Source organism: Glandiceps talaboti, chromosome 22 (genome assembly GCF_964340395.1).
Source record: "Glandiceps talaboti chromosome 22, keGlaTala1.1, whole genome shotgun sequence".
NCBI lineage: Eukaryota > Metazoa > Hemichordata > Enteropneusta > Spengelidae > Glandiceps > Glandiceps talaboti.
In genome coordinates, this window is record NC_135570.1 from 16,257,839 (window position 1) to 16,402,017 (window position 144,179).

The following is a 144,179-nucleotide window of genomic DNA, read 5'->3' on the forward strand; positions in this document are numbered from 1 at the left end:
AGGTTGGACAGTCAGTTTTTATCATTTATTTATCATTTATTCATGGTTACACATCCAAAAAAATATATAAGGGCAGACAAATATGATTTCAGAAAGAATATGATATTTCGGAACAGTTACCCTGGGGAGCTCAGGGTATACGTCACGTTACGCTGGGGAGCTTAGGGTTCAAAGGGTTAAGAAACTGGCAGTTTATGTTGTCATTTTCTTGATATCACTACTCTGGTCACACAACAACACTTGTGAACCTAAATCAACCAGACTTATATGTTGCGTCTGCTTGTTGGACATGGAACACGCCTACTCATGTTGTGTCTCCTCTTTGGAGATGGGACATGCCTACTCTTCAAGATGACATGATGGAATAAACCATTCAACAATAAAGCATCAGTCGGGTACAGGGGGGACCTGTTCAAGCATGTCAGAGTTATAGCTTTGGACATGAAAACTGCACCAACAAAATCGCTGCCAGGCCAATTCTGCATGAGATCTGTTCAAGCATGTCTGAGTTATGGCATTGGACATGGAAAATTCGCAAACAAAATGGCTGCCAGGCAGCCATATTGGATCGTATCAAGACGAAAATGGATATGCACATGTATGTCATAGAACTCTGTCCTAATACCAACCTTTGATGAGAGCTGTTCAAGCATGTCTGAGTTATAGCTTTGGACATGGAAAATTTGCAAACAAAATGACTGCCAGGCAGCCATATTGGATCGTATCATGACAACAATGAATTTTCACATGTATGTCATAGAACACTGTCCTAATACCAACTTTGAATGAGATCTGTTCTAGCATGTCTGAGTTATGGCTTTGGACATGGATAATTCACAAACAAAATGGCTGCCAGGCAGCCATATTGGATTGTATCTCGATGGAAATGGGTATGCACATGTATGTCATAGAACATTGTCCTAATACCAACTTTGAATGAGATCTGTTCAAGCATGTCTGCGTTATGGCTTTGGACACGGAAAATTTGCACACAAAATGGCTGCTAGGCGGCCATATTGGATCGTATCACAACAACAATGAATATGCTCATGATGTCATAAAACACTGTCCTAATACCAACTTTGAATGAAATCTGTTCAACATGTCTGAGTTATGGCTTTGGACATGGAAAATTCGCAAACAAAATGGCTGCTAGGCGGGGATTCAAAATTTCAATATTGGCGAAACAAAGCTGTCTTCCCTAACATCATTTACAATGTAAATAAAGGTGTTGTTCCTAGAAATTAGCATGTCGGCAAAAAATGCCACTTTCGCATCCCAATTCGGACTTGCATACTTGTTGGGATTTTCTATTTTATTTGTGATATAAATATATTGGTTATTTGTGATATGACAATAAATAAGCAACACACAGTTTTTTAACAATATGTTATTATTTTAACCCAAATTCTAGCTGTACATGTGATGTTTGGATGTGTGTAATTGGAAGTGTGATGTAGAAAATTTATTTGGCTTTAAAATGATACTTAATTTTCAATTCTAAGTATTTTTATATCAATTTGATAACATAACACTCACTCATACTTTTATCATGTGTATGCTAGTGAGGGTCTTAGTGGATAGCATAGTCCCATGGGAGAATAGTGGTGAAAGAGTTAAAATACTACTGTAACAAGAAATCCAGCCCCATATCTCACATTAGAAGAAATTTTTATCAACTTACCAACATTACAGTAGTAAATTTAAAAGCTGTTATCATTGAAGGAGTGAAAGTTTTGTCAAAATTTGGTTAGAAGTGTGTGAAAATGAAGTTCAACAATCTCATTGACACCAGACACCCTCCCCCTAAATGAACAAATTTTGCTTATTGAGCTTGTGTGACACTGTTTGATCATCCCTTACAGTCTACTGTTTTATCAACACCAGCAGGGCTCAAAATAATGGCCTTTTACTTGCCCCGGAGTGTGATTTAGCCCCTTGGGCTGGATAATTTGCCATAATTTGCCTGGATATCTTAGATTGAAGGTAAATGGCCATGCAGTAGTCAGTAAGATTTTACAGGACATTTCACTAGATTTGCAAGGTTAGACTATATCTTCTGTAAATTTTACAGGACATTTCGCAAGACTTGCAAGGTTAGACTATATCTGTAAATTTTACAGGACATTTCGCTAGATTTGCAAGGTTAGACTAGACTATACATTGTATCTTCTGTAAATTTTACAGGACATTTCGCTAGATTTGCAAGGTTAGACTATATCTTCTGTAAATTTTACAGGACATTTCGCTAGATTTGCAATTTTAGACTACATCTTTTGAAAATTTTACAGGACATTTCGTTAGACTTGCAAGGTTAGACTCTATCTTCTGTAAATTTTACAGGACATTTCGTTAGACTTGCAAGGTTAGACTATATCTTCTGTAAATTTTACAGGACATTTCGCTAGACTTGCAAGGTTAGACTCTATCTTCTGTAAATTTTACAGGACATTTCGTTAGACTTGCAAGGTTAGACTATATCTTCTGTAAATTTTACAGAACATTTCGCTAGATTTGCAAGGTTAGACTATATCTTCTGTAAATTTTACAGGACATTTCGCTAGATGTGCAAGGTTAGACTCTATCTTCTGTAAATTTAACAGGACATTTTGCTAGATTTGCAAGGTTAGACTATGTCTTCTGTAAATTTTACAGAACATTTCGCTAGATTTGCAAGGTTAGACTATATCTTCTGTAAATTTTACAGGACATTTCGCTAGATGTGCAAGGTTAGACTATATCTTCTGTAAATTTAACAGGACATTTCACTAGATTTGCAAGGTTAGACTATATCTTCTGTAATTTTACAGGACATTTCGCTAGATTTGCAAGGTTACAAATGTAGACTCTATCTTCTGTAAATTTTACAGAACATTTTGCTAGATGTGCAAGGTTAGACTCTATCTTCTGTAAATTTAACAGGACATTTTGCTAGATTTGCAAGGTTAGACTATATCTTCAGTAAATGCTATACCATGTCAAGTACTGTTGACTTTGCTTGGAATTTCCAACATCCTTGATGATATGATCTGCTGTGATCTATAGTTATTTGTCAGAAATTACACATTACACCCCCCCCCCCCCCCCCTTGCTCATTCCATTTTGGGTGTTGTCTGTTTGACAGATAACACAACTACACATGTTTCTGAGTATTTATGTACACATCCCTGGGTTTCATTTTCAACAAAATTAAGATGAAACATTTTATAAAGCAAACACCAACTTACATGTAGTACAGTAGCAGTTTCGCTACGTCACTCTCAGTCCTCCGCTAGAACTGCTACAGATCAATCATGTGTAAGCTCCTAAAACAAATGTGTTCAGGATATTGTTTTATTTACATTGTTGTTCTTGTAACCTGTCTGTTGTTTTTATATGTATCGCCTTGTGCCAAAGGCAAATTTCCATGTTTCAGTGGTCAATAAAGTATATCTTATCTTATCTTATCTTATCCTGTTCAAACTGTCTTTTTGTAGACAATATCCCTCACCTCTTTGAAAGTCGAGCATATCCTATGTCATAGTCTAAATGTGTCGCTCTTGATCAGATTAATGTTTCCTCAATGTTGTTCCCACTTTCATCGCTGATGGCGCTGCATGTTAAAACCCAATTTCACTAAAAAAATACCTTATATTAGCTCGCACAGTGGCAGCAAAGCTGCTGCGTAACGGCTCAATGACTATGCGCATCGTACAAAAATGTATATACTATGCGATAAAAAACTGGTGGTTCCCCCAGTGATGTATTGCGGTACAGAGACTACGCATGCGCCTTCCATATACTATGTGCATTCTGCACACTCTAGCGTACTCCAGTCGTCATATAGGTGGCATAACATCGTCATGCATTGCAATATTGTAACAGTAGGCCTATCCGCATGATTATTGTAACATGGTAACGAGTATTGAGGCATCACTACCCCTAGAAATTGTTACACTATTTGGATACAGACCACTGATGACATAATACAGTTGAATTTCCGGGTTGTGGAAGTGCAGTTTTGACATTTATATTGTCGATGATTGAATTTTTTTTACATGTTCTAAAATAATAACTACTTTCTTATGTTTGTTGGTACAGTAACATTTCTAAATCATCGAGTTGAATTGAGAAATCATGACTTTCGGCAGCATGTCGACAAAGCATTTGTCCAAAGATCAACGTTGGCGGAGGGGCTATGATAAGTTGGCTAATTGAAACAATATTAATCTAATGGCTATGATTTTTTTTTAAAACCATAGACCCCACACCAACGTTGGTGTTGGGTCTATGTTTAAACCAACAACTGCATAGAGTGTTGACTTTCTTTAAAATGTTTTGTGACATATTGTGAGAGCCGTTGTTAATTCCTTCTCGTCCATGTCAGAGAATTAGATGTCATTCAATAAAATAATATTAAATACCCCTGGAAAATGACCCAAATCAAGTGTACGAACCCTAGCCCTGCAGGCAGCCGGTCACAAATGAATCCTGTACGAGCTTATGGGCTTTACCTAGTTATGATATATCAATTAACATAGGAAGTCACTGTTGAGATTAGTATAGCAGTCAACTATGCTATCACTTGGCAAGAACAAGTTGACGGCCCGTTTCAAAAGGAGACTAGCTGCATTCTGCCTTCACTGATACCATTGTTACAGTCACATGGACAGTACGTGTACGTGTATTTCTATTTGGAAACGTCACACTGCCGCCATCACATGTACACTCGATCATAACACCCTTTAAAATCTTGCAAATTCCTACAAAACATTTCTTCAAATACTTTCGAGTATATAAAGTCAAATATGGTTGTTATGAAGTTACATGGGTAAAAAACAAGCGAAAAATACGGATTTTAAGAATGGGGTCGACACTTACCAACTTCTCAAATTGGCCGCCTGCCTCGTTCTGAGATATATGAACCTTGACCTCGACGTGCGTCATCGCCGATCTATTTATAGTTATATTCTCTCCGCCATGAAGCCCTCCGACACAGGGAGGAGCATGGAGGTTTTGATACAAATTCTCTTTATACGGACGAAACAATAGTAACGATGTTCAAAATGCGAATGAAGGAATATTTGTATCTTATAAACTAGAAACCTTAGAAATTATCAAAATTTGAAGATAAATATAAATTCTCAATTTATTTTGGCTGAAATACTACAAAATGACAAATACAAAAATGCTACAAGATCAAGGTTGCTAATATGAGTAATATCAATCGATCGATCCTTAGATAGGATGATTGTTTAATAATGTAAATGAACTTTCTTGAAGTACAGGCCAGAAAAACAGGAGAAAAGGAAAAAAGTAACTATCTCGTTCGGAGAGGTAACTGGCGAACCATAAATCTATGTCTGTGATTCCTGTGTCCTCGTGTGATTCTGTGCAATTAAGAGTAATTTTGTATGTAATGTATAGTTAGCTGAACATTCACTATGTAACGTTGGACATAAAGCGGAGATAGCGACATTGGTGAGAAACAGAGAGCTGAGGTGACACGTGTATATATCATTTGATATTTGGTTATTCTTGAAATAAAGCGATATGAGAAAAATACAGAAGTTAATAAAATAATCACTATGCATGGGGAAAATCGCGAGAACCTTTCTGTCTCCCAGACGGAGACTTGGCCTAATGTCCAGTCTTGACGAGTCTGGGCCTAGTGTGGAAGCCCACGAGCGCCCTCTACGGCGACTCAGACCATTATAAAGTGACCAGGCGCTTCTTGATGTAGTAAAATCAATACAAGTCTATGCAAGGCGAATATATATCGGATATAATCTGTCTTTGTCTCTCTATCTGTGTGTGTGTGTGTGTGTGTGTGTGTGTGTGTGTGTGTGTGTGTGTGTGTGTGTGTGTGTGTGTGTGTGTGTGTGTGTGTGTATCTTTCATCTCTCTTGAAGCAGACAATTTCATATAGATAAATGAGAGAGAGAGAGAGAGAGAGAGAGAGAGAGAGAGGGGGGGGGAGGGAGGGAGAGGGGGAGAGAGAGGTAGATTTGTATCTTTTGTAAATAATTTTTATTTTTCTTTGCCATTCTATTGTACCAATATATTGCTAATGGCGTTCTCGAAATCATATAATCAAGATAAAAGATAAAAGGGACCAACTTTAACAACAAACAACATAACATTAAGTCAATCTTATATTTATATAGAGTCTGCGAAATGAAGCAAAAGTAGTAAGGGAGCCTTCAGTATTTACAAGGAGGGAGGGCCGGAGGAAATCACATATGGTTTGTTAAGCTAAATAAAACACGACCCTTCCCCCATTCCCCATTTGTAAAAAGTGACCCTCCCCTCTGCCCCATTTTGTAAAACATGACCCTCCCCATGACAATTGCATATACTGAAAGTTAATCAATATTCCCATTATATGTATACATACAAATTAAATGATTTTGATTCTGTATTACAAAGCAATATTTGTACATATAAAGTGAAAAACAGTAAAAGACTAGTGACCTTTCTCTTATAATCATACACAATCTAGTTAGTATCTAAAACGTGCTTTCCATGTTGTGCATACTCTGCCTGACCTGGTCACTCGTAAAAGTTCCCTGATATCATTGTCATCATCATCACCTTCACTTTCAGTATTGCCATTATCAGTGTCACTCTAATCTGCCTCACTGTCACTACTTGAGTCAGTACTTGTATCACTGTCCGTGTTCTCTATGACATTCAAACTATATCATCATCATCATCATCACCACCATCACCACCACCACCACCACCACCACCACCATCATCATCATCATCATCATCATCAACATCATCATCATCATCATCATCATCATCATCATCATCATCATCATCATCATCATCATCATCAATGCTACCATCATCATCATATTTTAACCAACATTCACGGACAGTGTGAGTGATAAGGTGAGATGGTACACTCAACAATATGCATCGTTTTATTAAACAATTTTCCAACAATATATGTAGTTTAATTTTTTGTATTTTGGCATGTAAAGTACTCGTAAAAATAAATGTTGAGTGCTCATCTCACTTTCACATCTCAAAACACACAAAACAACCCTTACCAAAATGAAACGGTAAAGTATACTTTGAAATGTCAAGTACATTTCAAGTATACTTAAAATATAAATTTACAATAATTGGATCTTCAATTTGGTCACAAAACTACGGACTGTAAAATGTGACCCTCCCCAAACATTGTAATGCAAAATATGACCTTCCCTAGAGAACAGGTTTGTAAAATATGACCCCCCCCATTCCTCCGCGCCCACTGTAAATACTGAAGGCTTCCTAAGAAGGCTAAAGAAAAGAGATAAGCGAAGAGAAAGGGAAGTTGAAGTCATTAAGATACCATACGATATAAGACTCAGCATAGCAGAAATGTGTGCGAGAATTCGAAGCAAAGTACGAGAGATTAGAGTTATACTATAAAAGTGACACAAGCTGAGTTTATAAGCTTACGGGAAATTACTTACAAACATCATCAGTTTACTCTGTGGTGTAATGTAAATTACTTACAAACAACATCAGTTTACTCTGTGGTGTAATGTAAATTACTTACAAACAACATCAGTTTACTCTGTGGTGTAATGTAAATTACTTACAAACAACATCAGTTTACTCTGTGGTGTAATGTAAATTACTTACAGACAACATCGGTTTACTCTGTGGTGTAATGTAAATTACTTACAGACAACATCAGTTTACTCTGTGGTGTAATGTAAATTACTTACAGACAACATCAGTTTACTCTGTGGTGTAATGTAAATTACTTACAGGCAACATCGGTTTACTCTGTGGTGTAATGTAAATTACTTACAAACAACATCGGTTTACTCTGTGGTGTAATGTAAATTACTTACAAACAACATCAGTTTACTCTGTGGTGTAATGTAAATTACTTACAGACAACAACGGTTTACTCTGTGGTGTAATGTAAATTACTTACAGACAACATCGGTTTACTCTGTGGTGTAATGTAAATTACTTACAGACACCATCGGTTTACTCTGTGGTGTAATGTAAATTACTTACAGACAACATCGGTTTACTCTGTGGTGTAATGTAGATTACTTACAAACAACATCAGTTTACTCTGTGGTGTAATGTAAATGTCGATACATGCTTCATTACAATTTATGTTCTGACATTGTTAGAATTGTTGATTGCATAATAGAGGGTTTCTGTACATTTTATGATACGTATAATAAATTGCGTCATCGGATTACTTATAAGTTATATCTCAATACCAGGTTTGAGTTCAGCCCATTGCAAGTGATGGTCAAGTATACAACAGTAAGTAGAATAATGTGAGTACCTTTTAATAATGCAGAACAATTGACATCTAAAAAAACATATAAACTGTTTGTGCTCCAGCATTTAAATATAAGATGGAGTTATAGAAGGACGTAGCTCTACTCAATATGTAAGAACAGAGATTACAAGATGTACGTATACTAATAAACTGCAAATGAAAGAAGTCAACTTGAAGGATATCAATAAAATTAAGGTCAGGATTGTTGACAGAGAACATGTGCCAGTCTTGACTTTTTCCTTTATCGTTGGATCTAGTGTAGAATTTGGGTACAAAAAATAAGAATTAACTTCACATGAATGTATCCATGCATATACATATTTTGTCAACTGTAAAAGACCAGTCACAATTTTAACCTTTCAGAAACATGTTTTTAAGACCAGAATTTGACAGGCTTCTGTTTGGAAGACGTTTAAGATGACTGGCTTGCAGGCCTAGGTTAAATTGGTACAAGCTTAAGGCCTAGGTTAAATTGGTACAAGTTCTATTTATTCAGTGCGACTTTTTACAATGATCAGCCGTCCAAATCTCAAAATCTGATGTCAGTGTGTTCTTTGTTATAAGTGACTGTGATATTTGGAGGAGAGAAGAACTTATAACGACATAATGCTTTAGGTACAGAACTATAGGAAGAGGAAAGTGAAATAGATATAGAAATAACGGCAAAAGTTATTGTCAGATGAAAAGAAGGTGTATTTAAAAATTCAACGATAAGTTATTCATAGAAAATTGATAAATTTAAATAGAAAGGAAGAAATTATGTACAGGAATTTGACGGGGAACGAGAAATATATGGGACAAAGAAAGAATGAAGAAAAATGTCAGATGAGAGAAGAAAATTTGACGGAAGAGAGACGGGACTGGGATATAAAGAATGAGAAATAAAAATGAGACAAAGAGAGATTGGAAGCAGAGAGACGTTGATTTGAACGGTGGCGAGACAGGACTGGGTGGCAAGGAAATGTTATTGGAAATCAATACGAAATCAATTACGAAACTCGTAAATTTACTGTAGAGAGAGAGGGGAGAGAGAGAGAGAGAGAGAGAGAGAGAGAGAGAGAGAGAGAGAGAGAGAGAGAGAGAGAGAGAGAGAGAGAGAGAGAGAGAGAGAGAGAGAGAGAGAGAGAGAGAGAGAGAGAGAGAGAGAGAGAGAGAGAGAGAGAGAGAGAGAGAGAGAGACAGACAGACAGACAGACAGACAGACAGACAGACAGACAGACAGACAGACAGACAGACATGCACAGACAAACGTACATGTGTACAGTTACAGATTGCAGATACTGTTATTGATGGTACGACATAAGGAAGCCCTTGGTGTAGTAGAGGGCGCTCTTGAGATTTCACTAGGCCAAGTCTCGGGCTAGATCAGAAAAGGTTCTCGATTTTCCCATGTATATAGTGTTTAATGAAAACGTCCAGCAGTGAGTTATTCCTTCTTCTTCTTTTTTTTTGGTAAGCTTGTTTTATTTTTAACTTCTGTATTTTTTCCTGAATTACAGACGTTTGAAATGTCGAAAATGCCCCAAATTCAGCCCTTGTAAAATTTCAACACAAAGAACACGTATCGATGATCAATACCAGAGTTTCTCTGTATATCTGCCTGTGCCTATCACTATTTCTGTCTACCTAATAACCTCCCGTACGTCTCATCATTTGTAAGAAATTACAGACCTTGTGAATCCCATTAAAACAGGGATAAGAGACACCGACCGTGACAACCGCGCGAACTGAATCAGTGAATGGGTTTATTACACAAGTTATTATCTTAAAATTACCACAATCTCCATTGTTACAATTTATTTGTTGTGTTTTGTTACGCAAATTGATGACTTTACTGTTTGTTTACAACTTTTATAGTCTTCGATCGGAAAAAAGAACTAGCGGGCAAATCAGTGTCGTCGAGTCGTAAATATGGTGAGGTGATGGCGAGTTGACATTCCTTCAGTTCGATATATTAATGATATGTTTAGCAATAATCTCTCGATCTCCTTAAAATACAGAATTCACCGCTTTCAAATTAAAAAAACCCGAGACTAGACATTCGTTACCCTTTCCTTGTATATTTTAATTGTTAAGTTACACTGTACATGCTGTAAAACGTATCACTTTCCGCCTCATACTTGCGCCTCATTTGCATGATAAAAGATTCACTGTTAGGCGTGGTGCGTTTCTATACACGTACGTACGTACTGTTCGCTCACTTCTCTCCATCGTCAACAACAGTGTATACGTATCGGATGCTCTATACCTGCGCCTTGTCTATTTTTGAAAACGCAACCGCTGAACGGCAGGATAACACTGATAGATAATGTAGATGGAAATAATTTATCAATTTTCCTTCCGAGGGAGTCAATATTTTGAAGGTCAGTATCTCATCACATGTACTTAATCATTGGTGCACATTTGTTCTGTTGTTGATGCATTTTAAGTACTCTCACATTCGCATTGTACTTCCGTATGTACATTCATGGACGGAGTCGCTGTTGTGTGAATATTCGCACACCAGAATTAATTTAATATCGAACGCTTTTCTGTTTATCAAGTCAAATTTTAACGAAAGTGGGTTTTAATTTTGAAAAGTGTCCATCGAGCGATTTCTCAGGTAACGGTATCGCATGTCGACACCGCACATAGCTCCACGCATCAATGCACACTTGTGACGAGGAAACATTATATCAGATACGTCGCGAATATTTTACTGTTGCCGTTTATTGACATGATTCAGATCGCAAAAATACTTCGGTATGAGCATAAAATGTTACACACCTTTGATACCAAAAACGGTGTGTGTGTGAGAGGCACCGGAAAGGCGTTTGATGTGATGGGGCACATCATCTCTTGTACGCGGCGCGAAGTGATGATGGCTGGCCTGAACATCTGTCCCCGAGTTCAAAGGGGACACTTGTGAATAAAGAGCTCTTGTTCCACGCCGTGCGTCAACTACCAGGCTTTATTCAGATTGCTATAGTAAAAGCGAGCAACGACAACGTTCTTTTGTTTGATAGACTCTAAGTCAGCGATAAACTAGATTACGAAATTGAAATTGGTGCCAACCATCAGTTCACATTAGTGAACACACCGTGAATGTTGTTTATGTGTACAAAACGATAATACCAGCATTTGTTTTTCACAGACGCAGATTGTCACGTGTCGTTTTTGATGTTTCACTGGACTCGGCCATATGTGAGTCCCCAATGAAAGAAACCGGAATATATAGATAAATATCGGACACACCACAAACACAGTACTTTTAGGTGGTTGAGTTGCCACGGTAACAATTTACACTTAGACATGCCGGACCTGATTTACAGTCTCATCACTATCATCACACTGTGTGCCTCGCTCCATCTTATACATGCACAAGGTAAGTGGTTGCCATAGCAATGACCTCCGGTATCATTATAAGGAACACCACTCATATTCTATCAAGGAAACCTGTTCATTCAAGTGCATGGTTTGGTAATCACACATCAGAAAAAAACTGGCTTCTTACATTTTTTCCTGTTGGTTGACAAGGATTCATTGCACCTCCTTAAGAAATACACTTCACATATCTACAGCCTCTTGTACTAGAGTGATGAAAGATTTTAGAATGTCACATACACAAACAAAAATGACAGACTCAGATGATGGTATCATTTAGTCAAGAAAAAAACTTGTAATAGTTTTATTCATGTACAGATAGGTGTACAGCTCTGTATTATATTAGTCCTTCAACTGCAGCTGTTGACTTTAAAAAAATCACATATTCATAGAAGTTCTTCCTGTGTATTGATATAAATGAAAACAGTAAAGATAATGATTGATAAATGCCAGGAAGAGTGTGTCAATTATGAAGTCAAAGTGAAAATAAAAGGATTTCCTTTATCACTCAGACTAAAATTAATATTTTGACATAGTGTAATAGCTATTTTAATTATTCATTTTTATAAACTTGATTTAGATGTCATTGACTGAAACATTTTATTTTTTTAAAAAAAGGAGGAAATAAATACTGAGGCTAAATAAAAATTAGTATGATCGATTACTTAGAAGATATGCATCTTTGCTGACATTAAACTGTTTTATGTGGCGCAAGAAAATGTTTTCAAAATATGTGTGAACCACAATAAATTTGAAAAAAAGCAAAAGATATAGATATAAATATGAGAGACTCTACCTATTGCAGTGGTTCTGCATCAAAATCCAGAATCATAAAAAAAATATTTGGTCATACTTGGGAATTTAGGGTCATATTTTATGGAATGTCTGTGGAAAGAAAAAAAAACCTGATATACATAAATAGAAATACCATGATTAAAAAATCTAGCAACACAAATTAATGGCAAGTAGTAAATAATGGCATGACAAACAAATTATATCACAAATTTATTTTTTGAACAAATAGTGTTAGACATTCTAAACTGTATGAAAAATCAAGTCAATATTACAATAATATCATGTTAGTAGTAGTGCACGACTTCAATTTGGATCAGGGAACACAATCAATAATTTAGAGCCACAGGAAATTTGTTTATCCAATTAGAGTATATGGAATCAATGAAAGTATATGTAGTTGAATGGACAGAGAGATTTTGAAAGTTTCGTGGGATAATTCTATACAGATAGAAGTTAGTTAGGGTGTGGTCTCTCGTGTTAGTCACCGATAATGCTGAGTAGCCACTTTCACGGATAAAAACTATTGATGTCAAAATCCACCAAATTTTATTGACACTAATTTTAACGTCTTCTGTTATACATGTAATGGCTCATTTCATTGTAATGAAATGGAAAATATGGTATTTCTAAAATGTGATAAATATTGTAATAAAATGTGAAAAGATTTCAGTGTGAGAATTTTAATGGAAAGTTTATAGTAACATTAACATTTGAATTTCATTTTTGCAAAACATTTATTAGCACAAAATAATAGTCAACTAGTGTTGTGACTATCAAAACTGGCTTCAACTTCAGTTCAGTTCAGTTGCTTCAACTATTTCAAGGCAAAATAAAGCTATAATTTTAGAAAAAAATTGAAGAATTTTTACTAAATTTCTATTTTGAAATTAAATATTAGAATATTAAATATTAGAATTTGAAATCTGAAAATTGTTAACAAAGCTGTCAACATAGTTTTGATGTGAGCTGTTATCCAAGGTTTCTGACACATTATATTTCTATAACATAACAATTCAGCATAATGAATGAAAAATGAAGAAGTGAACAATTTTGACTAAATTTGTATGGAAGTGTCATTGCAATATGAAATCTAAAAAACAGTGAAACAAAGACATTGATGTAGTTTGGATGTAAACAGCTCAAAGGTCTTTGTATTTCTGTGGAATTCCAACATTTTGACCCTTGACTCTTGACCTTTCACCCCTGGTTTTAGAAATTGAGTTGTCAACATTTGTTGTTGTTTTCGCATGACTGGCATAGCTATATAATGGTGACTTAATAAGTCTCACTTTTCTAATATCAATACCTGAATTTCTAAGTGTTCACTTTCACAGTCTTCTTAACTTTACAAAATTTAGGATAAAACCAAAGCTGCCATTAGCAAAACTCAGAAATATAACTTCTACAACTGTTTCTAAATATATGGTAATAAATTGCATAGTTTTGGTGCTAATTGAAATTAGGGAACATCTGTCCATTGAAGTAGCTATTTGATATTGTGTAAAAACACATAAAAACAGTTTGTCGGTAAACTTCAAACACAATAAAACATGTTAGGTGAAGCAATTAAAAAAAATCAATATGTTATATGCAAATTGGGCCACACAGAATAAAAAACTTGTTCAGTCAATTTTACCCACATTAAGGGGTTTCTGTCTGTTGTTGTTTTTTATCAGACAATGAAAATGTCTTAAATATTGTGAATAAGGGACTTTAAGGTCTATTAATTATTGCAAGCAAAAGAATTCAAACTATTTAATACATAAATTGGGATTTGTCAAAATAACCTGTCATGTCGTATCAGCATGGATTCAGAATCAAATTATAAAGAAAGGTAAGTCAAAAAGAGGAGAAATATCAAAACAATAAAGTAGGTCCCACTAAACCAAAACTTAGAAGAAACTACACTAAAATTCATGCAAACATAGAGTTTAAAATGTATAGCCTGTATGTTCAGGTTTGATAAAATTTCTAATATGTTATTTTTTTACAATCCTAAGGAAATGGAAAAAAAATATCTTGAGGCAGATTGTTTAGACACTGCTGCTTTCAATATCTACATGCCATGATTTCTTTAATGTCACATGGATCTGATTTACTCTGTTGGAATTAAATCACAGGATCAGTGTTTTGCTAAGGGCAATATAAGTGGGTAAAATGTACATGGGTTCCCTACATGTACCAGTGTTTGGTTAGGGGTTGTATTTAGTAGGTAAAATGTATCTGAGTTACCCTGTCATTTTAAAAGGGTTCCCTACCAAAGCTTGCTTAAGAGTGGAAAGTAGGTAAAATCTACCCAAGTTCCGCTCTCAGCTTATTGGGGTTCCCTACCTCTACCTGAGTTCCCCAGTCATTTTACCTGGCTTCTGTACCATTGTTTTGTTAAGGGTGGTAAGCAGATAAAATCTACCTGAGTTCCCCAGTCATTTTACCTGGCTTCCGTACCATTGTTTTGTTAAGGGTGGTAAGTAGGTAAAATCTACCTGAGTTACCCTGTCATTTTACAACTGGTACCCTACCAGTGTTTTGTTAACCAGGGAGTTTCAATACCAGGGTTCCAAAATAAAATTCCTGTACATAGTGTATTGGAAACTATGCTGCTCTCTGTTACCTGGGTTCCAAAATCCTTGGCAAAATACTGATACATATCAGAATAAAGGAAGGCTTAAAAAAATCAACATTAAAAAGGTAATGCATAGCAAGAGATGCCAGCTGCTATCTGTAAACATACTTATTCAAGTTGTATGCATGTTTGTAAGTGCAGTGTAGTACAATGGGTGAAGTACCCTGCCATACATTTGACATGAGTATAGTCTTAGTACAATGACGGCAAGTCAGCTATTGGATAGTCTGGATGTCAACATGGTTTCTAAGTCGTAATGATACCATACAGGAAGAAGACCAGCTATTGGGTTACTAGTGAACATAGACCATAGACCTATAATAATAGATCCATGTACAAACACAAACTAAACTATTATTGTGAAATGTTGATATAAGCTGTCATTGATATATAATTATAATGACAGTAGGGTGGTATCTCTGCATCATCAAAATTTTCCTCAAATGGTCACACCTTCAAACTCATTCAGTATCTTGATAACAAGGTTATCATATCAATTCATAGGTATATCAATCAGCACTTATCAAAAGGAAAGACACTCTACAGAGTTAAAAGATATTCTATGGCAATTTTGTTCGGGAACCCAGGTAAAATGACATGGGAACCATGGTAGATTTTACTACCCTTAACAAAAACACTGGTAGGGACCCATGTAAAATGACTTGGGAACCATGGTAGATTTTATCTACTTGTTTTGCCCTTAGCGAAAAACACTGTGTATTGTACAGTTTGTAGGGCTTTGAAAATGAAGGCTGAGCATTGCCATAGTTTAATTACCATATTCACTGAGTCTGTACAGTGTGATATCTCAGTGGTTGAAGAACAAACACAATATAAACCAAATGTACAGGTTTAAATGTTCCTTCTCATAACAATGTTAGCCAAAATCTAATTAAAATAAATGGTTTGTGCATCAACAAAGTGATATTACCTTTGCTAACATAAGCCTTAGCACACTTTAATTCAACAATATTCATTCAACTTCAAATATTGCCACAGAGTCAGCTTGTATTTTGACAGTGAAATTAAAAAGATTCAATCTTTGTGAATGGAAATTAATTCACATTCATAAATCACTTTCACAGTTTGTCTATTAATTCACAGTCACATTAATACACTTTCATATTTTGTAAATAACTAATCTTTGATATGACTGCAAGTAGGTCTCACTGAATAATCTCAAAATTCTGAACCTAAACTGAACTTTGATATCAAGCTAAGAGGGGTTGTTTTTTTCGTGTGGTTCAGTGCACTGTTGTCTTTTATCCTATGATATATATACATATATACTTTTAATAGTTCTTTATTTACATTCGGTATTGTGTCAATAGTTTCTTTCATAATAATGTGAACAGCTGTGATTTTAACATAAAAGTTACCCTTGAGAAGATAAAAACATGACATTTTCACTGTTTATTTAGTGATTGGAGTGTTTGAGTACAACATATCAGATCAGAATCATACCTCTGAAATATTATAAAGTTGTATATTACTACAATTATGTTTGTGTAATTGTAAGAATAATTCAGATTAAGTGTGTCTGTCAATCATATGTGTCTGAAGCTATAGTTCAGTTTTAAATTTTATCAAAAAAATAAATTATCAATTTGTCGTTGTCATCATTTGGAGATGACTGTAATGGAGGAAAATTCTAAGTCGATGTAAAATAATTTTCTGTCTTCATTTCCGTCTAATAAAAAAAATTGTGTATTCAAGAAATTAATTGTTCAATTTCAGAATATGTGGGTTTAGGTAGATTTTATTATTTTATTTTATTTTATTTTATTTTTTTTTCATGTTTGAGTTTCTAGTTCAGGTTTTCCATTGTTTTCCAAATGGTCTCCAAGCTGTTTATTTCTACCTATCAGATGTATAGCCATTACAGATTGGAAGAATAGTTTTATTTTGTCTTTTAGTTTCCACATCCACTATTTCTCATGAGACTTCACAATTTTTGCAATTTTATTATCTTTTTCTTGAATACATAAAAAAAAGTTTAGGGTCGTCAGTGAAAAGCTAGGTGGGGTTTGGTAACTGGAACCAAACAATTATTTTTTTTTAGGCCTTATACATAAGGACTGTATTGAGTAATGAAAATGTGTATTTGATTCAGTCTTTGTTTCCATGTTGGTGTTGAAAGCACAACCTGGTTAAACTTAGTAACTAGGTTAATGAGACATGAAGTAGTGTCACCTTAAAGTAATTATACAGTGTATTACACTGTTCTATAACGAAGGTGTTTATTTATAATTGAAAGAGTCAGCCACTTGAACTGGTCTGTTTGGACAGTCTAAGAAATATCAAATTTTAATGAGTTGCCATGGTAATTAAGAGAATGCTAGAGATCTCGGGAAGCTTGTTGCACCAGCATTTAATTTGTCAAGTTTGACATTATTATATTGTAAAGATGCATAATTTAATTGGAAGATGGCCACTTGAATCAGTCTAATGTAAAAAAATATCAAATTTAATGGTGATGTAATAAATAGACGGTACACAAAACTCATAAGGAAGCCAGGTATTACTAACATTTAATTTATTAATCAGACAAAGTTTTAGTGGTTTGTCGTCATAAAGATCTTATGATTTATATTCCATTATACCTTCTCAAGGTGTCCTGTAGACTGTTGCCATGGCAACCGTAAACTCTTCAGGTCTTTAGCTCTACTGATATTTATCTGAGGCCAATTACCTTTACAGTGAATGCTGAAGGAAAGCTGTTAATATCAAATAGAAATTTGTGAATCTAATTTTCAAAGTTATTTAGTGTAGAAAGTTAACATTGTGTTGATAGATATGGTAAATTCATTGTGATTAGTATTGAGAAATGTAGCAAAGTACAAAAACAGAAAGATTGAAAACAATGAAATGTTAACAAATAAAGGATCTATACCTGTTGTCTGTAACAGAAGTCAATATCCTAGAAAGTCCTTGTAAATGTAACCAGTAATCACATTAATGATACCCTTTGTTCATTGAATTTAATTAGTACCTGGAATGAACTTCCTGAATTTTTTTTGTACTATCACACCTTAATTAAGTACCTTTTTTGATAAATATTAGAATGAACTCTAAAATGTAAATCCCTCTGTAGAATTCAAAATCGGGTATAAAAATATCACCTGTATCTCTTCTCTGAAATATGTTTATTTTGTGACAGTCAAAAAAAGTTTACCAGCTATGAGACATGAAAAGATAACCATGAATGTCTTAACATATTAGTTTGTGATGGTACACATGTATGATATACACGTCTGTTATTAGCCAGCTAACTTTATTTCAAGTCTAGCAATGAAAATTGTTTATTAGAGAAAACATCATGTTACTCAGTGTGTCTGCAGTCAGTCACCTTTTTATTTTGAATTGATACATTATAAAGCTTTGTACTTATCAGTTTACTGTGATCATGCAGTATGGTTGGAATATTAATGTCCCATGAGTGAAACACTGCACCTACATCACTTAGCTGTAAGATCTAACAAGACGCTATAAAACCTTTTGCACAATGTATACTAGCTACTTTAATACATTTCAATATAGATTTGATTGATATTTGTAAGTCATAGCAGAGACAACATCTTAAAACATTGATAAGATTACTTCAAATCTGACTGACGTAAGACACATGCAAGTTATAAAATAATCAGGACGAGATATCACATTCTAAAAAATAGGCATCATGGCGCTATCGGCATAATTCAAAACCCTTCCATAAAATGTAGTGATTTAAATTATAGATGATTTGTGTATTAGATTAGATTAGTTTGATAAGACTTCAATAAACAGCTTTTATGTCTGCAAGGATTCTGTCAGCTTGAAGTCTAGCAATTATAAGTCAGAGATTGTATGGATCCGTGTTTGGATGGTATGAACTTAAGATGTATGTGTTGACATCAGAAAACTGTGTGAGCCTTTGGGATTGGGTGTGGCATTCATATTTATTTGAAAACAAATTATTACTAGCATTTGATTATTTCTATCGGATTTAGATTTAGATGGGAATTAGTGGTAGTATTTTTACTTCAATTATTTGTGAAATTAAGTCAATTGTTTGACATATTTAGTCTTCAGCAAACAAAAGTTGGAATGGGGTGGGAATGGGGATGGGGGTGGGAATGGGTGGGGGTGGGGGTGGGCATGGGGTGGGAATGGGGTGGGGATGGGTTGCTATTGGATGAAATGGGGTCCAACCATCTGCATGTCTCTCCATATGACCATGTCCAGGTATAACTCTAATATGCAAAAGTGAATTTCATTCAAACTTAATTGGCACAAAGCTCATCCCATTATAGTTGACATGTGTATGTCCCAATACTTTAGTGAGGTTGTGAAATTATTATGTGAGATGCAAGAAGTTTATTGTCTTCAGTTCTAGATTTTAATAATCAGAATAATTACATTACTTTCTTTATTATTTATAATTCAAGTATATTTAAAAAAGACAATTTGAATAAGAAATATTATTTTTTAGTTTTTAATTGAAACAATATAGATGTGTGCTGAATTTTATTACTAGCTAAGTATTATACTTCAGATGGTTTGGTCATTGTTTACCAAGAGATGCCAGTTTTTACAGTGCTCCCTGGGAGTTGAGGAAGTAAATGGGCCATTGTGCCGCTATAGCTCCAATGCCATGAGTACTATAATAATTGTAAAGCACTTTGAGTATAGCATGTTAAAGTGCTGTAAAGAAACCATCATAATTAGTATTATTAAGGCTCTGAATCCAACAGGTGTCAGATACAATGGCAGACCATACAATATATTATCAGTTGATTGTGATATTAAAAATTTGGATTGTGAAAGTGTGGTTTTTGTTTTTGAAGTTTAGTTATTAACGTCAAGATATCTTGAATGTTCTTTTCTTGTGGATCAAATAGTTTGTGAGTATGACAATTAAAAAAAAACATTATATAAGAGAAGAATTAATAGATGCACTGTAATCTTAAAACTGTTATGGAAGAGACTGCAAGATTTATTTTGTAAAAGATGAACAATAGTATGTGTAAAGGCCAAGGTATCAATCCCACATTCTCACATTAATGTTATCTTATCATTGACACCATAAAGATTACATGGGATTATTCTTGTGTTCTAGACCAATTTTTTCTCTAGCTTTACAAGAAAACTTTTTCACTCCTACATTCTAATCGTAATCCCAATTTGCCCTTTAAAGGGCCATGTTTCAATCCCAGGTCATATTATTATATGGGACCAGTTTTTGTTCTGCACCAAGGTTTTGTATAACTCTGTCAGACAACTGTTTTATACATTTAAGTTTTAATCCTAAACTCACCGTTCGCCTTTAATGTAATTTCTTCAGTGCCCATTAAAACAACCAAAGTAAAGCATTTTCTGTACGTAGCACAATCGTTTATAGCATCCATATCAAGTAAAACCCATAACACCAAAGTAAAGCATTTTCTGTATGTAGCACAATCATTTATAGCATCCATATCAAGTACAACCCATAACACCAAAGTAAAGCATTTTCTGTATGTACCACAATCATTTATAGCATCCATATCAAGTACAACCCATAACACCAAAGTAAAGCATTTTCTGTATGTAGCACAATCATTTATAGCATCCATATCAAGTACAACCCATAACACCAAAGTAAAGCATTTTTCTGTATGTAGCGCAATCATTTATAGCATCCATATCAAGTGTAAAAGTATACTGTTTCATTTGTTAATTGACCACATTAGAAAGGCCACATGCTCTAGGCTTGTAAATAAACCAAATGAAACGGTATACTTTTACACTTGATATGAATGCTATAAACAAGTGTAGCACATAGAGAAAGTGCTTTACTTCAGTGTTAATCGTTGTATTAGTAAATGAAACAGTATACTTTTACACTTGATATGAATGCTATAAACAAGTGTAGCACATACAGAAAGTGTTTTACTTCAGTGTTTAATACATCTCATTGTAATAATGTATGTTCTTTAATTTTTTGTTCAAAGTTTACAATGTTGATGTTATAATAAAGTAGTATATCATACCACAATTTAGATCCAGTGAAAATTTCTACTCACAGTCAAAACAAGTTGTCTTGTCGTCCAAGAAATAGACATACATTAAATGTTATATGGAGATTTTATAGTCATTTCTCATTGACTTGGTGAGTTGAAATTTTCATTTGATATGAGCCCAGAGACCATGAACATTGATTGGTGTAGAACTTAGATGTATTACAATTAGACATAATGACATCCATTTCTTGGTCCACTTCATTTTAATGATTTCTATAAGATAGTAGAAAATTAGTCCATCCCACATAATTGGGATGATGGAGATGAGTGGAATGTTTGGATGGGTTTCCTAGCAACAGTGATGTAAACTATTTCAGGATCTGTCAGGACAAATCAGTGTGTGAACTATTCATGATCTGTCATTGACAGACAGTTCAGATACTCTTTTAAAAATCGTTGCATAGGAAAAAGAATTGATGTGATTATTCAGAATACTAAAGGTGGATTTCGAAAAGAATTTAATTTTGTACGGAATTTTATTTCATTTTGAATTTATCAACTTTTTGTAAAGTATCTATGGGATTGAATAGTGCTATTCTACACTGTATCATACAATATAACAATATACTATACATAATGACAGAGAAGAGAAAAAAAAAATACTGAGGCCTAATAAATAAAATAGAGTGGTTCCAGTTATGCTAAATTTTCTTCCTATCAGATGTAAAGTCATTACAGATTGGAAGAACAGACTATCAGAGTATCTTTTTTAGTTGATGGTAGTTAAGTTTCCACATCCACTATTTCTCATGAGACTTCACAATTTTTTGCGATTTTATTATTTTTTTCTCGAATGCGTAAAAAGGGTTTAGGGTCGGCAGTGAAAAGCTAGGTGGGGGTCGGGTAACCAGAACCAAACAATAATTTTTTTTAGGCCTTATCTTGTCATTTAGAAATCTCAGTTGTGTTAACAGTAATGGTTTCCTTTCCACTTTACATCTCTGAATGTCAAAATCATTATCCTTGTCACTACTTTTTACTCTCAAAGTAATGAGAGATTATTAGTCAGATACAAAAGGATGATTTTAGTATCAAATTATCTATAAGTGCACAATAGAGATGGTTTTTTTTTCTTTTCAAACTCTTGTTGAACCTGTGTCCTTAAACTAAAAAGGTTAAGTTGTTTATCCTTGCTGTGTTTCTGTTGTTAAAATAGATTTTGTATTTGATTCATTCACATGGTCTGCATACACTTCAAAGTCTGACAGGAATGATATTTCCATACCCGATTTTGAATTCTCCAGAGGAATTTACACTTCAGAATTCATGCTAATATTGATAAAAAAAAAGTGACAGAATATATGACAGTTCCAAAAAATTCAGAAAATTTATTCCTGGTAAATTCAATGAATTGCCATCATTATAGCTTGCACTTACATGTATTAAAAATTAGGTTTATAATACAAAGAGAAGTACTCGTTATTTTAGGAAGTTACATAAACACATGCCCAACATACAAGCATTAACAGAATATACAGAAATACAAATGTATACATGTTGGGCTGTATAACCTTTGGATTAAAATTTCAAGATAAAAAATAACAAGATGAAATGATTTATGTGGCTGTGTCTTTATTTTCTGTCCATAACTGAAGATAATTATGCATCTTATAATAAAAAAAATTATTTGGTTCTGATTACACTCAATTTTAGAATAGATGGGGTAGGTAGATTTTTTATTTATTTATTTTTTTCTGTGTGAGTGTCTAGTTCAGGTATAATACAATTGACAATAAAATACGGTATATACAAGGCTAGGAATGGAATCATAACAACCAAGTGTATTCAGCATTCGTTGTTTACAACTTTATTGATTGCCAATCCAAGTAGTAAATTCCTACGTATTAGTGTTAATGTAGATTTAATAGTCACCATATAGGCCTACATGTTGTAAAATGTGACCAACCCATTACATACATCTTAGCTGTATTACACAGTTGACCTACCAGGATGTAGGTTGATGGACTCGTGTAATCAGCATAATAACTTACAGTATTGCTTGTCAAATTGTCATGGTAACGGTATTAAACCATGAACATAGGTTTGATAGACGTCTGATGGGTCTCTCAGGTGAACAAATCTGTCTGTAACATTCTACTAAAAATTTTTATTTTGTATAAGTGTACTAAAACATATAAATTTATTGATTTTGACATAAAATAATGCTCATATGGCTGGTATTACTATTTTATGGTATTTTTTCTTTCTTCAAGTTAAACTGTAAACATGGAAATTGTTGCTAAAGACTTATTTTCAATTGTTTCGCTTGATGACAAAAATGCAAAAATATGTATTATATTATATCATGCTACTATGCGCCATTCTGATTGGATAATAACTGTGGTAAAATCCCATTTTACCACGGCTGGCAGTGGTAAAATGGGCCCCTAAACTAGCATATGAATAGTACATACAAGCTGAATGTGTTCGTTCTTATACTAATAAGTTAACACTTCCCCAGAGTAAAGGTGTGTCAGGTATCCTGTACAATAGTTTGGGTTACAGTAGTCCAAATAATTCCACTGATGACCTTGCGATCGAAAGCAACGATCGATCAGTGGCTTCAACATCACTGATAAGGTACAAGTTCTCCCCATGCAACGAGCCGTCTCAGCGTCCTATTCTCGTTACGCGTTGAATCAAGCAACACCGATTCAACTTTTAACCATCAGTCAAGGTGCGTCAGGATTATTTCGAAACTGTAAATTTTCAGGTTCAGTCAATGTTCAATTTGTTACCCATTAAATTAAAGTAAACTGTGTAATGTCGCGTCTCTGATTTATTGTCTCACGCTTTCTCCGATTCAACGCCGAGACATCTATTTTTAGCAGTGTACAAGATTGTATTGTTCTTATGAAAATATCCAAACAAAATTGTTACTTCCTTTGACCTCTTGCCCCCTTTTCTTTGTTGCTAGTTTTCAACGCGTTTTCGTTATGCATTATATGATGTAAATAAAGTAATTTATCAATGCAATGCAATGCATTGCAATGCAGTGTATGGGTTGGGTTCATGCAGTGTGTGTGGGGGCTACATGAACGTATCCACTCATTAAAATATGCTCGTTCCCGACGATCTATTACCGACGATCTTTTTCTGTACGTGCGAATTCGCCTTTTCGGGCATATAAATAACTACAGAATCACATTTAAAAGAAATATACACACATTTTGATATAATATAATAGCAATAACTCCCGCCGAAGGCGGGTATACACTCGAATTTGGTACAATTCGCTCCATATAGCACTCGCCATTCGGCTCGTGCTATATGTCGCGAATTGTTCCAAAATCTCGTGTATACCCGCCTTCGGCGGGGGTTATTGCTTAAGTGACTAACATGCCTTTTTGTACATATAAACATGATTTACTAGTCTGGTAATTAGTAAAAATTAGTTTTAAATGAGAACTAGTTGAAGAACCCAGAAATGCAAATTTTCTAGTAGTGAAAATATCTACTAGATTTACAGTACCTTCCTTTTCAACTACAACTCATTGGGTTAGAGTCATAATTTTATCTTACAAGATGAATATATGAAATAGATGTGAAGGGAATTCCTGTACATACAGGTGATATCATTTGTTATTTGAAGCCTCCATTGTGCCTCAGTCAACCCAGCTACATGTATAATTGGGGACCTGGTAGGATAGAGGTTACAATGTGAATGCTTTAATCCTATGCCCCCCCCCCCCCCCCCCCCCCCCCTCCCCCAGGGAGTTGAGGAAGTAAAGGGCAGTTGTGCCGCTATAGATTGATCAGTACTAGGGGTAATAATTGTAAAGAGCTTTTTGAGCACAGAGTGGGAAAGTGCTATATAAAAAACAACATTATTATTATTATTATTATATATATATATTATATATTTTTAAAACATGTGAATATCACATTTATTCATTCTGAAAATAAGTGGTAGTTAAACATTTAGTGTATCATTCTTTTTATTCCGATATCACTATCAAAACTATTTATTGGTATTTATATTTATAATTTTATCATTGTTATTAAAGGGACGGTTTTTGGACATAATTTTTGTTGCCTACGAGGTGTTACATATTGTATTCTACTTACTGAAGCACACTCATTCGTTATTTGATACTGGTATAACTCAATCCTGGTATTTAGATATAATATATGAAAGATTTTATGACATAATTGTTGGTACGTATCAACAAATCTGAGGAAATCCCTGTCATTACATGAACAACACGAGTTGGATGGTTGGTAAAAAGTGACACATCACAGCTACATGAATCATTGTAAATACTAAACATTGTACTTGATTAGTTTTATGTAAAGTATTTTGTATTACTAACCAAAGTAAAAACCGTCTAAACTCAGCCAGTGCTCCTTTAAATTGCAAATTACAATTTTTAAGGTCATGCTGAAATTTTTTCTTTGATCTAATAACATGATAATATAAATGATTGAAGAAAATATGAACATCCCAAAATTCTCTAAAAATGGTTATAATACAAAATAAAAAACTGAAAATATATTAGATTGTTGATATGTTATTATATCAGTTATAACTAACCCTCCCATATACATCCAACTTATTTATTTTTAGAATTTTTTAAGGTTGAAATTTGTTGTATTCCCCTTTATTGATATAGTCAATCTACATATATGAAACAACAAGGTATGTATCTACAGAAATACAACATACACATCGATCATAAAAACTAACTGATCTATAAATGTAAAAAAAACAGAAGTCGACGTAGGGGACGATTTCCCCGTTTATTCAGTTCTAACTGAAATCCTTACATCTAGTCTGACATATTTATTTTCGGAGTTTTTTTAAGTTTGAAATTTGTTGTATTCCCATTTATTGATATAGTCAATCTACATATATGAAACAACAAGGTATGTATCTACAGAAACACAACATACACATTGATCATAAAAACTAACTGATCTATGTAAAAAACAGAAGTCGAGTCGATATGGAGGACAAATTCCCAGATGACAGTTGGATTGCATCAATATATTTGATTTTCAATAATTCTATAAATTGTGCATTATTGCAAAATGTCAAAATAGTCTGGTTGTAATAGTAATATATATATATTATTTTGACAGATGTCAGTTCAAAGAAAGACAGTACTTTCAAGTGTGGATTGTGGAAAGACCCTGAAAAAATAATATTTCACAAGGTTTAATCACTTCAATAAATAATGAGTATTCTGAAGACAAGTGCAAATTTCTTGAAAAATTTCACCTAATTTTGGAGTTTTGAAACTAGCATTTCTGACCCACTGTCACAAAAACAAGTAATGCGACAGTAATAGGCAATATTTCCTCTTTTGGTTCTAAGAGTAAAAGTTGTCAGTTGTTCATTTTTAGTCAGGAGGACTGCAAAGTCGAGAGGAGTGCAATATTTCTGAACAATTTTGCCAAATAAAGCTAAATGTGAGAGAATATCCAGGTGGCTCTGACAAAGTATCTGATATGTAAAACTGAACTTATAATGTATGTGTACACAGTAAAGAAATAAATCAGTGGGACATTTGAGTTGAATGAAAAAAAAGTTTTGCGTGAGTGAACTGCATAAACCTGAAGTATAATATTTTTTACCCCACCCCTCAAAAAAACCCTTCAAAACAGAATGATATTGAAATACTGTACTTTGTGTTGTATTTGGATGATAAAAGTGTTATGTATTAAATATCATTGTGTTTGTGATTTCTTCAGAATATGGCTAAATTTAATGAATTTTTTTTTTCAGAATTTATCTTACTTTTGCATATTTTATGAAATAGGAGAGAGAAGTGAAAGTTTTCCTTTCCTTTCCTTCAAAAAGAAAGAATAAAGTATTTCTTAAAGTTGGCTTTGTTCTCAGTCTGATGACTTTCTTGAAATTAAATAAAAGTAGAAATGGTGAAGGGAATCGAGAGATTAAACAGACTTAGTAAAAGTAGAAATGGTGAAGGGAATCGAGAGATTAAACAGACTTAGTAAAAGTAGAAATGGGGAAAGGAATCGAGAGATTAAACAGACTTAGTAAAAGTAGAAATGGGGAAAGGAATCGAGAGATTAAACAGACTTAGTAAAAGTAGAAATGGGGAAAGGAATCGAGAGATTAAACAGACTTAGTAAAAGTAGAAATGGTGAAGGGAATCGAGAGATTAAACAGACTTAGTAAAAGTAGAAATGGGGAAAGGAATCGAGAGATTAAACAGACTTAGTAAAAGTAGAAATGGTGAAGGGAATCGAGAGATTAAACAGACTTAGTAAAAGTAATCAGATTAATAACGAAGCTCTTTGAATGACAGGATATATTAACTGAGATATTATGTAACTTCAAGATGCACATTGATTATGTATTTGAATTGTATGAATCTGAAAGTAATTTTACGTCAATTAATCAAATGCATACTGCCACACTATTTTAATTGAGTCATTTTGTAAACCAACAAAAGATGAAAATTCTAATCAATAAATTTCATGATCCTAAAACTACCAAAAATCCTAAATGTAGCAAATTAGGATACTTTAGACAAATCAATAGTAAGCATTATGATCTAAAAGTGTTTTGTCCAAGAAAGAGAAATCATTTTAGTTTGAAAAACAAACAAGATGTACACTATAAGGATGAATTACTAGGCGCCTAGTTTTTGGTTTCATTGATTTTTGAAATGGGGACCCTCCATGTCTGTCTGTCTATATGCAATGTGTATGTCCATCTGTCTCTGTCTGAGTCCTCTTTGTCTCTGACTATCTGCATGTCTGTGTCTAACTGACTGCAGATGGAAACATGTGTCTGTCAGATATCTGCCTACCTGTGTGTCTCTATCTGTCAGTTTGTTTGTTTGTCTGTCATGTGAGTCTGTCTGTGCAGATCTATAACTGTCTGTCTGCATGCATGCCCCCCCTCTCTCTCTATCTCTTTCTCTCTCTTTCTTTCTTTCTTTCTCGCTCGTGTCTGATCGCACGCTCTCTCTCTCTCTCTCTCTCTCTCTCTCTCTCTCTCTCTCTTTCTCTCTCTCGATCTCTCTCTCTCTCTCTCTCTCTTTCTCTCTCTCTCTCTCTCTCTCTCTCTCTCTTTCTCTCTCTCTCTCTCATGTGTCTGATCGTTGTCTCTATATCTCTTTCTTTATAATGGTATCTCTGTTACCTGTTTCGTTTCTTTTTCTTTCTCTGTCAATGTTTTTCATTTTCTGACAATTTTTACAGTGAAAATTAAATCCATACAATCCAATTACATTGTCCACTATACTGTGTTGTGGGTTTTATTAAAAGTTGCATACTTATCAGACCGACAATTTTTTGTTGATTTTGTATAACACTACATGGTAGGAAAATTGGAATTTTTTGTAGAAATATGTATGTCCTTGTGTAACGATACAGTGGACTAGATAGACAAGCATATAAATATTAGCACCAGATTCACATTCCCTGTGGTATTGTTAATCAAATATTCAGTTCTTGTTATTCATCATGAAATCTAATTCCTCGTGAGAATTTATGAGATAAGAGAATCAATTCCCTTATGAAATATCAAATTATAAATTTAGTAATTCATGAAATCTGGAGATATTACCATGATTTAATTAGTGTATGTGTCATGATTATTAGCTTATTTCTTTACGTCTCATCAAAATTGTCAGATTTTTGGAGAAAAAATTGTGAATTCACTCGATTTTAAACAATCATTTCAATCTGTCATAATCTTGATTAAATTTTGTTGTACATGACAATAAATTTAATAGTACTGATGAGCAATTTTGAAAACAATATTTTCAACTCAGCTAGCAGTTCAATATAAGAAGATGCATGGTTATGCTGTGAATTGAGACATAATCATTTTTTGTTAAAAGTGTCATTTACTGGGTAAAATGCAATATTTGTCATGATTGTCATCATAAAAATACAAAGTCTGGTGACGTGACAACTGAACAGATATTAAATGACAATGTTGACGTGCAGTGTAAGTAAGAAAGTAAACAGTATCATGTAAACTTAATGGTTCATAAAGAGATACTTGTAGGTAATATTGGTAATATTTCTGGTTATCATACGTGGCATATAAAACCCAGATAGACAGACTGTGGTGTGCCATGTCATACATGGTATTATACAGCCCAGACAGACAGATTTTTGCTTTGTAGATGTATATATAGACAAAGTTGCAGTGAAATGATATCACTGTGTGCTGCATGGTTATTAGAAATATCAAAAGATAAGAAACTGACCAGGGATGTTCAGTACATTCACATAATCTTTGCAACTACTGTGGTTTCTTTGATTAGGTAGACTTACAAGCAAACAGTGTTGTAGTAGTAAAACTGTAGTGGGTATTTACAGTTGTACATTACTCCTTGAAAATTTAATGACAGTCTAGCAGAGAAGCTGATAATGTATATGGTCATATAAAACATAAAAAAGAAAATATTATGCATTTACTTTATGAAAAATAAGATTCTGAATATGACAAATAGTATACTGACAACTAGTTCCTATAAGATGTGTTACAATTACTACGATCATCTCCACTCATGTACAGTGTAAGTTGTTATTCTAGCACAGAAAACTGTGCTACCCCACTCAGCGAAGGGTGCAATGCCACATGTCAGTAGTAATCCATCTCAAATTGACAGGCAGTTGCAATTGGTTAGTTCCTTCAGACAATTGCTCATTTACCGAATGCCACCTCTCCAGTTTGAAATTAAAATCATCTGGGGACGAGATAACAATCATCATGTTTGTATGAATGCAGTCGTGAGTAGCACAGATTTTTGTACTAGAATAATAACTTTCCCTATACATGAGTACATGGAGATGATCATTATAAGTAATCGTAACACGTACCATAAATGCATATGATTAAATTTAATTAATTTTGTCCCCCCCCCCCACCTCCACCCCCACCCCATAGTTAGGTAAAGTGTCTATATACTGAGAATTTGTGTTGTATAGATTTTGAATGTTAATTATGCAATACAAGTTTTTGACAGCATTTACATGTTTCTGTAAACAACTTGGACTGTCAATCAAATATGTGAAACCAACAATTGAACCCATTCAGGTACATCAAGGAAGTTAGTGCTAGTCTACGAGAGTTGAACAAAATCATCATTTATAACGTCAATTGTGTAATCGTGATGCCATTTATAATTAGAGCTATTAAGATAGTCATGGGAAGGACACATTGCAGACTTCTAAATTATACCTTTTAGAGTCATTTTATAAATGTTATCCAGACTGCATTATGTAAGCCGGAGATGAAAGAAGTCATGCATAGCATGATGTACTACCATGTTGGTATTTTACACTAGAGGAATTTTATAACAAGGCAGTATGGGGAAGATTTAACTAATGTAAAATGTGTCAATGACTCCAGTGAGCTAGTAACTATACACTACAATGTAAACCCTCAAAGGCCCACTTTGAATGAGGATTAAAGTTTAATACATGTGAAAAACAGTTATCTGGCAGAGAAAAGTATGTCCAAGTTGAACAAAAGAGTGATCCTATTCAACCCTTGGCTTCACTGATAAGATAACATTAATGTGAGAACCTGGGAGTGAAACATGGGCCTTTAAAGATATATGTCAGGGTTGAAAGTTTGTTGTGAAAAACAATAGTGTAGCAGCCTGGGCTATGATCCTGTGTAATTCTTATAGTTCCACTGATAAGATAAAACTAATGTAAGAACCTGGGATTCAAATATGGGCCTTTAATGATTTTGTTACTAGAATGCAATAAAGTTTACCAAAACTTTCAAGCATAACCATTCATGGACTCTGGAATCATAGTAATAAAACAAATCACTTTACTACTTGCTATGATTAAAACAATTTTTGGAGTGAATCACTGAAATATCATCTGGGATATATAACTTTTTATTTTTTGCCTAAATGTTTTCAACAATTTACCCAGATAAAACATTACACAAAAAACAACCAGTGTTACTTGTATTATAATATAGTACAGCTGTAAAAACTTGGGACTGAATCATGGGCCTTTAATCTTATAGTGTATGATATACATGTATGTCCTTGGAAGTAAATAAAACAATATAAAAAAAACGTGAATTGTGTATAAATGATGCAAAAACCATGGGCTGAAGTTTAAGATGAACAGGTCAGGTAAATAAAACAGCCTGCTATATGTGTTCTATATATGTAGTACTAATATGTCAACCATATTGGAAATCTAAAAATATAACCGCTACCTGTATCAGGGTGTGGTACCAATTAAATTCCCTCTAAGCTACGTATGATTGACCCTGTTGATATTGCAGACTTTTCATAAAATATACCAGACATTATTAACAGTTAAAACGTCATATTCTCATCTAGTAAGAAATATCAACTAAATAAACACATGTCAACATACGTGTACTGGTGATATCGACACTGGTCTATTTATGTATTTATTGTTATTGCAGCCAATGATGTCATTTATTGGAAAGTGATATATCTCACAAATAGTAATCCCATCATTATCATTCTAGATTTTCAGAATCGAGGAGAATTTCTAGAAAAGTACATGGTCCTCTTTTATAGATATAAAACAAATATTTTTACAGAATTTATTTTGAATCATATAGTTCAACGGCATAGTCTACAACACCAGCTGACTGTCATCATGCAACTATGACCCTTACAGGGGATTTTCTTATACATGTATGAAATTAGCATTTATCATACCACATGTCATATTTCCCAGTAACAGCAATCTGGGGTTTATTTAATATAACCTTGAAATATACATTTTGAAATAAAGATTATGATTTTGAAAAATGATAATTATTATTTTTGGTTTTTGATATTTATGCTAATTATGCTTGCATAATTATTAAAATGTTGATAGTAAGTGCAACCTTGAGACGCCCATTTGGCAAAATTCATGTTCCAAGGATTCTGATGCATATATAGATTATCATGTGTACTAATAGGGAACTTACAATCCAAACTGAGCATGCTCAGATGCAAAGGACTATGGGATTATCTGTGGTTATTGTAATACCTAATCTGGAGCTACCAATGAAATAAACCTCCCACACTGGTCAAGCTAAATATGAATTGATCATTCCTGGTTATAAACAATTTAACAATATTGTTTACAATACTAATTGATAAGTATTTATTATCACATTTCCCATGATGCAACATTCAACATGGCGGGTTTGCACGTTCCTTATTGTCTCAAGTTCTTTTATGAACTCTTTGGTCTGTATGTAATAATATTGATTTTGTTATTGAAATAGATAACTATGGTATTAAATCTGAATACATTAAAGACTTAATTTTCTGTTGATAAGAAGTTATCAATGGCAAAACTTTGATATCGAAAAAGATAGTAAATGTATATTATAAAAAAAGTAGAAAGGCAGAGGAACAATAGATGGCTGTTTTACTTGATCGCAAAGTCTGAAGAATTACGTATAATCCTACTAATTGACTCTGTACGAAAAATCATATTTAACCATGACATATCTTTCCACTTGGGGTAAAGCTTGAGTAGAGAGTGTGTAAATATGGTGATCTCTCCCGGGGGTGGGGGGTGGGGGGGGGGTGCTGTAGACAGTCAAAAGTGGTTCTGCATCTTGTACTACCCCTGGACAAAGATGGTGGTTAGGTGGGTCACAGGTAGGGTAATGGTTGGGTAAAAGTATGGTAAAGGTGGGTAAATTGGACTTTCGTGTAGTGTGAATCATTTAATAATAATCACTATAAAGTACCATAACATCTCAGAGAATGGTGTGATGTAATTTTTGTATGGACCAAAACTGACTCGCATATCATGATTGTAGAAAAATGTACATACATGTCTACATAATCCAGGTAGATGAGCATGTAGACATATATACCTATAACCCAGAGACTATAAATATCCACATTGTATGGTTTGACAATGTCATTCACCAAAATATAATTTATGTCAAATATGTCGTGAGTCAGATCTAAGGCATTAGTCTCTGGAATATCATATCAAGAGTTGTCAGTGTCTGAGTGGTTAAACCACTTGTCTCTTGCCATTGTGGTCGGGGTTCCAACCCCATTCAGGATTTGATGAAATTTATCATGCTGTAAGTAGGGTGTCGTTCAGTTTGACTCTACCGAACAACGCAGGTTTTCCCCGGGTACTCCCGGCCGTTTCCTCCTGCATTAACACTGAACCCATGAGGGATGGCCTTCACTGGACTTCTTGGGAGACAAGTGTTTATATGCTTAAAGAACTATCCAGTATAAATAAAGATTATTTTTATAATGCAATGGTATTAGATAAGGGTCTGCAAGTATTTTGGTATTGACTAGCTGAAACATAGAGTCTCAAGTCGGCCCAATGTGTCAAATGAACAATGATAGCATTTCTTGTCAAATATTTAGTCTTTGATGTTGGTTTGTTTGTAAATTATGATCTCCACCTTGTCTGTTGACTCTGACAATTATATTACATAGCACTACAAACATGTACACTGAATAATTTTTATAGTTCTCAGTAATTCAATACAAAAATGGCTTCCATCTTTGACTATCGTTTGGCACCATGAGTGAGCTTTTTTCAAGAAATTTATAATATTTCTCACGTTATTGTAATTAACCAACCCACTATGATTATTAAAATTATGACCTACATGTAATTGCATATACCCATGTCACACTAATTTGACATTGATTGATGTATGCATGCAACATTTTAACTCTCCAAATATTTGTACACCCACTTAGGCTAATAAAATATACATGTAATAGTTTATTGGTTGTAAGGCTATCCTGTGTATATAGTCTGTGTTGATTTGTACGTACACAGTACTCAAATTTGAAGATGAAAAAAAAATTGTACAAATGAAAATTTCTACATACAAAACATTTTTGGAAGCAGATCCTAAATTGTTATCATTGTCACAAAGAGAGGGTTTCTATAATTACAAAAAAAGTGCTACTTACTGATAAAAAAAGAAAAGCAAAAAATGAAATTTTTGGAAGTGTATTCAAATAGTTGTCTGATGTTTTGTCCACATCATATTAAGGGTGTAATTTACACTAAAGATTTTGTCATCACATATATGGCTGTACAGTTTTACATTATAAACTGAAAAAAACAGGATTTTCTCATCAGGTCAAGTTCTGTATGTCTGACACCAATGTCTTTTGTTTCTGTTGAGTTCAGAATATGGGTCAAAATATTCAAAAAAAATCAGCATCTGTTCAGAATTGTTTTCATAAAAGAACAGTCTGCACAGATATTGTTAAGTTACTTTCTTTAACATTTTACATAATTTATGTGCAAAATACTTACAGCAACATAACAGGTGATATGCCACACTTGCCTTCAGCACATATAATATGCATTTATAATGACAAAGTTATTGGAATTAGTAAGACGTAGTTGCAGTAATGCACATGTTGTCTAATTTATGCAAATATATTCATACAGAATATCACAAATTGTTTATAATCTTAGAAGTACTGGTATGTTTGTAGATATTCAAATAACAATGTCAATGATTAACAATACATTGTAATATTCAAACTCAGTAGCAATTCTAAGAACTTTTTGTTGGGTTTTAATGGTTAAAAGAACAGAGTAAAATTTACTCTTCTGGTATCTGTGTTTGGAGAAAAAAAAACTTTGTGGATAAATGTCTCCATAGTTGTTACCATGACAACAAGAATGAATGCCAGTAGTGCCTCTCAACAATGTTTATTTGACAAATAAAAGATAAAACTAAATGTCAAAATATGTGTGGATTTCCCTTTTTATAGCATGACAGGTGATGAGGAAATAGAAAACCAAGAGTTGATGCACCAACTCTGTGTTTTTGGGTCACCAATACTTCCTTGGCCCAAAGGCAAATATTTGAAATATCGAACTTCTGTACCCTGTAGGATAATTTCTAGTATGTTGTGTTATTTATTAAAGAGCTATAAAGAAACATAACACCAAGACCTTGCCTTTGTACATGTAGTTAACTGCTAGTATATTTTTCAAGAAAATCCATTTCCTGCGGAAATGGAGTATGTAAATGGTAAATACATTGATACATAGTTTAAGTGAACACTTGGTATATGCATTGCTGCATAGTTTAAGTGAACACTTGGTATATACATTGCTGCATAGTTTCAGTGAAGACTTGGTATATACATTGATACATAGTTTAAGTGAACACTTGGTATATGCATTGCTGCATAGTTTAAGTGAACACTTGGTATATGCATTGATGCATAGTTTAAGTGAACACTTGGTATATACATTGCTGCATAGTTTCAGTGAAGACTTGGTATATACATTGATACATAGTTTAAGTGAACACTTGATATATACATTGATACATAGTTTAAGTGAACACTTGGTATATACATTGATACATAGTTTAAGTGAACACTTGGTATATGCATTGCTGCATAGTTTAAGTGAACACTTGGTATATGCATTGATGCATAGTTTAAGTGAACACTTGGTATATACATTGCTGCATAGTTTCAGTGAAGACTTGGTATATACATTGATACATAGTTTAAGTGAACACTTGATATATACATTGATACATAGTTTAAGTGAACACTTGGTACATACATTGATGCATAGTTTAAGTGAAAACTTGGTATATGCATTGATACATAGTTTAAGTGAACACTTTGTATATACATTGATACATAGTTTAAGTGAACACTTGATATATGCATTGATGCATAGTTTAAGTGAACACTTGGTACATTGATACATAGTTTAAGTGAACACTTGGTATATACATTGATACATAGTTTAAGTGAACACTTGATATATGCATTGATGCATAGTTTAAGTGAACACTTGGTACATTGATACATAGTTTAAGTGAACACTTGGTATATGCATTGATGCATAGTTTAAGTGAACACTTGGTACATACATTGATGCATAGTTTAAGTGAACACTTGATATATGCATTGATACATAGTTTAAGTGAACACTTGGTATATACATTGATACATAGTTTAAGTGAACACTTGGTATATGCATTGATGCATAGTTTAAGTGAACACTTGATATATGCATTGATACATAGTTTAAGTGAACACTTGGTATATGCATTGATACATAGTTTAAGTGAACACTTGGTATATACATTGATACATAGTTTAAGTGAACACTTGGTACATACATTGATGCATAGTTTAAGTGAACACTTGATATATGCATTGATACATAGTTTAAGTGAACACTTGGTATATACATTGATACATAGTTTAAGTGAACACTTGGTATATGCATTGATACATAGTTTAAGTGAACACTTGGTATATACATTGATACATAGTTTAAGTGAACACTTGATATATACATTGATACATAGTTTAAGTGAACACTTGATATATACATTGATACATAGTTTAAGTGAACACTTGGTATATGCATTGATACATAGTTTAAGTGAACACTTGGTATATACATTGATACATAGTTTAAGTGAACACTTGGTACATACATTGATGCATAGTTTAAGTGAACACTTGATATATGCATTGATACATAGTTTAAGTGAACACTTGGTATATACATTGATACATAGTTTAAGTGAACACTTGGTACATACATTGATGCATAGTTTAAGTGAACACTTGATATATGCATTGATACATAGTTTAAGTGAACACTTGGTATATACATTGATACATAGTTTAAGTGAACACTTGGTATATGCATTGATGCATAGTTTAAGTGAACACTTGGTACATTGATACATAGTTTAAGTGAACACTTGGTATATGCATTGATACATAGTTTAAGTGAACACTTGGTACATACATTGATGCATAGTTTAATTGAACACTTGGTATATGCATTGATACATAGTTTAAGTGAACACTTGGTATATGCATTGATGCATAGTTTAATTGAACACTTGGTATATGCATTGATACATAGTTTAAGTGAACACTTGGTATATACATTGATACATAGTTTAAGTGAACACTTGGTATATGCATTGATGCATAGTTTAAGTGAACACTTGGTACATACATTGATACATAGTTTAAGTGAACACTTGGTATATACATTGATACATAGTTTAAGTGAACACTTGGTATATACATTGATACATAGTTTAAGTGAACACTTGGTATATACATTGATACATAGTTTAAGTGAACACTTGGTATATGCATTGATGCATAGTTTAATTGAACACTTGGTACATACTTATTCTGTCAGGAGTACTTTAAGAGTAAATTCATATTAATTATGTAAGACTTTAGATGATTTATCATTATTCAAGACATTTTGTTGTTTGTCTAAATTAAACAACGAAGGTTTCTCATTTGAAATTGTACAGTTGAATTAAAAAACCAACCAAGTAAATTTTTCATTTCATTACCTGTATTTAAATGGGAATGCCTTGAGGGAAACAACCATTCCAGGAATTTAAATGATTCTCCTTTTCGTAAGTTTTTTTTCTGGAGAGACATTTAATATTTTCACATCACGTAATTTGTGTGTGCAATTAACAAGTTATGTCAAATTGAAACTTGAGTTACATTCGTTGACCAAACAAAGATACAGTGTACATTGCCTCATTTAAGTTAGCATACATACATATGTATTAGGTGAACAATAAATATTCATGACTATTTATCTGAAGATAATAAGCACTTAGGAGTCATTAATATTTATTTTTGTATTTCACTATTACATACATATGTCATGGTAGTTACAAGACATGAATATGTATCAGATGAACAATAAATATTGACTCTTTATCGAAAGATAATAAGCATTTAATAATCATGAATATTTATTGTTCATCTAATACATATTCTATGACTGCTGATTCTCAAGAAGCAGCATTGGATGACTGTTGATACTGTTACAGACCAATGAATATAAAATAAAATTTAAATTGGTGTTTCTATACCAAATTTATATGATATGAAATCATGAAATGACTCTCCAAAACACAAAGTTTATGAAAATTCCTATATTTACTGGAATGGCATTCCCTTTTAGTCATCAAAAGTTATATTTTAAATAAATTTATAAATATTCCAAAAAAGCTTATATGTGTCATTTTAAAAACAAAAATTAATGTTGATTGAAAATATATGTATTTCATTTTTTGTTACGTCAATACAGCTTAGTCTATATTTCTGTAAATTAAATTATATATAATGTACAATAAACAACATGTATCTAGATCACAAAATATGGCATAACCATATTTATTAGTTTTTGTAACAAAACATCAATTGTGGCCGTTTTTTTGGTAACATAGTTATAAAATATTTACCATTTACTTAAAATTACCTTATTGTTAGAATGTCCAAAATCAACATTCTTTTCACATTTTGCAGTATTGTAATTTCTTTTGTGATAATTTGAATGCATATAGTATGGTGTGTATATTACTAGTGTTTTGTGAAGTCTGTTGAAAGGACAAGAAGGAAAGTAATTAATTAGCTTTTTTATGAACTTTTCAAATTCCCTAATGGTTTAAACTCTGTATGACCTTTATTCCAATTCACTTTATTCCAATTCACAAGTTTCATCACTCTCATATCCTGTTTAATAACTGTATTTATAGATTAATTAGACCAAGACAGGAAATTATAATTTCCTCTACAGAATAATTTATAGTGTAAATGTTTCATAAAGTTTTCTCAGTAAATTAACAGACCCTTTGTACTCTGGTGTATGAATATATTAACCTCAAAGTGTTGAAACCAGCGTGGGAGGAAATGAAGTGGAGGTGACATTTTCTCTTGTTGCCATAGCAACAAGTGATGTAGCGCAATTTAGTTTTCACTACCAGCGTGCTTAAGCTGGAAGAGCATTAAAAAACTTTACTTTAAAAGAGAAACTGTATATATTAATTTGGATGTTAAGACATTCAAATCTCTCCTCCTCTCCTGTTAACTTTATGTCAGGTTTTTATGATGGATGTTGTATGCTTTTAAATAAATAATTTGTGTATTAAACACAAAAAACCCAGTATTTTTATGTTAATTTTGATATGAAATTATAATTAAGAAATATTTTCATGGTATGCATTGGTTATCGTTAAACAAAATACATACTGATATAAAATGACATCGAAATAGAATTGTAGAGAATATTGTGCAAGTTATTTTTATAATTTCACAGATGTTGATTGTACTATGAGACTCAATAGTAATAAATGGTGCATACGAATTGTATGTGTATATTATATCTTTGAAAGAGACTTGTAATATTTGTATCAACGTATTAGGTTACAAACTATGGCAGTGTGTTGTCATTGTTGACGGTAGCCTTATTAAACTTAGACATCTAATATTGATTTAATTTTTTTGTAAAGTTCAGATGATAAGCCGAGTTCAACATGTGTAAATTCACAGTTATAGTCCAGAATTGTAATAATATGCAAATCTGGAAAGATTTACATGAGGTAATTCACACACACATGCAACAGGTGGTTGTGTAGCGCTGTTTGGTTGTCAGCCATATTGAACTTTGAGGTACATATTTTTATAATGTCCTATAAATATTTAGTAATTTTGTATTTATTTGGACTTGAAATGTTATAATTAATTAATTAGTAAAAACTTGAAATATAATACCTGAAAGGAACGTTTTCTCAAAATTGTTTTATTCAGGCCAAAACTTCCAGTATGTCTCAGCCACAAGGTTTTGAATCTATGTTAATACCATATTAAATGTACTTGATATAAATGCTATAAACAATTGTGGTACATACAGAAAATGCTTTACTTTGTGTTATGGGTTGTACTTGATATGGATGCTATAAACAACTGGTACATACAGAAAATGCTTTACTTTGTGTTATGGGTTGTACTTGATATAAATGCTATAAACAACTGGTACATACAGAAAATGCTTTACTTTGTGTTATGGGTTGTACTTGATATGGATGCTATAAACAACTGTTGTACATACAGAAAATGCTTTACTTTGTGTTATGGGTTGTACTTGATATAAATGCTATAAACAACTGTTGTACATACAGAAAATGCTTTACTTTGGTGTTATGGGTTGTACTTGATATGGATGCTATAAACAACTGTTGTACATACAGAAAATGCTCTACTTTGGTGTTATGGGTTGTACTTGATATAAATGCTATAAACAACTGGTACATACAGAAAATGCTTTACTTTGGTGTTATGGGTTGTACTTGATATGGATGCTATAAACAACTGTGGTACATACAGAAAATGCTCTACTTTGGTGTTATGGGTTGTACTTGATATAAATGCTATAAACAACTGGTACATACAGAAAATGCTTTACTTTGGTGTTATGGGTTGTACTTGATATGGATGCTATAAACAACTGTGGTACATACAGAAAATGATTTACTTTGGTGTTATGGGTTGTACTTGATATGGATGCTATAAACAACTGTGGTACATACAGAAAATGATATACTTTGGTGTTATGGGTTGTACTTGATATGGATGCTATAAACAACTGTGGTACATACAGTTAGGCTTTACTTTGGTGTTATGGGTTGTACTTGATATGGATGCTATAAACGATTGTGGTACATACATTTACTTTGGTGTTATATGTAGCACTTCTGTAGCTGTAGGGTAAAGGTTAAATGTTGTCCTCACAAACACATTAAAGATTATTTATGGTCTATTTACAGGAAATGTTCTAGTTTTTTGAATAATTTATGCTGTTATTTCTTTTAGTTCAGTTATCACTTATAGTCACATATAGTTATTATCCTTCTCAGAAGATTAAAAAGATGTCATTAAAAACTGAACAAAAGAAAAAACATTTTAATGAGGAAATACTTTTTGTAAAATATTGCAATTCGAAAACATTACCAATAAAATATTAGAAATTATGTCAGTGATATGTAATGTGATGAGTTCTTCCGTTCTGCATTATTAATTTGAAATTGATAGTAATATTGAAAATTACAGAATTTTGATAAATTTGTTGGTAAAATTCACCTACATTCGTTTGTTTTTCTTACAAGGTAAAAGTCCCAAGCTGAAATTATAAAAAGTTTGGATGGCATTAAATTTCTATGCAAGGTTTATCAGATTCACGCCACCTCTTCACTCATTGATGTTATGAGCTGAGTTCTTAATTAAACCTAGCAAAAACATTGAATTCAAGATGTTATAATACCATGCATGAGCCAAGTTGAACAAAAAACATGGAATATACAGTACAGTTTTCGCCTAAGCTGTCGCATTTTTCGCGTTCGCTTCGCTTCGCCTTCGCAGTCGCATCGCCTCATTATCGCTTCAATCAATTCGCTTCGTAACTTGGAATCGCTTCATGACGGCATTCGCATCGCAGTCATTTCGCTTCGCTTTCGCTTCATGTTCGCATCGCATCAAAAAACAATGAAGGTCGCTTCACGTCAAACAACAATGAAGGCGAAGCGATACTGTGAAAGGTGTGACAGTATTTGCATATCTGTTTTCACTGCTGAACGTCGTGAATTCTGTCTGTTACGCACATTGTACAAACCTAAAACTCAAAATTATGAGATAGGTTCTATGCATGGATTTATTAGGGGGTGGTGCGTTATATTATCCCCAATTACCAAATCGTCCCCACTAGGGTTGGTCGGCCGGTGCCGTGAACACGGCCACAACTGTCACAACAATTAAATGGAATGACCAGTCAAATCGATTTTACAAACGGGACGATCCCTTTGTACAAACCACTGACATACACATGTTAACAAATGTAGAAAAAGCAATTGCACAGTGGTGAGCAAAAATAAAGTGGTGATAAACACAAGTCCTCTTTGCAGAAAACCCGGTACACTACGATGTTCTACGTTCCTCATAGGTCACGAACACCGCAATATATAATGGGCGAATAATGTAGTGAAACGTCCAACAGTATGTAGCGAAACGCCAAACTACGTACCAAATTGACAATTTATCGAAACGACCGTAATGCTGTCATCTGTATAAGTTGCAATGCGAATGTATAATGTTCATGATTGCAATAATTTTCTCATCTGTGGTCGCCGATAGAGTTTTCGTTTCCCATTGTACGTACACTCAATTTTCTTTAGCTTTTCAACCGTTTACTTCACGACTCGGACCACTATGGAAATTTTTCAAAAGAAACCCCAAAGTCAGAACAGGAATGATTTCATATTTATATTACCAACACTGCAGTACCCTTATTCATTTTGATGGTAAATAAGTATTCCTATACAGTCCGAATATGAAACACCTAACCTGGAGTTGTGAAAGAGCAGTATAGAGTGTGAAGGGGTGGGCGTGTTGACGAACTTTCAATACAAGTAGAGATGCCTGCCCGTGAGTTCAAATCTAGGTCATGGCCGAATGGCATAGCAACTATTGTAATGAGATATGGTTGCCTGACAACTATCATTTAGTTGTGTCAACAAAAATAGTGCATGATGAGATCATAGACTTACTATGGGTAAGCTCGCGATCTTTGATCATACATCATAAATGGGGAATTCAATTTCATACTTATTCGCATACGACCGATGTCTAGCAGAGAAATGCAAAAAAGGGATTAAGAGATCGGACACCAAAATGTATTCCAATTGATGTCTTGTAACCGAGAAAGATTTATTTATTGTCATGGGATTGCATTATGTACATGTATTTTTAAAAAATATTGGTAAATTACGTCTCTATCTGGTTCGGGCAGACAATACGAAAAAGAATATGTGCTTCAAGAAATGAGGAGAAGCCTATTACTAAAACCATCCTCCTTTTGCCAAAATACATGGTCGTTACATGAATGGACAAGGGAAATGGAGAAACACTATGATATTGAAACAACTGATATGTGGGACGCCTAAATAAATGTGTCTTAACTAACGTCAGAAAAAAAAGTTAAAAACAAATTTTCGTAAGTATTAAGTTTATTTAAAATGCGACATTGTCACCGATATCGGGAACGCAACAAATATGGGGTCCGGATACAAAACGTTCAACATAGATGTACGTTGTATTTTGCTTACTTCTGTAATTTGAATCTTGTAAGTTTCATTTTAAAGGTATGACGGAGTAAAGTACATAAAACGGCAAATATAAAAAATTCGTTCATGTATAGAAGGTAGTGTATTCTAGATAATGTCCAAACAGGAGATCGGAAAGGACTGCGTAATACTCAACATTTATTAACGCAAATTTAACAAAAAGGGTTATCGTGCCGTACCGTAGACAGAAAAGTAAAGTACAACCCCAAATAATTTTAGTAGCCGTAATGATTTATACTTTTCGTTTCAAATCCTTTATCATCATGCAAATATGTGGGTATAATAGCGCATGATCCACACAATGCGATTCAGAAACAAAGTTGACGCGATGCGAATGGGGTGCAATGCGAATGCGAACTCAACGCGAAAAGGAAGCGAAGTGAAAGCGATGTTTAATTGAAGCGAACTCCCGTAAACTTGACATTGAGGCGAAGCGAAAGCGAAGCTGAAGCGATGCGAACGCGAATTGAGGCGAGAGCTTAGGCGAAAACTGTACTGTATACTGTGGTCATTCTCCGTCACAACAACGTGTATGTATGTCATGCCAATGCATGTCTACATCACTGCTTCTGCTAGTGTGCTTCTACTCATCTAGTGACTTATAGTGGCAAAGGATCATATTTTTCTTGGCTGAATGAAGAAAAATATTGGGAGATGACATCTGATTAAAAAGAAGGAAAGAGTTTTGATGATTTTGGTGGTGAAAATGTAAGCGATTGTAAAATTTAGTGTTAATGAGCATGTTCACTGTGTTAGACAGAATGGCGTATAGCCCTAATATAGAACTATCTCAGTAAGTCACTGTAGTTGACAGAGTGGTGTATATAAGCCCTAATATAGAACTATCTCAGTATTAAGTCACTGTAGTTGACAGAGTGGTGTATATAAGCCCTAATATAGAACTATCTCAGTAAGTCACTGTAGTTGACAGAGTGGTGTATATAAGCCCTAATATAGAACTATCTCAGTATTAAGTCACTGTAGTTGACAGATGATGAGAGTGGGTGGAAGTCTTTCTTCTTTTATTGCTCTACCTTAGCCTGCAGTACTTCCTGTCAACCCTTAGGAGCCATTATCCATCATTGCAAGGACACAGATCTAGTGTTGGTGTAACTTTAATAGTACGTGTCTTTATGTGTTCTGTGGTTTGTACTTTACTGTCACCCCAGGTAGTACACAGTTATGCAGTGAGTGTATAGATACAGCATATGCATATAGTTTGCTCCCAAGATGAGGTTGGGGTGGGGATTCTGACAGACCTATAGGAATAATTCAGCATAGCAAAAACAGATCGAGATCTACTGTTGGTGTAACTGAGACTTAGTGAGTTTTACTATCACCCATATAATACAGAGTTGTGAGTGAATGTATAGGTACAGTGTGGTTTGGTTTTACTATCATTACTAGTACACAGGTTATAAAAAGGTTATGAACTCCTGATTAGTACAGTACAGTACAGTGATAGTGCAGTACAGTACAGTACAGTGCAGTACAGTACAGTCAGGTACAGTACAGTACAGTACAGTACAGTACAGTAAAGTAAAGTACAGTACAGTGCAGTGTAGTGCGATGCAGTGTGGTGTGGTGCGGTACGTCAGTACAGTACAGTGCAGTGCAGTGCAGTGCAGTACAGTGCAGTGCAGTACAGTACAGTACAGTACAGTGCAGTACAGTACAGTACAGTACAGTGCAGTACAGTACAGTACAGTACAGTGCAGTACAGTACAGTGCAGTGCAGTACAGTACAGTACAGTGCAGTACAGTACAGTACAGTACAGTACAGTACAGTGCAGTACAGTACAGTACAGTACAGTACAGTACAGTACAGTGCAGTACAGTACAGTACAGTGCAGTACAGTATATTTGTCAAAAACAAATACAGAAACAACAAGAACAAAAATAATAGATAATTATAAATATATATAAAACACTAAAACTACATTATTGAATACAATGATAATAATGAATTTTCTACAAAGCTACTACCGATAGTGATCAAATCATCATTTGAACTCATTATTCTTTTGAAATATTCTTTTTGAGATAATTTTGAAAAAAATTGATCATAAATTTTGATAATTCTTTGAAATTGGTTTCTACCCAATTATTGATGTATTACTGCAATCCATGATAGCATGAATTCCATCACCAAAAGGTTTAGTATTAATAGTGATAGCTGATATGAACTTAGCTACCTTATTGGACTGTCCTGTCTACAGTTCATGAGATAAAGTGTGACATACTGCACTAAGTCTTATAGTGACTGTAAAATATGTACTGGGGGTGGGGGAAGGAGCTAGAGGGGATAACTTTCCGATGCATGGTTGTATATAACTTTAAATTACCATACTGTTCTTTAATATAAACATGTCAGTTTGGATTGTCTTTTCTAGTACCGGGTAGGATTCAGTAAAAATAAAGTTGATGCTTGGTTTTTTATCCATGTATAATCACATACATGTAATAAGTCAATTTTTTTAAGGATCTTAAATTGAAATGTGAATGAGTTATTTTTTATTTGTTTTTGGGAAAATCTCAAAAATGGTTGATGATTCTGTGAAATGAAAAAATTCTATCTATTTATGTATATGATTTCACCAAATTGTGTCCAGGTTTTTCAGTAAGAGTGACTTCAACTGTCCAACAGTAGGAGGTATGTAAGGTAACTGCCCATTTGTATTCATTGAAAAAGTCATACTGTTTGCTCTGTGACTGTTTAGGGTCATTTGTGAAACACAAAGAGTAAGTTTAGCACACCGATAAAGATGTCGACGTACCTGGGTATTACATAAAAGCTAGATTACCTTTCAGGCTAACATTGTCTCACCCCGTGTATATGTGACGCACACAAATCGGAATTTGGAAATTCCATTTAGGAATGTTGAATATATTGTAAGTGATAGAATTAATTCTTTAGGACTTTCGATGAGATGTTTGACTTGAGAATTTTTGAAAATACATGAAATATTTCGACTCTACTTCTTGCAAAGTTATATGTACAAAAAACAAAGTGTGCTTGTTGCCAGCCTAAAGTATGTAGCCGTGTTCTTTTTATTGATGTGGAACATTGAATTGGTGACAAGTCAGTTCTCCTGCCCTACATGCACTAACCTACAATAGTTGAATTGGTTTGAAACCACCTCAGGGGAAGTTAGGAGAGGAGGGGTTTTGAACTCATACAGAGTAAATTTGTTTGGAAACACCTCAGGGGAGGAAAGGAGAGGAGGGGGTTTTGAACTCGTACAGAGTAAAATTGGTTTTGGAATCAATGTAAAGCAAAAGTGAATTGATTCAAATCCATTGCTTAGTTTTGTTATGGGGGTCTTAGAAACCTGGGTTTGTAACCTAGTTAATGGAATTGATTCAGTTTTGAATCAGTTTTGAATTAATTCAGGTTTGGTACACTGTAGCTTGTCTTGTATTTTATACTATTAGAAGACTGTATGGATTTCAATGCCTACAGGTTTTTATGTTTGATACTCATGCAGAACATCAAATCTAGCCCAGTTTATTCTTTGTATGCGTTTACATTCCATGGTCAAATTCTAATTATTATTGTGTAAGCCAGATCATATTTTGCCTATTTTGCTGTTGATGAACTTTTAATCTTTTGATCATTTCAAGATCTAGAATTGCTAACTCTACAGGATTTTACTTTTACAAAATTCCCAGAAACGTAACGTTTGTTTAGAGATAAGAACTCTTTCTTGTATGTTGTATACAAAACAGTATGTAGGGAATGACTAGTAAAATTAAAATCTTATCTTGGTGAGTGTTATATTTTGGCTTTTTGAACTTTTACACTTTTACAAATTACCATTACTTTCCTAAATTTTGAACATTTTGACTCATATTTCGAACACAGCAGAACATTATGATGTAGACACGCATTGTGACATAGACACACGTCGTGATATAGAAAAATCAGAGTATATATTCCATATTTTTTGTTGAATCTAGCTCGTGCATGGTATAATAGAAAATGTACAGTGCTAAGTCTTAATTCAGCTGTGTTGAGAATTATTAGGACACCCACCCCCACCCCACCCCCACCCCACCCTCCCTTTGAACCACTTGAAATGCTGGAATTCAGTAAGAAATATTTAATAAAAGTTTGAAACTGTTTGTTTGTCAAGATCTTGTGACTATTTTTTTACCTATTCAGAATGCCATGTGTTGCCTAGCAACTTAGGAATGACTCTCAGGAACCTGGCAGTTATGTTTGGAATGCACTTGAAATTTGTGAAATATTTGTAGAAAGTAATTCATTTAATGAAGACAAAGGGTGTCATTTACGTATAAATTAATCTCTTTACCAAGTTTGTTGTTCAAGTATTTCCCTATAAAATACTTCCTTATTAGTAGACATTGGATGTCTGTTGATTTTATAGATTAAAAACTAAAGTATTTGACCTTACCTATTGTGTAATGTTTACACAAATATCTTAGAAAAACGTATTAGTTGAAATGCTGTTTTGATTAGTCATAAAGTAATTAATGCTATGTATGTCTAATTTGTCTTAAAGTTACTGCTATGTATATCTAGTAATTGGATATTGTTAAAGGTAAAGAAAACAGTAGAAGCCATTGTTTATAGTGTTACAGTATATGCATGTTTTATTTGGCAGCATACATGCTGGTAACTTCTGTTGTTACTAATAGTACTATAGTTTAAGTTACTCCTAGTGCCAATGTGCTATTGTCCAGTTGCCAAACTCATTGAAAAGTTTTTAAGTATGCTTAAGATACTGTTTTCGTTTTGTTGGTAATTTTTGATCAACACATGTAATTCCAAAGTGTAGACACTACTGCAGACTTTGAGTTAAAATGCCACCAGTATACTATGCACATGTTTCTGTGGGTATATGTTGCCATGGTGACAATATCGACAGACAAAAATTGAAGGCTTGCCAAGTTTCCATAAATAAAGAGGTTGGAAAGTATAAGTTGATATTATCCTTTAAACTCATAATGGAAGTAGATTAAATCAATTCAAATTGTTTTATCATTCTTTAACATTATTTGTTGATTGTAAATAGTACAGGAAATGTGCCAAAGTCAAATGTGTGAATTCTGTCTTCTTGTGTTAGCACTATCTTATCAGTGAAGTCCTAAGGATTTCATAGGATTATTCATTTGTTCTGAACCACCTTTTATAACTTTAAGGTCTGCCAGACAACGGTTTTTTACTCCTACATTTTAATCCATATCCAATATCAGCCTTGAAAGTCCCAATATTCAATCCCAGGTTCTCACATTAATACTTCAGTGAAACCATAAGAATTTAGTGTGCAGGACCAACTTTTAGTATATCTCTGCCAGATAACTGTTTTTCACACCTAGATTTTAATCCTTCACATTTGTTTGATTTTGGCCTTCAATATTTGTTATCATTGCTTACATCAAAAGAATATATGTCACTGGGTATTAGCAAATTACAACTTTAGAATCATGAAAATACACAGTGCACCAAAAAGAAACCAAAATTCAGTGAAAATTCAGTCTAAATTTTGATAAAAATGTGGAAAAATAAGTATAATATATGACATCACTGAAGTAAAATTAGGATATTTAATGTCAGTTAAAATTTAAGGAAATGAAATTGTGCAATATACTGAGATATTTTGATGAAATATTTTTTACTCATGTAGATATTTGCTATGAATGTAAATGAAGTTTTAATTTATCAGTGTTAGCACACAATCCATACTGATCTGATTAATTCAATGAAACAATATCATAGAATGAAAACTAATCAATTGATGGTGAAAAGAAGAACTGCAAGTAATTGAAGCTGTAATGAAATGAGAAAAAAATGAATCAATAGTTTTCATTGTCAATCGACTTTACAATTTGAGTAGATTACAACCCCATGACTTCCATTCAAGGGACTATCTCAGATTATTGTGTGATCTCAGAGAATTAAATTCATTCATTTGTTTATTTGACATACATTCATTTTTGTTCATTTGTTTGTTGTTTGTTTGTTTGTTTGTTTGTTTGTTTGTTTGTTTGTTTGTTTGCTCATTCATTCATTTGAAAACAGATCGCTATTTTATTACAATTACAAACTTCATTTTCGTAAAGCTAACAAATTCCACTTAGTGAGTGTACATATTATTTTGAGACTATCCCTAATAAAATTAAATGTTTCATAGTGGGCGTATTTTTTTGTTCAGTATTTTGTTTCAAGTATTGGATTTGTGTCCAAATTATTAAATGTGTATATTGTGAAAATGAACATAGCATTCCACATTACTGCAGTTTTAAACTGATGAAATCCAAATATTGCTATTACGTCAGAATATGAAACATTCAAAATATTTCTTAAAACGATATTACAAACCTGTATTGTTTAAGACTTGAAATTGTACTATCTAGTAGAAGTCAATTTTTCCTTAAAGTGGCCATATGGATGAGGATTTGGTATTTTTTCCTTAAAGTGGTCATATGGATGAGGATTTGGTATTTATTTTGGAATTTTAGTTCATAAAACAATTCTATCATGTCTTCCTACTCAAAAAATCAATGTGAAACAGCATATGTCAAGGCCTTCTTTGTAACTCAAAAAATTGCAAATGAAAATGATTGTGTAAAATGTTTGTTATTCTACGTACAATAAGAAACTTTTTATACATTATCAAGTAGGAAGCCATGATAAAATTGTTTTAGAAATTAGAAAATTCAAAATAAATAGCCAATCTTCATCCATATGGCCACTTTAAACACCAATGTTTGAATCCCATGGACTTGGATGACCATAACTAATCAGTAGTCATGACAACTACATAGTCTAAGTGTATCATTCCATTGTTCAAGAACAACGTCTCAGCAAGACAATAATTTGTCATGTACATATTTTTTTTAAAACCAAATCCCACATTCACCTCTAAATGTCCAAGGTCTAAATGGCTTTGTTCAACCATGTTTTGTATTGTTGGTCTGGAGAAAGATTGTCTCCACAGACAAAGGTGCACTGAGGAAGTTAAAATCACATTTTTGTGATTGATAAACGTTGCTAATATCTACCACAACACAAGTTGACAACTTTCCTGTGAGAACTATTTGACTACCGTGCATTGTTACATAGTGTTTGAAATGTCAGTGATCAAAACATCTCTACTGATTTATTACCCCAGGTACAGACCTTTCTGTATGATTGCACAGACCTTAAATACTAGGAATAGTACAGACTATTTTGTATCATGGAGCAATCTGGTAATTTCTCATCTCCCTAGGGTAAATACAATCCATGCTAAGCTGTCACATTGTGTACAAGGCTATACATCTATCTATGATTGCTATCTAGGTACCCTAGCTTACACAATTTCACCATAACATTACATGGTCATCCAACTTCCACCTTTGTAGAATCTTTACATCAAATCTTTATGGGTACTTTTTAGGACTGTATAATTGTCAAAAAAAATTACACCCTCATTTACATATTAAAGTGGCACAAGCTGAATTTACATGTATAAGCTTTTTACTCAAAGTGAAAATCCTTATGTAAAGACTTTGATTAAACTATATATGCTAGTATAATGTGAATGTTGATGACATTTACAATTTGTGTTCTGGCATTGTTAGAACTGTTGTTGGGAGGTAGGTGGGAATTTGTGTGCATTTTTGGATATATATAATATATTATGTAATAAATTATGTCATTGGATCATTTATAAGTTATATCCTAATACCAGCTTTGAGTTATAATTGCAAGTGGTGGTTAAGTATATAACAGTAAGTAGAATACTGTGAGTACTGACTCTTTAACATGCAGAAAAAATTACATCCCAAAAAGATATAAACTCAGCTTGTATCCCTTTAATAAACCACTGGAAAATGGGTGATGCAGTAAAAATTACCTTTCCTGAAGACTTAAATGCAACTGATTGATGGAGATTGAGTCAGTCATGACCAAATGTGATCACCAAAGCACCATAGTAGAATTAGTATGCCACAGATTGGACTCAGTCTTTTCTTTTTATGCATACATTCTTTGGAGAGTTTACTTCATTGCTGAGAATTTTGAATAAATTTTTAACACTTCAATGTTCCATTTTTAGCTATGCTGTCAATGATAGGATATATGCATAGATATTAGTGATATATGCATAGATATTACCTATGAGATGGTGTAATCTTAACTTTTTTTATAAGCTAAAATAATGTAAAATCAGTAGTTCTATATGATTTGACTTAAAAGTGACTTCTCTTTACAATCTATGTAGATATAACTTTTCATTACAAAAATACTTTTTAGCTATTGTGAACTGATAGGTAACTTACTATAAATCTGGACATTGTTGCTAAAAGACTCAGTGTCACTAGTTTTATTGCAAAACAAAAAATGCAAAAATAAGTAGTGACTTAGCCTTCTTGTACATGAACACAATGTACCAATCTGGTAATTAGTAAAAATAAGTAGTGACTAAAATTACCTTCTTGTACATGAATACAATGTACCAGTCTGGTAATTAGTAAAAATAAGTAGTGACTAAAATTACCTTCTTGTACATGAACACAATGTACCAGTCTGGTAATTAGTAAAAATAAGTAGTGACTAAAATTACCTTCTTGTACATGAACACAATGTACCAGTCTGGTAATTAGTGAAAGTTAGTCTTTGAGAACTCGCTGAAGACTGTAAAATCACAAAACTTTGTAGTGGTAAAAATATGTAGCTTTACAGTAATTGTTTTATTTCTTAGTATATTTATACAAGAAAGGTATAGATAATAAAATAAATGTTACTTCTCAAAACTTTTGAACTAGAATCTCAGTATTGTATTATTTAATATCAATGTTGTAGGAAGTAGTTCCTGTACTACTGAACTGTTGCCATAGAAACAGTAGTGATGTGGAATCAAACGATTTATATATCCTGTATGTGTTCAAAACATGACAATTTGGTTTGTGTGCAAATATTATGTTTTTATTTATCAATGAAATCAGAGACATTCATGTGACTGACATTAAAATGTTGATAAATAATCGGACAATGGTAAACAATTTTAAGCCACCATTTCAATGAGATTCACTTGTAGTTAGTCTAGACTCTAACTTTGTTGTCATTATGTCTTCTGCAGCTGTATAAACTTTCTAATATCCGGACATTTTAGGAAAATCAAAATGAATGAGGAATCACATCCTGAGCTGCAAACCAAAACATCATAATTTGGCCACACCAATTGAAGTTTTTGTTATGCACAGGTCAAGGACTTCTTGTTTTATTTAGCCAGTGTTTATCTCTTTGACTTTCCCTTAGGAAAAGGGAGTTAACTACAGAATAGCTGTACTGGTTAGTTTTAGTAAGGATGAAGAATGTCAAATGTTTAATATGAAAATTTAGTTTCCCCAAAGTATTTGTAGTTTTAGCTGTCATTTCTTGATGGAAGTTGAGTGACATTTTGATCTTAATCGTGTGGATGTGATATTCTATATAGTCCGGTGTACAATAATTTATGGGCACTAACAAAAAGGAGAGAAACAATATTTTAGTTTTGTATGGCTGCAGTACAATCAGTACCTGTGATAGGAAAAGTTGTTACAGTAGTTCGTATGTTGCTATAGAAAGTAAAACAGACCACCTAAGTTGTCAATGAATGGCTCAGAATGAAATCCATCAGATTTATGTCTTACACAGTATTAAGGCAGTAAGCTCATGAATAAGGGAATATTGGAAGTAATGAGTTGTGCAAACAGTCCTTAAGTATAATAGTTTAAAACATTGTTTTGAGCTATAAACTCATTATCAATGACTGTTTATATTGCCATGTCAATATTGTGAAATGGACATACCAAATGGTCAATGCATTGCAGGACAAATTGAATGGTCAATGCATTACAGGATAAATTGAATGTGTGTGTGTGTGTGCATATAAAGAATTATTGTATATTTGCATGTTTGAAAACATTTTAGATAGTTTATATCGTATTATTACTTTTAACAAACCTTCGCGAGGAAGAACTGTACTAGCCACACCAAAACATTGCTGTATAAATTTGGAGATTGGAAGTAAGGCTGACATCTCCCATTTGAGATATATGTGTGTGTGTGTGTGTGTGTGTATGTGTGTGTGTGTGTGTGTGTGTGTGTGTGTGTGTGTGTGTGTGTGTGTGTGTGTGTGTATGTGTGTGTATGTGTATGTGTGTGTATGTGTGTGTGTATGTGCATGTGTGTGTGTGTGTGTGTGTATGTGTATGTGTGTATCACAGAATATATTACATGTAGATGTTTATAAAACCATTCTAAATTTTAATTAACTATAGTAGTCAAGAATAATAAGTTACAATGTACAATCATTCAGTGGAAATGACACATTTTAAACTAGCCCCTTCATTATGATATAGTATTTTGGGAGTTGAAAAGTATACTTTCAAGATGTCAAAGAGGTTTGATTTCTTTTCTTTGTTAGAATTGATTTTCACATGAGGATTCAACAGGAACGGACTTTTAAAGTAGTCTGAATAATAAGGAAATGAAATGTCGTTCTTGGATACTTGGTGTAGTTTTGAAAATGAATGAAAAGAAAAGATTTCTATCAAATATTTATACAACGTAAGTGTTGACATAATCACTTTATTGTATTACCAAAGTGTAATTTCCTTACACCATGAGAACACATATATGATGTAATCAAGGAAGTATGAGGAATTTTAAATATTTATAAACTTATTAGCATAATTCCCATGATTCATCTGTAATTAAGTAAATTGTAAGTTTGATGGGAAGAGAAGCACTGTCTTTGCTGATAGCAGTAAAACAAGACAACCATATCACCTGACACTAATATAACCCTAATTTGCATAGTGACACCTGACCCTTATTTGCATATAATTAGCAATTTTATGTGGCTTGGAATGTAAACTTTTAATGAATGAAATATGTTACTCAATCCCAGTAAGTGCCATCTTATCAGTGCAACCATTAGGATTACATAGGATTATTCTTTTGTTCTGGATCAACTTTTCCTATAGTATAACTTTGTCTGACAATTATTTTTCACAAATACATTTCAATTCTAGTCTACACTGGGCCTTTAAAACCAATGGTTAAAGGCCCATGTTTTAATCCCAGGTTCTCTATCTTATCAGTGGAGTCATAAGGATTACATAGGATTAGTCTTTAGTTGTGGATCAACTTTTATAGCACTGTCAGACAATTTTTGTTCTCACCCTAATTTTATAATCCTAAACTGACATATGGTGTGAAAGTATGGATTTGACAATTATCGAATCTGAAAAGTGCACTTATGGGTTGCCAGATTTCTTTGAGGAGAGTGGTTTTATCAGGAAAACAAATACATGTAGTTGTAATGATGTAATTATCAAGGGAGAAAAAATAGAAACGTGTACTGTTATGCAAACATTTGGAAATCAATATACAAATTATATTTATAGATTATGGATAATGTAACTGAAGGAGAGTAAAAATCTATGGAGTGCAGTATGAGATAATGAAGCTATTAATGACATTATTTGGTGACTGTTTTCACTCACTTTGAAATAACTACAGTGAAGGAATTTGTAGTTTCCAGTCATTCTAAAATAACTGTAGTATGTGCAAGTATTTGTAGTTTTCATGTTTACATTATGCTTGTCTTTGCTGGTTTCATCAGAATGTAACGATAATTTTTTTTTTTCAAAAACGAGAATTAATTAGATATTATCCCTCAAATTTTTTTTGAATGAAAATTGGGGGAATAAGGAGCACAAGTATAATTTGTGAAAAATCTGGAAAAATAATTAATTTTAATTTTGATATTAATTTTGAATGGTTCACTAATATTTGAGTTATGAAGAACCCAATATAGATGTGGTGTGTCATGATATGGAACAATAAGGGTATAATTCCTCTATTTTTGTTTCAACATGTTCAACTTGGTGGATGTGCATAGTATACAATAGAGGTGAAAAAGAAACGAAATTAATGTGAAAAGATTTATAATGCAAAGAAATGTAGGCTGCTGGCATGTATAATTTGAACGTGGGGTGTAGGTATAGCTTTACTAATAATATTGGTAGAATATGTTGACTACAATATTGTTCCAAATATGCAAATGAGCTGGTGATTGACACTTTTAGGATCAGACAGTGCATTGTCCCTTAAAACACTTAACTGAACATTTAATAACAAAATTGACCAAGGCCTCCCCTCACCCCCCCCCCCCCCCACCCCCACCCCGAAGTCCGGGGAGGGTTATTTTTGTGTTTCCCCTAGTTCTGCAGACAGCATGGGCTGGACAATCATGAAAAAGGAGACCGATGCGAAGGTATTTAAGTGATTGACCAGAAACAATTCTTTCTCTTTTTTTGGCCTAAGTTAAACATTTAAATTACTTAGATGATCTTTCTACTCAATCAGCTCTGGATTCACTTACCTAGACCAATTTGATATTAAAGTCAGTACAAAGGACATGAAATAAATAAATTGACATGTACATGATTTTGTAACAAGTCTGTAAACCAAATCTTCCCTGTCAATTCTGTCTAAATGTTGTCACTTAAATTCATAATATGATGAAGTAATTCACATACACATTTTTAAAATGATAAAACTAGCCAAAATAGACGAAACACTATCAAACCCCCAGGCTGATAAAATTCCAATAAATTAATGTATGTACTGTAGAAATTTGGTCAAAAAGGTCATACTCATTCAAAATAAAATTTATAATGTTCCATTTTCTTTTTTTTTCCTATTATTCTCTTTTATTTTATTTTATGACATCAGAAAATTACCTAGATGTTGTCACTATAAATCAGTTGTATTCAGTGAAGTCATTCACTTTGGATAAAAAGAGACATTTAATGAAAATGAATTCTAATTAAGTATTCTAGAATGTTCACAGAAATGTTATTTAGGATAAAAAGAAACATTATTGCTGAATGCACTTAAACTTTAGCTGTTAATTTGTTCGTGAAAACTCTATTCTCAGTTAAAAGCAATTATAAAAAATGTGGGTGTCACTGCAATTCTTTATTTCATATCTGCATCGACTCAGAATTCTTTCTTTTGATTTTTTGAAAAATTATAGGATTGTCATGTTCCATGTTTGCATACGATTTTTTTGTGAGTTATTTTTTATTTTTATTTATTTTTATTTGTTATGCTTCATCACCGACAAGTCAAAATTATACAATACTATAAATTAAAGTAACATGTACAATAGACTACAAAAGGACAGAAAGACCATACATAAACAAATAAAAATACCAAAATAAAGATAGCCTGTAAAATGAAATGGACAAACAGATGACAAGCACAACATACTAGCATCCAACCAACATCACAAATGCATCAGTTGAAAAATAAATTATCAATTTTGAATGTACAACAACTGAAAGTCATTGACGTCAAAAAATGTTGCACTCAAGACATTTACAATAATCAGAAGACCATGTACAAAAGAGAGTAGATTCAAAAGAGCTCACAAATTTGTGGTACCTTTTTTTTTGTTTTTATGTTTTTTCTACTTTAAGGGATATTTTCAAAGAAATAATACACATACATGTATAACTGACCATGTGATATTGAACAATATGTGGCTATAGGTATAGGTGGATTAAAATGAAACTATGAAAATGAAATAAAATATCTATAACTTATGGTGCTAGGAAAACCAAATTTGTTTAGACATATAATACATGAAGCAGAGATGACCTAAATGTTAGAATTTCAGAGCCCTGACATAAAGCAGTGTTTATTGTATAAATATTGATACAAATACAAGTAAAAGATATTTTCGTTTGAAAATATGTAAAATAAAATTTATAATTAAACTAAATTGTAGAAATTACTCAAATTAATTCTAAAAATATACTTTTGATGAAACTCAAGTCCATAGCCTAAAATATCCAAAAGTAATAAAATTATGATATCACGGTTGAATGTGTGGACTATAAATAACTTGACCAGTTTGTCATTGACGCCATATGTTTCCCATAAATGACATATTTTTGTTAATGTACAAATGACAAAAGAGGAATAATGTAATTCATCTCATCACTCATATCGACATGATTAGACTTGGTTTCACAGCAGGTGTCAAATTTTATGTCATATTTAATATATGTTTGGTAACATTTATGGCTTTTTGTTGCACAAATCTGCTGGCATATGTCATTGCAGTCTCATTACCCTTGACCAGTTGTCAGTCTGCTAAATTATGCATGAACATCAATTACATATTTTATATTGAATGACTTGTATTATTAACATTTCAGGGAAGTTCAGAATTTTTACATTTATATTTTTGCATCAGCAGCTACCATTCATATAATGTGATAGATTTAATGGTTACCATCGTAACCACCCCAGTCAAAATTTATGGCTGTTTATTTTTCACAATATTTAACATATTATTAATAGAAATGCATTCTAGTTGTATTTGCAATGCACATGGCTATTTGGAGAAATAAATAGGAACACAACATGAAAATTATATTTTAAAAAATTGAGCATTAGAGCCATTTAAAGTATTTGTAAAATTTAAACCGTTGATGCCACCATAAATTTACATGTTATTTGTTTTTAATGTTGTTATTCTATTTATGTACATGATTTTGTCACTGTACTCAAGTAAACAAGTTTTGTACATATTATGACACACTATACTAGCTGGTACACATTATAATATTTGGGTTAGGGAATATGAAATATAAACTGTTTACTTTGGGTATGTATATATATCAAACACATATAGGTCAGAAGACTTGGTTATAGATTTTAATTCTGTGGCATTTCAGAACCATCAATTATTTATAAATATGAATGATATCAAAATTTAACTCTATAGGTGTGTTGAAATACTAGTATAATATACTAGTATTTCAACACACCTATAGTGCTAAAGTGCTATATACTGTATATATTCTCTCCTCTCCTCTCTATCTCTCGCTTAGTTCTCTCTCTCTCTCTCTCTCTCTCTCTCTCTCTCTCTCTCTCTCTCTCTCTCTCTCTCTCTCTTTCTCTCTCTCTCTTTCTCTCTCTTTCTCTTAGCTCTTCTCTCTCTCTCTCTCTCTTTCTCTCTCAGCTCTTCTCTCTCTCTTTCTCTCTCTCTATTTCTTCCTCTATCTCTTTCGATCTCTTTCTCTTTCTCTTAGCTCTTTCTTTCTCTCTCTCTCTCTCTCTCTCTCTCTCTCTCCCATTTTGTCACTGTCTCGCCCACTTTCTTTATTTTTCAAGCTTACATGTATTTTGTAAGATTTTACAAGAAATATAAATGGAACAATTAGTAACATTGTCATTATTATAATATAGGGTTATATGTTAGAATACGTTGATAAGATATTGCTACAGGCCACAATAAATGGGAAATTCTAATGGAAAGATTTGCCTGCAGTGTCTGCCAAAGTTTTGGATTCATATATAATGCATTAACATCATATTTTGTCATTATAGTTGACATTGTGTATGCATAATTAACAGTTTAAAAAATAGTGGAAATGTTCTGTTTCTGTTACCGTATAAAAATAAACTAGCCGTTCCTCTGAAGGAGGTTTTTATGTCCATCTATGGTCATGAACATCTGTGAAGTGATTAATATTCAAATCACCATCTATATAGTGATTAATATTCAAATGACACTTTGACCTTGATTCTTTATATTGTCACATACTAGAGATAGAAAACTGACAAATCTGTTTATTATGAATATCACAAAAATGTTTGAGCAAACTTTGCCAATGCATTATTTTATATCATTTTATTTTATAAAAAAAATTTTCATCACAGCAAAGTGAAAAAAAAATTCATGACCAAAAATGTTAAAAGAGACACAAGGTTCAATGTCCAGGAGTGTTTAATGTTTGAAAATCCATTAATAATCTATTTTGGTGCTCTGTGCAATGTGTCGGTTCAAAGGTCAATGCCAACAAGGTGTATAATTGTACCCTACACAGTAACTGGCTATTTAAATTGACATAATAAACTATTAGATCATAGTAGATGCCAAAAACTCTTTTTTGTGACAAAATTATATCAGTAAAAAATGTAAATAAACCAACATCTGACTGAGCCAACTTTAATGTATTCCTGAAAACAACTTAGTGCGTAGTGGAAACCATATGACTAGTAGATAAAAGTGGGCATATCTATTTTCTAATTTTGGTTTGTACGAATTAGATAAAATGGATAAAGGGAAAGTTACTGGTATGAATTACATCACATATTGTTTGATTAAAGAGACCATTTTTTACACAGTGGTAGACTGAGAAATTATTGTGTGGCAGTTCTATGTAACTCTATGGTTGTCATGGTAACCATAATACTGCTATTAGAATCATGCATGCATTGAAATGCAGAATTAAAGGAAAATTTTATAAATGTTTGCTTCATTTTACTCAAAGTGGAAAGATGATAATAAAAACCAGGGAAAGGAAAATAGTTTTGTTAATTCCCTGCCGGTAGGTTCATTTACAAATAAGACTATATGAGATATGAGTGCCAATATTGAGGGGGTATTTCAATTTGTATGATTACTTTGGTTTTCCCTGAGGCTATAAAGCAAGTGAAAATGCAGCAGAAAAGGCAGCTAAGCACGTGTGCAAATATACCCACAGTGACATTCATGTCATGGAGTCCAATTATTACAAAAAAAGTGTTTACCAAAACAGAAAAATAGAAATATGTAACTCAAGAACTGTGTTCATGTGATTTTGTGTACTTTGGAAGAATTACATGCTTCTTTACAAATAGGTTTGTAAAAATTTAAATACTTGTGGGAATACAATTTACTGTACAAATTATCAATAGAATGCAATATGTAATGATGTAAGTCAACACTGGTACACAAATACATCAGACTGCAAATTTCTTTGAATATTTACTTTGCAAATACAGAGGATTATCAATTTTGGATATATGACATAAAGGATTTTTTGGGGGGTTGGGTATTTTTTCTGAAAGGAGTCACACAGTAATCCATTCAAACCATTCTGGACCAAATTCAGTTAATATCTGCAGAGATAAAGTTCCATGGAATCAAATATGATACAAGTGGTAAAAAAAATCTTACTAAAAAGCAATGCAGTAAATAATATTGTTCTCTTGATGGCAGTGATATTAACCAACATGCTTCCTTGAAGTTTTTAGGGGAAAACATGTCTTGCCAGTACCAACTTATATGCAGAGTTTTTGTTTGAAGCCATCAGTAGACGACACTAAGTTAAGAATTACTAGAAATCATCTCATAGACTCTGTCAAAATAATACATTTTGTATTACAGCCTGGCTTTTTGTATTTAAGTAAATCAAAAACCCTTTTACTGAATTCCTGTAATTCATTCTTGATTTGAAATATAATTTTGTTTAAAACTGATGATTGTTACCCCACCAATCCCTTTTAAAAATATCAAAATTGTCGTCACTTAAAATTAAATTTCAAAATAACAGCTGACAATTAATTACCAGTAATATTTGAACATTTTCAAAAAAAAAAATATTTGAAAAAAATAAATCAGTCTGCCATGTTGTACATTCACCTGCATTCTAACATTATGTGGTGTGTTTATAGCTAAGTATTGAGTGATTCTATAGTTTTAAACTTTTACATTTCCCACCAAGTAGTCCCAACATCATGGGAAGTGATTGTGTAAATGTACATGGTGGCAAGTGTTTTGTGTTCTATAATCCATAATGCAATGTCATCAATCACTAGATTGCAATTTTATGGTCATTTGTCAAATATCACACTTGTGTGTTTTTCAAGGTCAAAATATATAGGTTAACTTGATGTAAACACTGCTCTCTAGTGGTGGCTGTTACATTATCCATCCTGCATATAAACACTGCCCTCTGGTGCCAGCTGTTACATTATTATCCTATTCTTTGAAAGTTACACAAAATGTACTTTGTTTCTGAAATGTTTCACACTTTGTCAAACTCTGGCAATTTTAATGTATCTTGGAAAGACTACATTTTCAAGTAAACTAAAAATCACATTTCTACCGGATAGAAATTTAATTGTTTTGTATGTAGACGTGATTTTGAAGAAGGGAGCATTGTCATGGGTCAAGGTACATTCCTCAGCAGTTGCCAATGTTTTTAAGAAAATGATTTAATCTGGCAAAAATATTTGTAAATTGGATTAAGATACAAAACATAATTTAATGCTGTAATTTATATTCATTAGTGAAATCTGTATAGATAGATTATTTGTTTGTGTCAGCTTGATGACTATGATGTTGACAGAATGTGATGTGATTTTTATCAAGCAATTGTTGTTAGAGTTAAAATATATTCTATGAACACATAAATATATAACAATTGTTAAAACTTGACTCAAAATGTCTAGATGACAGATGTTGAACAAAATTATCAAACAACTATGAATGCATGGCTTTGAAATCAGCTAAGATATATATCTCACTGCCATCAAGTGTGTCTGTCTGTATGTATGTATGTATATGTGTGTGTCTGTATGTATGTATGTATGTATGTATGTATGTATGTATGTATGTATGTATGTATGTATGTATGTATGTATGTATGTGTATGTATGTATGTATGTATGTATGTATGTATGTCTGTATGTATGTATGTATGTATGTATGTATGTATGTATGTATGTATGTATGTATGTATGTATGTATGTATGTATGTATGTATATGTGTGTGTCTGTATGTCTGTATGTATGTATGTATGTATGTATGTATGTATGTATGTATGTATGTATGTATGTGTATGTATGTATGTATGTATGTATGTATGTATGTATGTAGAAAAAAAATATGTATGTATGTATGTATGTATATGTGTATGTATGTGTGTGTGACTATGTATGTGTGTGTCTATGTATGTATGTATGTATGTATGTGTGTATGTATGTATGTATGTATGTATGTATATGTGTGTGTGTATGTATGTGTGTGTGTCTATATGTGTATGTGTGTGTGTATGTCATAGATGTATTGTATTCTTATCTTTAAAATGATAAAAGTTCAGTTGATCATTATCTCCCACCTTACATGACAACAAGATGTGTTAACATCAGTACAATATGCCAGATACAAAGTTATTAAAAACATTTGAACACGTCATCCTGATTATATATTTTTGGAAAAGGGAGGCAAAAATTTAGTTGCCGACATCTGGCAACTACTAGAGTCTGCACCCAGCTTAACTTACAGTCTTTGATATCAATGTTACAAAATTCAATACCTTTCAGATAAATCATTCTGTTTGGGAAAGGGAGACAAAATTATTGTCTGGCAACTATAGCAGAGTCTCTCCCCCCCCCCCCCCAAGCTGACAATTACAAATATTACAAAAAATATATTCTGAGCATACTGTTCAAGGTTGAGTAAGTTCAAAGTAAAACAACAACAAAATTCAAGTATTAGTGTATAAGAATCTGGTAAAAGTGAAGCTGCATCACGAGGGATTTGATATTTCTATCAGAACACATTCCATTTTTAGACGTAATGGGGTTTATCAGTGATCTAATAAGACATTTCACTGAACAAAGTCCTCCTCAGTTAGTTTCAATGTAGTCTGCCAGATGCACTATCCATCAAAGACATTTGTGTGGGTGGCGATAGCGTGTCAGTACACAGTACAGTCTATAATCCTCCTTGTTGTAGGCAGGTACTTTCATGATCGATGTACGACAATTTATTTATCTGCATTTAAGATCTACATTGACCAATCAATTTCAGAACTCACTCAGTAATACTATCAAATTAAAAGAGTACCAAGCAATGTACCATGGGTATTTATTTTTAGACCATCAGTATAGACAGAGAACACTTAAAATCTTGACGGCAGTGTCATCATCTGTACCCAGGTCAATAAACTAGTCTGCTGGGCAGGACAATTACATGCTTTATTAGACACACATAAAATACAAACTGTTTTATTAGACTTGCATACACAAACACAGTTTCATAACATACCCAATGGGCTGGATATAATTGGTTTTAAAAACTTAAAATGTATCTGAGGCAAAGATAATCTGTTTTTGTCAAAATTTAAATGAGAAATCTGACAAAAACTTGCATAGATTTCCATTACTTTGTACCATAATGTTTGTAGAAGCCACTCAATAACAGAGAGTAGAAATTTGGTACAATCCCATAGTTATCCATACCTTGTACATGTACTGTAATTTTGGTGAGGAACATTGATAAAAGGGGGAAAATCTGGTAAAATTGCCATCAGATTTCAATACCTTTCTGTACCATTGTATTGATGAACTGGATGTTTTGTTATTTTGTACTTTATACCAGTCTTTTAGAAAGGAACTAAATACCAAATTATTTCATACAGTACCCAACACGAGATAAAGCATGCGCGCAATAACCTTACTTCCGACCAGAAATCAACTTACACTTTTTCATATGTCTATTTTTGTATTTAAAGTGTTTTTACTCAAAAAGAAGACACGATTATCTTTGTAATTTCTATTTTATTTGTCATTGTGTTCCAAACGTTACTGTATTAGTTCTCTTCTTTTTTGTCGAATGATGGGTGGTGGCCCTACTCTTTTGAAATAAATAAATTGCGTGTGAATTACATACATGCTACATGTATAAATGATCAACTTACAATAGCAATGAAAAATAAATAATTTTTCTATTAAAATCTAGTTTTTGGAATTATAATAGCAATAATGAATGAATTTAAATTATTTTGATTAGGAGGAACATTATTTATAATGGTTTACATATTTCGTTATTGACTGTTTGTGCTATCATTCTTTTTTTATACAGATGTTATTGTTTATAATATTTGTTTGATATTAAATGAAAATAGTAGATTTGATTTAACTTTCAGACATTAGAATCTAAAAAATGTAAATGAAAGAAAACTATTCATTAATGAAAACTGTTAATGCTGTCGTGGTTATAATTCATTAGTAGTTTTACTACTAGCAGAATGGAATAATGAGTATTGATTGCTATATAAAAAGGTCTTTAATAATTTATTTATTGCAAATTCAATGTACATTTTCTCATTCAGTTAATGTTACAGCTGTGTTGTACAGATGGTGCCGACACTAGACAAAAGACAATAAATAGACAACATCTGTTGTTCATATCTTCAAAGCATTATAGACACAAACACTGTCCCTGTATGATAGCGGGACTGGGACACAAAGAAGCAGACTACATAATTTATTTTATGCATATCATACCAGACAAAACAAATGGGATGCGATAACATAGTAACCGGTTTTTACTTATCACACTAAACATACATATCATACCAGCCAAAACAAAAGAGACAAGCAGACAACACAATTTGTTTTATGCAATTCATACCAGTCAAAAACAAAGTTAGTAGACAGCATAATTTGTTTTACATATCATATAGACAAATGACTTAGCAGGCAACAACATTGGTTTTAGCACTGTCTGTGGTTTTACCTGTCATACCATACAAAACAAGAGAGAAGCAGAGATAATAAAATAACAAATTTCTTTTTGCAAAACAAAACAAAAATAGACAAACAGACAACAACATTTGTTTTTACATACCAGACTAAACAAAAGATTTTGCAAGCACCAGACACAAAGTATTAAAGAGATGATAACATTACAGACATGATATACTACACAAAAGAAAATAAGTCGTTAACCCACAATGTTTCAGTGCAAGCTGGGATTTCTATTCAGTGTCTACATTTTAATAAGTCAGATTTAGTGCTACAAGTTGCAATATTAATTTCAATCAAACTGTTACCAGATTTAAGTATATAAGTGCTTAGGTGGTATCAATTAAATAATGTGGGCCCAAATATAAATTTACAGACGTGCAAAATGTTAAAACTTGAAGAATTAGTTATATACGTCACACACTGTGATCTGAGTGGCATTACTTAAATGCTAAAGAGGAATCATCATTTAATATTCATGGAAAAAACACAATGTATTTACTGTACTTCATTTTCTGTTTCCCTTCGGAATGCTGTGTAAACACCCAAAGGGGATTATATTGTCACATACAGTAGATTTTATGTCATAATCCATCCATGCATAATGACAGATATAATCTATGTGTACAGTTACTGCATCATGTCTATGTTTCAGTATGACATGATAATATTGTAGATTTCAGTAGCAACGGAACTACACTAATGTGAAGTATTACACTTACAGTTGATAATGTAATATGCTATGTACCCCAAGGAACTTAATGTACATTGGGTGTGTTATTGAATGATGTATTGACTGAATGATATAAGATGTATTACACATTAAAACTCAATATTAGAAACATTCTGTTGCAATTATTCATCAATGTATCCTGTTTCATGTAACCCAGCTGTCTAGTAGAAGCATTAATTGATTCCGACTTTTAATATGTCATATTTCTAGAAAACAAATAAGTCTTAGAGTTTGTAAGGTTAACATTCTTACTAGGTGATGGCACTAATTGTACTTAATTGTCATTAATTGTACTTGTCATTAATTATACCACCGTAATACTCATAATGGCATCATTTTAGGGTTGTCGGTGGCTGAGTGGTTAAACCAATTGCCTATTAGGGCCACTACAGTCGGGGTTCAAACCTATTTATGGTTTGACTTAAAATTTACCACACTGTAAGTAAAAAGTAGTGTCGTTCATAACATCTAGATATATGTATATGTGTATGAATTAAATTAATATTTATAGTCTTTATAAGCTTATTCCACATCACGACTAAGTTTCCTATTTCTAAAAAAATCAATCATGATTGACAACTGCTTCCTCTTTGATCATGAAATTACTTTTACCTAGTATTTACATTTCTACTCTATCACTGCGATAGTGACTTCTGGAGTAACATTTCATTAAGTGTTTCCGTGTATAAAACCAGTAATATATACTATAGGGTTGAAAAGTTGAACCTAACTGAGCATGTGCGGAGACCTTTCACCTTTAAACATCAATCAATGTATTGTCAAATTAAATATAAAAGAAAAATAGACCTGATTTTTGAGTCGAAAACTAATCTTTTAATCTTTGACACCATTTATTTTTGAACCATTTCTGGTGAGATTTTATTCAGTAATATATGTCCTACAAATTTGCATTTGAGATGGTCTCAGTTCTTACTGACAATTGCAATATAAATTTTATAACATCATAGTTACATTTATGGTATGATGCAAGTATTTGTATTCTTTCCATATTGCATGTGTAGTAAAAAAGATAAAACGTCTTTATAATAAATGTTATACATACATGTACTAGAGATTACTTGCACTGGTGTATGCACATACTCAGTGGTATTCGCACTGCAGTGCAATACTAAAACATTATTACCTACCTGCATGCAATTATATGCAAATTAGGACATAATCTTTTGCAGCACAAAAAATTGCATGATCACACTGTGTGACTTTTTATGGAAATTTGCCGTTTCAGATAGACATACATAATAATAACAGAGCCCCATGCCACGTGAGTTCCAGTGTGGGTACTCAGGGGTATTTGCATATACTTATGCTTGCAGTGTTTTCTGCTGCACTGTCATTCATTACACTCGTGAAAATACAGGTACAGAGAACACTGCAAGTACTCATGCACCACACTTGCACTCACATGTCAGGGGATTGTGTTATATTAATGTTGGAATTGAGAAGGTCAGAATTAAAAATGATAAAAAATATAATCATACACAAATTATAATGTAAATGGAGATAGAAAAATAACATGTAGGTTTATTTGTGATGCGCACATACCGGTATTTCATTATTAATCATTAGACATTCAAATTCATATTCACCGTAATACTTTGCATTCATAAATTATTTGTTGATATTTACTATGTAATTCAAATTTGTAATACTTTTTATGAAATAATTTGTATCATATATATATATATATATATATATATATATATATATATATATATATATATATATATATATATATATATATATATATATATATATATATATATATATATATATATATATATATATATATATATATATATATATATATATATATATATATATATATATATATATATATATATATATATATATGTAAATCATATTTATGTAAATCCTATTTGTAGATATTTATAATGTAATTACTTCTATCATATCATATAGTTCTGATTTCTAGGGGATGTCAATTTATTTCAAAATAATAGTTGTAAATTTTCATCACCCATTCTTCAATTTCAAATTAATGCATGCATACCAGTACGTTTAATTCATACCATGATCATTACCATGGTTACTGTAGATAATCCATACTGATACCACTACTGTGATCATTACCATGGTTACCATAGTTTATCCATATTCATAATACTGATACCACTACTGTGATCATTACTATGGTTACCGTAGTTTATCCATATTCATAATACTAATACCCCTGCTGTGATCATTACCATGGTTACCATAGTTTATCCATGTATATAATACTAATACCCCTGCGTCTCATATCTATATAAGAATAATTCACCTGCATGTAGAGTTTATTAACTTTTTATCCACATTCCTCCTAAAATGTTTTCTTTTTTGTGTTTTTGTCTCAATTTTTCTAACACTACAACAGACTATTTATATCAAGGTAAGACTAACAGAAGATGAGATGATTAACCTTTGACCCTGATGAGATGATTAACCTTTGACCCTGTAAATTGTTTGATTACCCAAATGATTTTAATGAATGCATTAATTATTTTGTGTTTGTGAAAACAATTCAAGATTTCAACATTGCTTGTATTATGGCATTGTTGTAGAACAATAGTGAAACAGTGCTTCATGGAGTACTGCACACTTAGTAGAATAGCTATATGCATGTTTTTTTTTTAAATTTGCCTACTGCAGTTGCACAACATTTGATCCTGGAAAGGCTAACTATAGTTGTCCATCCATTCATCCATCAATCAATCAATAAATCGACCCACCCACCTACCAACGCACCCTTCCATCTATCCATCAATCAATCAATCAATCAATCATAAAGAATTTATATCATGACAGTCTCCAAAACCATAGCGATGTTCAATAGTACCAAACAGGGTCTCTTCACATCAATTTTTAAAAAAAATATATTAATTATTTATTTTCAGCTTGTTCTTGAAAGTATTCAGATTAATGATCCCCCTGGTAAATAATTTTAAAGATCAAAATCTTGGCCTGTTCACAGATTCACTGTAGAAATCAGTCATTTAAAATTTACCCTATGGCATTAACATCACAATATGTATTGAATAAAATATATCTCAATTAACATCACAATATGTATTGAATAAAATATATCTCAATTAACATCACAATATGTATTGAATAAAACATATCTCAATTAACATCACAATATGTATTGAATAAAATATATCTCAATTAACATCAGAATATGTATTGAATAAAATATATCTCAATTAACATCACAATATGTATTGAATAAAACATATCTCAATTAACATCACAATATGTATTGAATAAAATATATCTCAATTAACATCAGAATATGTATTGAATAAAATATATCTCAATTAACATCACAATATGTATTGAATAAAATATATCTCAATTAACATCACAATATGTATTGAATAAAATATATCTCAATTAACATCACAATATGTATTGAATAAAATATATCTCAATTAACATCACAATATGTATTGAATAAAATATATCTCAATTAACATCACAATATGTATTGAATAAAATATATCTCAATTAACATCACAATATGTATTGAATAAAATATATCTCAATTAACATCACAATATGTATTGAATAAAATATATCTCAATTAACATCACAATATGTATTGAATAAAATATATCTCAATTAACATCACAATATGTATTGAATAAAATATATCTCAATTAACATCACAATATGTATTGAATAAAATATATCTCAATTAACATCACAATATGTATTGAATAAAATATATCTCAATTAACATCACAATATGTATTGAATAAAACATATCTCAATTAACATCACAATATGTATTGAATAAAATATATCTCAATTAACATCACAATATGTATTGAATAAAACATATCTCAATTAACATCACAATATGTATTGAATAAAATATATCTCAATTAACATCACAATATGTATTGAATAAAACATATCTCAATTAACATCACAATATGTATTGAATAAAACATATCTCAATTAACATCACAATATGTATTGAATAAAATATATCTCAATTAACATCACAATATGTATTGAATAAAACATATCTCAATTAACATCACAATATGTATTGAATAAAACATATCTCAATTAACATCACAATATGTATTGAATAAAATATATCTCAATTGTAACTGTTGTACACAGACTTAGATAATTCAATATGTATTGAATAAAATATATCTCAATTGTAACTGTTGTACACAGACTTAGATAATTCAATTTGTATAGAACATCTCTTGTCTTGTCCAGACTGCCTCCTTACATCAATGTTCAACATGTTTTCTCAGAATCTCATATAGAGTTGGATGAAAACCGTTTACTTGAAATAATAGAGTGCAGTATTAGAACAGCTGTGTGTGTATGAGTTGATGGTCTTTGAGTGCAAAGTAATCTACAGTGTAAATAAATGGAAAACACAACTTTGAGAAAAAAAAGCACAGCTGTGTTTCTAGTATTGATCTTTCTATGAAAGTATTTCAACCAACTTGTAAACTTATACGTTTATTCTTACAGTGTAACATAAACAGCAAAAAAAAATAAGTGGAAACTATTAAAATAGAACTGTTTACCTGTATAGCCTTGAGATATTATTATCCAGTTTCTTCTCCCGCTTAGAACGTATAAAAACTCTCCAGTTGAGAATTGATTGGACCTGTAAATGCTTTTATCTCAAGATTACGTGATATGAGTTTAAGGTGTTTTTTTTGTTATGTTTGCCATGCAACTTATCATTACAACTTTACAAACTAAAATAAGGAGTGACTAAAATGCCTTTTTGTACATGAACACAATGTACCAGTCTGGTAATTAGTAAAAATAAGTAGTGACTATATAAATGCATTCTTATACATAAACACAATGTACCTGTTTGGTAATTCGTAAAAATTATTCTTTGAGAACTAACTGAATACTATAAAATCACAAAATTTTGTACTTTACAGTATTTCTTTGCATATTGTGTCACAAAAGGATAAGACAATAGTTGGGTATTTTGTCTCATGTATTTGATTTAAAAGTGGCCATATGGATGAGGATTCGGCATTTATTTTGGATTCTTAATTTATGAAACAATTTTATCATGGCTTCCTACTTGAAAAATCAATATGAAACAACATTAACCAAGTCTGTGTTTGTACCTCAATAAATTGCAAAAGATTAATAAATATGTAAAATCTTTGTTATCGTACATACAATAACAAACTTTTTACACATTTTTAAAGCTTTTTGCAATTTATTGAGGTACAAACATTAGTGTAACAATCATTGGTGTTATCTTATCAGTCCCCAACCACAAGGATTACATAGGATTATTCTAAGACTTATATATTGTTCAGGGATAACTTTTCTACAGCTTTGGCACACCTAGATTTGAACCCTGATCTAAACTTTGCCATAAATTTGTTTAAAAATACTGATTATAAGGAATCAATTTAATTTTAACAAAAAATATTTATTAATTTATTTTCAGATTGTTTCCCAGGACCAGATGGCGTGAATATTCATTTTAAAATTTTGGAAGACTTTCCTGTTGGTAAGTTGTTGACAATAGTCGGTCATTTAGTATGAAATCTTCATAAAGGAATCAACTTGCTTTTTTGCTGAATATTGAAAAGTAAAAAGAAAATTAATAAGAAGTTAAAACAGGGAACTCTCCCTTAGCAGAAACACTGGTAGGGAACCCTGGTAAAATGACTAGGGAACTCAGGTAGATTTTACCTATCGGTACTTACCACCCTTAACAAAAACACTGGTAGGGGACCCTAGTAAAATGACTGGGGAAGTCAGGTAGATTTTACCTACTTACTACCCTTAACAAAAACACTGGTAGGGAACCCTATAGGTGAAATGACTTGAGAACTAAGGTAGATTTGACTTCATAGTATACTTTAATACCATTCTAATACTAAACATACTGGTAATGCATTGATTGTATCTTTCAGGTGATACAATAGGTTTTCTAGATATCCTAGGAACTGCTGGCGGTTCCAATCCAACTATTCAGTTACAACTCACTAGTTCATCTTCTGATCCATGTACAGACTACTTTATCATTGATGAAGACACAAAGGCATTTAACTTAACAAAACCTTTAGAGCGAGATGTAAGTATCAACCATATTGGTGCTTGGCAATATTTTTATTTGATCATCTTGTATATTCAAGGGGTTGGGCTAGGGGAATGTGGTGTATTCTTAAGCCGCGTGCCATAATTGGCTACCATCCATGAACTTATTATTAACCAATCAAAAAGTTTTAGACTTACACCACAATGCTTGCACCAAGCAATTCATCCTTGATTTGCATATAGTTATCATCACTGTATGGATGTAGACAGAAAAGTTTGTTTTTTGTGTAACCATTGGTAACTGGCTGGCTGGCTGGCTGGCTGGCTGACTGACTGACTGGCTGATTGACTGATTGATTGATTGATTGATTGATTGATTGATTGATTGATTGATTGATTGATTGATTGATTGAATGTATACTTGCAAAACAACAGCAAATATTTGGACATATTTAATTATTAAATTGATTTAATGTATAAAATGAATCCAACAGGTGGTTGCAATAATAACATTATTGACACACATACATCATGCACACACACATTCACACATACGTGCACACACACTCATATATGCACACAGGCACATACACACACACACCCACCCATCCAGCACACACAAACAACCCTCCACACATCCATATGTACACACTCACAACCACTGATACACATATACACACACAAACCCCCCCCCCCACACACACACACATGAAAGCCCCCCCCCCCCCCCCCCCCACACACACACACACACACACAGTTACATTATGAATGCTCTCCCAATCTCCACTAGCTTTTTTCTTCAATTATTCTATTGATTATCATCATAATGAACAAATTCATTTGGTACAGGACCCTGGTGGAATGCCCGAGTTTTCTTGTGAAGTGCATTGCACTCAGACTTCAGATCCATTTGTAAGTATACAAATTACAAAGTTATTTGTCGTGTACACTTTTAATTCTTTTTATAATTATTTAATTTGTTGACAAGTTTCTACCTACATGTAGTCTTTGAGTTTTCATTTGCTTATAAAGGGAACAATAGGTGCACTCCGTTACTTCATAGAGTATACAATATGTATACATATCAGGAAAGGAAACTGTATGGGTATGTTTTATTGATAATCAATGAGTGACCTAAGGGGCCTTGTCACTACTAGACAAGGATGGGGAATAACAGAACCCTTAGGTCATGAGTTTTTTCCCAGCTGAATGCAGAACTTGGCAAGCATAACTTACATAAAGTTTCTAATCGGAAATGGTGTTTTTGAAGATTTTGACATGACATATTTTGAGTATTATAGAACCATACATTTATGTAAATCTACATTGTTCTGGCATAGAACATCCAGGGCATAATTTTCACATTATTGTTCAAATGTCTTCAACTTGGTCAGCATGAGGTGTAGTTTGATGTTATTCCCAATATTTTTCTTCCACGGAATATATGAGTGACCTAAGGGGAGGGGGGGGGGGGGGGGGGGCTTTGTTACTACAAGTCATTAGACTCGTAGTCACAATTAACCCTTAAATCACAACCGACACAAGTATTTTCAAGCTGAATGAAGAAAAATATTGGAGAATAACATAATTATACCAGCTCAAGTAATATCAAAGAAAAATCGGGAAAAGTGATGACAATTTTGAACATTTTGACTCGTATCTCGAACACAACAGAACTATAATAGTGATGTAGACATGCATTGTTATGACATAGAAGCCCACTGTTGTGATGTAGAACATAATATTCCATATTTTGTTCAATTTGGTTCATGCATGGCATAGTGTTGCATATCATACAGGTTAATATTCAATTCTCGGTACCTGAAATAGAATATTACTGCACTTCATAAAAATAACAAACATTCAATTTCTTAGTCGACACCATCCACTCCACACGCTTCACATGCATTGCTATAGGTGTGTGTGAGAATAAGTCAATGGTCTTGTTCTATTTTGACCCTCTAGTATGAGATAAAATGCTATTGCAGGTACTGAGAATAAGTCAACCATCTTGTTCTTTAGTGACCCTCTAGCATGAGGTAATTAAAAATGCCATTACAGGTAGTGAGAATTGTACTACACTGGCAGACATCCAACCATATCTGTATTGTACAATAGATAACAGAAAATATTAAATAAAGTTTTGATAAAATGCCACGTTAGACTTTATATTTGAATTTATTTTGTTCCAAGAATAGAAAATATGTAGAAGTATAATACAAAGTGATTGGCCAAATACCCATAACTTAATATTTATTTTTTCTGTATTTTTTTTCATCATGTAGTTTTTTCTTGAGTATCCAGTTAGTGTTTTCATTGAAGATGTCAATGATAACACACCACAGTTTGTAAATGAGCCATATTATGTAGAAGTTAGTGAGGTAAGTTGTACTAATTATAACCAGCCATTACTAATTATTACCAATCATAACCAATATGACAAACTTTTACCATCGTCATTGAAGGTGTCAGTAACATCGCACTGCAGTTTATAGGTGTGCCATAATATGTTGTGACACTGGTAATCCAGCCTTCAGTTTACTAACATACACACAAACTAAATTTATTGTTCTTCAATGTGGTAGATTACACAAATGGGTGATAGTGGTTCCTCTGTTGTGTGATTCTGATCACGTTACGTAGTGTGTATGTGTATGTTTAGTGAAGTCAAGATGACTGTCCTCCCTTGCCATTCTATCAATTATATGAATTATTCATATAAGCATCACCATATATTTGCGTAACAAAACAAATGTTGCAGTACGTAACACAGACTACCAGTCATAGAGTGAACTATACTCTATATCTGTAGTTGCAAACAAAACTAATCAATTCTTGTTACCAATTGTGAAAACCGATTAAAATAACCATTACCAGTAAATTAACAATTATTAGTTAAAATGACTAGATACCAATAATTGTTAGCTTTTAATGTTAAAATATTCATTGAGTTTTGTGGTTTTTATTGACAGCAAACATTAGTATCCACTACTGTCTTTACTGGATTAGAAGCTACTGATGCAGACAGTGGTAGAAATGGACAAGTTAGTTATTTTGTGTTGAATAATCCAGATGATCCGGTGAGTGTTAAAATTACAAGTGTAAAAGTTACAAGTAATACAGTTCTTATCAATTAGTTATCTCACTGACAATATCAAATAACACTTCTTATATTAAGCAAAACATAGAGGAAATTAAGATAATCATGGACACACTTCCTATGAATACCTGTGTGCTGTAAAAAAATATACCATATAATAAGTTGAAACAAACAGTAATGTAAAGAAATTAGATCTGAAGAACCACTCTTCAAAAAGAACCCAAAAACTTACAATTGCCATGAACTGTCAGTATTTCTGTTCATGATTTGGTAACCCTGGTAACAGAGGCAGTGAGATGAGGTTGTAAAATTGACAGATTTCTGTAACTTCTATCATAATTATGGTGATAAACTAAATATGAACAACTTATAAGTTTTGTAATGATATCAAAAGGACCACGAACACACTATCACAGGACAAAGTTTTAGCTGATTCAAGTTATTTTGATTTTGAAATAAATTATCCCCAAACAGCATTCTTCCTTCGTTACATTCTTTTGCCAAATTTCTCTGATCAAGAGTTGGTCAGTTTCAGCAATGTTTCATAAGTGTCTATATAAGTCCAAATTCTTATCCTACAAAACAGAGCTGGTTTCAAAATAGTTATATTAAAGTCACAAGTTATGTTGTCATATTTGTAGTGTTTGAGACATTTATTAAGATTAGCTACATAACAATTTGATTTGAACATTTTGTATCATAATATCAGAATTTCACCAAGAATAGAGTTTATTTCAATGTTCAATGTCAGTAAAACTTCAACATCACTCCATTTTATGAAAAAAAAAATGATTTCAAAACCAGATGAAGAAATAGGTGATTATAATTAATTTACACTTCATCAACAAATTATTCTCTGTTTTTTCCAATCTTTTAAGTCAAATTAAAATGTGACAAAAAAATGCCATATAGTGCATTTGCATATTTTCTAATCTTGACACTTTGTGAGAAGAATAATTTTGATAATTTTAGCATCAATTTACAATTTTGATTTCTGATGTTTGATTGTTTTTTTCATATTTTAGGATGCTGACCTGTACTTCATCAATAATTTAGTAGCATTGGGCATAGTGACACTCAATAAAACTCTAGATTATGAAACAAAGAATGAATACAAAGTACTCATAGAAGCCAGGGTAAGTACCACAGTCGTATGTTATCACTTAATGGTTTCATATACAGTAGTTCACTTTACAGTGGAAACAGGGTTGTACGTGGCATATTCACTGATCAGCCACAACCTTTTTCCACACCAACACAGACCACTTCAAATTAAATTTACAACACATCTGTGTAAAATATGTCAGTGGTTTCTGTTGAAGAGTGTTTCTTACTCATAGATGTCAGTCTAGAGTAAGTCATTATGATGTCACTTGGTTTGTCATACAGCAGTATACTTTACAGCAGATACAGGGTTGGTTTGACATACAGCAGTATACTTTACAGCAGATACAGGGTTGGTTTGACATACAGCAGTATACTTTACAGCAGATACAGGGTTGGTTTGACATACAGCAGATACAGGGTTGGTTTGATATACAGCAGATACAGGGTTGGTTTGATATACAGCAGATACAGGGTTGGTTTGATATACAACAGTATACTTTACAGCAGATACAGGGTTGGTTTGACATACAGCAGAATCCGATACAGGGTTGGTTTGACATACAGCAGATACAGGGTTGGTTTGATATACAACAGTATACTTTACAGCAGATACAGGGTTGGTTTGACATACAGCAGATACAGGGTTGGTTTGACATACAGCAGATACAGGGTTGGTTTGATATACAACAGTATACTTTACAGCAGATACTAGGGTTGGTTTGACATACAGCAGTATACTTTACAGCAGATACAGGGTTGGTTTGACATACAGCAGGATACTTTACAGCAGATACAGGGTTGGTTTGATATACAGCAGATACAGGGTTGGTTTGATATACAGCAGATACAGGGTTGGTTTGACATACAGCAGTATACTTTACAGCAGATACAGGGTTGGTTTGACATACAGCAGTATACTTTACAGCAGATACAGGGTTGGTTTGACATACAGCAGATACAGGGTTGGTTTGACATACAGCAGTATACTTTACAGCAGATACAGGGTTGGTTTGACATACAGCAGTATACTTTACAGCAGATACAGGGTTGGTTTGATATACAGCAAATACAGGGTTGGTTTGATATACAGCAGATACAGGGTTGGTTTGACATACAGCAGATACAGGGTTGGTTTGACATACAGCAGATACAGGGTTGGTTTGATATACAGCAGATACAGGGTTGGTTTGACATACAGCAGATACAGGGTTGGTTTGATATACAGCAGTATACTTTACAGCAGATACAGGGTTGGTTTGACATACAGCAGATACAGGGTTGGTTTGACATACAGCAGATACAGGGTTGGTTTGACATACAGCAGATACAGGGTTGGTTTGACATACAGCAGATACAGGGTTGGTTTGATATACAGCAGATACAGGGTTGGTTTGACATACAGCAGATACAGGGTTGGTTTGACATACAGCAGATACAGGGTTGGTTTAATATACAGCAGATACAGGGTTGGTTTGACATACAGCAGATACAGGGTTGGTTTGATATACAGCAGTATACTTTACAGCAGATACAGGGTTGGTTTGACATACAGCAGATACAGGGTTGGTTTGACATACAGCAGATACAGGGTTGGTTTGACATACAGCAGGATACTTTACAGCAGATACAGGGTTGGTTTGACATACAGCAGATACAGGGTTGGTTTGACATACAGCAGATACAGGGTTGGTTTGACATACAGCAGATACAGGGTTGGTTTGATATACAGCAGATACAGGGTTGGTTTGACATACAGCAGATACAGGGTTGGTTTGACATACAGTAGTATACTTTACAGCAGATACAGGGTTGGTTTGACATACAGCAGATACAGGGTTGGTTTGACATACAGCAGATACAGGGTTGGTTTGATATACAGCAGATACAGGGTTGGTTTGATATACAGCAGATACAGGGTTGGTTTGACATACAGCAGATACAGGGTTGGTTTGATATACAGCAGTATACTTTACTGCAGATACAGGGTTGGTTTGACATACAGCAGTATACTTTACTGCAGATACAGGGTTGGTTTGACATACAGCAGATACAGGGTTGGTTTGACATACAGCAGATACAGGGTTGGTTTGATATACAGCAGATACAGGGTTGGTTTGATATACAGCAGATACAGGGTTGGTTTGACATACAGCAGATACAGGGTTGGTTTGACATACAGCAGATACAGGGTTGGTTTGACATACAGCAGATACAGGGTTGGTTTGACATACAGCAGATACAGGGTTGGTTTGACATACAGCAGATACAGGGTTGGTTTGACACTGATGGAACATAGCATTTTTATACTAAAATTACTACAGCACATGTTGTATTGTCAGTGATTCCTGTGCAGAATGTTTCTGCCTGGTCACGATTTTTTTGAAGAAGAGCAAAAGTGAGACTGAGTAATTGTCTTTGTGGTATTTCTAATGCTAGAAAAGTCCTTTCTACCAGTCCTGCATCGTGCAGCCTCTCTAAAAGAGAGTTATGAAAGTTGTACATCTGGATCAGAAAAAGATTACTATGACGACTGGGGTGTCATGGGAAGTTAGGAATCTTACTTTAACTTTTGCCCAAACAGTACTGACTAATTGTTTCAAATTATTAAGCTCCCAATTTTGTGTATTTCCCATGGTGCCTTGTCCCAAGGATCTCTTCTGAGCCAGATATGTCAATTTTTACTTTGCAGATGTCATGTACTGTACACTGTAGCCTAGGGGGTGTTACAGATGACATTTGTGGGTACCCTATAGGCATAATCTTAGTATCATGAAGTCAGTCTCACCCTTTAATTGTGAAATGTCAAAATTCTAAGTTTCAGAACATAAAATATGCAAATGGAGAAATCTTTTCATACATTTCCTGTAAATCCAATCTATTAAATCTTTGTGACTTCTTGCAATCATTGAAATGGAAAAGTCTCATTTTTTCTCAAATCTTCTATTTATGAATGTAATACCAAATTGTATAATCATGTTTCCAAGGCAACCAAATTGACCTAACCCATCTGTATTCTTTGTAACTGCTTCAAGAGACACTTTAATGGCACCAATTTTTTGGTATTAAAGAATATTTTATGTTTTGTTTCCATGGTAACCAAATTTAAAGATATTTACTGTATTTAATGTCATGGCGTGACATTTCCAAAGAATAGGATCAAAAAGCTAAAGCGAAAGAGATATAACAATAATGATTGCAGTGAGGATACATTATGAGTTCAATTCAATTTATACACAACATTAGATTTTAAATTATAAATGTGATAGGTTATATGTACAGTTATGATTAAACTCCATACACAGGTTGTAATGTGCAAACAGATAAAAGTTTCTAGCATTGACCTTTCCATCTGTAACTAATACAAAAATATGAAATTTGTATAAAATATTTGTCATTCAAATTCTGATAAGGATTGTTGACCAAGACAGATTGAAAGCTCAGTGCTAAAAAGTTTTAACTGCTTGTGTGTTATAACCTGTCAATCTATCAGTAGATTGCTGGCATGGCAACAAATTGAAATATTAACATTTTATTATATAGGTAGGTGTAGATGTGTTGTAATTATTCTGTGACAACTTTATGTTTATGCAGTTGATAAATTGGTATGATTTATTATTGTAACGAGGAGAAGATGAGCTCAGATGGAAAATATTGACTATACACATATATGGGCACTACTTTTCCAAATATGGACACAGCATATCTAATTATGGGACACTGTTTATTTAAGTATGGACAATGCCCATATATAGGCTAATTATGGGACATTTTATCCAAATATGGCCAATGCCCATATATGGAAACTGCTTTTCCAAATATAAGCATTTCCTATTCAACTATAGGCAGTGTTTAACAAAATATATGAATATATAAATTTGTTTATAAATACATAAACATCACAATTTCAGGTGCAGATGTTGATAACCATTGACCATATATAGGTATATACCTTGTATAACTTTACCGAGTTGGTCAATATCTTTTCTTTAACTTGATAACATAATAACCGAGGTATATATATTGAATATTTCAGGACAGAGCAGAAGTACCAAGGACAAACACTACGATATTAACAGTACGAGTTATAGATGGTGATGATCTTGGACCACAGTTTCTACCTTGTATTAAAATTAATAATGTGTGTACAACAAATACATATACAACTTATATACCAGAAAAACAGGTAGGCATTTGAGGAACTGAACATTTTTGCATAATTTCTACTTTTTGAATCAATATCTCTTGTAACTTTTATATATTTTTTTAGTTTTAAAAATATATTTGCTTAAATTTTGTTGTAATTATTAAAATATTTCAGTACAAATTATTTTTAAAAATGTATTTGTTTCATCATTATGAAGCCATCTTAATTGTGATATCATAGGGTGAGTCTGTTTATTTGTCATGATCTAAATAAATATGACCAAGCGTAAAATTTATTGCGTATTGTGATCACAAACTTTAAGTCATCACAACTTTTTTGTGTTTCATGTTCCAGGCAATAACAGAACCACTAAATTTCACTCCTGGACCAATTTATGCAATAGATCAAGATAGAGATGTCCCAGTACCATCACAAATAATATATACATTTATACAGGGTAAGTGTTCAACTTTGAACTTAAGTTCCATCACTAAAAAACAAAAGAATATATCAAATATGTCTCTAGAGGGTGCTAGACTAAGGTACAATTCATGTACTACATATTTTTTGTGAGATTTAATCTTTTTTAACTGTATCACTACTTTGTTCAATACTGGTCAAGATTGTTTTAATGTAAAATAATTAGGAAATTATCAAACTTATCATTACCATGTTCCAATTCTATCAAGAATTTGTAATTAATGAATATTGATGAATTTGTAATAGTAAGTCAATTAAACTAGCTCAATTTGTTAATTAACATGCAAATACTTTTGCATATGAAATTGAAAATGAATTTGTAATTTTTGAGTTATTTGTCAGCTCATGTTAATGATTTACTGTGCTAATTAAAAATGTTTGCCTTGATATTGTTGTTACGTTACTTCTTGCAGGTACCCCACCGCAATATACAGATTACTTTGAAATTAATCCGACAAATGGTAATATAACTCTGAAAGCATCAGTTGATAGGTCATCATACCAGTTGTTTAGGATTGTTGTCAAGGTAACGTACCGATTTACATATTCCTTTGATATTGTCCCCAACTATAGTAGTGATGAGGTATTAAAATCACCTTGTAACAGAACACTGAAATTATCACTAAGTGTTATAGCCTAGAGTTAAGTCGTGTGTGGATTTTGACCGTCGTCTCTCCTAACTCCTAGCATTTCCTGAATGGTTGTGTATTTAAACCTAAAACTAGACACAGCAACATTCATGATATGGTAATTATGTTTACATTGTACTTTTCCGCTCTCCCATTGGTTCTAATCACATGGTGGCGCTAGTGATGTCATATCTCACAGCAAGCCAAAAAAAAAATCTGTGTCTGCTTAAAAACGTTAGGGTTATTCAAGGCGTAACTTGACTCTATGCTATAAGAGCTACTGCTGTGATAATACCTGGCTAGAATTGGAACACTGATAAACTCTTATTGCCTTGGTAGTCGAGCCGTCGGTTTACTAAGATAGACACAAAACTAAAATTATTGTTGCAACATGTTGAAACAACAGTGATAAGCTATTGAATGGACGGTGGTTGAATTATAGTTTTGTTCATGATTCAGTTTATTTAAAGTTCCATTAACTTGCACTGCTATTTAGGGACTTCCAATGTTTACACTATCTTGATCACAGAGTGATTAGAATTGCACAACAGAGGAACCACTATCAACAACTTCTGTAATGTACATTGAGAACAATAGATTTAGTTTGTGTCTATCTTAGTAAACTGAAGGCTGGATTACCAGTGTCATAGGTTTGTATGTGATCTTAGATAACTTGCTACTTGTCACTGTAACACACCCATCTACTAATTCAACTATTAGAAGAAGATAAACCATGCAAACAATCTCTGTATATAATTACATGTACTAACTGTAACCATATGGTTTTTGGGGAACTGGAAAGCTTTTTCCACAAAATAAGTCCTACTAACATACTTTGAGTTGTCATATTTCTATATTCATCTATTGTGAAAAGTGTCAACATCAATTACACTGAATACAGCAGGCTGACTAGATGAGATATTTGCAGACAATGTCTGCTTTTCCCCTTGCACTATCTGCCAAATTCAAATGTACCCGGTATGTCCTAAAAATTACAATTCACCAATTTCTCATCCGGCAAAGTAAATACATTTACAGTAGTTAAAAACATAAATTTTTGAACATTGTAATCTGAATGACTTTCAATATGATCCTTTAGTAAGGTAACCAAATGGTTAAAAACAAGAGTAAACTCTGTTGAATTGAAAACACATTAGAGAAGATCATTGGCTGTTGTCAAACTACATTGACATGTCACTATCATAGGGCAGTTAAGAGGAAATATACATCATATATGATCATATGCATCCCTTACACAACTCTATTGATAAGCTCCCATCTGGACACCTTTACAGAATGCCTCATGCAAGGAAAAACCTCTTGAAAAAATGGTTTGTTCCAACAGCTGTGTCTATTTTAAACTTATTGTAAAGACCATTTCAAACTCACAGAATTGTATATTGTATTTGTGTGTAAATTGTATTTCAAGCCTACAGACAAATCTACGGACAATAAAGTTATTGAATTGACTATTTCTATGGCTGTGTCATAATTCAGAATTATATAATTCAAACCATTTTTGTGTTTTCATTGCAGGCTGAAGAAGATTCACATGCAGCACGCTATCAAACAGCAAATATTGAGATTTACATTGATGATGTCAACGACAACAAACCTAGCTTTGTGCAAAGCAGCTACAGTGGATTTGTCTATGAGAATTCTGGGTATGGCACAACTGTGGTTACCATGGAAACTGGAGCCACACCTCTACAAATAGAAGCAATTGACCCAGACATTGATGAGGTTAGAGTTTCTTCATTTTCGGACTATCATGTTTGAAAAATGTAATTTTGATAAAAACTTTCATTATAAATGTAAATTTCACAAATATTTATTATTTATTCATTTATTATTTACAAACTATCATTTACATGAACTATTTATGTGAAGGTAATAAGGTAATTAAGAGTCATGAACATTCTGTGTACATCTAATACCAATCTGATTAAAATCTGATGTAGAGTGTACATGGCACAATTTCTTTTTGGCTGTTACGTTTACTGTCGTTTGTTCTTTTGTGAGTGTTGCATACATACATCTGACACAATACCATAGGTTTTCCCGAACCCAATCTTATACTTACAAGTAGCCAACCAGAATCCTTCTTACAATATAACACTCAACATTTGAAATTGAAAGAAAGAGAACACCCAAACAAGAGCAATAACATTGTTGTCTGCATTCAATGCTCATGCTCTTTTCGAACAGGGCGCTCTGAAGTACTGGACCATATGTTTCTGCGCATAACGCGTTCTCATTTGTTGAGTGAATTCACTCAGCACTCTCATGTGGCTCGGGAAAACCTATGGTATTGTGTCAGATGTGTGTAACGAACGCTCACAAAAGAACAAACGACAGTGTACACTACATCGGATTTTAATCAGATTAATCTAATACATGCCTACATAATTATGTATGTGTCCTTAGTCCAAGGAGCCAAAAGTGGACCCACTATGAGAACAACGAAGGTGAAAGAGCATTTTGATTTTGTGTTTCTTAGTAATTGTTTGAAATCCTGAAATGACTCTCCAGAACCAAAAGTTTATGTAAGTGGTTCCTGGAGTGGTGTTCCCCTTAAACAAAGTCCTGAATATCTATAAACAAAGCTTACACCACTGAAGTTACCCTGTGAAAGTAAGATGTGTCTTTCTGCCCTCTCATCTTAGCACTCAAGAGAGGGCTGATAAGGTCAAACTCATGTAATGATATATCTCAACAGCCTACACTGAAGTATGCACATCATATTTGTCTGCGATTTTGTCTTCCTGAATATTTTGAATATTACTATATATGCAAAATAACTTGACATGACCTCTAAACTGTAATCATTATTACATGGTTAAATTATCACCTCTTCCGATTCTATGTCCTTACATCATTTCTTTTGCTTTCTTTCATCTTTCATTCATGCTTCACTTTTTAATGTTATTACCATGGCAACATCTTTTGTTTTGCTGTTATTTTACACAGGAGGAGGTTTGTCTGAGTGCTTTTTTATATCTTATTTTGAAATATTTGTCCTTATTTGCACTCCTGCATAAATGATGCCAGGGAACTGCCAAATATATTGATATCAAACAAAACTCATAAAAAACAAAGGCAACGAAAGACTACCACTGAGGGCGCTAGACTAGAACCAAATGATGTATTTGGTCAGACTTTAAATGATTGAAGAATTGCACTGTTTTAGCAAGAGTGCTTGGACAACAGGCTTAAAGTGAGACAGTGTGACAAAAACAGTTCATTGAAGTGTTTTTCTGAGAAGTGTCGTGGCCATTTTTTTCAGCTTACTGAGTAAAATTAACAGGAAAAGTAGCAAGAAGTAGTTAAGACTCCTCATCACTATTACATTAAAACATTTTATGGCAGTTTCCTTGCATTTAACATATCTGTATTTAATGATGTAGTTCTGTTTCAGTATTGAGTCACTGGTCGTCCTAAGCAAATCACAACATCAAAATTAATGTCATGTTAAAAATTACACTAACAAATATCAGAGATAAATAATAAATACATGAAATAGACACAATAATTAGATGTCATGTTATTCCCCAATTTTTGTCTTTGTTCAGCCAAGGAAAATAATGAGTGACCTATTATGTAAAGGGCCTTTGCCACTATGAGTTGCTAGACTTGTAACCTAAGGGTTGTTGACTCGTAGTGACAACACTTAGTTCACAAGTATTTTCCAGCTGAATGAAAAAAATATTGGAGAATAACATAATTATACCAGCACCAATAATATCAACAAAAAAATTGGGGAAAATAATGGTAATTTTTAACGTTTTGACTCATATTTCAAACACAAAAGAACCTGTGATGTAGACATACATTGTTATGATGTAGAGTGACTACAGAATATATATATTTACATAGTTTTTGGTTCAGCTTGGCTTGAGCATGGTATACAATTCATTTTCAAGAATCAAAACTCAATAAAATTTTCTTAGGTGTACAAAAAGTGTCATTTTCTAATAATCATGACCAAATGATAAAAATTGACCAAAAATATGTCTACTTCATGTCAGTGTGTCTATTTATATGTACAACTAATAATTTTATTGTGAATTAATGAATTTTGTGTTTTAAGAAAATGATAATATTAACTAAATGTTTGTAATATTTTATAAAAATACCCCAACTTGATGATGTGAGTGAAAAGTATTTAATGTCAAATCTTCATGTTGTAACACTACACTGTGATACCATAATTGGAGTAAATAATGACCCATTACTTCATGCACTAACCTAAATATTAAACTTTAATTTGCAAAAAAAATAAAAATGGCAGAACATGAAAGAGTAATAATTCAATGGATAAAGATACAAAAATTTGATGATATTTTTTTATACAGGGAGTAAGTCCAGAGCTGGAATATAGATTTGTAGGAGCAGACAGCAGATTCCTTCCCAAGAAAGTCAACGATATTTTATACATTGTTGTCAGCGGTGCCCTGGATAGAGAAACAAATACAAGTTATTCATTTTCAGTAAGTGTGGCATTTTATCCCAATAAGCCATTTTTGTCATGCAGCAGATCTCATGAGATCCCGCGTGAGCCATTGTGTCCATAGCAACCATGTGAAGGTGGTCAAGTTGAAAGTGCCAAATGCTTAGCGACATTATTGTTCTCAACGTCATTGTATATGGCCACAGTGAAAACTTGACCACTATTAAGTTTGGCAACTGTTGTTTGCATATCTCATAAGATCAGCAACGCGAAATAAAAACCCAATCAAGCTGTTTTTGATTTCAGCTCTTTATAACTACTACTGATACTACTTTGGCAATTGATGTCGTTGTTTACTATAATATTGCATGTAAGCTATTGAATGAACATTGTACTCACAGTAGGGTGGTACTTCCCATGACTTCCATGCTGTCCACATTTTTGGTGACTTCCAGTGTTTACACAATCTTGATTACAAGGAGATTATATCCACACAACAGAGGAACCACTATCACCCATTTGTGTAATCTATCACATTGAACAACAATAGTTTGAGTTTGAGTATATCTTAGTCAACTGAGACCTCGATTGCCAGAGTTTGCGTACTTGTACATCATTTTAAAACAAAACAAATTCTGTGACTATGACATGTAAAATATATTCTCAGTATTTTCATCAAAATCACAAATAATTAATGTCTCCCACATTCTTGTTTGTTAAAGAAAAACATTTTGGAAAGAAGAAAATATTAAATTCTATTCTGTAATTTGGTTAATCTGTATTTTCATTTTGCCAGGTCATTGCCATGGAAACTGCTACCATTGAAAGCTTAGAGAGTGATCCAGTTCCCGTGACAGTTTCCATCTTGGATATAAATGATAATTATCCAGTGTTTGCCTCTAATGCTCAAAGTACAGATGAAAACAGATACACAGTCCGAATCAAGGACACCAAAGCCCAAGGCTCAACTATCCTGATGGTAAGAACTTGATAATGTACACATATCACTGCACAATGATATATTAACAATTTACCCTCAAAGGAATTCATGAACTTTTGGAGACACATAACTTATGTTACATTCTGAGATGTCTCATATATTCTCTATTGTATATTATTTAAAGTCAATAAATATTTTTATTGACTTCCACTATATTTCAGTCATCAAGTGATGATAACATGGGTGATAATGCTATTATTGACTTTGATATGTTCAGTTGTTCAGTTGATCATGAGAGCGACATCATATGTCAGTTTCCTTGAGGGACTGTGTGTTGATTAACCGAACACAGACTGTTTCCTGAGGGCAGTCTCAGCCCAAGGGAAACCGTCTGTATTGGGGTGATACACAGGCCCAAGGGAAACTGACATATGATGTTGCACAAGTACAATGAGAAGCGATGATGACCTGGGTGATAATGCTGTTATTGACTTCAGTTGTTAGCAAGTGATGATGACCTGGGTGATAACACTGTTATTGACTTCGATATTTTTCAGTTGTCGGCAAGTGATGATGACATAGGTGATAACGCTGTTATTGACTTCACAATATCCTATGTTTCAAATGGAGGCAGTGATTTATTTGAGATTGAGCAGGTAGACAACACTGTGACACTAATATTAGCTGGTGCAACACTAGAGCCAAGGAAGGAATACACTGTGACTTTAAAGGCTGAAGACAGAGGACCAGATACAAACAAAAAGTAAGCAGTCATGTTATTGACATACAAAACATAATTTTACACAATTTCAGATGTCAAATGCATTATTGTTACAGCAACATGTTGACAAGAACTATAACCATTTCATTGTCACACCATTTTTTAATAAGTTCTCGTTAAATTAAGGGTGGCAATATGTTGGTTTAATTTCCTGTATCCACTTTAAACTGAGTAAAATTGAATTGCAGTAAATTTAAATTCAATACTGAAATAAATTGTATGAACTTGTATTTAATAATGAAAATTTTCAATGATTAGTATTTATATACAAGTCATCAAATTTTCTGTAATTTGAGATGTCTTTGGTTTGATGTGGTAATTAATATTGACTTTCTTTGACAGATCAACTCTGGCATTTATTACTATTGAAGTGATACCATCAGCATCAGCAAGGGCCCCTGTATTTACAGAAAACCCGTACACTTCACCAGTTAGTGAAAGTGTGCCATCGGAAACAGTCATCAAAACTGTCACTGTAAGTTTTACAACTATTGCAGAAATTATCTAGTGTATTCTTCTATCAATGCCGCAACAGTTTACAACCACAGGGTACAGCAGGCAGCTATCTTTTATACTAGTTTGTACATTGCTTAGTGTTTGTTTGGTGTGATAATCTCCCTGAAGATAAGAGATAAAGCAAATTGTTCCTGTAACTTGATACCTTGATAATTATAAGATTAGGGGTGTTCATTCAACCAAATGATCAATCAATAAAACAATCAATTGATCAATCAGTTACATGCCTGCTGTCCCCTGTGTTACAACCTGTACAGAACAGATCTTGTGTTTACTTTTATCTAGACAACAGTTTACAACTATATTTGCAGATTCTATCTAGCTTTTGTTTCTTTGTGGACAACAAAGTTCACAACCATTGCAGAAATAATCAAACTTTTGCTTCTCTCAGGGTTTGTTTATTTTGGAGCAACTGTTAACTAACAACAGTTCAAAACATTTCTATGAAATGCTAACAAATCTATGTCTCATCTGTCAAATGGGAAAAAATCAGAGCAAAGGAAATAAAATGTGATAATATGTAATTGTGATGAAATTGATTTCTTAGTAGTGAGATAAGAACTTATCCATATCATTGAAGAAATTTACAAACACCAGCCACTTGTAAACTGTTTTGCAGGTTGCGTCAAACAATCGATCAAGTTCTTAATTTTTAGACTAATACCCTACAACAAATGATCTGCACATTTGCATAATTGATGAGCAGTATAGCCAATTAAAAACTTTGTTTAAAAATGTTATATTTGAAATTTTATCTTGTCTGAAAATATAAGTTGTTTAAGTGTTGTTATCAAAACAAATGTTTCTTGTTACTAGGCAATTGATGCTGATGGAGACATAGTTTATTACAACATTACATCAGGTGACCCACTTCATGAATTCAGCATAGGTCCAACCAGGTAAGATACATTGAATGTTTTTTTAAATTTAGATATGCCAGCATGCAGTTTTGTTTGGAGTGAGATTGGATTATCATGAATTAGGTGAAGTCATAGCAGTTTTATAATAATATATCCCAATGATGCTGATGAATAATACTTGTAATTATTCCCATATATGGAAAATAGTAGGGGTGTATAGTTATACTTTATTTAAAATGGCCATATTGACGAGGATTGGATATCTATTTTGGATTTTTAATTTATAAAACAATTTTATCACTGCTCCCTACTTGATGTGAAACAGCGTTGACCAAGTCCTTGTTTGTAACTCAGTACATTGTAAATTATTAATAAATGTGTAAAATGTTTGTTATTGTACATACAATGCCCCTTAGGTCACTCATATTTTCCTTGGCTGAATGAAGTAAAATATTGGTAAATAATATCTAATTATATTTGTTTACAGTGGTGAAGTATCTATTGTTGATGAGTTAGACAGAGAGAGACAGTCATTGTATACATTGACAATAGCAGCTACAGATTTGAATCAGGTAAGTTCATACCCTGACAATAGCAATAAAGGCAAGTATTTTCACTTCAGTAAAAGTTTTTTATAAACTCATTGTGTGCGACTTAAAGCCATTGTAGAATCCAATATGGCCACCAAAATCCAATATGGCCACCAAATACTGTGTTAACTCTATTTGAGACCAAAAGATTTGATGATTTCTTGAAAACAAGGTGGTGAAACCTCAAATTTCTTTTATTATTTCAAAAGGACCAGTAGCAAACTTTCATATGACAAAATTTGGTGAGATTTTGATGCCTGATAATCAGGGTTTCCAAATTTACAATTCTACCTTAAACTTATAATTCTTGTCTTATTTTCAGACTGTAACAGCTGAGCTGATAGTGACAGTACTTGATATTAATGACAACAATCCTATATTCAACTCATCATGGCCGACTTCTTTCCAAGTTGATGAAAATGAAGCCAACGCATTTGTTGGTGAAGTTAAGGTAAAGTGGCTGATATTACCCTGTTGCTGTGGTAACCATTTCATTAATTATGCACATGCTGACTTTAACCTCTGTAAAGTTGTGTCAGTTACTGAATTTTACACAGCAACTTTGTAGTAAGCTTAGAAATGATGAATTAAGATTCCAACTTTTGACTCATTAATAGACAATATGGCAAAGCTCAATCTGTGATTTGTTTTATGAATGTTGTGTTAATGTGTTCTCAATTTCTATGATAATATTGTCACTTCATTTCATCCAAGGTAATTTAGTTGTAGTCAAAACTTAATTCTATTAATCAAGAAGTCAGAGCAGGTTGTTTCATCATCATTTATGTTTCATTCAGGTTTGTTGATCAAAAGTCCCTGTGACACTCAAAATGCTTCCAATCGAACTTCCATCTTTTATCTCAGCCTTATATGGTAATGTTAAATTTGCCAGTCTGTCATTGTGTCTGCAAATTGTTCATCTGTTTGTCTCTGCCTGTCTGTCTGTGACTGTCTGTCTGCACCTTCCTGCCTGCCCAACTGTCTGTCTCTGTGTGTGTCTCTGTCAGTCTGTCTGTCTGTCTGCCTGTGTCTCACTGCCTGTCTGTCTCTGTCTGCTGTCTGTCTGTCTGTCTGTCTGTCTGTCTGTCTGTCTGTCTGTCTGTCTGTCTGTCTGTCTCTGTCTGCCTGTGTCTCACTGTCTGTCTGTCTGTCTGTCTATCTGTCTGTCTGTCTGTCTATCTATCTCATTGTCTCTGTCTCTCACTGTCTTTCTGTTTGTTTGTTTGTTTGTTTGTTTGTTTGTTTGTTTGTTTGTTTGTTTGTCATTGCTTGGCAGTGATCACTGGTTAGATACTGTTTAATGAAATTGTATGATAATAACAACACTTTGTTTTCCCTTCATTAAATGACTGACATTTGGATCAGTTGGAAATGACTTTGGTATCAATATCAATTACCCTCAAATTTACAGTCAATCAAGTTTATCTGATATCAAATTTATAGAACATTTAATTAACATCTATATTTCCATTCCTATAGGCCTATGACATAGATGATCCTAACACTGCCAATGCTGAAGTAGAGTATCAGTTGACCTCTGACCTGTTTGCCGTTGACCCTGACACTGGGATGATATACACAACACAGAAGCTAGACAGAGAACAACGAAGTCAGTATGAGTTGACAATCACTGCCAAGGACAAGGCGTCATCACCAAGAAGCTCTGCTGCAACATTTACTGTAGTTGTTGTAGATCGTAATGATGAAGGCCCAGTGTTTAATCCATCATACTACCAGTACACTGTAGTTGAGAATACAGTTAAAACTGATTTCCTTACTGTACAGGTAAAATTTCAGCGTCATATTAACCATCATATTGTATGTAGTTAAAAATGATCTGATAGCTTTTCCATGATATATTATCTGTATAGATTTTTGTATACCAGTGATTTGCTGTGCATACTATTTTTACTAAGTTTTGGAACCTCAGGAACAGAGTGTGGAAATCTGGTACAATTTCCATAGATTTCTATATTTTGGACCATAGTATTTGATTGTAACTATTACTCCCCCTCACACACAAACAAACCCTGGGTAATGTAGGTCTGCTTTCCACTTTTAATAACAAAGACAGTCTGTACAAAACTTACATTGTAATTTATAATTGTGTGTGTAAAGGTGTTAGCTGTCGTCTCTTTATCCTAGTATTCACTAAAACCTTATTGCAAATTGCTTGAGGTGATAAAGAAATATTTAGCTGGTGTTTATTTGGTGTGTTTTTATACAGAAAATAAAGTGCAATTCCCTCAAAATATTGATTAATAAGAAAATGGGGGAACAGTACATTTGATTTTAAGTTAACAAGTTCAAAAGAAGAGTAATTAGTTGAATATTTGAAATTAAAATAAAACTGCAAGCCAAAAGAAAAAATGAAATATAAATTGATATGATAATCACCAAAAAGTTATATTAAGTTGGTGAGGATTGGCCATTGACATTGAACTTGAAGTATAGCATAGTATTACAAAAAGGAAAGGAATAGATATGTTGAGGAAGATTATGTGTTGCCTAGTAACTGTACCTTTGATTTCTTCTGTCTGCTAGGCAACAGATAATGATGAGGCGGCTGAATTGGAGTATGCAATTACATCAGAAGATACAGGGTTGTTTAGTGTAGACAGTGTAACAGGGTCACTGTCCATACTGACAGGTCTGGATTATGAAGTATCTAAAACCTATACACTAACAGTCACAGCTGTAGATGTCACCCAAACCAATGACACTATAGCTTCTGATGATGCTGTTGTAACTATTCACATTGAGGTAGGTTGATTTTTATCATTAAAGGGGCACAAGCTGAGTTTATACGTATTTTGACATAGTTTTTTCTGCATATTTTAAAGGTACTCACAGTATTCTACTTACTGAAGTATACTTAGCCACTATTTGCAATTGACTGAACTCAAACCTGGTATTAAGATATAACTCATAAACGATCCGATGACATAATTTATGATATGTGTAAAAAAATATTCAGGAAGGTCCTACCATGCAAACAACTGTTCTAACCATACCAGAAGACAATAGTAATGTTATAGAAGACATACATCAACATTAACATTATACTGGAATGTGGTTTTATCTTCTGAGTGGAAGCTTATAAACTCAGCTTGCACCCCTTTAAATGTCATCAAATTCCAAATGTTTACAGAATAAAACTGATCTCTTCAGGTTACCCTATTCCTAATATTTTAGTGGAGTATTGGAATGAATTGATAGTGTCTTTCAGCATTTTTTTGGAATCAATGATCTTAAAGAAATCTAGATTTTAGCGTTTCGAGTAAAATTAAAAAAATTAAATCCACTAAAAATATTAGAGGAATCGAGTCATTTATACACAATATATAAAAGATAGGTCCTTATGGTTTTCTACTTTGCATATTAATGAGTTAATTTCTTGAACCATTATTCATGTTTTTATTGTCTTTTAAAACAATTCTTTATTGATTTTGATTAATTTTTTTATATAAAATAATGTTAATTAAAGAGATTATTCACCTGTTTTTTTGCCACAGGACATGAATGATAACCCACCCATATTCACTCAAGATGTATATAATGGTACAGTTCTAGAAAATGCTGACTTGGGTACCATAGTTACCAACAGTATCCTAGCAACTGATGGAGATCGTTCAGTGAGTTCATGACCTTAGATTCAATGTTAAATTATTGTTAGTAATGATTGTAGTGAGTACCTGATATTACCAGCTGGTTTTAATTCATATGTCAAACTTACTTATAAACTAGAAAATCAAGTAGGTAATTCAAGAGGGTAAGGTTAAGAAACATGTTGGGAAAATAGTAGCGTTTATCTTAAATTAAAGGGGGCAGTCATTTTTTGTATGTTTGTTTTCTCTTGTTTACTTGTGCTCTGTCTACCCTATGTCTCTGTACTTCTTTTGTTTCTTGTTAGGAATAAAGTTAAAAGACTTATTACAAAGCAAACATATTGACATCTGTATTTTTTTACTCCTAGGAGACAGACAATGGTCAAGTCATTTACGATATTGAACCTTCAAATGAGTTCTTTACGATATCAGACCCCCAGACTGGGATCATTGTGACAAAGACCAGTCTAAAGAGAGCACCTAAAAATATCTACCAGGTAAGTCTATTTTAGAATATGTACATGGAATTGGTAAAGTCCTGAGTTCTGACACTTGGGATCACATTGTTACGAAGTGTGCTCACACATATTATTCATCTAACCTCAGCTTTAGAAACCAAATGTAGTCACAATGTTCTTGTACTGTGTTGAATAAATTTGGTGAAAGTGATAATAAGTTTATTGACCAATGTAGACAGGGTGTTCTCACACTCTGGTGACTGAATTTTGTCGAGGTAATAATACATTTATTGACCAATGTAGACAGGGTGTTCTTATATTCTGGTGACTGAATTTTGTGGAGGTGATAATACTATTAGTATTAAACCTTAAAGGTTTATTGACCGATGTAGACAGGATGTTCATATTCTGTGATGAATAAATTTGGCCAAGGTGATAATAAGTTTATTGGCCAGTGTGTAACAAATGCGTTTTGTTTCTTTCCTCTCCTAGCTGACAGTGGTAGCATACGACAAGGCAGTGCCAACAGAAAGACTGTCAGCAACAGCTACAGTTGTGATTGAAATAACAGAAAGAGAACCAATAGTGGAAGAAAAACCAGAATTTCTGAGAACATTTTATGTGTAAGTATCAATAAATTTCCACCTGTTAATATGTTTCATATCATCTGTAGTGTTCTCACTAATGTTTCAAACTATCAAAACTTTGCTCTTGGAAAATGAAAGTTTTAATGACAGCGTTAAAATTTGCCATGTCAATTACAAGCCACTGTACTTTTGTGCTCCGTGAGCAATGTTTTAGGTAACTGTTGGCATATGCTGTCATTTAGGTTGGTCCAGGAAATACAGGTTTTCTTACCTTTTCAAAGTAATTGTTTCTACTATATACTGACTGTAGCATGGAGAAATGGATAAATACCTGTATGACTGACTGATTTTTATTGACCCCCCCCCCCATAGCAAAGATAACACTAATTTGAATCAACCAATTACATCATTTTTATTCATCACATGACAATGCATTGACCAATAACATCATTGTTTGCAGAGTGAATGACTTGAAAGAAGAAGAACCAATGAATACCCTTGTAACTGAAGTGAGGGCTGAAAGTAAAACAGGAGATTTAATAGTGTATGACATCATTAATGGAAACAGAAATGGTAGGTGCCCATCATGAAAGCAAAATCGAAGATGATTTTCAATTTGACAAAGATTTTGTCCAAAGTACAGCATGTGCAAGTAAAATTAAGGAGATTTTAATGAGAATTCACTCCTGAATATTTTTGAGAGAACTTAATAGTTTATTAAAATCTAGATATTTAAAAATCCAATATGGCCACCATGTGTTATGTTAACTTCTAAAGAATATAAAGTTAGGTGATTGAATGCCATTAGTTTCTTTTATTATTTCTAAGACTATGAACAAACTTTCTTTTTTGCAAAATGTGGAGAAAATTTTAGAACTTTGATTTTCAGGGGAATTTGTCAATGAGGTGCATTCTACCTTTAATATAAGATGATGGTAAATATCGCTAGTGGCAAGTAATTTATATAATTTTGTAGAATACAGAATTTTGTACATGTCATAGTAATGTCAGAAATTTTCATTTTCTTTCTATTTTTCACTATTTTAGATTCTTTTAAGATTGAAAGTATATCCAATGTAGGGGTTATTTTTACTAACAAAGTCTTAGACAGAGAAGAAAGTTCTGAGTTTACTTTGACTGTTGAAGCATCAGTTTATAACAACACCAACTCTACATCAACACAGAGAAGGAAAAGAAATACTGGTAAGATATGGTTATTACTAAAACTACCTTCTAGTGTGAAAGTAATGGTTTGATCCTATTGTGTTCTTGGTGTTGGGTCATTCCATTTGATGATCAAATCGGATTGTACATTTCTTCAAATCTTTCAGAAATTAGGAAATGGACTCTGTTTTGCTAATGTTAGATTGAAATGTGGAAGCTGCTGTACAGTAATGTTCAACTATTATAGCCCTCGCTCCTGAGCCAACTAGCTGAACAGCACACCTAGTGGCCAAACTGTGCAACCTTTTGTTTTTCTGAATACAATCATATTAATTTGTTTACTTTATTGACAGGGTCTAACATTGTTGATGTGTTGATAGAGTTAGTCGATATCAATGACAACCCACCAGTTTTCACTCAATCCAAGTACATAGGAGGTGTGTCCGAAGATGCCAGTCTATTTACAGATGTCTTGCAAGTTGTAGTAAGTATCACTCATATTTTGACATCTACTACCTCAAAGTGGAGGATTTGCTCACTAAGTTCATGTTATTCTGAGATAATGAATAATTAAACTTTTGGAGACATGATGGTTGAGTGGTTAGAGTGGCTGGTCTGTAATCTATACATTGGTGGTTGTGGAGTCATGGTGGTCAAATGGCTAGAGTGGTTGGCTTGTAATATGTACATTGCTGGTTGTGGAGTCATGATGGTTGAATGGCTAGAGTGGTTGGCTTGTAATCTGTACATTGCTGGTTGTGGAGTCATGATGGTTGAATGGTTAGAGTGGTTGACTTGTAATATGTACATTGCTGGTTGTGGAGTCATGATGGTTGAATGGTTAGAGTGGTTGGCTTGTAATCTGTACATTGCTGGTTGTGGAGTCATGATGGTTGAATGGTTAGAGTGGTTGGCTTGTAATCTGTACATTGCTGGTTGTGGAGTCATGGTGGTTGAATGGTTAGAGTGGTTGGCTTGTAATCTGTACATTGCTGGTTGTGGAGTCATGATGGTTGAATGGTTAGAGTGGCTAACTTTGAATCTACATGTTGCAGGTTCGAGCCTCATCACTGTTGTTTGTTTCTGAATGGCTGAAGTCCTTGAGCAAGATTTGCCCCACAATTGTGCCCAGTTAACCCAGCTGTATAATTGGGTACCTGATAGGATAGAGGTTACAATGTGAATGCTTTAATCCTATGTGCTTACAGAGGCTGCAATGGATTGTATGCTCCCCAGGGAATTAATGATGTATAATGGGCTTTTTTACCACCATAGATACATGCCAGGTGTAATAAGTGGTAGGACCTATAGCCCTCATCAGGATCGTCAAGTTATAAATCTGCTTTACTATGTTTACTACAGTATGTTTTATTTGCTCTAGTTCTTACAAATGTATGTGACAAATTTCCTTCCTTTTCCATGGTTTTCCAGGTTATGGATCCCGATAAAGGAATAAATGGAAAAACTAATTTCAGCATCAAAGCAATAGATGGAAATGCCAAATCACTAGAGTACATTGGTTTCTTCCAAATAGAGGCAGAGACTGGACTGATAAAGACAGCTGTTAAGTTTGACAGCAAGAGTGATAGGAAATTTCACTTCTTAGTATTTGCAGAGGATAATCCTGATGGAGATGTATCGCTTTCTACACAAACAGAAGTTATTGTGAGTGTTTGCAAGTTATGTGTTTCTGAAATAGCTCCCAATGCATCATTCTGAAAGTTCATTTACTTTCACAGGTGTAATAAGCATCTTTGATCTATATTTGATGTGGATACTGGCAAACTTTTGATAAATTATTATTATTATTTTTATTTGTTTGTGACAGTTATTGTATTTCTCGTCATCCAATCATTTATTGATTAGGATTAATATTGATATTTCATTATTCAAAAAATAAAAAAACAGTCGAAATCACAAAAGTAAATAGAATTAAAAAAGACATGATCTATGTATAGAGATACATGTGGAGTCATATAATGGTCAAATGGTTAAGAGTGGCCGGCTTGGAATCTGCAGGTTGCAGATTTAAGTCACAACATGGCCATTTGTCTCCGAGTGGCTTAAGTCCTTGGGCAAGATTTGAACCACGACTGTGCCTCAGTCAACCCAGCTGTATAATTGGGGACCTGGTAGGATAGAGGTTGCAATGTGAATGCTTTAATCCTATATGTTTATAAAGACTGAAATGGATTGTCTGCTCCCCAGGGAGTTGAGGGAAGTATAAAGGGATATTGAGCCATTCCAATCAAATAATATTGTTTGGTTGACATTTTTTAGAACTTTTTTTTTACATTTTTACTTTTTTTACAGATTTCTTTGATAAGCAATGACAACAGGGTGGTTCTGGTAGCTGATGTACCACCAAACTTGGTTGAAGAAAATTCTGAAAAGATTTTAGATGTTTTAGAAGAAATTTTAAATGGAAGCGTTATGATAGAAGAAATTGGACCACGGGAGAACACCGATAAATATGAGAGTTTTGACCCATCACAGACGGACATATTATTTTATGTTGTGAAAGAGAATGGCGATCTTCTAGATAGGGAAGAGATTTTGAGGTAAGATAAGATAAGATATAGTCGTTGGTGGCGCTATTATCATCTGTGTTGAGTAGAGATGATAGTAGTGCCACCAACAAATATACCTGCTGAGTTATATAGATTAAAACCAGTTTGTGTAGTTATGGTTTGCTAACCAACTTACAATTTATGATAAAATCAATTAAAACAAAAAATTGAACAAACGAATGAAAATGTTTGAACATTAAATTTGGACAAAATTTGCAACATTCACCTAGTTATAATTCTGTGCTCTGATTGGATATGACACCCAAGCACTGAATATGAAGGAGCTGACATTTCACAGAATGATAAAAACAATTCACTCTCTAAAAGCATCAAAATTCCTTTATAACTTACAGAAGAAACAATTATTGATCTGCAAAGATGAACACAATGATCTACTAGTGAATTTTTTAACCATTTTTGTGTCAATTATTTTAAATTTGTAGATTACTTGAAGATAATTTTGAGAGGTTGAATGAGTTATTTAAAAGCTTCCTGCCCGGTGAAAAACCGATCATTAAAGTACGACCACCAGAGACTAACATTGTGACCAGATACTACAAATTAGAAACCACAGAGGCTGCGCTGATAGCTTTGGGATGTATACTCTTTGTACTAAGTTTGATTGCCATTATTGTTATTTGTTATTCATGGAAACAGTAAGTATTCAACGATGTACATTAATAGCTATTTGTATTCTATGTTTTGTGTTGTAATGGATGTCACTCTTTTCATCTTTTGAAATTATTGAAAACTTTTGAATTTTGTTTGTTTCTTATTCAGTTTTTGTTTTCTGGTGAACTTTTCTGGAAATGTGTCTACAGCTTTGTAATGAGAGTGACAGACAGTAGCAATGTTTATGTACAGTCTTTCTATTCATCTATGTACCTTGATTCTCTCCAGTGCAGGAATTGGAGACATATTCTCTATAATTGATTTTTTGTCATTACTTTTTTCGCTTGTCATTATGGACCTCAAGTCTGATTCAAACTGTAGAATAAATGAATAAATACTAATAGGGTTTAGGTTGTTACATTTTTTGTTGACATCTGAGATTGATTGTTTGTTGGCATCTGAGCTGGTAAAGAAGAGTAAAGTCGTCTGCAGGTATAGATGTTAAGCTGGATTATTAGTTGGTCAAATCAAATGTGTTAGCAGGCTGCAATTGTGACAGTTTTGTTTTTGCTAACTTTGTTTGATTGATTGACAAATTGGAATATTGAGTGAATTTCTTAGATTGGTGAATTGATTGATTGATTTGGTTAGTTTAACAGGATGTGTTTCATTGATATCATAGTGAGATTTTCTTAATTGTGATTGTATCATTGGTGTTCAGTATAGTATTACTCCACTATGCCGAGGTTCATCAGGTTGTTGGTAACTGAGCGGTTAAGTCACTGGCCTCTTTAATTACCACTGTGGTTTGGGTTTGAACCCGGGTCTTGGTTTTGTTAGCACAACTGAAGTGAAGGTTCAGTAGTGCTATAGACATGGCAAAGTGTCTGTCTGTCTGTCTGTCTGTCTGTCTGTCTGTCTGTCTGTCTGTCTGTCTGTCTGTCTGTCTGTCTGTCTGTCTGTCTGTCTGTCCGTCTGTCTGTTTGTCTGTCTGTCTGTCTGTCTGTCTGTCTGTCTGTGTGAATGTGTATGTGTGTGTGTGTGTGTGTTTCAAAAACCGCTGGACAGATTGCCATGATGGTGGTGGGTATATTACAATTGGGTGTCTAGTTGGGAGATTTTTCAAATGAAAATGATCTTACCACCGGTGTGCAATTTGGGTAAAAAAATGTGATTTTTGGTCAAAAAACTTAAACTCAAAAACTACTGGGCAGAATGGTGCGAGATTTGGTGGGAACATTCTTGAGGGGTGTAAAGTAAGATTTGTTCCTGACATGATTCCATCAGTAATATGCAAATTAGGGCTAAAAATGTGTCTTTTTGATGAAAAATCTATAATTCGAAAACTACTGAGCAGATTAGGCTGAAATTTAATGGGAATGCATCTAGGGATGTATGGACAAAGAAATATTAAGCATACAATGATTCCATGAGTGATATGCAAATTAGGTGTAAGAATGTTCATTTTTGGTCAAAAACTTGTATCTCAAAAAGTACTTGGTCAATGAGTCTTAAACTTGGTGAGATGTTTCTGAAAGTGTTATTCTGCAGATTTTCTTCAAAACATTTTGACAAAATTGGCCCTAGCAACCATGACCACGCCCTTACCAACAACCAAATGGCAGTATATTTTGGTTAAATAACAGCATCATGTGGTAGGCAAGTGAGTGAACATTCAAACAAATGTATGCAGATACCCTAACAACCATGCCCATGCCCATAGCAACAGCAAACTGGTCTTGTATTTCACAAAGATAATGGGATTAATAGACAATTGAATAAACATTCAAAAAATATATGTAAATGTGCCTAGCAACAAGACCACGCCCATAGCAACAGCCAAATGATCATATATATTGCGAAGATATCAACGGGGATTAACAGCCAATTGAATAAACATTCAAAAATGTATGTAAATATGCCTAGCAACAAGACCATGCCCATAGCAACAGCCAAATGACCACATATATTGCAAAGATAATATCAGGAATTCATACACAAGTGAACAAAAACATATAAAAATGTATGCAAATATATCTAACAACATGACCACGCCCATAGCAACAGCCAAATGATAGAATATATATCGTAAAGATAGCGACTACCATATGGATAAACATTTTTAAAAACTGTACAGTTGTGCTACAATGCCATTGGCGGTATTTTTAAATTTACCATGCTGTAAGTAAGAAGAGTGTCATTCCGTCTATTAGCACTAGTGTACTCTGGTTTCCTCCTGCATTAACACTAGTACTGAACCCATGAAGGACAGCCCTCATTGGACTTTTTAGGAAACAAGTTAATGGAAACTAAAGAGCCATCCAGTATACAGATTATTATTTTTGATTTTGATATTATTAAAAGATATTATTCAAATAGTACTACAATGTAGGTCTGAAATAAGTATAGATATATTCAAGTTCATTGTTCAAAGTCACCATATTAACATTTGTTGACTGATGTCTGTAAGTGTTCTTATAAACTTAAGGTAGCTTTTTTCAGTGTGTGCTTTCTTCTTGGTATTTGTCTTAGATGTGGATATTTGTTCATTGCTGTAGTCCATTTAATCAACACTTTCTATTCTTCTTCTATTGGTGTTGTAGTATTTGGATAGTTTCTTGATAAATTTTAGCCAACTTCAAATAATTGTTTGGTTGACTTTGTGTATGATATGGTGTTGTAATGAATTAGTTTGTGATCTACAGTTGATTGGTGATTTGTCCGTGTTTGTTATTTAACGATGTGGTGATGAGATATAGTTGTTATGATATGGGTGTTGATCAGTTGGTTTCTTAACTATAAACAGGGTTATGGTAACAATACATGGTCATACACAAATGAATGGTACGTTGGTCGGCCAAAGCGATGAACTTGCTGGAACCTATAGAGGAAAGTTAGTAGCCATGTTGGATTTTGATGTCTATGTGGATTTGGCAAGGAATTCACAGGAAAAAGCTATGTTGGATTAGATGTCTATGTGGTTTTGATGAGTAATGAACAGGAGAAAGTATCTGTCTGATGCACCATAATCACCAGAACTGTGGCTTCTTACTTTTAGCAAGAATTAGCATTTCATTTTCATTATTGTACATAATGTAATAGATATAGAAAGTAATGTGTTCTATTTCAGCCATTGAAAATCAACAAATATTTCGAGTTATGGCTCATCGTCAGTGTAAGGCTATATCAGCATTGGAATGATACTGAGCTAACCAAACAGAACCAAACAAGCAGTATATTCATGTTGAATAGATCAAACACACCATATGTGCACCCACTAAACACACATGAAAGTCATACTAGAAATAGACCCTTGCTACGTCACAGGTGATGATTGAAATCCATGTGACTTTAACTCTCCAAGTTACAATATATACTAAGTTATCTCAGAGTTTCTATCTTTTAAATGTAAAAAAAAATACAACTACTCAAGGAATGACTTGGCTATAGTTTACTGTATTTCACTTGTTATCTGTTGATAGCCATCTGGGCAGGACAGGAACAAAGCTGACAGTACATGAATGAATCAGTATTTACATATTCATAAATATTATTTTCACATTTATAATGAAATATTATACCCAGAGTTGTAAAATATCTATATCAGTCAAGTCCACAACATCTATTTCAGTCAAGGTTATGATTTCATCATCTTAAGATAATTGTATTTCGGTATTAAAGTTCAGTCTTAAATTTGTAAGATGACATCATTTTTGTCCCATTGTCTTGTAGGAGAGAAGCTGAAAGACAAAGGAATGCCAGACTATACCTCCCCATGTATAACAATATTACAGCCTATGATAGTAACAATGCTAGTGAAATGTAAGTTAATCATTTTTTGTTCAAATAATTTGCCAAATTGCCTTAAATCCAGCCACTCATGTTTCTTTCATTACTCTTATTTCTTAGTCAGTGTTCTTTCCTAGCAATTTTCACAAAAGGGCGAAAAGACCATTATATATGTCAATGGTCACTTACTTCACGGCTGGAAAGAGGAATGTTTACAATGTGAAAAGCAATTTGTTTACCAAGAGGTCACTATAAATGGCTCCCAAAATGACTGATATGGAAAACAGTTATATAAACAGGAACTGCAGACTGCACCAATAGCATTCACAATCACACCATGGAATTCAACATACCATCTGTCTGTTCTGTCTTTTGGCAAACAACAGAGATGTCATTTAGATTAATGATTTTGCAGTGAGATACAATTTTGAAAATGTTTTATTTTAATTTCAATGAGATTTATGTACTAAGGAGGACAGTCATTCTGGAAGATAATGTATCATTCATGAATGTTAAAGGGACAAAGCACGGTGAGGTTGATTTTATCACAGCTGCATCTATTTTTTCATGTGACCCACAAAAGTCCTTTTCACCAACCCTGCATCTTGCAACCTATCTGAAATAGGTTATGAACTTAGCAAATCTGGCTTCCAAAATGAAAGAAAATTGGGTCTTTAACACCTCTTGAAACATTGTTTGGGCAAAGATGTGAAGCTCCTAACATGTTTATTTCCCCATGATGCCTCAACCCAGTGTACACCACCAGTTTTGCCGGTGTTTAAAATCACCATAGTTTAGAAATTGTGCATGATGCAGGATTAGTGAAAATGAATCTGCAGCCAAGATAAAATCAGTCTCACCTTTGTTCTGTTTAAGTGACAATTTGTGTCAATCTCTCTGTCCGATGTGTATTTTGGTTTGTGGGAATAACTGGTGGCTGGTGTCAAGTAATTATATGACTATGAAGATCTGCTGAGTGACAATTATAGCACCAAGTCTCTGAATTGATCTGCTAACTTCACATGTACTTTACCTCTTGAATTCATAATTTTCTGATTCTGATTTCTTGTGCATGGTAAAAGTATTTTCTATGTGAACCTGTAGTGACAGAATTTGAAACCTCAATATAAAAGTTCCACCCAAAGTGTAAACATTACTGAAAAGTGTGATAAATAATCACTAAGCAAAATATTTAGTTTTTTGTCATCTTCATTTGTTTTAGAATTCAAAATAGTAAACACTCAGGATTTAATACAAAATGTTAAATACAGTTATTAATAATTGACCAGCAATTCACAAGATGAAAATAGTTTCTTCTATTTTGCTTCACATTAAATTTTCAAAAGTGTGTTTAGATGGTTTGTAAATACTATTTTGTACAACTGCTGACTTCAAAACATTAACGAACGGAACCTGTTACAAACAGGGAAAGTAGACAAATGGATTGGATTAATAATGCTTGGCTCCAAGTTTTGGAAATAAAGAGACTTGTACGGTATTACATTTCATAGTTTGATAAGAACAGTTTAATGGCCTCTTTATGTGTAGGTGAAATGCCAGGTGAAGTGGAAATTTGTTTGTGAACATGAACTGTTATGTAAAGTGACCATAAAACTGTCCTTATCAAATGATGGAATGTAATACAAGTCTATGTACTTCCAACATGCTGAGCCAAGTGTTATTAATCCAATTCAATTGTTTACTTTCCCTGTGTGTAACAGATTCCAATTGTCAATGCCTTGATGTTGGCAGTTGTTTCTTCAAAATATTCAGAATTGAAATGAGTGTAAAATATCATATCAAAGATCCTTGCATCATGGGAAAGACTGGATTGATGCTTTCATTTATTGCCAAAGTTTAACTTTATGTAAGAACTCGTACAATGAGGTATACATAAGGAAAATGTTATTCACATTCATTTCAGAGAGTACAAATATAAGAAATAATTCACCAGTTACAGTAATTGTTAAAGAACAGATTACAAACCCATTGACTTTTATGTGAAAATAATGTTAAACTTTGGGTGGATCTCTACTATGTATAGATTTTTGTATCATTAACATAACATTAACACATATACGCAGCCCCCCTTTTTGCCAGCGTGCATGACTTTTGTCACATTCATACTGTTTCATTTTCCTGCCCCTGGTCTTGCTTCGTCCAACTAACAGAAGCCATGTAAGAATGCCTGAGCCGATGTAAGTTTCTCCAAATTAGTCTGCGACATTAAATAAACTAGCTAGTTGCCCTTTGGGTTAAATTTTTTTTTTTCATTACGTTTCCATAGTAAAGTAATATTTTGTGTCTTTGTTTCCTTATCTTTTTTTCTGTAAGACTATAAAGTCTAACCAGCTTGCAAACTCTGCCTATCATCTCTATCATCATTTTCATATTTTTTATTGGTGCTGGGGTTCTTTTTCATTGGTGGCAGATTTCTTGTTTTTTCCAAAATGAAAATATTGGGTCTACAATTTGGACTTTTATAATTTTTGACAGCTTTCAGTGTAATTTTGAAATTTATTTTTAAATTACCGTTTTGTTGTGGTATAGTTGTTCGTTTTTCGTCCAGTGTTTTTGCTGATCACATTTAGCAAATTTTAAGTTATGATTTTCATTTGCTGTTATTTGCATCTTGCCATTTCTGACTTCTGTCCCTCTCTCTTCTCTACTTCTATTTCATCACCACACACACAGAATGGACAATCCTATATTTACAATCGAGTAAGTTAAGGTGTAGTGGGTTATGCACAGTAACTAAAACACAATTATTATAAGCACAAATACTAACATTGAGGAACTCAACATTGCATGTGCATGATTACATTAGACAGGAATTATGAACTGAAGGCACCTTTCATCTTTCTTGAAATGTCAATTTTGCAGCTATTACCATATGAGGAAGTCAAACAACAAACTTTTCCACAAAATACCAAGGAAGTAAACAAATTCATTTGCATCTCACTACCATATAAGGAAATTCATTTACATCGTACAAGTCTATTTGTGGAAAGAGTATCATATTTGGAACTGTGATATTTGCATATGTTCAGTTAGCACATCAAATATAAAGGTTTATAGCTAAGAAAAATAGCTGCCTTCATGTTATGATTTTGGTTCAATTTTAGGTGTATAAGGTACAATTATTCAAGAGAAACACATTAACAAGGAATTATATAAATTAATGTGATGCACATTTTGATATTAATAACAATATTAATCAATGTACATCTAATTATACTAACCACTCATAACATGGATGACACCTATTTCTACAGTAATTATCTGAATTTCATATTTTTCAGTCCAAACCCAATATTTCTTGATGACCAAGCTGTTCAAGTGTAAGTACACATTACAAACTTGGATAATAAACTCATCATAACAGTAACATATGACTGTCACATGATACACGGCATACTGAACATATGACTGTCACATGATACATGGCATACTGAACATATGACTGTCACATGATACATGGCATACTGAACATATGACTGTCACATGATACATGGCATACTGATATCATTTTCTCTGGCAAGACTCAATATTTGAAATGTTTTAGCATTTGGTGCCAAAGAGAGCTATGACACTGAAGAGATTTAACTTTCTAGTTTGCATTGAATAGTGGTTTACTATGCTACCAGGAACACTTAGATGTATGTCACACAGTAGTCATCAAAGAAGTCAATTGTTGCATTCAAAATGTTTTATTATTCATTTATTAATATTTATTTTTATGTAATGTTTATTTATTTGTTTTATTGAAAATGTATGACAATATAGATATAGTAGTAATGTTTCATTTTAAAAAGCTGATAGCCACAGAGAATCAATTATATGGAACACATAGTTGATTAAAACTGGCCAATCAAATGCTTCATTATTATTATTTTTATTTGCATATGTTTGCCTTGTCCACCTGTTATGTACCTGGATCCAAACAATCCCTACCTTCCATTCCATGCATGATGCAGAGATGAGTTATATCCAAAGTAAGTGATATATATGCACCGTTTTCCTTTTTTTTCAAATATCTGCAAATTTTGAATCAGTTTGAATTGTGATTTTGTAAATCAAACACGATTCAAACATTTAATGTTTATATAGTAAAAAATGTTTTTTGTAAGTGTAAATATTAAAGATTCTGTTGTTGTCACGTTCAGTTAATGTTACTTTCTGTTCAATACTCACAGATATTTCTCACTGTATAATTATGCAAATTGAAAATAGGTATAATTCTCTATTGAATTGTGAGTATACAGAAGTTGACAGATGACATTGTAGTATACTGTGAACAACACTCCTTTAAATTGATTACATGAAGGTTACTCCCAAGAAGTCTAAAACTGTGCCTTTATTTATGTCTGTAAATTTTCTCTATTCCAGTGGTGAACCTCACTTCCTTAAAGCATATGAATCCCAGGTAAGTTGGGACACGTACTATAATTACAGACTAAACATTTTATTCTTTTAAATTGATAGTAATACATTCATTTATTTATTTATAACATATTAAATTAGTAATATTAGTGTATGATAATAAAATTTCCAAGGAGCTGCAAAACAGGGAAGCCATGGTTTCTGTTACAATGAAATTCTATCGAATGTAGCTCTAAGCCTGTCTCACGCTGTGCTAAAACTACCTACTAACAGTGAGTTTTTCTTATTGATCACAAGTGTAATCTTTCACTCCCTGGTGTTTAATTGTAAACAAATTGTTGATAAGGACAAGGCTGGGTGGTGGACTACACAGATTACATGACACACTTGTAATTAACTGAGTCCAAAATATTGACCATTCCAAATGGTCAATTTCAAGGTCATTATATGCACAAAAAAGTGGAAATAGGCTACATTTTTGTATTTTTCTTCACCACTTTGTGCATAATATGGGTGATTTTTAGCACAACTGAACTGAGGTTCAGTAGTGCTATAGGGATCGCCCGGCGTCTGTCTGTCTGTCTGTCTGTCTGTGTGTGTGTGTGTGTGTGTGTGTGTATGTGTGTAAACAACTTAAAGTCAAAAACCGCTGAACCGATTGCCACGATATTTGGTGGGTCCATTACCTTGGGTGTCTAGTTGGGAAATTGTTCAAATCAAAATGATCGCATCACAGATGTGTGATTTGGGTCAAAAAATGTGATTTTTGGTCAAAAAACTTAAACTCAGAAACTACTGGGCAGATTGGTGCGAAATTTGGTGGGAACATTCTTAAGGGGATGTAACGTAAGATTTGTCCATGACGGGATGATTCCATCAGTGATATGCAAATTAGGGCTAAAAATCTATAATTCCAAAACTACTGAGCAGATTGGGCTGAAATTTAATGGGAATGTATCTAGGGATGTATGGACAAAGAAATATTAAGCATACCATGATTCCATGAGTGATATGCAAATTAGGTGTAAAAATGTTCATTTTTGGTCAAAAACTTATATCTCAAAAAGTACTAAGTGAATGAGTTTGAAACTTGGTGAGATGTTTCTAGAAGTGTTATTCTATATCATTGCTTTTCCTCAAAAATCTTCAACTCTGAAATTACCCAGTAGATTGAGCTTAACTTTGTTGAGAATGTGTAGATTTGTCCTCATTAATAGCTGACACAGTGAGAACAGTACATTGTTAATTAACTATAATGTTTACTTTACTATTTCCTCTGGTGGTAAAGCCTGTAGCATGGCCAGTTTGGTTTATGACTTGATTATGTAATATGTTGTAAGACATTATGATATTCCTATTCAAATCAGATCGAAAAATTCCCAACATATTTTTAGGAAATCTCTGAAACAATATTTAGTAGAGCAGAACAGGTGATTAAATTGTAAACTTACAGATGTATTGACTTTTCGTTTATTGTATTAGACTTTTTCATGTAGTAAAAATGTTTTTTTTTGTGTGTACATGTATATGTATATGTATATGCAGTGTTCGAAATAACGCCTGTCCGGCAGTCCGAGACTGGCTATTTTTCCACCGGACTGGTAAAATAAAAAAGTTACCAGTCCGTCGGACAGGTTGAATTCAGCGTGGGTCGACAACTAACTTTGGGCGATCATACACATGTACTTCATAGACTGTGATGTGACACTGGCCGTCCTGGATAGCGCCTCCAACGCCATCTTTTGGCAACTCCTCAGTTCATGTATTGCGAGTAAGAAACAAGTCGACTGGACAGAATGACGCACGACCTTGAAAATCAACCAATCAAAGTAGATTTTGCATGAGTTTTACAGCGCTGTAAAGTACTGCGTCAATCAACGATAACATGGAATGGTGCGGTGGTGAGTTTTGAGGAATTATCAGAATTATGCTCCGCAATTATCTTGGCCTACCAACTCTCCCGGCTACACGAAGAACACCGGAGGAAACCTTAAGCGCAAACAGGGAGTATGATGCCACGAAACGTAAGAGAACAATTGTTCAGTCATGGAAAATTGAATTTAAAGATTGGTTAGTCACCGACGATAGTGCCCGCGAGCAGAAGTTGTACTGCAAATTATGCAGAACTGTGTACGCGCCCATTGTCAAAAAAACACAACATGCTGACAAGTACAAAAAATATTCGAATGGTTCATTCGTGAGAGGCTCTACAAATCTCAGACACGAGGCTCTGAAAACACATGAAAATTCAGACGGGCATAAATATGTCACAGTAGGACCAGAGATCCAGAACAGGTGATTGATGAACTTCATGATGCAGCTGCTATTTTACCTGAACATGAAGATGCCCATGACAAATCTGGAGATGCTTACAACCCAGACTCAGACTATGACTCTGACTTCTCAGATCTGCTTGAAACAGATGATAGTACTGGTGATCTATCTGATGTTTAGCATGCAAAGCAAGCAAAACTGTGTACATTGTGTACCTGTTTTCTCCCAGACTCATGACTTTAAATATATGATTGTATTCTGTTATACATGGAAACTGACAGTACGAATTGTGAATACAAAGTAAAGTACTGTATTGTGCAGTATGTACCTTGCAATTGATGATTGTTTACAAATAAAGGTTATTTAAAGAAAAAGATGATTCCATCCCATCTTCATTTGTTCACAGACAAGGTAATAGCCTATTACAGTATAGGTAACTCTTAGTTGTATTTGATTTCGTTTAATTGCAAGGCATAATATCAGGACAGGTAAGTTTTTGGCAGGACAGGCAACTTTTTAAAGTTACCAGTCCTGTTGACTAGTTGATATTTTCCACGAATTTCGAACACTGGTATATGTATATGTGATATATTTTTTTTCTCCCAGTTATGTTTTCAGTCATCTAGACTAGCTGTAAGCTATTTCTTGACTCCCCATTTACCCCTCTCTCTTTTGATTTTTGTTACCATTTTTTGTAATCATTTTATACGATTGGGTAAATAAACCACTTATTATATTATTAATCAGGAGTTCACAATGGACTTCTTTGCCGATGCTTCTGAGATAGGAGAGGGAGAAGACTTCACAATACAGGTGGACCCAGAGGACGGTGTGGTTGTACCTTATCCAGAGTGAGTATATATTTTATAGTATTCAAAGAAACACAGTGCTGAACTCTAGAATTTATTCAATAATTTACATGTACAGTACAAATAAAATGTCTAGTAATGTAGGGTTGATAATCTTATGACTACCAGAAAAATCCTTATCTGTGAATGTGCCATGTTCTGTTACCCACTTGGTAAACATTTACACAAGTGTCACATGAGGATGTGTGTACTATAGATTTGGAAAAATATAGATACGCATGGCCTAATATGAAGCAGTCAGCATCATACATTTAAAAGACCTTTCTGTGTTCTTTTAAAAGTTACTTTTTAAAACTGTTCAGGAATTGGAAATGAACAATTGATAACTGACTTACCCCATTAAAGTATGACTAGTATACCCATGTTGACTGATCACAAGGGCAACAAAATACATCTGTTTCCTCAAGGGACTGTGTGTCACCCCAACACAGACTGTTTCGCGAGGGCAAAGCCTCAAGGGAAACAGTCTGTATTCACCAGGGGTGACACACAGTCTCAACGGAAACTGAAGTATGATGGTGCACAAGCATGATCAGTCAACATGTGTTTTGTAACACACCTACTACATTCTCACTCTCTCAGCACATTTACTGTTCCATACAGTCAACACATGACGACAGTTCAGAAAGCAACACAGGAATATGGAAAACTGAACTTCTTTGATAATTACCAAATGTGGTCATTCCAAATCCTTTTCTGGCACAAGTTTGTCTTCAGAAATTAAAAAAAAAAATGAAATTTCTATGCTCGTGTGACTCCTGGAGCCAACAGAAGATGCCATGTTTGTTTGTTTTGAAAACTAAACATGTACGTACGCATGCGTGTATGACGTCATCATGCAGTCAACAGTTGCTAGTGCTGTTACGCAGACAGGCAACAGCACTAGACATACTAGAACAGGTCAAAATTATGATCACCATTGAGGCACAGATTTTTGGGTGTAGACCCAAAAATCAGTTTTATTTGATTTTACCATGTATACAGATGCAAAAACTATACTCACAGGGTATATAATACTTGTTCATGGTGTATGATATTACTAGTAAGTTATTGTACCTAACAAAATATTGATTTTAAACATTCCAGATGCATGTAGTTCAGCTTTAATATTAAACCTGCTAACAATCCTGGTTCTTACAAACCCTATTTCACTTGACAGTGATGAAAGTCATAATCCAACTCATCTAAATAAATCATCTTTTCTATTCTTGGTATTTTTAGCCGAAGACTAGAAGCAATAACAGAGCAGAGTGAGCCTAGTCATGGTAGTATGGATAGATTAGCTAGTATGGATGAAAACAATAAGGCAGAAGGTGTAGTTAACCCAGCCTTGGAAGACTCTGACAGTGAAGATGACATCAAGAAACCTCCCATTGATGATGACGAGGACTCAAACTCCACAGTTGAAGGAGGAGCAACATATGCAAATAGCAAAGACAACCATGAAAATATACACAATAATGTAGACCATCCTGATGTAAAGGTAGGAAAACTTGTATGACAACTTGTATGTTAAACAGTATATATTTCATTTTGAGTAGTGGGAGGGGAATGGAGGGGACTGTGGTTTGGAGGATGGTGGGAAGGCTGGGGATTCGAAGGGCTGGGGAGTCTTGTACATCAATTGTGTATGAGTACAATACAATATTTCTTTGTCTTGTGGGGTTTGGGCAGGATCGGATTTTGGAGTTAAAATTTTCTCTGGATTAGCCATTTTATTTCCAGTGTCACTTAACCATAATTCTGTTTGCCTCACTAAGAACCTGTCAAGATTTTCAAGGAAGCTCAATATTTCATTTCTTTGCATGCTTACTTCACTATAGCTGCTATATTTATAACTAATGACATGTCAATCCTGCCATATCTTGTGTAGAGTTTGTATGGTTATAACTATACTGCTGATGTCGTTGTAAGAGCTATCTTTTGATTTTGTAGATTCGCATGTCGGCTTTTTCTGTAATTGGCTAGAATACACAAAAATGTTTGTATCTTTATTTATATTTACATAAATTACATTTTCAGTCTATTGAAATATTAAATTCAATTGTGTTTGTTAGTGTTGACAGTCTTTTATGACCCTATGTGAGTTTGACACCATCCAGTTATATGCACATACACTGTTGCAATGTTCTAACTGGTTTAGATACACATATGATACATTGTTGCAACTTATTGCTCACTTATATGCATAATCCCCTACATTGATAAATTTTTCCAGCTGCCTTATATGCACAAGTGATTCCTTACATTGCAACTTTCTGAAAAGCTTATAAGTACATCTGACATTATAGTTTTGCAACTCTCTACTCTTGCTCTTTGCTTCACAGTGTGTAACATAGGATTCAGTTTGTTCAGCATGTAGGTGCTTCTCTAAGTAATGTCATGCTTGCTATCTATATGCATTCCACTGTGTTCCTGATATTGCCAACAAGTCTTTGCCGTGTCAAAGGTCGCATAAGTTAGTAATTATCTCATGTTTTGGGTATTTCATTGAATCTTGAAGATGTAATAATTTCCAGCATCATTAAAATCAGATGACAGTATTATATGAACTTGTATTGACTAACATGCATATGACCTTTGACATCCCAAAGGATGATGGGAAATCTAACATGGAGTCAAATATTAACAAGGCTCAATCATACCATTTCTGTGTTATGTTAATTGCCTTAACTTTGTAAGAAATAAATTAATGCACTTCCTTTAAGTATGTAATTGTATTTTGTTGTTCCTCCATAAATATGATGTGATATTTTGTTCAGAATGGTGATGCGTAATATCAGAAAAGTAAAACTTAGTTTATATTAAAGTCTTGACATATTTGTTATATATTTTTAAAATATCTTTGTTCTTTGATAATTTTTCAAAAGAGTGAACTTACAAGAAATTAATGGTACCTTCTTTCTTAGACAAGAGTTTTGGAATGTATCGGCCATCAGGCCTTGCTTATAATTGTTACCAGATATGAAATTAGTGTTTGTTAATATTTCAGCTAGACACACATTTAGTGTAGCCTTCTAAACATTCTATTCATCATTTCATCGTTATTTACCTTTTACATCAGCTTAGCTCATTAGATTTCAGTTTATTCATTAGTTTCTTTGCTTTCTGCAAAATTAACCTTATATTTTCAGATGATTGGAGAGTGTCAAAACCAATTTTTGGTTGGTAGTACCCTACCGGCTAACTATCAGCTTCGAAGTAGTTTTAGGCGAAACTCTACCTTACTCACCTCAAAGACGGTCCATTTTGATGGTACAGCAAATACTGACACAATAACCACTGACAAAACAAACTCTATCAAGAATATGCGCAAAAAGGGTATTTGCACAGATTCTTAGCTGTGATGTCATCAGTTTTTGGTGTGATGTCATCAGTTCTTGTGAGCTTAGTTAGCACAAAATAAAGATAAAGGCACACAAATTACCTTGGCTGAGTTTTTAGCACAGTAGGTGAAGATAAAAAGCAAAATGATAGTAATTAACACAGGCAAAGTTAAACAGAGTTAATAATAATATTGTTATGAAGTACTTTTTTTCTGCTCATGTAAGTAAATTACTCATCTGCAGCAGTGAATACCAGTTATCATGCTATCATGCAATATCCTTTATTTTATCCACATCATTATTTTCATCACCATGTGTTTTAATTTATCTCTTTTTTTTGGCCAAGTGCTGTATAATTTATTTATTTTGCATCATTTCTATAAAACCCTGTCTGTAATCCCATCAAATGTGAGTAAGCTAGCTTACAAGGTAGAGTAAAAATACAAAATGTATCAAAGTTGATTTCTTGAAGAAAACTTAATAATTTAGGATTTTAATGTTTGATGGGATCATGACAACCATTGCTTGCACACCTAAACATAAACTCTAATTGCAATATGTCAAATCTTTCACCTTTTCATTATTACCTTGGCTAATTTTTCATATTCCTGTACATCTGCACCATCCTGCATCCTAACAATTGAATTGTTACTACAGTATTCTTGTAACTCAGATGTTTGTAATATGTAGTCTGTCAGTAGTAACCAAGATAACTTTTTAGTAGCTGTAAGACATGTTTTCTATTAACACTACTAAAGACTGTGTAGTTGTCATGTTGTTGTGGAGTACACCTTTGTTGAAAGCTCAGTGACATTACAAATCTGATCTGAGAAAGGGTTTGATTCATTATATTTACTGTATTTTAATTGCATCTACTACCCTTTCCTATGAGCTCATCCTAAAGAGATTAAAGAAGAGGGCAAAATGTGTAATACCAACCATTCTTACAAGCCGGAGCATACATTTCTGCTGATGCAACGAATCATGCTATGGTATCGTGTATCACATGGTATGCATGAGACAATCTGATTGGCTCTAGTGATGAGCTACAAAGACAGTATGATAAATGGTAGAAGCCTGGGGTTTACATGAAGTGACACAGTACAGACACAGTAGATGTGTAATATGGTTATAAATCAAGCCCTCTGTTAGATCAGATTTTGATTAATTTGCAACCACACTTGACATATACAAAATATTACGATAATAGTTTTTTTTTGTTTATTTTTATCACAGGTAATTACGCCAAACGGTAATTTGCATACAAATTCAAGTAATCATGTATCATCGGAAACCCCAACCAATCCTGTCGATGCAACAGGAAACAATGTGAATCATAAACCAAGAAGAAATATACAAACATTTGCAGAACGGGAGGACGAACTTTCAGATGTTGTAAATAGAACTGCAAGTAAAAATTTTGACTTTCACCAACATGTTCTTGATAATCCATGGAAACCAGGACATACGCTTACAGCACAAGGTGTAACAATTCTTGATGAAACACAGCAAGATGATTTACGAGAAGCAATCATGTTAAAGAACAGTGGAGTAGGTATATGGTTAATGGACGATGTCCAGTCAACGCCACTTTAGCGTGGGCGTTTGTTTATTTCTTCTAGTACAATCTCAACACTCCTGTTAATACAGTGGTTGTATCCATGGATTCATTCTGTCATGATCAGTGAGTTTTCGTCTCATGATCTGTGAGTGTTTGTCTGAACCATACTGTGCCTATGCATTTATATATAGTTTCTCCAGCAATTTTGTCAACTTTGTTTCAACCTTGTGTGCAGATCTGTGATGGTCATTATCTGTGGCTTATATGACAGAACTGAGCATCGCTGTGAAGACCATGTACACCATGTAAAGCAAGCAGAGCATTTTGACAGAAATGGCTAGCAAGCTTGAAAGAAATAAGTGGAGATTTTGGCTTCACATGCCATACACATGCACCCCTGTCCAAGTAATTTGAATCGCACACAATCTGTGACAATCAAAGTCATGGTCTTAAGAGAAAAATCTTGACATCATCCCCTCACACTTTTGTCAAATTAGAATTAATATGATTAGTCAATTTTGTATTTACTTTCATAGAAATGTGATGAAATTACCTGACTGGATTACATTACCAATTAATTCTTACTTCAAAATTCATCAAATCTCTGTAAGCAATATTTCATTGACAAGTAAATTTTTAAATAATTGCTAGCTTGCTGTCAATCGGGACTGGTTACCAGATACTTTAAATGACAAGATATTTTTATTTTCAAATAATGCTGAATCACATTTGCTGATGTCATATTACTACATGCAAAGGATTGTAATGATTGGCATGCATTATTTATAGTCAGAAATTTGTTGTGTGAAGAGTTGTATTTGTAAGATATGTACCTGGAGATAGTGAACTTGCTGCCAACCATCTTGAATGGTGCACCATGGGAAATGACCAATGTGAATTAATCTCTATTGCAAACTATCACATTGTGGTAAGCACAAATGATAAAGTCTTGGTTACCCTTGGTTACAGGAGGGAGATTTTCTACAATAATATAACAGATAGAATGTTATCAGAACTATAGATAATCCCACCGTCCTTTGCTTCAGTGCATGCTCAGTATTGATACACAGCACCCAGAATAGAATATGAGTTAATTCCTCAACGTTTTAACATTCATTTATTGAGGTAATATTTTTAACTACTTGACAGTAAAAACAATAGTTTAATGACACACTCTTGTATGTGATGTTCGGTTGGATTTTCAGTAGCTTTTTGTTATTGTTACAAATGCTGTAAGTTACACAAACACTTTATTTTTGATGATTGAATTTTGTCTTGTGTGACATTGATTCACTGCCAAAGATAACTACATTTTTAACTTTAGAACTAGGCAGACAGTGTAATATGGACATGTACATTGAAATGTCAAGATATACAATTGTCAAAATCTCTCAACTCCAGTGTTAGGTATTGCAGTCATTATTTATTCATCATATCTCGTGTAGTGAACAGAAAGAATTGAAACTTGGTGTAGGCATAAACCCTAGAAAAATCTGTAGGATTTATGGTGTAGGTAGAAACATCAGTAGTCACAAATTATAAAGTCTATAATGTACGCCATGTTGGGGCGCCCTCACACATCGGTCAAAAACTTTCACAGATAAAGCAGGCTGGTGAGGGTGGAGCTACACAATGTATCTTACAAAATATCAAGCTAGTTAGATTTTTGTACCCACTGTGATGTTTTGGTTAATTTTTCTCTTGCAAACCAAAAAATGTTATGTTTAATTTAAAGTTGTGTGAAACTATAAAGTGTACATTTCAGAATATTATTCTTTTGTAATCATTCAGCAGAGGCATTTTACCCTTTTTTCAAAAAAAATATTTATTGAAAATATGTACAAAAATTCCTGTAGTACTTTTAGGAAAAGACAGTACAGTAGTTTACAGATATGATGAAAAAAATGAATTCCCTGACATTTACACTTAGTATATCAATGATTTCTTTTTGTGGGGTTTTTACCTACTTTTAGGTCAAAAAAGTACTTTTTGTATATAGACATTATTAATACCAAATTTAGTGTGTTTGTGTATGGATATAGCTCATGGAGTTGACATTCCTCCAGTGTCTATGGTTTGTACAGTGTATTGCATGGTTCATATTTTAAGTGTTGGATGAAATGTTCCATGTGAATGTATTTCTATTGGTTCTGTCACAACTCAAAGGATAAAAGTTTTATCTAAAATTTTATGAGATCTGATACAAGTTGTATATTTATGATATGTTTTATTGACAGCTTTATAGTATTTATTAAATATGAAATATGTTTCACAAAATTCTATCGATATCACTCAAAGTATGCAAAGCTATGGTAAACAGTGCCTTCACCCAGTGACATTTCAATGTGTCAAAACTGCCCTTTGTGTAAAAAAAATTATTTTCAAATTTTGAAAAATAACATCTATTTGCAAGTTTTAATGAAATCACGCAAAGTCTAAACACTGTACATGAGTAATCACATGTAATTTTGTAGTTCATTTATTCATTACTACAATTCCAGAGATGCTTGTATTTGCACCGTTTATTGGTATGTACAATTTACTGTAGAGGTTACTAACTAAATTGATGTTTTCATCAAGGTGCAGACATTTCTGTTAAAACATTACTTTACCATTAATCATATCATTTTCGCTATAAGCATATCTCAAAATGGCATTTCAAAAATGTATTTTAATCTTTGTTGAAGAAAATTCAAACTGGGAAAGACATGCATGGATGTGCAAATTTTATTCACATCGACTTTTTTTTGTTGTTGTAAGAAGTTTGACATCCATACCTATTAGAAATGATATGAAATTGTAAAAGTAGGATTTCTGCTTGATCATAAAAATCTCCAAATATAGCATCGCTATTTCAAAACCCTCATCTTTAAATGTTGATTATTTCTGTTTCTAAGACTTGAAAAATTTGGCATGACATTACAAAATGATTTCATAATTAGCATACAAATAACCAGGCTATTCTTTGTTACAAAACAGTACAAGGAAGGTATATTAATGGATCAAGGTTGATTTAGATATACAACTAGGCAGGATGATATTTTACACACGCACACACCACTTCAATGATACTAGTGCTGTTAACATGTGTGGTTATGAGCACAAATCGCTTTGTATGTGTAATATTGTATTGTTTATTGCATATATAACCTACGATAAGGTTTAGAGCAATCTGTTTAAAATCTGATGTAGGGAACTTGGCACGATTTCTTTATTTACCTCCTACTTTTATTGCTGATTGTTATTTTTTGTTCTGTGAGTACCTCAGGAACAAGGCTGTTCACTCACAGATCAAATGTTCTGTTTTGTTCTGTTAGTGCCTCAGGAACAAGGCTGTTCACTCACAGATCAAATGTTCTGTTTTGTTCTGTGAGTACCTCAGGAACAAGGCTGTTCACTCACAGACCAAATGTTCTGTTTTGTTCTGTGAGTGCCTTAGGAACAAGGCAGTTCACTTGGGGGCTTACAACTCACATAACAAAATAGAACAGATGGTCTTATTTTGTTTTGTGAGCACCTTAGCAACAAGGTGGTTTACTCACCGGACAAAAAAGAATGTAGGAAAGAGAGGGGAATAAAGAAATCATGCCATTAGTTCACTAAATCTGATTTTAATTAGATAGGATAGACACTACAAAAACCATCATGGAAGATGTCAAACACATCTTGCTGCCTGAATGGACATCTAAACCAACCTTGTTTCAGTAGTAAGAAATTAATTTGATTGAAACAATAATTATGTATCATGCACAGCTATATACTGCCCATTTAGAAATGCCATGTGATCATGTGTTCTTTACTTTAATAATAATATGCAGAAGCAACACACAATAAAATCAAAAATTATTTTAAAATCAATAATTGGTCTGTTATGTGCTCATTTCGACAAATTGCAGTAGTTGTGTGAAACTGACGAGTGACATGGAATACATAGTCCCTTCCCCATTAGCCATGTAATATATAAAACCGTACCCTGATGCTAGCTCTCGGTGGTCGGTTTTGATAACATTTTTTGAACCGCCAGAACTGTTTTGCAATATGTTACTAAGTCATAAAAGTATCAATAGAATTGATGTCAACTAAACAGACATTGAGCTTGCCTTTACCTGGTAAGATGTCTCAGTGTTATGAACTCTTGGACCCAAACTATATACAGACTAGGTAAATAACACTTACTGGACCAAATCTACACACTACATACACACACTAGGTAAATAACACTTACTTGACCAAATCTACACACTACATACACACACTAGGTAAATAACACTTACTTGACCAAATCTACACACTACATACACACACTAGGTAAATAACACTTACTTGACCAAATCTACACACTACATACACACACTAGGTAAATAACACTTACTTGACCAAATCTACACACTACATACACACTAGGTAAATAACACTTACTGGACCAAATCTACACACTACATACACACACTAGGTAAATAACACTTACTGGACCAAATCTACACACTAGGTAAATAACACTTACTTGACCAAATCTACACACTACATACACACCAGGTAAATAACACTTACTTGACCAAATCTACACACTACATACATACACTAGGTAAATAACACTTACTTTACCAAATCTACACACTACATACACACTAGGTAAATAACACTTACTGGACCAAATCTACACACTAGGTAAATAACACTTACTTGACAAAATCTACACACTACATACACACTAGGTAAATAACACTTACTGGACCAAATCTACACACTAGGTAAATAACACTTACTTGACAAAATCTACACACTACATACACACTAGGTAAATAACACTTACTTGACCAAATCTACACACTACATACATACACTAGGTAAATAACACTTACTTGACCAAATCTACACACTACATACATACTAGATAAATAACACTTACTTGACCAAATCTACACACTACATACACACTAGGTAAATAACACTTACTTGACCAAATCTACACACTACATACATACACTAGGTAAATAACACTTACTGGACCAAATCTACACACTACATACACACTAGGTAAATAACACTTACTTGACCAAATCTACACACTACATACATACACTAGGTAAATAACACTTACTGGACCAAATCTACACACTACATACATACTAGGTAAATAACACTTACTTGACCAAATCTACACACTACATACATACTAGGTAAATAACACTTACTTGACCAAATCTACACACTACATACACACTAGGTAAATAACACTTACTTGACCAAATCTACACACTACATACACACTAGGTAAATAACACTTACTTGACCAAATCTACACACTACATACATACAATAGGTAAATAACACTTACTTGACCAAATCTACACACTACATACACACACTAGGTAAATAACACTTACTTGACCAAATCTACACACTACATACACACACTAGGTAAATAACTCTTACTTGACCAAATCTACACACTACATACATACACTAGGTAAATAACACTTACTGGACCAAATCTACACACTACATACATACTAGGTAAATAACACTTACTTGACCAAATCTACACACTACATACACACACTAGGTAAATAACACTTACTTGACCAAATCTACATACTACGTACACACCCTAGGTAAATAACACTCACTGGACCAAATCTACACACTAGGTAAATAACACTTACTTGACCAAATCTACACACTACATGCACACCAGGTAAATAACACTTACTTGACCAAATCTACACACTATATACACACACTAGGTAAATAACACTTACTTGAACAAATCTACACACTACATACACACTCTAGGTAAATGACACTTACTTGACCAAATCTACACACTACATACACACACTAGGTAAATAACACTTACTGGACCAAATCTACACACTACATACACACACTAGGTAAATAACACTTACTGGACCAAATCTACACACTAGGTAAATAACACTTACTTGACAAAATCTACACACTACATACACACTAGGTAAATAACACTTACTTGACCAAATCTACACACTACATACATACACTAGGTAAATAACACTTACTTGACCAAATCTACACACTACATACATACTAGGTAAATAACACTTACTTGACCAAATCTACACACTACATACACACTAGGTAAATAACACTTACTTGACCAAATCTACACACTACATACATACACTAGGTAAATAACACTTACTGGACCAAATCTACACACTACATACATACTAGGTAAATAACACTTACTTGACCAAATCTACACACTACATACATACTAGGTAAATAACACTTACTTGACCAAATCTACACACTACATACACACTAGGTAAATAACACTTACTTGACCAAATCTACACACTACATACACACTAGGTAAATAACACTTACTTGACCAAATCTACACACTACGTACATACAATAGGTAAATAACACTTACTTGACCAAATCTACACACTACATACACACACTAGGTAAATAACACTTACTTGACCAAATCTACACACTACATACACACACTAGGTAAATAACTCTTACTTGACCAAATTTAAACACTACATACATACACTAGGTAAATAACACTTACTGGAGCAAATCTACACACTACATACATACTAGGTAAATAACACTTACTTGACCAAATCTACACACTACATACATACACTAGGTAAATAACACTTACTGGACCAAATCTGCACACTACATACACACACTAGGTAAATAACACTTACTGGACCAAATCTACACACTACATACACACTAGGTAAATAACACTTACTTGACCAAATCTACACACTACATACACACACTAGGTAAATAACACTTACTTGACCAAATCTACACACTACATACACACACTAGGTAAATAACACTTACTGGACCAAATCTACACACTAGGTAAATAACACTTACTTGACCAAATCTACACACTACATGCACACCAGGTAAATAACACTTACTTGACCAAATCTACACACTATATACACACACTAGGTAAATAACACTTACTTGAACAAATCTACACACTACATACACACTAGGTAAATGACACTTACTTGACCAAATCTACACACTACATACACACACTAGGTAAATAACACTTACTGGACCAAATCTACACACTAGGTAAATAACACTTACTTTACCAAATCTACACACTACATACACACACTAGGTAAATAACACTTACTGGACCAAATCTACACACTAGGTAAATAACACTTACTTGACAAAATCTACACACTACATACACACTAGGTAAATAACACTTACTTGACCAAATCTACACACTACATACATACACTAGGTAAATAACACTTACTTGACCAAATCTACACACTACATACATACTAGGTAAATAACACTTACTTGACCAAATCTACACACTACATACACACTAGGTAAATAACACTTACTTGACCAAATCTACACACTACATACATACACTAGGTAAATAACACTTACTGGACCAAATCTACACACTACATACATACTAGGTAAATAACACTTACTTGACCAAATCTACACACTACATACATACTAGGTAAATAACACTTACTTGACCAAATCTACACACTACATACACACTAGGTAAATAACACTTACTTGACCAAATCTACACACTACATACACACTAGGTAAATAACACTTACTTGACCAAATCTACACACTACATACATACAATAGGTAAATAACACTTACTTGACCAAATCTACACACTACATACACACACTAGGTAAATAACACTTACTTGACCAAATCTACACACTACATACACACACTAGGTAAATAACTCTTACTTGACCAAATCTACACACTACATACATACACTAGGTAAATAACACTTACTGGACCAAATCTACACACTACATACATACTAGGTAAATAACACTTACTTGACCAAATCTACACACTACATACATACACTAGGTAAATAACACTTACTGGACCAAATCTACACACTACATACATACTAGGTAAATAACACTTACTTAACCAAATCTACACACTACATACATACTAGGTAAATAACGCTTACTTTTCCAAATCTACACACTACATACACATTAGGTAAATAACACTTACTTGACAAAATCTACACACTACATACACACTAGGTAAATAACACTTACTTGACCAAATCTACACACTACATACATACTAGGTAAATAACACTTACTTGACCAAATCTACACACTACATACATACACTAGGTAAATAACACTTACTGGACCAAATCTACACACTACATACATACTAGGTAAATAACACTTACTTGACCAAATCTACACACTACATACATACTAGGTAAATAACGCTTACTTTTCCAAATCTACACACTACATACACATTAGGTAAATAACACTTACTTGACCAAATCTACACACTACATACACACTAGGTAAATAACACTTACTTGACCAAATCTACACACTACATACACACACTAGGTAAATAACACTTACTTGACCAAATCGACACACTACATACACACTAGGTAAATAACACTTACTTTACCAAATCTACACACTACATACACACTAGGTAAATAACACTTACCTGACCAAATCTACACACTAGGTAAATAACACTTACTTGACCAAATCTACACACTACATACACACTAGGTAAATAACACTTACTTGACCAAATCTACACACTACATACACACTAGGTAAATAACACTTACTTGACCAAATCTACACACTACATACACACTAGGTAAATAACACTTACTTTACCAAATCTACACACTACATACACACTAGGTAAATAACACTTACCTGACCAAATCTACACACTACATACACATTAGGTAAGCAACACTTACTTTACCAAATCTACACACTACATACACACTAGGTAAATAACACTTACTTGACCAAATCTACACACTACATGCACTAGGTAAATAACACATACTTGACCAAATCTACACACTACATACACACACTTGGTAAATAACACTTACTGGACCAAATATACACACTACATACACACTAGGTAAATAACACTTACTTGACCAAATCTACACACTACATACACACACTAGGTAAATAACACTTACTGGACCAAATCTACACACTACATACACACTAGGTAAATAACACTTACTTGACCAAATCTACACACTATATATACACACTAGGTAAATAACACTTACTTGACCAAATCTACACACTACATACACACACTAGGTAAATAACACTTACTTGACCAAATCTACACACTATATACACACTAGGTAAATAACACTTACTTGACCAAATCTACACACTACATACACACACTAGGTAAATAACACTTACTTGACCAAATCTACACACTACATACACACACTAGGTAAATAACACTTACTTGACCAAATCTACACACTATATACACACTAGGTAAATAACACTTACTTGACCAAATCTACACACTACATACACACACTAGGTAAATAACACTTACTTGACCAAATCTACACACTACATACACACACTAGGTAAATAACACTTACTTGACCAAATCTACACACTACATACACACTAGGTAAATAACACTTACTGGACCAAATCTACACACTACATACACACACTAGGTAAATAACACTTACTTTACCAAATCTACACACTACATACATACTAGGTAAATAACACTTACTGGACCAAATCTACACACTACATACATACACTAGGTAAATAACACTTACTTGACCAAATCTACACACTACATACACACACTAGGTAAATAACACTTACTTGACCAAATCTACACACTACATACACACACTAGGTAAATAACACTTACTTTACCAAATCTACACACTACATACACACTAGGTAAATAACACTTACTTTACCAAATCTACACACTACATACATACACTAGGTAAATAACACTTACTTGACCAAATCTACACACTACATACACACACTAGGTAAATAACACTTACTTGACCAAATCTACACACTACATACACACACTAGGTAAATAACACTTACTTTACCAAATCTACACACTACATACATACTAGGTAAATAACACTTACTGGACCAAATCTACACACTACATACACACACTAGGTAAATAACACTTACTTTACCAAATCTACACACTACATACACACTAGGTAAATAACACTTACTTGACCAAATCTACACACTACATACATACACTAGGTAAATAACACTTACTTGACCAAATCTACACACTACATACACACACTAGGTAAATAACACTTACTTAACCAAATCTACACACTACATACACACACTAGGTAAATAACACTTACTTTACCAAATCTACACACTACATACATACTAGGTAAATAACACTTACTGGACCAAATCTACACACTACATACACACTAGGTAAATAACACTTACTGGACCAAATCTACACACTACATACACACACTACGTAAATAACACTTACTGGACCAAATCTACACACTACATACACATACTACGTAAATAACACTTACTTGACCAAATCTACACACTACATACATACTAGGTAAATAACACTTACTTTACCAAATCTACACACTACATACACACACTAGGTAAATAACACTTACTTTACCAAATCTACACACTACATACACACACTACGTAAATAACACTTACTGGACCAAATCTACACACTACATACACACACTAGGTAAATAACACTTACTTGACCAAATCTACACACTACATACATACACTACGTAAATAACACTTACTGGACCAAATCTACACACTACATACACACACTAGGTAAATAACACTTACTTGACCAAATCTACACACTACATACACATACTAGGTAAATAACACTTACTTGACCAAATCTACACACTACATACATACACTAGGTAAATAACACTTACTTGACCAAATCTACACACTACATACACATACTACGTAAATAACACTTACTTGACCAACAAAACACCTTTATTCATGTATGGAACATTTCATTTATTGTTGAATGGAAATGTCTACAACCATATTATCACGGTATTTTTAAAGTTTAGTTGTGAGGAACAGATTATGTTAAATTATATCTCTTGTTCGAGATCTACATATTGAAAAAAATAAATAACTTCACCACTAAAAGATTTTATGCACTCATAATGGGCCTGCTCATTTCAAGTTGACTTTTAAAATATTGACATTATAAAGATATTTGGTTACAAGACATAGAGAGATTCACATGTTTTCATTTGAATTATTATTGTATTTATTCTACATTGTTATAAAAGCCCAGTTTATCCAATTAAATACAATTAGTTGTCATTACTAGTCATAACTTCTGATTACTAGTCATAACTTCTGATTACTAGTCATAACTTCTGATTACTAGCCATAACTTATGATTAGTAGCCATAACTTACGATTACTAGTCATAACTTATGATAACTAGTCATAACTTCTCAGCTTCAGTCATCCATTTGAATAGGAAGCCTAACAGGACACACACTGACGTTAAGAAAGGACTCAAAAGTACACCCCACAATATCCATAGCACTGGAATGTAAAAAAGAAGGTTTATTGTTAGTTTATTGTTATTCTATCTGACATGGCTAATGTAGTTGTAGTCATAACCAAATAATTAGCCAGCAAGGCTTTTTGTTAGTCTGCTTGTCAAGGCTGTTGTAGCTGCAGTGAACCACTTGATTAGCCAGCCAGGCTTTCTTGTTAGTCTGCCTGTCATGGCTATTGTAGCTGCAGTGAACCACTTGATTAGCCAGCCAGGCTTTCTTGTTAGTCTGCCTAACATGGCTATTGTAGCTGCAGTGAACCACTTGATTAGCCAGCAAGGCTTTCCTGTTAGTCTGTCTGACATGGCTATTGTAGCTGCAGTGAACCACTTGATTAGCCAGCCAGGCTTTCTTGTTAGTCTGCCTGGCATGGCTATTGTAGCTGCAGTGAACCACTTGATTAGCCAGCAAGGCTTTCCTGTTAGTCTGCCTGGCATGGCTATTGTAGCTGCAGTGAACCACTTGATTAGCCAGCCAGGCTTTCTTGTTAGTCTGCCTGGCATGGCTATTGTAGCTGCAGTGAACCACTTGATTAGCCAGCCAGGCTTTCCTGTTAGTCTGCCTGGCATGGCTATTGTAGCTGCAGTGAACCACTTGATTAGCCAGCCAGGCTTTCTTGTTAGTCTGCCTAACATGGCTATTGTTCACATTTGCATTGTATTATACTAAAAGAATAAAAAACAAAAAATAAAAAAAATAATATTTATTATTATTACCCTTTTTATATAGCACTTTCCCACTCTGGGTTCAAAGCACTTTACAATTATTACCCTGACATGAATCTATGACAGTACAACAGCCCTTTACTTCCTCAACTCCCTGGGGCGCATACAATATACATTATGATATCTGAGCGAAACTGTTTAAACTATAACATAACAAAGATGACAACTCTCGATGTAGCCTATATCTTCAGAATCATAACACAGAGTATCTGTTTTACACTTTTCAAAACTAATCTTATATTTTCATATAAACCACCAATCAACCCTACTGCCGAATAGGATCATGACTGGAAAATATCATACACACTGACAAGAATGAAATCGAAAATACGCCCACAAAACCATAGCATTGATTAGCCAGCCAGAATATAAAAAAATGGAATATAAGAAGGAAGGGGTGGGGGAGATATGATTATTGATTTTGAACGAACGAGACTTGAATGTTATTGGACTATCTACAAAGTAATCCATGTGCAAATTTGATGGTGTGACCCTTTTTTCGTTTTTAGTGTTTTCAAACTTTGTAGACTCAGAGTGGGCTATAGGTGCAATAATTGTAGCGTTTGATCTGATTTTCAGGGCTTTTTCGTCTGTTTTTGTGCCTTTTTTCGTTCCGACGTTTAACCCGAGTTCCATCCTCAATAGCGATGTTCGGTCGTGCTCGGGTACATTACGGTCTGTGATTTTGTATAAAAACAATGATATGGTTAAAAGGTAAGATAGCATCTCCCAAACGCTATGAAATTAACACCAGTCCTTCACTACATACTATTCTTTTGAATGCTAGTGAAATTGTTTTCTGTATGCAAAATGTGGTGAAGACGTCATCATTTAAGTATCAAAAATTCACGTTTTGGAACTATCAAAACCGGGAGGACAAAGACTCCAGAAATCGCCGAATTGAGACATTATACATTATTTTCGGTTGTTATGTTACAATATCTAGGTAGAAAGAAATTTCTAAATTAATCATTTTCGTTGTATGACTAATTATCTTTATTTTTTACCTATATTTGCATAACAATGGTAACTTCAACATCAAATTTACTAAAAAATAATTAATTTAGAAATTTCTTTCTACCTAGATATTGTAACATAACAACCGAAAATAATGTATAATGTCTCAATTCGGCGATTTCTGGAGTCTTTGTCCTCCCGGTTTTGATAGTTCCAAAACGTGCAAGTTTTGATACTTAAATGATGACATCATCACCAAATTTTGCATACAGAAAAAAATTTCGCTAGCATTCAAAAGAATATTATGTAGTGAAGACTGGTGTTAATTTCATAGTGTTTAGGAGATGCTATCTTACCTTTTAACCATATTATTGTTTTTATACACAATCACAGACCGTAATGTACCCGAGTGTGTCGTATTTTATCGGAAGAACATCCGAGGTCTAGCAGATAGACTATGTGAGCGCTGGCCATGGCGTGAACTCAGCAGTTGACGCATCATTCATTGTCTGAGGCTCGCTCACTGGGCAAAATTGTGACACAGTTTCAACACTGATACATCACGTTTTTCCAAATATAATGGATGAAACTGATGAGGGTGTAAATATAGGTAATAGAGCTATCTTAGCAGCAACTAATGCTGTTGTTGACAATATTAATTCAAAAGTAACGCATAATTGAAGCTATGATCACCACTGGAAAATGTGCTGGACATTCTGTATTCCTTCTGAGAATTATAATAACACCATCAGACTCGGGATTACCATTTGATCCCAAAAGGTGCCAATTTCCAATTCGACCTGCATTTGCCCTGACAATAAACAAAGCTCAGGGACAAACACTAGATTAAATTGGACTAGACCTTACAGAACCTGTATTCACTCAGTTGTATGTTGCTTTATCAAGAGTCCGATCATTCAATAGTATATGTATCTTGGCCAGAGAAAAGGACAATGAACACTTCTATACTGATAATGTGGTTTTACAACCAAGTATTGTATTCTATGTGACAAAATGGCATGCACATTTCATTTGATTACTTTCAAATTTTTGTATCGAGTGGGAAGGAAATCTCTATACAAGTAATGAATGTATTTTCTTTCTTTTTTTTGTTATATGGACAATAAATAATGTCCAAAATAAAGTTTATCATAAGAAAGCAAGTAATGAGTCATGACCACATTCTTGGGCCACACGTGCAAAGCACGGGTTTCTTTCTAGTGAAATTTTATATTTGACTGTGTATGTTAGAAGTCTGAGCTGGCCATATGGATGAGAAATTAGTATCTACTTGACAAATTTACTATATATTTTACTACTTGAAAAACACCCTGAAATAATATAGAACAAGTCCATGTTTGTAACTCAATGAATTGCAAATTAAAAAACAAAATATTGTACGCACATGAAGTGAAAGTGTATACACAATGTATATGCTTCAATAAGAAGCTTCTCTTCACAAATCGCTTCACGGGGAAGTAGCAAATCGTCCAAGAGAATGGTCCAAAAGTGGCTTCAAAAAGAGTTACCTTACATGGTTTGAAGTAAGTTTTTGAGTTCATATAACATTTGGGCCATCGGAAAACTGCTTTTGCCCCCTCTTGATTCTCTTGCGCAAACTCATGGGAGACAGTTTCCATGGTAATGATGACATTGTTTTCAAGGATGCTAAACATGAAAACGTCATGTCTCAGGCTCCAGAAGTATTCTAATCATAATCGAAGTATGTGTGCCTATGTTTGGGGAACAGGCGACTCATTGATCATATGACCTTTCCGATCAAAGGTCAAGGTCGTTTCTGTACTGTTATTTAAACACTGTCAAACTTGTGTAACTACTTAGCCAGCCCCAAAATATGCTTTTAATGACAATTTTATGATAGACTGGTAGTGGCCGTACAGGTCATGTCTGATCGTAGTTTATAGTAAAAAAACAACTTCTGTGGGTGTTTCGACAAAAACAAAACATTTGAGGTGACTTTGTCTTCAGGCTATGACCTTGACTCTGGATTTAAAAAGCATGTGATAAGTGAGTTGTCTGTCCCCTAAAACCTGTACACACACACTAACATTATATCCACAACACTTCGTGACCATGATATATTCAGTATTTTCATATAAAGGTATAATTGGAGATCTTGGTACGGACTTGTCTTGATAACAGAATTATGTTACGAAGTAAAACCACAATATGTTTTTGATACAATATTCTGAAGACTATTAATTTGTCATTTGGGACCAAATGCAGCCTTATTGGTTATGTCTTGGTGGTAGTTAGGGAAAAACAACTAATAAAAAAGTAAAAAAATTGAGGTGATCTTGTAATTCGACAACGACCCAGCACAACAGCTCTTTATACTTCCCCAACTCCCTGGGGAACATACATGTATACAATCCATTGTAGCCTCTATATTAAAACGGATAGGATTAAAGAATTCACATTGCAACCTCTATCCTACCAGGTCGATCACGGTTCAAAATTTGCCCAAGGACTTCATTCATTCAGAAACAAACGGCTGCGACAGGGCTCGAAAGTACCTGCAATGTGCAGATTCCAAGCTGGCCACGCTAACCAATATAATTGAGATATTGACATCAGTTGCCTTGGTAACGCATTTTTGCTACAGAGCAACTACATCTATGCTTTTTTGACGTTTTTTTGGAAGATGATATTTTTTGGCTATTTTGTGGTTGATTTTCAGTTTTACCAGTCATAGTCATACCTGATTTTCAGTTTTACCAGTCATACCTGATACCATACAGAAACGTTTCAGGGAAAGTTACGATAGAAATACAGAAAATAAGGATGACCTTGACTGTGACCTTGAGCTTGAAACGAAAATGTCATGTGATTACTGAATTTCCTGACAGTCCCCATAAACATATATACACATACTTTGATTATGATTATAACATTTCTGCGGCAGCAGATATGACGTTTTTAATGTTTAGCATCCTTCAAAATAATGTCATCGTTACCATAGAAAATGTCTCCTGTGATTTGCGCCAGAGAATCCAGAGGGGTGATACCAGTTTTCTGACAGCCCAGATGTTACTCTCACCAAACATGCTGTCAAGAATTGTACTTCAAGCCGTGTTATTTTTTTCTCAAAATTTCAGCATTCGCGCCCAAACTATAATATAAAATTTAGGAAGTAATACACGCGAACAACAACAGCAGGGAAACTAAATGAAAGAAAGTCGTAACACATATGCCATAACGTGATGCCATGTGATACAAAACTAAGTGCTCATATATGTACATACTTGATTGCTGATGACAAGCAGCACAGCATCGCGTGTTGGTATTACATGTAATAGTCTGTCAGTTTTCATTCTGTTCAGCCAGTCATTCCCTTCTCTTGTATCCACAGAAGAAGTAAAGGGAGTTTTCGGACCGGGTATTCTTGAAGAAAGGGCCACCATCTTTGTAGGCCTAGTGTGTGTCGAAGGAATCGTCGCCATCCTTTCATGTTGGGTCGAAGGAATCGTCTCCATCCTTTCATGTTGCAATTGGGTCGTTGGACTTGTACGTGTTGTAGTCGTTGTAGGTTGGTGTGTAGTGTGCGTTGCAGTTGTTGCAAGTTGACTTGGGGACATGGTTACAATCGTGATATTCGTGGTTGGACAAGAATTGACAGGATCCGGATCTATGCAGATTAAATGGATAGTAAAGTTAGTTGTCATTAATGCTGTGGTCACCATTGCCCATTGTGCTGGGGGGGGGGGGGGCAACTGTCATATTATGGAAGGTCCGTGCGAAAACGGTAAATTTGACTTCTATAAGATATATGAGAGCTAGGTCTAATTTTCATGTTCAAATTCCGTGTTTTCTCAGAGTTAAAGGTGAAATCGGAGTTCTCCTCCGTGATTAAAAATTGTAACCATATTTGTCTTCCATGTTAGCCAGGTTTCCAAAGCCTTAACAAATACATGTACAAGAACAAATTCATGACTATACTAAAATATACATACATACATACATACATACATACATACATACATACATACATACATACAATGAATATTGGTATGGAAAGGGGTCTCAATTTTACCTCCCGTAAAGAGTGTAATGTTATGCTTTTGTCTGTCAGTGTGTGTATGTATGTATATACCATGTATGTATGTATGTATGTATGTATGTATGTATGTATGTATGTATGTATGTATGTATATACCATGTATGTATGTATGTATGTATGTATGTATGTATGTATGTATGTATGTATGTATGTATGTATGTATGTATGTATGTATGTACCATGTATGTATGTATGTATGTATGTATGTATGTATGTATGTATGTATGTACCATGTATGTATGTATGTATGTATGTATGTATGTATGTATGTATGTAAGTATGTATGTATGTATGTATGTATGTATGTATGTGTGTATGAATGAATGTATATATGTATGTATGTATGTATGTATGTATGTGTGTATGTATGTATGTATGTATGTATGTATGTATGTATGTATGTCTGTCTGTCTGTCTGTCTGTCTGTCTGTCTGTCTGTCTGTATGTCTGTCTGTCTGTCTGTCTGTCTGTCTGTCTGTGGACACGATATCCCAAAAACTAAAGCATCGATTCTGATGAAACTTGTCAACTTGCTAATGACAAGAATTGACTAGATTTTGGTAAACATCCAATGAACAATAATTAGTTATTTCCATAATTAATGGGTTTTCTTTAGTAATTTGGCTATATCTTTGGAATACATACTTCAAATTCAATATAATTTGGTACATACTAGAGCAATCAGCTGAATACAATTTCACTCGTTGCAATTTCCTCTCGCCGATTTCTCAAGTGTGCGGGCAAATTTTCATTTGTGGGGCTAGGAGGCAAATATCTAGAGTGTTTGATAATTTTGACCACCAGTGAATTTTTCCTCTTGTGTGCGCCGAACGTTAGCAGAATGCTCTCGACTTTCACTTAAGAATACATACTTGGCCTTAACCATATAAGGATTGATTTACCACACTTTCCAAGAGAGATCGGTGACGCAAAAGGATAGGATGAAATATGTAAGTAACCCTTCAGTTGACTCTGTGGAGTAATATTCATTCATACCTAATCAATAAATGAACAGAGTCGATATGGTCAATTTTTTATTGTTTGATGTTACAGCGACCAATTCGATTATTGGACAATGGTATCTTTTAATGTTGATTTGCACAATTACAAATACAAACTAAAGGTAACGGATTGCTTTAAGTTGTTGAGAGGGGGTGAATGGTGGACCATTTTATTGAGAGGGGGTGAATGATGGACCATTTTATTGAGAGGTGTTGAATGATGGACCATTTTATTGAGAGGTGTTGAATGATGGACCATTTTGAAATATCATAATCTGATCATTTAAATTATCAAAAATAAGAATTAAGGCTATTTTCTATTTTCAAGCAAAAGAGGCTAAATAATTGGAACGACCATGAATGTCTGATTGAGATTACATTATTCGATTTTGATTTCGTTGACATGTCAAGCGTGGACCAGCGTGAGTTTCTCCCCTTGTCCTTTTTCATGGTGAGTGGGGACGAGGTCAATTTTCATAAACAAAAGAGGAAATAAATTGGCCGTGATTGGTCACGGACAATGATCATCATGTTAGTATATCAATCAAGTCGGTCTAATCAAGAGATGTTCGTCTATATTTATCTTTAAGGAGAGCTGTTATCACTGAAATATAGTTTCATAGTCCTTGTATCTGTAGGCACTACAGTGGTCGTGACACACCATACCTTAGGCACTGTAATAGTGGTGATTCACTGTTCAGCATTTGATAGTTTTGAGTCACTTGAGTCCCTGAAAGATGAGATATTTTATTTTGATTTCTATGTTGACTATTTTACACCCTTTAGTGATCTATAAAATATTCATGTATAAGCCATATCACTTGAATGCATACAGTGTTGCACGTTATAGGGGAAAACCGCTGCAATTTATATCTACATATATGAACATGTTGCTCTATGGAAGATAATTAGTCACAGAGGAATGTTATTGGAATTTGAGAACGCAATGTTTTGAATTATTACCTTGATCATTCTGAAAGATTAATGAAATCTTTCAGATCGTATTTCAAGATTTAAGCAAAAACTAATGAATAAATACGTATTGTATATATTTAATTAAAGTATGAGTGGCATTTTTAGAAGACTGTCTTGATTCACCGATTCATAATATATAAACAATATTTGTAGCCTGAGTCCGTGTAACTCATCAAGTATTTACACATAGCCAGTATCGTAGTTACCGTTCTATTTATACATAGCCAGTATCGTAGTTACCGTTCTATTTATACATAGCCAGTATCGTAGTTACCGTTCTATTTACACATAGCCAGTATCGTAGTTACCGTTCTATTAGCGGGTTTTCACCTAAGCACTTATACCGACGGTCAACTACGATCCCCTCGTTAATGAGATATTCATATGCAAATACGGACGTTAACCTGAATGAACACGACCTAAACAACAATACAGACTCATTAGTCTTTTGACAATATTTAACGTCATTGAAACCATCTGTAATTCTATATGCAAATCGTTAGATTCCACCAATCAAAAATTGTAGTATTGCTCAGACACTGCAGCAGTAGCTGGCGGTTTTAGAAACAGGACTTTTCTCAACTTGAGAACATTGTATCGTCATTGGCTAACGTTGGAAGACGCTGGCATGCAAATTATAATGAGATGTCCATTGAAATATTGAAGTATCAGGTTAAATCATCCTTAACGGAAGACAAACTTTGCACTGTAACTAGACAAAGAGTAGAACTGTGTTGATTGGCAAGGGCATTTAGAGACTTCTCTCTAAGATCTAATATTTTACTGACTTAATAATTAGAAAGTACGAACCATGAAAATTAAAAGGTCGAAATATTCACGGAAATAAACCGTTAATCCTCATTCGACATGCGTTCGTAGGTTGTCTAGCCTGGTTGCTTTCAAAGTGGAAGTGAAGAACGGTAATGGTGCTACTTATGTTCTGCTTTAATTCCATGAATTTGACAAGACATTTTTTTGTGGCAACCTTTATTTGTGGCAACCTTTATTTGTCAGAGGTGAAACTCCAGAGTAAAAGTAGTAAAACATAGTTATAGTTATAGCTCAACAGAGCTTGTTGAATTCCAAGTACATGTATAATATACATGTACTTGGAATTCAACAAGCTCTGGTGATTCTCCCCAGAACGTAGTCGAGCAGCACAGTTACGCAACCATATCGTACCATTACTTGTACTTACTCTTTGTCATGTTAATTTCCATACATCAACTTTCGTTGGAGACAAATATGTCAATTGATTATTGACCTTTTCGTTGGTCATTTCGATTTATCCGTTGCACGTATTAGCATAACAATGGATTTTCGTCGGCTTTCGTTCTAAATGTATTCGTTCTAAAATTTGCATACGTCCACTTTCGTCGACGTTAAATATTATCAATAGATTAATGAGCTTTTCGTCGGCCATGTCGATTTATATATCGCTCTGTATTTGTATAACAATAGATTTTCGTCGGCTTTCGTTCTAACTGTTTTCGTTCTAGAATTTGCATACGTCCACTTTCGTCGACGTTAAATATTATCAATAGATTAATGAGCTTTTCGTCGGCCAAGTCGATTTATAAGTCACTGTATTTGCATAACAATATATTTTCGTCGGCTTTCGTTCTAAAATGTGTTTTCGTCTGTTTTCGTTCTAAAATTTGCATACGTCCACTTTCGTCGACGTTAAAAATTGTCAAAAGATAATGAGTTTCGTCGATTTATACGTCGCATTTTATTTGCATAAGGATATCATATTTTTGTTTCTATTTGTTTTCCCTGTCTGCACAGTCAAGTAACTTGTTTTGTGAGTGCATGAAGCCAATGAGGCGAAGGAGCCGGGAACAAATAACCGATTTCCAGTCCAAAAGTGTCGCAAAAAGCTGTGAAACTTTAACAAACGTTGATGTAGTCATGACTTATGTATTCGACGATCGGGTTGTTGTGTTATTGTCGACCAGCACCATTATGAAACCCACTATACTTCCTTTATAACTGGCTATCAAGGTATCAATAATCATAACGTGTTCAATATGATCACAATATTCCGAGTCCACCCTGTCATAAATTCTGGTCGTTTCCTATTTGTGCGAACAATTACTTTTCTGATGACGTTGGACAACATCCCTTATTCTACGTCTTACTACAGTAGCAGAACGAATAATGTAAATGTCCTGCACATCTCGAGAAAGAATGCGTACATTTGCACGGACATGATCTGCTACCAGTTGATAATTGTTAGCATACTGACCCATAGCTTCCAAAATCGGACGTTCGGTACGTGTCACAGGAACCCGGATAACACGTCCGCACCCGGCCATTTTTTCACGACAATTCCCTGGAGCACGTGTTCGAATTACATGTACTTTGATAACTAATTCTAACATATTACATGAATTCTATATTTAAAAAGAATCAGAAGGAAAGTGAACAGATGGTTCAAATCATGCAAAATTAATACGTTCTCGTCTCAAGCTTGCAATTCCAAGCCCATCAACCAATCGCCATGTTCTTTTAATTCATCAAACAGGTGTACAAGAAATGTATTGACAAATCTGTAAGCTTGTGATAGTGAAATGCAAGTTACTTGACAAAGGAAACATTCTCTTTCACCCACTCGACCTGAAGACGTTAAATATTGTCAATAGATTAATGAGGTTTTAGTCGATTTATACGTGGCATCTATTCATGCTTACGTTCGTATTTGCATATCAATAGTTTGCCGTCTGCATATATCGTTCGTATACGCTTAGGTGAAAACCCACTATTTACACATAGCCAGTATCGTAGTTACCGTTCTATTTACACATTGCCAGTATCGTAGTTACCGTTCTATTTATACATAGCCAGTATCGTAGTTACTGTTCTATTTACACATAGCCAGTATCGTACTTACCGTTCTATTTACACATAGCCAGTATCGTACTTACCGTTCTATTTATACATAGCCAGTATCGTAGTTACCGTTCTATTTACACATAGCCAGTATCGTAGTTACCGTTCTATTTACACATAGCCAGTATCGTACTTTCTGTTTCTACAGATCAGACTGACTTAGTTTCATGTAATCTCTTCAATGAATAATGATGAGATTAAATTAAAATAACATTCAAAGATTTACTATCCACAACTTGTTGTTTTGTACTTGTTTTTCCTTTTCTTCGATGAGAATCTAATCTTCTGGAGTAATATCATCACTAAAGTATGTTTATGTTTTCACACAATATTGGATCACAAATGTTGATACAAAGTGTGTGTAGATACAAATGGTGTGTAGATACAAATGGTGTGTAGATACAAATGGTGTGTAGATACAATGTGTGTGTAGATACAAATGGTGTGTAGATACAATGTGTGTGTAGATACAAATGGTGTGTAGATACAAAGTGTGTGTAGATACAAATGGTGTGTAGATACAAAGTGTGTGTAGATACAAATGGTGTGTAGATACAATGTGTGTGTACATACAAAGGGTGTGTAGATACAAATGGTGTGTAGACACAAAGTGTGTGTAGATACAAATGGTGTGTAGATACAAAGTGTGTGTAGACACAATGTGTGTGTAGCTACAAAGGGTGTGTAGATACAATGTGTGTGTAGCTACAAAGGGTGTGTAGATACAATGTGTGTGTAGCTACAAAGGGTGTGTAGATACAATGTGTGTAGATACAATGTGTGTGTAGATACAAAGGGTGTGTAGATACAATGATATGTGTGTGTAGATACAAAGGGTGTGTAGATACAATGTGTGTGTAGATACAAAGGGTGTGTAGATACAATGTGTGTGTAGATGCAAATGGTGTGTAGATACAAAGTGTGTGTAGATACAATGTGTGTGTAGATACAAAGTGTGTGTAGATACAATGTGTGTGTAGCTACAAAGGGTGTGTAGATACAATGTGTGTGTAGCTACAAAGTGTGTGTAGATACAATGTGTGTGTAGATACAAAGGGTGTGTAGATACAAAGTGTGTGTAGATAAAATGTGTGTGTAGATACAAATGGTGTGTAGATACAAAGTGTGTGTAGATACAAATGGTGTGTAGATACAAATGGTGTGTAGATACAATGTGTGTGTAGATACAAATGGTGTGTAGATACAAAGTGTGTGTAGATACAAATGGTGTGTAGATACAAAGTGTGTGTAGATACAAATGGTGTGTAGATACAAAGTGTGTGTAGATACAAAGTGTGTGTAGATACAAATGGTGATACAAAGTGTGTGTAGACACAAAGGGTGTGTCTACAGATACAAAGGGTGTGTAGATACAAAGTGTGTGTAGATACAAAGTGTGAGTAGATACGAAGGGTGTGAAGATACAAAGTGTGTGTAGATACAAAGGGTGTGTAGATACAAAGGGTGTGTAGATACAAAGTGTGTGTAGATACAAAGGGTGTGTAGATACAAAGGGTGTGTAGATACAAAGTGTGTGTAGATACAAATGGTGTGTAGATACAAAGTGTGTGTAGATACAAATGGTGTGTAGATACAAAGTGTGTGTACATACAAAGGGTGTGTAGATACAAAGGGTGTGTAGATACAAAGGGTGTGAAGATACAAAGGGTGTGTAGATACAAAGTGTGTGTAGATACAAAGGGTGTGTAGATACAAAGGGTGTGTAGATTGTTCAATCCAACTTGATATTTGAGACTATGGAGTAATATATCATAACTCTGCTGAACGCGTCATGATAGGATGGAAAAGCAACATGAACAGTGTGGTTGCCATATACATATGCCATATGCTTTCTTGTTGTCTAGCACTTGCTATTCAAAATATTCTTATCATACAAACGTGTGTGTGTGTGTGTGTGTGTGTGTGTGTTTGTGATTGGATGGAGTGGCATTTGTTTGTGTGTGCGTATGTGCGTTCATGAGCGTGCATGTGTATGTATGTATGTATGTATGTATGTAAGTATGTATGTATGTATGTGTGTGTGTGTGTGTGTGTGCGTGCGTGCGTGCGTGCATGTAGGTAGGTAGGTAGGTAGGTAGGTAGGTAGGTAGGTAGGTAGGTAGGTAGGTATGTATGTATGTATGTATGTATGTATGTATGTATGTATGTATGTATGTATGTATGTATGTATGTATGTATGTGCGTGCATGTGTGTGCATTTCACTAAAATTATGAAATCATATTCAGGGAACAAACTACAATTCATACAAATATAAATATATGATAAGGTGATATGAAATCCGGCTAATTTATTGATAGCTAGTGATTGCATTCTATTAATTCTATCTGGGTTATAAATAGTTGTCATGGTTTATTGATTTCATAATAAAATACGTATAGAATAGAAGATAATCGGATATTACATAATTTATGTACTTCATATGGTCAATATATTAATCAGGGTAAATCTGTACAGACACAGACATCACAAAATAGCGTGATGTAGCCTACGCTCTTTGTATGACTGCTTCGTTGATTTAGGCCGTGTCCTTGCTACACCCTGACACATTTCAATTAAATATATTACTTTAAACCTGCACTAGTTGGAACTGGAACATCCTTTTTCATCAAATTAATATATATTTACTAAAATTTGGCAAATTACATATAAACGGACACGAGGTATGTTAATTAGTGATCACTATTATTTGCAGGTAGTGAATTGGCAAGGTGAAATCTTGAGCGAAAGTTCGTTTTTGAATCTATCGTCATGTTTAAAACTGTACTAATTGTAACTAGAGTATCATTTTTCAATCAAACAACCACAATATATTCACTGTGAAATTGGTAAAATGCTAATATTCAGACATTGTACAAGTTAATAAGTAGTTGATATTATGCATAAGAAGTTGAATTTTGGTGCGGACCCAAAACCACTTTGATTTTATTTATCATGTATGCAGCTACAAATACGCTTATCCACAAGTGATGTAATACTGCTCAGAATGCATTATATTACTAGTAATTTATAACAAAATAATTTTAATAAACTTCCACAGTTATGAAATGACGGTTTTAGACTGTAGAGCACTGTACAGATAAATACACTACAAACTAGCACCATAACGTATTAGACATAGCGAACAATAACAACATGATTATTGATTTTCTAGAAACCAGAAATAATTTGTTTCTATTATTCAGAATATCTTAATGAATTAATCTTGATTTCTATGTGAAATATATGAGAAATATCAAATGAAGTATAGTTCGAAAATTCATAAACAGCATTGGTTGCATCTTGTAAAATTGTCAAGGAAACAATAATTAAATAAATACATAACTAAATAAGTAAGTAAGTAAGTAAGTAAGTAAATAGAGTAAGAAAGTTAGTGCGCGAGTGAGTGAGTGAGTGAGTGAGTGAGTGAGTGAGTGAGTGGGTGGGTGGGTGGGTGGGTCGGTCAGTCAGAAGGCAGACAGACAGGCAGGCAGGCAGGCAGGTAGATAGGTAAGTAAGTAAAAATATAAATAAACAAAATAAACAAGCAAACAAACAAACAAACAAACAAACTAGTTTAATGGCGTCAGTTTATTCTAATAAGTAGAAATTGGAAAGCAAAAAAATGAAAACATATACTCGTTAGTTCAACTATGATACGACTGCAATGTGATGTCTTTAATACTTTGGCTTACTGCCTATAGTACAGAAAAACAAACAAACACTGGAGAGCTGCTAGAGAAGAGAATACAGAACATTAATTGTACACATACGAGCATAAAGTTGGCGTCAGATTCAGATTCAGATTCAGATAGCGACATATTGAGCGTCAGATAGCCTCAGATCCGATGAACATAAGTATGACAACATATTACAAACTTAAACTTAATTTTTACTCACTCCTTTCCTGACGCCATGTACATTATTGGCAAAATGTATCAACCAATGAACATACACAGTGGCTGAACTTGGGGCTATCAATGTCTCGATGACAGGTATTTCAACTCTATTTCACATATATTTCCCAAATAAATATTGTAAAAGCAGAGACATTCCAACTTCCATCAAAAGTTCGTGAAGCGGAATCTTCTCCTGTTGTCGCAATGGTATTATTTCAGGTTTGATTGAGTCCGTCGGGTGTCTTCGGATCTGAGGCTATCTGATGCCCAATTATAACGCTCAATATGACGCTATCTGAATCTGAATCTGAATCTGACGCCAACTTTATACTCGTACATACAATATTAAACATCTACTGTATAATTCCCCCCCCCCCCCGTTTACTTGCTTAAAATATAAATTTGACCAATTGTATGATATGCAAATTCTACAACTACATATCGTGAGGAGTAATAATTCGACAATAGTAAACTGACTGTGCATATACATGTTAAACGACACATTGTGTTCTTAAAATGACGTAAAGGGCTTGTGTTGTAAATGAAAGTTAATTTTACCAATCAATAGAGTAGTCAATATCAGACACTTCCAGTATTTTGACGACTAACAGCCATCTTTATTTGAGAATGGGGTCGTGACCTCATACGCAAAGTTTAAACCCATGATGGTTTATCAGTAAATGTTATGTTAGTATGGGTCCCTCGGGGTCCCCCCCCCCCCGCAGTAATGGTAGGTCTGGTAAAGTGGGTCCATAATCCCTTTCAGTGTTTTTCCCCCAATTTGATCTATGTAATGACTTGAGTACTTTAATATTGTTCTCTTAATTCTATCTCAGTCTATCTAATATCTCAATCTTTTCCTTTCTGTGAGTGATTTTGCATGTTTATCTAGTACTCTTTCTGTCAGTGATCGGCTAGTCGTCACAGCCACACTCATAGACTACTCTACATTTTTCTTCTTTATCCAGTGGGTCAATAAGGCTGAAAATGGCATTTCCCGATACCCGTATACCCGATTTTAGAATACGAGCTGATTTAACGTTTGGTCTTTCTTTGACCACCTTGATGTATGGGAGAACTAAATAAGTTCTTCTCCGTTTCCGAACCTGATATTGCTCATACTTTCTATCATCCTCCCTCCTCTTTGTTCATCTCTTTTAAGAAATCTGTGATAAATCTTGAAAGGACGTTCCATCTAAATTGACTCCAACTATAAATAGAGCGACAATAAGGAACATTAAAGAAAGAATAATAGATATGTTGTTTTGTACATAGGGATTGTTGTAACCACGTTTATAATAGTTTGATATCGGTCTTTATCAAAGTGATATCGGGGATTGTTGTAACCACGTTTATAATAGTTTGATATCGGTCTTTATCAAAGTGATATCGGGGATTGTTCTAACCACGTTTATAATAGTTTGATATCGGTCTTTATCAAAGTGATATCAGGGATTGTTCTAACCACGTTTATAATAGTTTGATATCGGTCTTTATCAAAGTGATATCAGGGATTGTTCTAACCACGTTTATAATAGTTTGATATCGGTCTTTATCAAAGTGATATCAGGGATTGTTCTAACCACGTTTATAATAGTTTGATATCGGTCTTTATCAAAGTGATATCAGGGATTGTCGTAACCACGTTTATAATAGTTTGATATCGGTCTTTATCAAAGTGATATCAGGGATTGTCGTAACCACGTTTATAATAGTTTGATATCGGTCTTTATCAAAGTGATATCAGGGATTGTTGTAACCACGTTTATAATAGTTTGATATCGGTCTTTATCAAAGTGATATCAGGGATTGTCGTAACCACGTTTATAATAGTTTGATATCGGTCTTTATCAAAGTGATATCAGGGATTGTTCTAACCACGTTTATAATAGTTTGATATCGGTCTTTATCAAAGTGATATCAGGGATTGTTCTAACCACGTTTATAATAGTTTGATATCGGTCTTTATCAAAGTGATATCAGGGATTGTTCTAACCACGTTTATAATAGTTTGATATCGGTCTTTATCAAAGTGATATCAGGGATTGTTCTAACCACGTTTATAATAGTTTGATATCGGTCTTTATCAAAGTGATATCAGGGATTGTTCTAACCACGTTTATAATAGTTTGATATCGGTCTTTATCAAAGTGATATCAGGGATTGTTCTAACCACGTTTATAATAGTTTGATATCGGTCTTTATCAAAGTGATATCAGGGATTGTTCTAACCACGTTTATAATAGTTTGATATCGGTCTTTATCAAAGTGATATTAGGGATTGTTGTAACCACGTTTATAATAGTTTGATATCGGTCTTTATCAAAGTGATATCAGCATGTATTCAACATCTCAATTATTATTAACTAAACATGAAATCAATCGTGGCAAGTAGTATATATTACACAACTACTTACATACAGCTATATGGCAGTTATATGGCAATGAAAGATGCCGTACGGATATACAAGTTTGACCCGAGTGTTATCTAATCTTCACTGTTAATCACATCACATACAATAACATGGAACCCAACGATTGGATCATTTTTCAAGTAAACTTTCCATAAGCAAAATGTAATTACTTTCAATACAATAAAATTGTGCTCTACGATCATCCATACATTATCAATTAATGAGTTTTATTTTAAGCTCTGAGTGGATTTTCTATCCTCTATTTGAAGAACTGTCTATAGGGTATAAGTATAAAATCTACCATATGACATGTACGGATGGGTGTATGTAAGTATCTGGTGTTTGATAAAGACTCCAACGTCTATGATGTGACGAATATTGAACATCAGGTAAATGAAAAGACAATATAATTTTAATTTATGAATTCACAAGTCTTAATTTTAGATCCACAGAAGCACTTCACTAACTCTAACTAAGACAGTTATTTCTTGGATCAGACACTGAAAATTGTTAAAAATACCAATAATTAGACTTTGTACATTAGATGTCGATTTTTTTCCCATAAATAAGTTGTACAGGTTGAAATCGTGATGACGTCACTGTTGGGGGGGGGGGGAGAGCGTTGATTTTAGGATGCGAACCCAAACACTAATTTGATTGGCTTTATTGTACCACATCATGAGTACAGCTAAATAAGTGATATATACCGTCAGAGCACGCATATTGGCGGAGTGATACAAATATGTAAATCTACATTTGGTTCTATACTGTTCAGGATGTATGATATTGGTGGTAAGACCCATTTGCAGCTAGCGCAGCTTTAAGTACTCAAAAGGCATTATTTGCCAGTTAAATAGTCCCTAATAATCTATCTAAGTTTAGGTTTTTTGATAACTCTCAGGCCAATTGTACAATTATTACAATATTATCGCTAACATCAGTTGATGTCAGACTTGAAAACACAAAGCATCCATCCATCAATACCGACATCATCAAACACACTTATTCACTTGACGTCGGATATGGGCGGTGCATTGTCGTAATGATGTTTTCAGATTCCTCTAAAAACAATTCACAGTCATTTCCCGCCGAAGGGCTTGTCAAAGTTTTTTTCCATTATTGCAACACTCATGTTTAGTTTGTATTTTGCGCTGAAATATTTATGTCAGGTATTCTCTCCGATCCGTCTCCAATAGGTAGGGCAACAGTACAAATATTATGGCATGACATGGCAATACAACTAGTTTACTGATTGAGGAGAGCATCATGAGATAGTTGACTTAACTCAGGGACATAGTCACGGCATGATCAGTGGAATTTTGGGTGGTGTCTTTCGATGTAAAAGGGGTTTCATTTGTAAAACGATTTTCATAAAGATACGCACACTCGAGCAAACATACTATACTACTATGAATCCAACAATATACACCGATGACAACTGTCAATCAAAAGTGTCAGGTCAACTGATTGCTCCGCCCTTGTCTTAGATGTGATACATCCCAGTGGAACACACAGAAGTATTTAAAAAGGAAAAAAAAGGGATAGACGCACATAACGCGAAGAATGTTCCAGTGTCTTTCTGATAAAGGCAATCAAAAGCATCAACCAGTAATCCATGTAAAACAGGGTATTTTCATTTTGGGACATGTAAAATAGTAATTGGTGATCTTAACGAACTTAAAATGGAGTAGTGACGAGAGTGGCTTTAATATCT

General features: G+C 33.6%; 1 protein-coding gene across 1 annotated transcript; it reads left to right on the top strand.

Annotated features, from left to right (window-relative positions):
• The first annotated feature begins 10,513 nt into the window (after nt 1-10,513).
• Nucleotides 10,514-117,851, top strand: LOC144452180 (protocadherin-15-like). Its single transcript, XM_078143221.1, has 39 exons — nt 10,514-10,653; nt 11,424-11,654; nt 70,636-70,698; nt 71,108-71,268; nt 72,081-72,147; nt 72,632-72,633; nt 73,517-73,612; nt 74,204-74,311; nt 75,357-75,467; nt 79,472-79,621; nt 79,937-80,039; nt 80,476-80,588; nt 82,228-82,434; nt 85,047-85,181; nt 85,938-86,120; nt 86,639-86,844; nt 87,205-87,337; nt 88,195-88,277; nt 88,726-88,810; nt 89,151-89,279; nt 90,308-90,613; nt 91,373-91,591; nt 92,344-92,463; nt 92,805-92,933; nt 93,387-93,517; nt 93,942-94,054; nt 94,529-94,684; nt 94,999-95,129; nt 96,077-96,310; nt 96,959-97,206; nt 97,659-97,871; nt 101,560-101,649; nt 103,788-103,814; nt 104,919-104,957; nt 105,594-105,611; nt 106,006-106,042; nt 109,021-109,124; nt 110,364-110,625; nt 113,705-117,851. Exons 2-39 carry the CDS (start codon nt 11,582-11,584, stop codon nt 114,062-114,064), a joined length of 5,145 nt encoding a protein of 1,714 aa, XP_077999347.1. The 5' UTR covers nt 10,514-10,653; nt 11,424-11,581; the 3' UTR covers nt 114,065-117,851.
• Nucleotides 117,852-144,179: the final 26,328 nt, after the last annotated feature.

Bases quoted from the DNA above. Each gene is read 5' to 3' on its own strand.
- LOC144452180 (XM_078143221.1), top strand. From the start codon at position 11,582: ATGCCGGACCTGATTTACAGTCTCATCACTATCATCACACTGTGTGCC. The intron at 80,589-82,227 runs GTAACGTACCGA...TTTTCATTGCAG, and splicing joins TGTTTAGGATTGTTGTCAAG to GCTGAAGAAGATTCACATGC. The intron at 90,614-91,372 runs GTAAAATTTCAG...TCTGTCTGCTAG, and splicing joins CTGATTTCCTTACTGTACAG to GCAACAGATAATGATGAGGC.